The 141,262-nt window shown below is 45.6% G+C and overlaps 4 protein-coding genes across 11 annotated transcripts; 2 read left to right on the forward strand and 2 right to left on the reverse strand.

The window, feature by feature from the left end:
- The first annotated feature begins 10,404 nt into the window (after window positions 1-10,404).
- Window positions 10,405-55,239, forward strand: MAP7D3 (MAP7 domain containing 3). Its single transcript, XM_071569689.1, has 20 exons — window positions 10,405-10,508; window positions 25,042-25,137; window positions 25,956-26,036; window positions 27,379-27,542; window positions 30,233-30,347; window positions 31,291-31,323; window positions 36,131-36,232; window positions 38,543-38,641; window positions 39,023-39,121; window positions 40,205-40,330; window positions 42,341-42,486; window positions 42,858-42,988; window positions 43,554-43,798; window positions 48,175-48,310; window positions 49,435-49,615; window positions 50,713-50,817; window positions 51,050-51,103; window positions 51,844-51,937; window positions 52,323-52,521; window positions 53,634-55,239. Exons 1-20 carry the CDS (start codon window positions 10,424-10,426, stop codon window positions 53,941-53,943), a joined length of 2,601 nt encoding a protein of 866 aa, XP_071425790.1. The 5' UTR covers window positions 10,405-10,423; the 3' UTR covers window positions 53,944-55,239.
- Window positions 55,240-55,491: 252 nt separating this feature from the next.
- FHL1 (four and a half LIM domains 1) lies at window positions 55,492-92,477 on the reverse strand. Of its 8 annotated transcripts, none has more exons than XM_071569693.1 (9): window positions 92,366-92,477; window positions 92,066-92,183; window positions 91,218-91,365; window positions 71,758-71,943; window positions 61,456-61,640; window positions 60,593-60,770; window positions 59,944-60,113; window positions 59,184-59,370; window positions 55,493-58,427 (listed from the first exon to the last, which is right to left on the reverse strand). In XM_071569693.1, the coding sequence occupies exons 4-9, from the start codon at window positions 71,858-71,860 to the stop codon at window positions 58,270-58,272; spliced, it is 981 nt and encodes a 326-aa protein (XP_071425794.1). In that variant the 5' UTR covers window positions 71,861-71,943; window positions 91,218-91,365; window positions 92,066-92,183; window positions 92,366-92,477; the 3' UTR covers window positions 55,493-58,269. The 8 variants fall into 8 exon arrangements, with proteins under 8 accessions (XP_071425793.1, XP_071425794.1, XP_071425795.1 ...); XM_071569694.1 differs by having other exon boundaries at window positions 92,348-92,477; XM_071569696.1 differs by lacking the exon at window positions 71,758-71,943.
- Window positions 92,478-102,692: 10,215 nt separating this feature from the next.
- SLC9A6 (solute carrier family 9 member A6) lies at window positions 102,693-126,816 on the reverse strand. The gene is made up of 16 exons (XM_071569312.1): window positions 126,534-126,816; window positions 120,308-120,507; window positions 119,878-119,955; window positions 119,147-119,223; window positions 118,142-118,254; window positions 115,756-115,861; window positions 112,237-112,378; window positions 111,913-112,018; window positions 111,598-111,686; window positions 111,273-111,386; window positions 109,590-109,701; window positions 109,067-109,220; window positions 108,865-108,895; window positions 107,545-107,624; window positions 106,831-106,936; window positions 102,693-106,045 (listed from the first exon to the last, which is right to left on the reverse strand). The coding sequence occupies exons 1-16, from the start codon at window positions 126,790-126,792 to the stop codon at window positions 105,770-105,772; spliced, it is 2,043 nt and encodes a 680-aa protein (XP_071425413.1). The 5' UTR covers window positions 126,793-126,816; the 3' UTR covers window positions 102,693-105,769.
- A 1,148-nt stretch (window positions 126,817-127,964) lies between these two features.
- On the forward strand, window positions 127,965-132,570 carry MMGT1 (membrane magnesium transporter 1). Its single transcript, XM_071569127.1, has 4 exons — window positions 127,965-128,085; window positions 128,529-128,581; window positions 129,413-129,516; window positions 130,377-132,570. Exons 1-4 carry the CDS (start codon window positions 128,004-128,006, stop codon window positions 130,537-130,539), a joined length of 402 nt encoding a protein of 133 aa, XP_071425228.1. The 5' UTR covers window positions 127,965-128,003; the 3' UTR covers window positions 130,540-132,570.
- Window positions 132,571-141,262: the final 8,692 nt, after the last annotated feature.

Consider the following 141,262-nt stretch of genomic DNA (forward strand, 5'->3'; position numbering starts at 1 on the left):
CCTCCTCCAGCCCTGCTCTCCACAGGACTTTGCAGCCTGGCTAGAGTGTACAGGGGGTTTGCACTACATCAAATATTTTTATATTTCACAGTATTGTACTCTGATTGATCTTCTGACCTGGGAAATGTAGCCCATTGTTTTAAATGGGAAACCAAGGAGAAATATCCAACCTCACCTCTCATTACAGAAATAGGTGGTAATTGGTCTTTTTATTAAGTTTCCAAGATCCCAATGGTAAGTGAACTACCAGCTCGAACCAAATCTATGGTAAATTTAGAAGTGATGAAGATTTTCTTTGATTTCCTTGTGCCATGGGGGCAGAAACTCCCAGATTATTCCCCCTTAGGAAGCATATCTGGCCTATCACTGAGCGAGCTGCTGTGTACTGAACCATGTACTTGTTAGAATATGTTATAGAAACATTTTAATACTTAAAAGGCAGATAGTGTATAATTTCAAAGCACTATAGAACCACTAACTAATTGAGGTTCATGGCATCAACTTTAAGCAGATAAGGAACTACCACTGAAAAGTAAGTAGCAGCCAACACTTACTGCCCTGAGGTCTGAACTACACTAGTTATTTTCCAGGTGTGGAACAGCAAAATAATGGTTTGCTTAGATGCCACTGTACAGTAATAGCTGGCAAACACTGATATTCAAATGGAAACCCCCCACCCCCATCCACTCTCCCACCCACTTGCCAGCCAATTTTGTACTGCTGAAGTGCTGCCATCTCAGGACTTGTCACAACTTCTCTTCCCAGGAGCTACACAGCCCTGATACCACCTTGAGCAGTGGGGTGCAGGTTGGCTGAAAATCCTGCCCCCAGGAATAGCCGGAGAAAAGACAAGGCTCCAGACCTGGCAGGGGGAGCAGGTTGTCATCTTCCTAAGAAGAAGAACCAGTATTGCTGGTGGAAACCCAGCACCTCATGCTCAGCCCTTCTGAGGTTCTGGCTGCTTTTCTTTTTCATTGCCTATAGAAAAACAAGCTTCAAAGGACTCCTGTGTCAGGCACCTGCTTTGATCCAGGGCTAAAACACCTTGAAAGTGGGAATCTTGGATGCCAAAGCAAGTGCTGCTTCACCATAGTAAGGCAAAGGAGAATCTTTAGGGCTTTTCAAACTTCTCTCCCTTTTTCTTCTCCACTGAACAAACCTTTCAACCTCAACAACACGTTTACAGCTGAGTTTATACACAGATGGGTATTATGGCACTGTGTTCACAGTCATTTATACCAGGCCACTTAGCACAAGATTTCAGACCACTTAGAGCTCACTGCTGCTGACTTGAGACAGAAACCTTTACACGTGAAAGCAGAAGTTGTGGCAAATAAACCAGTGGAAACTCTATTAGCAATGCTGTGACCTGTGCTCAAGCAGTCACACTGAAAGCCATTAACCCCCAGAAAACAAGAGCCTGAGAGGTTTCTGTTAGCAGGGTAAAAGGGTCGGAGAGTAGCAAAACTGAAGATTTTTGCCTGGAAAAACTCATAGTACATTTCTCAGGGCTTGACTGAAGCTTTTTTGCTGGGTACTGGATGTCCAGGTGGATGGTGGATGCTGTGCATGGTTCCCTGTGCATGGATATATTTGGGGAGAATTACCCTCTGGAGGGTTCTTCTGGCGGAAATATTATTGATATCATCATGCAGCATTGCCACAAAATATATCTAAAGGATTCCTACATGTTACTGCTATGTCTCATTTATTTCAGAAATATTAAAATGTCTTCCTAGTTTGGCCCTCACATTGCTAGAAGGAACAATTCTGGCTGTCCTTGCCAAAGATAAAATAAATGTAACTCTAGAAGGCAACAGACTGGCCAGAGTGGATTTCATGGGAGGCTACAATCCTGAACCCATGGCCCACAGCATCAATTTACCCATCATGATGCATTTACCTGTTATTTTATTCTCACAATATTTCGCAGAACTGAGCTCATTACTCACAGATACCCTGGAGGCCTAATTGCAAAGCACATCCCTGACTGCTTTAGAGGGACTGGATAACTGATTGGCTCTGTAGGCAGAGTGGCACTGCCAGACTTTGAGCATCTGTATGATTTGTATCTCTGATTTAGAAAACTCCAGGTACCAAAGAAGGACTCACAGACACAGAGAGGCCTCGGATATACCACATTCACAGACTCCACACAGGGATCTCTTGTTACCTGCCTGTTAAAAACTGATCCTTTTATAATAGTGATTTTGATTAATTAACTTCCTTTTTCACAAGTGGAAAGGACATCATGTCCTTTGCCTATGATGTAAAGTCAATTCTGCTGCAGCTCACAGCCACATTTTGAAATGAGTTCTGCTAGGAAAACTAGAAAATGTTTTCTTTAGATTTTAATCCTGAAGACTTCCCAAAATTGACACTAAATAAAAATGTGAATGCAAAGAAACCATAGAATGGTTAACTTCTGAGCTAGAAAATGCTCAAGGAGAAACATCTGGCCTTTCTCTTCCTGCTGCATGCCACTAGTCAGAGCTTTAAATGCAGAGTAATCCAAATGGGAAACTTGTTTTTGACAGATGCTAGTGATTTCTTAGGGCTGTCCCTGCAGTGCAATCCACAGTGTCAAGAATAAATGGCACTGCTGTGATTCTGTAGTAATAAATTCACAAAACAACCCTACTGGGCAGGACAACTGGCCCCAGATGGGCTGATGGTTGTGTTTTAAGGCTCTCAGCGCCAAATCTGGCTGCCTGGCACTCCTCCTGGAGTCCTTGGTAGCACAGCCCTTGTTGGGCTGGTGTTTACCAGGAACTGCCTAATGGGTGCAAAAGTGACTTGTGGGTGAAATTCAGAAAATAAAAAAAGGGTAAAAAGAGAGTTTTGTGTGTGTAAAATGAGCAGAAATCTGACCCTGCATCTCTCACTGTGTGTGCATGGATGTGTGGGTGCAGGGAGGCAGAGGAAATATGTGAGAGAAGCCATAAAGGCTCCCAGATAATGCCTCCAAAGTATTTCTAAGCCATTGCACAAGAAACAATATACAGAGACTTAAATTCAGGCACAAGGGATCTATTTACGTGGACAGAAGAATCCTCATGTGGAATACGCTTACAAAGAACCTTCTTTAGGCAAAACAAACAAACAAACACTGGAGTCATTTATCTCCTTGCCTTCTTTCTGTGCTGGAATACAGGAGCTTTACAGTGTTACAGTCCCAAACCGTGGCAGGGGCCTCTCGCTGTTCCAGCAGATTCCCACTTCAGTTCACTCAGCTGGGCAGGAGGAGAGCGCCCGTTTCATGGGAGGACAAGGTAGGGTCTATGGTGAAGCAGCCTGTGAGACCAGGGTCTTTCCAAGCCATGCAAGCAGCCAGTGGGAATTGCCAAAGCAGAAATCTCCAAGCCAAAACAGGAAGGAACATTGTAAAGTTCATTAACAACTGCACCTCTGAAACTCTTCTCCAAATAGTTTTTCTTACAGAGAGAAACTTCTCTGTGTTTGCCTAAGTGTTATTTCAGTGTGAAATAAAAAAAATCTTTCTTGCTGCTCCTGAATAGGACCAAAGCCATTACCCCATATTGAACTTGGTAAGGATGGATTAATTGAAGTACTTGATTAACAGATTCCCAGGCAAGAAATGGAACCAGAGCTTCTCAGCACAGTGAATGCAGCCAGAACCTACCTGTGGCAGACACACATACAGACATCTCCAAACTCCAGGCAAACATCTTATATCAACTTAGGAAAGCAAATACTTCAGACAAAGTTTCTGTCCTTGTACTAAGAACCTTCCCCATCATCACTACAACCTGCTCTTTATTCTTGCCTTTTCCCAAGGCACTTATCAGAGACTCTCCTGTGCTCTGCCAAGGAGCTCTGCACATAATAAAATTAGCATGACCGACTGCTCTTCTTTTTTGTTCAAGGAGACTTCTTGGAGAACTGATCTTTCAAAGGAAGCAATCTTTGAGCTGTAAGAAAGAAAAACATCTAAGCAGCACTGAGTTACTGAGAAATATTTTCATGCTCAAATAACTGAAAAGTTATTCTGTATTCTCATATACCCCATAAGTGCTTGCTTCCAGACAGAGATCAATCAGATGGATTTTTAGATCATTATATAGATTTGAGGAGTCATTTAAGAGTCTTTAAAAAATGTCCTCTCAGTCAGATGCACAGCACTGCTAGCATAATACTCCAACTCTCCACATTCGTGTTTTATCTCAACACCTCCTGGAACACTAAAATATTCATAAAAAGGCACTGCTGGAATATATTATCTCATCAGCACAGGACGATAAGATTAATTTGTTTGGTGTTAGAAGTGATAAGGATTACCATATCAGTGTTCAGCTTGTTGGAATCATATTACCTAGTGCCATTGACAGTAATCACATCAAAATTCTGGATAATTTCAATGATTCAGTAATAATTACCAGATTGAGCTGTAGGCAAAGGGAGATGTTGGAATCTGCACAGCCAGTGCTGAATTTGTACAGTGACTCCGTGTGATGGGATTTGTACCTTAAGAAAATTGACTGACCTGGTTCCTCTTAACATTTCTTTGGGAAATGTACTGCTCCAAATCAGAGCAGGACAGGGGACAAATAAGCAAGAAAATTATTTTAAAAACTAGTCAGATTTTCTACAAATCCTGCAACAAATTCTGGACCAGGCATGGGCTCTTTGGGGCAGGGAGTGACCTACTGCAGTCTCTGTTTAGCCACTTTTCCTGCAGGCTCCTAGACCCTGTGGCAACACAAATAAATAACCTGTGAGCACTTGAGCACAGAGCATCTCAGTTTGGTTGAACAGATGCAGCTTTTACATTCAAGGTTAGGCAGTCACTTTCACAAGAACTGGCCCAAGAGTTTAACTTTTATTATTTACTATTATTTGTTTTACTGCCTTCAGCCTGCTCAACCTGCCAGACACAGACATGCACACATAAATACAGCAACTGTCACCCTCACAGAGAGCTTCTGCTTGATGGAAAGCCACAGAATAAAAATGTAGATATATCAACTCTGAAAGGACAAGAGATGGTGAGAACAGACTTACATATCTGTATTTTGACCCCTACATGACTAAAATCTGAATGGGAGCACATATATTAAGGCAACACATAGGTGCTATTCTAGGAAATGAGAACTGTTGGGCCTGCACAGGATTACAGACAGGAAAGGAGTGGGCCTGTTTCCACATATATTACATGTGTGTGTTCTTTCTTACTTAAATCATTTCTGCATAAACCTGTCTTTTGCCCTTACAAAACTGTTATACAGCAAAGATGATCTGAGATACAGAACTTTAGTGTCATGCACTAAAGCATCAGATCTTTACTGCCCAAGCAGCCACATGATCACTGTGTCTTCCCCTGAACTCATTTATCTTTTGTCACTGCTTAGAACACTCTGTCTAAATTTAGAAGGTAGTTCTGCAATCTTTGCACTGAATAATACTTGTTCTGGCCAATAATCCCAAACCTCACAAGCAGGAATGCTAGAATCAGAAAAACAGAGCTGGCACAGACCTCAGGAGGTCATGCAGTCCCTCCTCCTGCCCTCTGATCAGACCTGCCTTCCCAGGCTGACTCTCATCCAGCCACAGATCTCCCCTGATGGAGATTTACTGCTTCCCAGCAATCTATCTCCCTATCATTTCCTATCCTTACCTGATATTTTCCTTAAAATGAAACAATCTTCCCTGATTAAAATCAACTCTATTTTGTTTTATTCTCTCTGTTTCAAAGAAGGCAGACTATCTATCACCCTTCATTTACCTCTTCTTTAGACTTAAAAAAAAATCCCAATTCTTTACCTTTCCTAATTTATATTCTCATTATTTTTGCTGACTTCCTCTAAATGTTCTCCAGCTGGATTATATCTTCAAGGGTAGTACTCCAAGAGTGGTCCTGGGATGCCCCACCACTGCTGAGTGAGAGAAGGGGGCTGTGTCCCAGAGCCCCTCCTCTGTCCCTGCTCCCAGAGCCACCCTCTGTCCCTGCTCCCAGAGCCACCCTCTGTCCCTGCTCCCAGCCAGGGCACTTCCCTTTTCACAATACCAGGGCACTGTTGACTCATGCTCAGCTTGTGACATCCCAGAGTGTTTCTGCTCTATCTGCTGTTTAGCAAACTGTTCTCCGTTGTGTCTTTCTGCATTTAGTCATTCTTTTCTAAATGTTTTATCTTGCATCAGTCCCTATTTATCCTCATTTTCTCCTGGACTTTAACTTCTAAGACACTTTTGAATTCTAAGCTTGTCCTCCACAGTATCAGCAGTGCATACAAATGTTCAGGAATGCTTTCCAGTTTGTCATCCAGGTACTAATAAACATACTGCACCAAGGACAAACAAACTAAAGGTTTGATTCTGTATCTCTTCTATTAAGCAATATTGTCTGGTAACTTTACATCTAAGGAATTATTCACCCAGACAAATACAAGTGAACTTGAGCCAGAACTGAGAAATGTGGTCCTTAGAGTACAGAGGCATTAGCAACACAGAGGGTTGCAGGTATTTTTCCCCAGCAGGAGACTAATAAACAAGAATGTGCAGTTAAAGCCCATTTGGAAAGAAGATGGGACTGCTACAGCCATTTTCATGCCACCAATTTTCTTTCCATCAGCCACAGCAGTTACATTCACCACAGGAAACCCACTATAATCTGTCACAATACAGGCCTTATGCTTTTGGATTTAGAACATTTTGAAATACTTTTTCATAATTTTTCAAAATCCCATATATAGATGCACAGATACATTTAGTTTCCCTGATTTCTTGTTTTAGCTCTTACTCAGCAAGACTCTGACATCAATAAAGTCAAATACTCATGAACATTTTGCAATTAGATACTTCAGTGATCAAAGCAATTAGGACCTGCAGGCTCACAGAAAATTTGGGGACTGTTTCTTTTTGAACTAGAATATAAAAACTATTATACCAGATTCCAAAATAAATCCACTCAAGTGCAACATCTAACCCTGTGTAACAGTGGATACTTTGGAAAACAGGGTAAGAAATAGATTAATAGGTGGGTGCTTCTTCCTCTAACACCCTCCCCAGATCTACCCATGCTTTGGGTATTTTCTGAGCTAGCATTTCTTTTTACATCAGGGTCATCACATGTGCAAGATTCTACTTGACTGATTTCAACTACTATTACTTCAACTAATTTCAGTATTCCTTAAACTGAAATGGGTACTCGAAACCCTCTGGAATCTCTCATTGCAGGCAGTGCCAGGGCCCTATTGATTCTCATCACATAATGCCAACACACACCCATCAATGATTCGGCCTGAAACATTTTTGAAAGCTTTGTCAGAAACTATCACATGAAAATTAAAAGGACAGAAGAAATGACTGTAAAATTAAATTATTCATTTTTTTCCACAGGGACCATGGAAAAAAGGACAGTCTTTAAAGGATTAGAATAAATCAGCTACAGCAATCAAATCTGCAAATGCTGCAAAATTGAAGGGCGACTGCAAGTGCTGCTGAAGCCATGTGAGGTCAAAATTTTAATGAAGTTCCACTAAAGATGCACTAAAAGTAGTAATTGCACAACTGAACTGAAAAACTGAGAAACAAGGTTTAAAAGGAAATAAGATGGACCTTACATTTGCAATTGCTGAAACATTAGCTCAAACATTCCTGAACTGCTCATCAAAGATAACACATTTTCCACACTGGGACAGATTTTCTCAGTTCAGTTCCTGTGTGCCTAAAGATAAAAGACATGCTTATCAAGCACTATGTAGATGTATGGAGAGCAGGGAGGGACAAAGCCCCACTTCTACCTCAAGAGTCCTTTTATCTCTCATGAATTTTTATGTGCTTGGCCTTCTTATTTTAAGTTTACAACCTTCACTGCACCACCACAAACATCCTGAGTGTGCAACACTTGGTTTATTTCCCTTCCTGTAATTCATACCTTTTACTCTGAGGTTTTGCATGTGCAGAATATTAGGCATGGTAAATTTAAAGCAGTGAGACCACTCCTCTAAGTGTTTGTTGAAATGGAAAGAGCAGAAAATGCCATTGCATTTGAAAATTAATTTTAGTTGCCCATCCTGTTTGCAAGCATTCCCCTCAGCAGAGTGATTGTTCCCATACCAATTGTCTCATTTTTCTCAGAGGAACAAAAATGAATAAATAGACTCTGACCTCTTTTGTTGCACAGCATGCTAAAGAAATGGGCAAGTTAAGGAAAATATATGTAATTAATAAAAATTCAGAGGCATGAGCAAAACATGAAAATTACAGACAATTGGGTAGCTTGAGTATTTTTTTGTACCACACCAATTGTACTTTATTCTGTTAAGAATCAATACAAACCATTTTGGTGATATTTTCTGATAGTTGCTGATGAGAGGAAGGTGGAAAAAAAGGAATACAGAACAAGGAATCAAGAAATCTGGTCTGGCTTTTCCACTGTGATGCTTTGTTCATGACATAACTAGAGACTTTGCTTTCAGTGACTCAGTTTTCTCATCTGTAAAACGAGGGTAACATTTGAAAATCTCTCAGTGGAATGGTGAAATTTAATTTCAGCATATGTATAAAAGCATATGGAGATTGCTAAGTGGCAAGATGTTATTATACATATTATAAATATAAACCTGTGAAATTTGGCACAAAATGTGTAGGGCCTTTAGCTGCCCTTTTGTTTTAAATATTAATAATTGACATTCTATTAACACTGAGAGGAAACAACAGACAAAGGATCCTCAGCACACACATACAGCCAATAGAAGAGAAAAAATGAAACAAAGAACAGGGCAAGTCTGTGGTCTAAATACTCTACTGAAAATGGAGCCCTCCTTAGAATATTTGTAAGGTCCCTTTCTTACTCCCTTGAAATACTAAATAATCTCACTGCTACTTTTTTAGCATTCATCACATTTATGGGATTATTCTTTGGCCCACTGACAGTCAAGCTTTTTGTTTATGATTGCAAAGGGAGTTTTCTGCACAAGACCCAAAGAGCCTGATCTGTAATATGGCCATGGATACTGTTTTATCCTCACTCTTCTCCTAGGATAAACCCAGAGGCAAAATGAGAAGAGATTATTCCTGAATTTATTGATAACCAACTAGGCAGCAAAACAAGAACCAAGTGACAAATGTGAGTCAGTATTTGGGAATTCATTCAATGGGTTTTCAATAATGTTTTTCCTGACTGGAGAGACCCCTTCACCTTTATTCCACCCTTCTTTTGGAAACACATACAAAACCAGGGGCATTTGGAACACAGGACTCAGCTCCAGCTGCTGTTGCAAACCAGTGGGCATTCAATTAATGCCATGGGTACAACTCAACTCAGAGATTTGTGTGTGCACCCAGTGAACCTAAATTTCCACAGGACCAATAAACATGGGATGTGCTTCACCTTTGGACCATGACCCATAGAAGTCCAGCAAACTGGCCCCAGCAGCCCCAGCAGCCCCAGCAGCCCCAGCAGCCCCAGCAGCCCCAGCAGCCCCAGCAGCCCCAGCAGCCCCAGCAGCCCCAGCAGCCCCAGCAGCCCCAGCAGCCCCAGCAGCCCCAGCAGCCCCAGCAGCCCCAGCAGCCCCAGCAGCCCCAGCAGCCCCAGCAGCCCCAGCAGCCCCAGCAGCCCCAGCAGCCCCAGCAGCCCCAGCTACACGAGCTGGTGTGGCTGAGTGTGCTGCCCACAGCTGAGGCCAGGACTGCACAGTATCCGTACTCACTGAGCCATCCCCAGCTCCCACCCAGACAAGTTGGGACTGTAACTTCGTGCACTGTGTGAAATTTTTGCCCAGTTCCCTTTTGATGAAGCTCTGTTGGAAAAGCGAGTTTGTGTTGGAAAAGTGAGTTTATTGATGGACTGACACGCCCCACCACTGGCTGAGCAGCATCTCTTCCTCGAGAACTGTCAGAAGGCTCTATTCCCGGCTCTATTCCCTGTCCTATCCCCAGCTGTATCCCAGCCCTAGCCCCGCCCTATTCCCAGCTGTATCCCAGCCCTAGTCCCGGCTCCATCCCCAGGCCTAGTCCAACTGTATCCCAACCCTATTCCTGGCTGTATCCCAGCCCTATTCCCAGCTCCATTCCCAGCCCTATTCCCAACCTTATCCCCAACCCTATTCTCGGCTGTATCCCAGCTCTATTCCCAGCTCCATTCCCAGCCCTATTCCCAACCTTATCCCCAACCCTATTCCCGGCTGTATCCCAGCTCTATTCCCAACCTTATCCCCAACCCCATTCCCGGCTGTATCCCAACCCTATTCCCAGCCCTATTCCCGGCTGTATCCCAACCCTCTTCCAGCCCTATCCCCAGCCCCGTTCCCGGCTGTATCCTAGCCCTATCCCCATCCCCATTCCCGTCCCATCCCTCTCCATTCATTCCCGGTGCGGCGGGCGCGGCACGCGCGGGGTTCGCGCGGGGCGGTTGGCGCATGCGCAGAGCCCGTCCCGGCGGCACTGCCCGTCCCGCGCGAAGATGGCGGAGGGCGGCGCGGCGCCCCCGACCTGCCCGTCCTCCTCCTCCTCCTCCTCCTCGCTCCGGGGGCTGCGGGAGCAGATGGGTGAGAGCAGCGGCGGGGGTGGGCGGGGGGTCCGAGGGCGCGGTGGGGCCGGCTGTGCCCCCTCGGCCCGGCGCGGGGAGCGGAGGCCGCCCGGCCGGGGCCGTCCTTCCCCGCACCCGGGGGGAGCTGCGGGCTCGGGGCCTCCCCGGCCGGGGGCAGCGGCAGGGCCCGACAGCCCGGTTATCGACGTATCGTCGGCGGGGCCCCAACAGCCCGTTTATCGCCGGTCTGAATTTGGTGGCGGCGGCGGCGGCTCCGCCTCGGGGGGTTTGAACCCCGCGGGGCGTCCGGTCCCAGTGCGGGAGGCAGGGACAGCCCCTGGCGCTGAGTCCTAACCAGAGATTGCATAGTGCCCATTTAATTTCATTCTATTTTACTTTATTATATTTTTTACTTTTTTAACTGGTGTTCTCAGAGTGCTAAAGAAGCTCTGCTTCGGTTTTGCGCTTGGCCGTGTGTATGTGCCTGTTAATGCTTGAGGTCCTCAATTAATAATACCCAGCTCCGAAACCAGCGCAGTGTGTGTTTGCTGCCTGATTTCATGGCACATCTCCACGCCAAAGCTTTGCGGGCGGCCCGTTAGAAAAGATAAACACTTTCCTATCCCAGACACAAAAAGATAAGGAAAGATAATTGTGCTGTGATCTAAGCTAACTAACTTGGACTTGGTACAGAAACTACTCTGAGAGCCTCTCTGGGTTGATTGTTTCTAGTGTGTCTGTGTAATTACACAAAGAAGAGTGCTGGCAGAGGGTCCTGAATGCACAGCCCTCATCTGGCATTTGTCTTCAGTGTGTTGGGTGGCAGAAATATTGTTTAATTACTTTTCGTTTCTGTTTGAAAATTAAGGCAGTTTAGTGCTCCAGATGGATAACGATCTGCCAAAAGAAAAAGAAAGCACTTCTCACCTGCGCAGGTGGTGTCTATCTGAGCCTTAAACTTCCTGCTAGAACTGCTGCATTTTAGTCTGCATATTGCATACAGCACGGTGCCTTCTAAGTTCTTCTAAAGGCAGGAACCTACATTTGCTGATGGCTGTCATGACCTAGATTTAGTCCCAAAACCAGAGGGAAATGCTCCTCGAGCCAGGCAGCTCCATCTCCCTTTAGTTCTACACATGCTCTAATATGCACATGGTGTTCAAGAAACAACCCCCCCTCGCTAGATCCTGGAAAGGCTAGACCTTGAAATTTTTTTCCCTGAGGGAGTAGAAGTCACTGAACCAGAATCTGAACTTCAGTGTACATAGAATGTATTTCTAGCAGTTACGTGCTTGCAGATAAACTCGCTGCTAATGTGCATTGAATCAGTGCTGTCTGAAGGGTACAGGCACCGCAGCTCTGCTCCTGCCTTCTTGTCAGCAACACTCCCTGGAGAGCGCCAATGATGTTTAGAAATCATCCTTGCAATCCCGTGGTTAACAGTGGAATTTGCAAGATAATTGCCACAGTATTTGCTGCTGTTTGGAGAAGTTGGGAGCAGCAACCGAGTCTGATATCGCGGCTGTTTGGAGAGGATGCAGGAAATAAAAAAAAGAAACGCACCAGAAAGAACCTTGTTCAGTCCCACGGTACCCTTGTGAAGGTTTGAGGAGGGATGTAAGTTCCTGCTTTTCTAAGCTCAGTGGGGGCACTCCTCAGTTCCAAAATACCTGCTGACTAGAGCACTTGGACCCAGTTTCTGCCTCTCTGTGGGCTTTGCTGTCTTAATCAATCTGGAGAACAAACATCTATAAAAAATCAATACAGTGCTGGGCACCTTTAGTCGTTTACCAGTGAACTTCTGGTTGGGAATCTCAGATTTTAAAGACAATAAATAAAAATGAGAAGCATCTTGCTGAGAAACTACAGCTCTTTCTGGCAGCCTGGCTAGAAGCTGTACATATACCTCATATATAGCTTATATACCTGTATAAAGTTACCTTCTGTGTAGGTTCCTTCCTGGGGACAAGACTGCAGGTTCTTGTTCCCCACCTCTGCTCTGTGTTTCCAGGCTGTCCATACTGGTTTCATCTGTGGGTGGTTGGTGCTTGTTAATTATTCTAAGTGTGGAATCCCATGGTGCCACCTGTGACTGGCTTCTGTACCAATGTGCTAAGTTTGGCAAGAAAAATATTCTCTTTAATTTAGGCTGCTACTGAGGTGAGGAAAAGGTGTTTCTTCCTTTGAGTATTATCTGTAATTAGGGTTCTGCAGGCCAAATCATGGTGCAAAGTCAGTTTCTGCAGTTCCTTTGTAATAATTTTCTGCCTTGACACACTTGTCCAATCTCATTTCCTTTAGGTGGATGACAAAAAGCAGAATTTGCTACTACAACTAGAAGGCAGTTAATGTTTCTCTCAGTGATGTGTGAACATCACGTCTCGGTAGAAGTGAGTTGATGCTGCACACTGTGAAACAGCATTGCCTGGATGGCAACTGCTCACCCCATGCCTGTGATCCGAGCTTGCTGCTGTCATCCCTCAGGGATGAACAGGAATTTTTGCTCCTATTCTAATACCATAAGCACTGCTGAGCTTGTTAAGATTTGAGAAGAAGGGAATAATCAGTTGGTTGTGGTTTACCCAGTAAGTGAGGTTTTCCTTACTCCTGTGGGTAATCAGAGTAAAAATACCTATATTTAAGCTGTTGTAACCCACCGTTATTATTTTATTTTAATTTTCACTGAAATTCTGAAGTCTCCTGTCTTTTGTAGTGATGTAGATTTGTTTTTACCAGAGCTTGGCTCTGCTGTTGCCAGGATTTCCATTTGCTATTGAGTCTCTGATCTGAAGGTTGTTCAAAACAGTATATTTAATTCCTGTTTGTATGTACTTTTCTTTCAAGACCTACATGATTTTTTGGGAAACCTATTTCAGGGTGTGGGACAAAAATGAAGTGTCTTTTTCAACCAGTCTGTCTGCAGGCACAGTTCCCATGACCTGCATGGCCAAGCCCAGCGTGGTCAGAAGTTGTCTGATAAAATAACAGCTTCATTCCATCTAATCAGTTTTTTCTCCCTGTGTAAGTGAGACTGTTGGGCTTTGTCTGCCTTGCCTGGAGCAGTTACAGCTTTGCCAAGTGCACATACACAGAATTGACATGAAAAGAAGGACGGGTGGATAACTCATAGTGAAACCTCATTGCTCAAGCAAGAGTCAGGAACAGATGCAGATTTGTGTGGGCTCTGGGTAATAGTTATAAAACATACTAAGTTAAGAACACAAGTTTGTACCCACCCCTGTGGTGTGCTACTCTTGTGTACAGTCTGAGTGGCAAAGTCCCACTGTGGAAGATAGAGAGTGTTTTCTGGAGAAAATTACTTGGGTTCCAGAAGAGTTTATCTGTCAGACAGTTGATGAATTGGCCTCTACACCAGAGCTGCTTGCTGGAAAAGAATTTTCTTCTGAATTTGGATCCTAAAAAGCCTTTGGGACTTGCAGGGCAGTTGTGTGTAGGGGTGGGCTTCACATCTTGTCTGGGAAGCTGCAAGACAAGGGAACTATTCCTTTGCCTGACTTCTCATAACATGGGAGTGCTACATGAAAAGCATCTTGAGCATTCCCTTGTGTTGTTCCAGTGAATGATCCAAGTTACTCCGTCTGTGGAGCAAAGGGAGCCCATTGACTGGGGCATTCAATGGCTCATCAGATCACTGGGGCTGCCTTCAGTTTCTTGGTTTGTCAGACTCCTCATAACTCTGGATAAAGTTGTAAGGGTTTTTTGTGGTTCTTTTTTTCCCAGCATGAAGGTACTAACACTGCCTTGCAAAGTGCCAGGGTGATAAATGCAAAGAACTGCACAGAAATTGGATTTCACATAGATCCCAGTGGTGAGAGAGAATATTCCCAAGTCAGGCTGAGAACTTGGTATAATTGTGATGGCTCTGAGCTTAATTTCATTTTCTTCTTGTTCATGGAAATACAATCACACAGAATAGAGATAATTTCATGCTGATTCATAAAGATGAATGCTATGTATTAGGTGCTTAACATTCTGAAGATTATTTCCAGTTGTAAGTGGTTTATAAAAGGGCTTTATTCTAATTTAAAACTTTAAATTCTTGAGATTTCTCCAAATGCATTCAAGACATCCTCCTTGCTGTAAAAAAAAAAAAGAAAAACCCCAACCAAACCATGTGCATATACAGCAAATGTTTTTTCAGTTTCTTATACAGTGTATTCTGTTTTCTATCTATTTCTTCACAAAAGATAAATTTGAATTCCATGCTTCAGTTCAGATGAAAGTATTTAGTGCATAATGACTTACAAGGGTCATAACTGGTGGTGAGAGCACAGAGATACTTTGTTCACACTGTCCCTGGCTGTGCATACCCTTAAAATGTGGCTGGAACTTGGGACTGCTGCTCCTTCATACACATTGTGATGATTTTCAAGAACAAAACAGGAATATTTAAGTACTGATACACCATTATTAATTGTCAGTTCTTAAAAGTGATAACAGGACAAAGAAGCATTACTGTGGGTTACTGTGAGATAATGGATGAGAGAATCTGGGTTAGCCATAATCATTGGGGTATCAGATGCTGCTGGTTGTCTTTAAACTTGATTGAATAATTGGAGATGCTTGCAGTCCTCTTGTAAAAGGATACCCTGACAAATAAAATTCTGAGCATGCAATTTTAATGACTTCTGTTAATATGACTTGCCAGATAACTTGGGATATTTTAAAAACAAAGTGGGACCTTCCGGAGCCTTCCAATTCTTGGTCTGCCACTAACGAATTGCTGCAATAGAGCTTCCAGTTATGCAGTTTACAGCCAGGTAGTTCTTCATTGATGATATGTTTTCAGTGTGTTTGCATATACCTGTCCAGTAGTTAAAACTGTTCCAGGTGCTGGTGATTGACTTGTTTGGAGTGTGGGGTTCCTGGAAGAGAAATCAAACGTTGCTGAAAGTGTTTTGTTTGAAAGAGGCAGAAACCTCAGCCGTGCCCCATAATGCCCCAGCCAGCTCCCTGTATCTGGGGTGTTCCCAGTGCTTAAGGGAACTCAAGCCTTTGCTTTTAAGGAAGGCTGACCCAGTTGCCTGACATTTGTTTTCATTTAAATTATTTTTATATTCCAGTCAGTTTGAAACTTCACTTCTAGGTGAAGGATCCACAGCTGAAGTTGCCTTTGAGGGAAACAGTTACCACTAGTTGTGCTCAGAGTACCTCTGTCTTTCTTCATAGTGTTTTTTTGCCTCCATAATTCACAGTGAGTTTTTAAAATACTCTTTTATGAAAACTTAACTGACTCTTAATTTACAGACATTCTCTGTTGTTTAAATGCACTGACCTGAATCTGGGGAGGGAGCAAAGATACTGTAGTGGCTTGTTCTCTGGGCAAGTGTTTTAAAGCTTCTGAGTGTTAAAACTGTTCCTTGAGTCCAAGAGGAATTGGCTACAAGAACATAGAATCCTATAGAGATTGTTATATTTAAAGGACATAATTTAGTAGAACAGATTTATTAATTTGAAAGCTTATCCTATTTAGTTTTGCCAAGAGAATTTCTTAAATGAACATATTTTTGCAGCACACTGTTGGTCATTAATATGTAAATTGTATTCTGGATATTGAAAACCAAGGACAGTCATGTCCAGACCAGATCAGTGAGTGGCACCTTGCTCACTTTTGCATTTCTCTAGAAGACTCTCTGCCACCAGGTAATGAATTAAGAAAAAAATACAGTCTCTTTATTGGTCTCTTTTGCCCTTTTACCCTGCTTGGATTTTTTTTACCCATTTGTTATTTTTCACTCCCCTATTCTTCAAGCTTTTTGGGGCAGGAACTGATTCCTGGTTACTTTGTTGGGGTCTTACATTACGTGTAGTGGGATATCTTGGAGCTTTCATTTTCTGATCAGTTGGGTGAACTGTGCAGCTTTAAGAAAATGTGCAGGGTGTTTCCTGCTACATTTTGCACTACCCTGATCTGCTTTGGACAGTGGGTTTGCAGCATTAAACATGCTGTGGGTCTGTCAGTGTCCCACAGCCCTGTGCTGTACTGAGTGATTGGGTTTGGGGCTGGCCTCGTGGGGGGAAATGCCAGCACAGTCTCTGTTCTTCTGAACACTTCTCATTCAGTGTTTGAATGAGCTCTGAAGTTGCCATAAGAAATTCATCCACTGTTAAAGGCAAGCAGTAGTTCTCCCTGCTGTCATGTAAAGGAGCTGCTGTCCTTCCACCCAAAGAAAGCTCAAAATGGTGTTTTCACAGGGTTTGTCTCAAGTTCGTTGTGACTTGCAGTGCTGGGTTGTGTTCTGTGCTGGCATTGTGTGGGCTGGGTGTATGAAACAATGGCCACAGCCTGCAAACAAGGACAAAGCTTTACAAGGACATGCTTCCAGCAAGCAAAGAAACCAGACTGCTCACGAAAGGGGGAGTAGCAGAGAGAAGTTGGAGCTGTTGCCAGTGTTAGGGATAGTGCAGGATAAAAGAAAGAAATAATACAATGAGAAAAACAGATGTGAAATAGGAGAAGGGAGCAAAAGTTTGTCTTGAAGTTACTTTTTGCTGTGTCTGTGCAGGAGTGTGAAGAGGACTCAGTTTCAGGCGGCCTCCAGAGCTGGAGGAATAAACCAGGGAGAGCTGATTTCTGTCTTCAACTTTTTTGCCCATGCTTGAGCTGGAATTCCAGTGGGAACTAAACTCCTCAGAGCAGGTTAAAGTGGGACTGCTCTGGCATCTCTGGAGCCAGTCCAGTGTCCATGTACTCCTGAGGCTTTGGAAGGTGTTACTAATGAAAGAGAATTACCTGTGAGATAAGCAGAGCAGACATTAATGATCACAGAATCATAGAATTGATTGGGTTGGAAAAGATCATCAAGTCCAACCACTGGTCCAACTCCAGTCCCTTTACCAGATCATGGCACTCAGTGCCACAGCCAATCTCTGTGTGAAAACCTCCAGGGATGGGGAATCCACCCCCTCTCTGGGCAGGCCATTCCAATGCCTGAGCACTCTCTCTGGAAAGAATTTTTTTCTGATCTCCAACTTAAATTTCCCCTGGCAGAGCTTGAGCCCATCGTGCCCCCTTGTCCTATTGCTGAGTGCCTCTGATCTTGCACTCTGTGTTTAAAACTTCACTATTTTATCCTTTTTGGTTGTTAATGTAGCTGTTTAACTTGTGTCTGACTCTGTCCAGCTTGGAGTGTTTAATCTGTATACACCTACCTATGAGCATTTATGTCCCATAACTACTGAATTTCACAAAGAATCTACACAAAATTATGTAAGGGCATATTTATTGCACAGACTGCTTTTGTTTTAGTCCAGTGTATCAGGATACTGTGGAATTCCCAGTATGCAGAAACAGGTAAATAGTCATTTCTGTTACACTTGAGAAGGTTCACAAGGGACTCTTAGTCATAGTTTATTACATCAGCATTGCAGACAGTGTCTGATATATCTCTAAAATAAAACAGTCAAGGTAGATGAAAGCAATTTGTTTGTTTTGCAATTGGCAAGAAAAATTTGCTGTTGCCAACCCACAGAAACGGTGCAGAAATACTCTCTTTACATCTAAAATGCAGCCTTATTGTATTCTGATGGAGAAATTTTCAGTGAGTACAAACACCCCAGAGCCTTGTTCTTTCACTGAGGAACATAATCAGCATTCCAGCCCTTCCAGAGCTCTGGTTTCCTTGTAGCTCAGTCTCAGTAAGGCAGTAAAGAGAAGACAGCAAGGCACGGCCCTTTGCTGGGGAACACGGCTGGGACTGCTGGGCTTGTGTGTCCTTTATGCAGGAAGCACCAGCTCTGGAGAGAGAGTTCACTGGGCAGATCAGCCTGGTAAGCACAGTGCAATAAACAGATTAATTTATCTGTTCTCTCCAGCATTAGTCATTGTATCTGAGTTGCTTTAGAGCTTGCATGGAGTTGGCGATGTGTGAACTGGGGAAGTGTCCCCTGTGGAGGGCCTTTGTGTACAAATCATGTTATCATATCTAAAGAGTTGGTAAAATATTGTGTTCTTGAAGAAAAAAATGAAAGGTGGATCATGCCGAATGCTAATCTTCATATTTCTTTGGGAAGGTGAGGAGAAATTATGTGGAAGAAGGATGTGGCAAAAGGGATAGCGAGGGGAGCAGGTCAGTGAGTGAGAGTAGAGGATCTGCTGTGATTCAGTTCAATTTCTGTCAAGAGCTGAATAATAACATACCTTACTAACAATCCCAAATTGTGGAGCCAGGTGTCTTTTCCAGAGAAGAGGGTGGATTTAGCTTGTCAGCCCTGTGTCCACAGTACAGACAGTGCTTCTTACCAACCTCATGGTGGATCCTGTAAGAGGTGGTGACATCTCTGTCCTCTTTAAGCATTGTACTGGCAGTTGCTTTTCCCAATAAGGAGAGAGAAGCACAATTCGTGGCTGAGGTTAAATTATGGGCATACAAGTGGCAGCAGGAATCAGTGGAACTCCATAGCAGGTGTGCTCTGAGCAGCCTTTGGACTAAGGGTGGTACACTCCTGATGTGGCTGTCAGACAGACAATGGTGCAGCATTTTCGACTGTAGTAAGTTTTTGGAGATGGCTGCCAGTTCCTACAAGGATGAATTTTGATTCCTTGTTCTGTGCATGTATTACATTTAGGTTTGGTTTAGATCATATGTTTCCCCGAGGTCAAAGTATAAAGAGATCAACCCACAAAATAACCAGCAACCTTCCTGGTGTCTCTCTGATCATGCCCTAGACTGAACAAGGATGATAACCTGTCCTTGAGATTCCTTCAGCTTTGCAGGTCTCCTTATAAGAAATAAGTAGTGTTTTGTTAATTATGTGATCTTTTTCCCAGTGTTTCTAGCTCTTAGTCTGAGTGTGAATGTTGAAGGATAAATAAAAACTTATATTCCTGCAAATATGTTCTCAAAAACTTGCGGAGCTGCTAATTCATATCCTGCAAAGGAATGATTGTGTTAAGAGTTTTCCATTGGGATCAATACTTGTGATGAACTGAAGAAATCATCCAAAACTTCCTTAAACATCGACTGGGAGGAAAACCAGATTGTTGTACAGAATTACAGGAAATCACGTAAAGGTAATAAAATAGGTATCCCACATTGGGAGTAAATACAGAATCAAGTGTGCAAATAGAGCCTGGGATAAGGGTAAGACAACAGGAAGCTCTCGTGGCCTGCTGAGGCTGAGAGACAGCGTGCTCTGCTTTCTGCAGATCCGTGTGCTTCCCATCTGGTGACTGCCCAGACAAAACAGGAGAACCATCTGCCTTCCAGCTGGTCTGTCAGAAGGGGCCTACCAGGAGGCTCATGTGTTTGGTTGTGGAGCCTGTCAGTCCTTGAGCCCAAAGATGGAATGTGAGGACCAGCAGGAAACGACAGAAAGGGGGAAAGCAGGAAAAAGAGGAATGTGTACAGAGAGGGCTTTCTCTTCATGGTTAGAAACTTCCTGCATTGTCCGCCTGTTTGTTTGTGTGAGGTAATGGTGCAGAACCAATACCCAGTTTTTCTTAAAGCATCAAGCATATGATCTTGCATTCATTTGTCTTAACTGGAATTAATTAATGAGTGGAAATCAGCTTAAAAGGCAGTGTGCAGAAATCTCAAACTTGGATGCTGACCTCCCTCATCTTTCCTGAAAGCAAGTAGAAATGTCACTAAAAGGATCAGAACACTTGCTGACAAACAGTAGTTCTCTGTGGTGGAGCAAGACAAAAATGGCATCTTCCAGATTTGGCACAGTTTGCTATAAAATTAGAGATATTTTGCTGGGAAGTTCAGTTTTGGTTCATGGATTGATTATTGGCTTCTTGTTACCTCCTTTAATATTCTATGGAAAATTTAGATTCCTAACAATGCCTTCCATTCAGGAGACCTTCTAACAGCTCCAGTTTCAGAGACTTAGTCTGGAGGTTTTTGTTTGTTTGCTTTGCATAGTGAGTCATTAACTCATAAGAAGCAGACGGATTTGCTGTGAAAGTCAGCACGTTTTGCTCCTTTCTGGTTCGGCACAGGAAGGGAAGGGAGAGTGGGGCAGTGTCCGGATGGGTCATGGATCCCAGGAGAAGTGATGGGATGGAATCCTGAACCTCTGGGCAAAGGGACGGAGCTGCACCAGTCCCTAATGAGGTTTACTAAGAACAGCAGCGGGTCCTTTGCCAGTCCTGGCAGGGGCCAAGGGTATTAACTCTGTGCAAGGGTTGAAATAGAAATCAAGGTTTATTTTTAGCACTGGTCTTTTCAGGGCGTATTGGAAACCTGATCAGCGAAGGAAGTGCAGTCGTGCTCAGAGCGAGGGAGGCACCACAGCACCTGCACAGTCTGTGTCATCCTTATCTGCAGTTGGGAGAGCTGGATTTATCTGGCATGTTGCCTCCCACAGTGGCCAATTCCTGTTGCTCCTGTGGGTTTGGTTTGTCTGTGGTATCCTTGGCCAGACATGTGGTGCTAAATGGTGATAAGGGCACAGAAGGAAACTGCTTCCCAAGTCACTGCCCATGCCATGTTCCAAACAGCCCTACTTTATTCTGCCTGAATGCAGATTCTGCTGTTACTGACCACGTGAGGATTATACTTTTATTAATTTATACATTTATTAATTTTACCTAAATTTTTAAAATTTAGACTCCTGTAAAATAAATACACATTATGCTGATCACACATTATAGTAGTGAAAGCCTTTAGTGGCTACTGTGGGAGGGGAAGCTCAGAACAGAAATGAGATTTAATTTGCCTCTAAGAGAAATTTTCTTCTCCAGGAAGTTTCTGGATATGTCCATGAAGGCACCACCCACCAGTAATGCAGAGTGTGACAGGCTCTAGTGAAATGATTGTTCACTGCTTTCCTGTTCTGGGGTATCCTGATTCAGTACAGAGCTATTAGGCTTTTTTACAGAGGTAGATTTTGTGGAAAATTCTTTTCCATGAAGCTTTGCTCCATAGAAGACTGCTACATTCATTGTGGAAAACTAAGCAAAGAAATTATAGGTATCTGTGCCAAAGACATTTAAATTTATTAATAATTTAGATTTTTTAAATCATATTAAAGCAAAATAAAGTTGTATGTTTTAAAGGTTGCAAGGTGCAAGGATATGCAACTGATTTTCTCATATATTCGTCAAAAGAGGATTTTGAAAATCGCAGTTTCATATTGTAAATTTAGCATAAAATTTACAAGGGCCATAAAATCTGTCTGTTGACCAGAGACTTGGTGAAATTGAGCTCCACATCTTAGGGATGTATCTCATGTGATGGCTGTTCCCCTTTTAATGACTTTTGTTCCAATCTCCAGTTCACATTTAATTTTGGATTTCTGTTGGTTAAATGGATCACATCTGTGTGACAAGAAGGTGCCTTAAACCTGCTACTTTCAGATTTGTAAGGACAATGTTTCTATGCAAATAATGCACTGAAACACTGAACGAAAAGTGTTTTAACTGACATACAAAAACCCTGACATACAAAATCCTTTGCCTGACTATTTCTAGACTTTTTTCACCTCTGTGTCCTTTGCAAGCTGAACTGTTTCTGTAACCCACTTTTCTATAAACCTCAAGTAATCCTCTACAACCTTAAATAATTAAGATGAACTGACTAATTGCTTTGCAGATATGACACATTTTTAAATGAATGCCTTCTAGTCATGAACATTATTCAACTGTTTGTTTATTTTTAAATGAATAAATAAATACATAATCTCCCACGTCCATATGACTGGTTTGTTTAGTGAGATTTCTAGTAGCAAAATATTTCTGCAAGTAAAATAAGATGAATATTATACCTATTTAATTGCAGCTTGCTTCTTACTATAACTTATCAGAAAAATTTCTTTCCAGAGAGAATGCTCAGGCATTGGAATGGCCTGCCCAGAGAGGGGGTGGATTCCCATCCCTGGAGGTTTTTAAACTGAGACTGGCCGTGGCACTGAGTGCCATGATCTGGTAAAGGGACTGGAGTTGGACCAAGGGTTGGACTTGATGATCTTGGAGGTCTTTTCCAACCCAATCCATTCTATGATTCCATGAACTTTGTTACAGAAATTCAGATGGTTAAACTTTGAGAGTTGAGAAAAAATTTCAGTGTTGGTCTTCTCTAAACCTGATGTGGGGGAGTTTCTTCTGTTGGGCTCTTCCCCCAGCTGGGCTGGGTTGGCTCAGCCTGCGTGGGCACCTCCTGACTCCTCCCCTGCTGATGGAGACTGAAGGGAAGATATACCTGGATTTAGTATTTGTCTGAAATCCAAATTTGAAGCTTATGTTCCTTCAGCCTCTCTGATGTACGAAGGTCATTGGATATTGATGCCCTGGCTGTGAATTTCTGTTCCCAGCACACCTGCAGGGGCTGCTTTTCCTTTGGCTGTTCTCACTTTTAGTTGTGTTAGAATAGATAATTTTGTTGTTCTCCACCTGGTGATTTTGGGGGTAGATTCCCATCTGTGTGACATGCAGCAGTGTACAAAAATCAGATTTTTATGTGACTTTTAATCTAGGTGGTGAAATTATCGTGAGACCCTTTATTAGTTGTTCTCTTTGCCAGTGGGTAATCTCACCACATCGTGGTGTATCTGGTCTCTGACTTGTTTGAAAAGAGCCTCAGAGATGTATAGGATGGAACTGAGGGAGACTTTTGTTTGCTGCTGCAGTGAAAAATTAATTCAAGACATGGCAACAGCTGCGGGTGACAATTTAGAGTTGCTGAATAAGTATTGTAATCAGCATTTATTGCTGACATCACATGGGATTAAACACTTTGAGGGGATTGTTCTTGGGCACAGCCTTAGGGAGGGTTATTACCATGACACAACGAGTTGTCATGGCAATGCATGGAGAAGAGGGAACTCTTCCTTCCTCCTTTGCATTCTACACTACTCATATTAAAGGGAAGTCTGAGATCATTGGCAAAGTTGTTGTCTTTTTTTTTAAATACAGTGCCAAATTCTGCTGTTGGTCCTCTATGTTCTGATTGAATCACAGAATCATAGAATGGATTGGGTTGGAAAAGACCTCCAAGATCATCAAGTCCAACCATTGGTCCAACTCCAGTCCCTTTACCAGATCATGGCACTCAGTGCCACGGCCAATCTCAGTTTAAAAACCTCCAGGGATGGGGAATCCACCCCCTCTCTGGGCAGGCCATTCCAATGCCTGATTACTCTCTCTATAAAGAATTTTTTTCTGATATCCAACTTAAATTTCCCCTGGCAGAGCTTGAGCCCGTGCCCCCTTGTCCACTTGCTGAGTGCCTGGGAGAAGAGACCAACCCCCACCTGGCCAGAACTTCCCTTCAGGTAGTTCTAGACAGTGCTGAGGTCACCTCTGAGCCTCCTCTTCTCCAGGCTAAACACCCCCAGCTCCCTCAGCCTCTCCCCACAGCACTTGTGCTCCAGTCCCTTCTCCAGCCCCTCAATCTCTTTCCTGAACTGAGGGGCCCAGAACTGAACACAAGACTCAAGGTGTGGCCTCACCAACACAGAGTCCAGGGGAAGGGCCACTGCCCTGGGCCTGCTGGCCACGCTGGTTCTGATACAGGACTTGAGATCCCAGTAGTTGCACGTTCCTTTTGTGGATTGCCTTTTCTGTGTAAAACAGGCCTTGACTTTCTTGTGTTTGGTTGGTTGTTGGTGTGTTCTCCTGCATCCCCTGGAGCTCCTCTTGGGAAGAGTGGAGCTCCCTGTGTCTGCCAGCCAAGGTGAGAACAAGGTGTCCCTGTGTGAGGACAGTCTGGTCTGAGCTGTGCAGGAACTGGGGTAATGCTGCCTTACAGGTTGCCCTGCCTGCTTTCCCTGTGGCACTTCACATGCTGCAAGTGATTAGTGAAAGTGAAAGTTGATGCTGAAGTAAGGAAAATCTGTGGAAATTGATACCGTAAATTAGTCTCTGACTTCGTAATGGGTTTGTTATTTTAGTGACATTAATATCGGAAGCATTTACTTTCTGTCATAGCCCTGCAGTTCACTGTCCTCACCTTGGTGAAACCTGAATAAGGTGAATGGGTCCCTGCACAAATCTCAAATTACTATTTTGGAGTCTAATTTACAATTAAAATTTATTTTTGAAGATCCAGTTTTAGAAGTACCTTGTAAGCATCCCTTAATGGTTCACTTTATGCAGCTTATCCACTTTGTGTTTCATGTCATGAAGTGATGACAGGTCTTCATAAACCTCTCCCTGCCCGGGTCTCCTTCAGAATATGATTCTACCAATGCTAATGGATTATTACATGAGTATGTCCAGCCCACAAATGCACACGTGGTAGCAAAGAGTTTTTATTATTAAATGTAAGTCAGACTTCTAACTGTGCTAAATGCTTGTTTTTGTCTTAGAAGAGTTGTATAATAAGTTTGATCTTTTTGCAAATCTGAAGTGCTTTGCTGCACATTTTAAAACAAGGTTTTGTAACTGTTGTTTTTACAAAGAAAAGCTATGCCAGCTCTGAAGTCTCACTTGACAAGTTTTTCCTTACAAGTTAGGCAGCCCCCAGTTAATTATTTAAGAAAAGAATCAGCAATCTCAAATGGAATTTTATGTATTTATTTTAGATCTTTATGTAATGAGTTTCAGTTTGGAGCTTTTCTTAACATGGAATGATTCTTTCTCTCAGTTGCTGCAGCCCACGCCTTAGCAGAAGAAAGAAGAAGCCAAAGTGGCATTAGCCCCCTTGCAGTCCAGACCTCAATAAAGACAGCAACTAAACCAGGTATAATTATTGCTCTTAATGAAGTGCTGGGTTCACAAAGGGGAGTTAGTAGGGAATGAAGAGAACATATTTTAAAAAGAAGTTTGGTGCTCTTTCTTCAGGGGGCATCAGAGGTCAGAGCACCTGGGATGGTTTGTAGATTCATTAAAGGTCTGATTTTGATGACTGATTTCTGCTTCTGACTGGCTCAGAGCTCAGTTGCAGTTACCTGTTTTGTAGGCAGGGCATAACAGCAAGATAAATTAGTTTTATGCTCTGGGCAAGCTACCAGTCCACTTCTTGCTAAAATTCAAATTTTTATACCTGAAAAGACCTAGGCAGTCATGGTTCTGCTTAGCCTGCAAGTGACCTGTCCTGCAGTGCTCCAGATTCGTTGTGGCAGGTGAACTATCTGTTCTCAGAGTAAATTTTCCTAGATTCTTGTAATTCCTGTTTGTGGAATTTATTATGAACAAAAGTAAGGATCAGGGCTGAATTTGGATTAAGGGTATATTCTCACACATCTCTGGCTACTGCTTAGGCTTTCTTTTGACTGTACACACTGAGCCTTTAATATGGTGTCTGCTCTCCCCTGCAACTCTTAGAAACAGTGGATTGGTTGTTGTGAGGGAATGGGAAGTGGGGAAAAGGAGGGTGTTCAGCTTCTTGTGAATTTTTCAGGTGACATCTTTAATCTCTACACAGAGTGTGCAGTGATTTGGTGATGCATCTCAGGAAGTTTCATTCTCCTTTTGATAGTAAAGACTTTTGACTTTTTATTTAAATTTGCATGTTCAGAATCACTGACAATTGTGTGTCTTCAATTTTTGTTTTGACAGTGATAGATGGTTCCACTCTAAGAACAGAAGAAAGGCAAAGACTTGCCAGGGAGCGTAGAGAAGAGCGGGAAAAACAACATGGTATTTGCATGTTTCCTTTAAAATACAGTTTTCTAAAATGTTTATGGTAAAGGAATAACTTATTCCTTGTTCAGTCACTTTCTTGCAGCTTGCTGGGGACAAGAAACAAGGTCTGCTTTTGGTCTTGCATCAGTGACCATCTGTGAACCTGAATGAAGAAGTATTTGATTTGAGAAGAAAACACTGCTGAGTTTTAGCTTCTTAAAGCTCTGTGTGACTTCTGACCTTCCAGTTCTTAGTGACCACCAAGAACATTTAGCCAATTTCTTACTGAAAGCCTTAACAAAAACACTTTTGGAAATCAAACTTTTAGCCCTGAAGACTGAGGTTTGGGTAATGCTGATTCAGAGAAAGCCAAAAAAGATTTAGTTGGTTGAATGGCTTGTTTGCCTTGAACACGACTCCCCTTGTGTCCCAACACGCTGAAATGACTCCTGGATTGAAGTGTCAGCAGTAATACACCTTATCTAGCAGGGAATCTGAGACCTGGAGAGCAGCAGAGAACTTTTGCCCAGCTTTGTGCTGTTTGTGGTGTGAATCAGTGCATGTGTGTGCAGCCAGAGATGGAAGGGTCACACTGTGCCCCACAGCCTTGGGCTCAGCCTGGGATGTGGTGTCGTTCTGACCTGTGTGTTTGTTTGTTAACATAAAAGCAAAGACCAACAGGAGTGATTGTGTTATCCTGCACAGGGGGAGGGTGGGACTGGGACATGTACAAATTCAGAAATGTTTGGGGGGCCCCATATACAGAGCCTGCCTGTGCGTTGTTGGTGTAATTATCTCTTGGTTCATTTCATCTGTCTAGCCATGGAAAATACACTTTGCATTCAGGCTCTGGCTTTGTGTAACAGAACCTGAAGCTTCCTGTTAAACTGCACACAGCTGTTCTTTGGTGGAGGCTGCAGGGAATAGCAAGAGAACTCTTGTAACTCAGAGACAGGAACTGTGGGATTTTCCCATCTTAAATATTTTCATTATATTTTGTTTTTTAAAAAATGAAAATCACGACATAGAAAATTCTGCTTGTTGATTCTCAGTTTACTACTTTCTTACAAAGACTGCACTATTATGTTGACAGGAATATGCTTAACATAGGGAATGTGCCTATCCTGATATTCCTGTCCAGACAGTAAGGTCTAGTGGCAGGCAAGGTTCTGATTCCACCCTAACCTGGGGACACAATGTCATCGTGCATTGTCATCCAGCTCTGCAAGCTCATCTTGCTGTATGTTTTCACTTTAAATGGTAGCAATTCTGCCTGGATAGTCTTTCTCCTGTAAGTTGCAGTGTGATATCATTGAATGGTTAAATTTTATTTTAATTTTTTCTTAAAAATTTACAGCTGCCAAAGAGACACAAATTCTTGAAAAGGAGAGAAAAGCAAAGCTCCAGTATGAAAAACAGTTAGAAGAAAGGCAGAGAAAGCTCAAAGAAATGAAGCAGAAAGAGGAACAACGGAGGGCAGCAGTAGAAGAAAAGAGGAAACAAAAAATAGAGGAGGAGAAGGTACTATAAAGTTCTATACTTTTAAAGAAATTCCTACATTATTTTCTTACATTATGATGTTCTGAAGGGGTGGGAAACAGAAAAGTATGGAAATGGTGACTGTATTAGATCAAGCAAGTCTTTTCCACATCTGTGTAGTGGGCTGTGTAGACACATGTCTTCCCCATCCAGCTTTAGCTGTACTTGATGCACTTGGGACTGGTTATTTTTCACACAAGCAAAACCCCCACCCCATGTTCCTGGATTTCTACATCCCTTCAGTGCACTTTGTAAGGCTGTTTGTAAATCAGCGTGGATGACAGGTCTCAGACATCTCTTGTTTCTGATTCTTGCTTCCTGGGAGCCCTGATGTGGCCTGAGAATCTCACATTCAGTTCTGCTAAATTAGAGCTCATTACTATATGATGAGCAGTGGGTGATGTTATCTGTGTAGTTACCATTTGCTGCTCTGAGCTGTGCAGTGCTTGTTCTCACTGGGCTCTTTGCCTTTGCTCTGACTGCACACAGACCAGCAGAGCAGTGCTTGATTTCCAGGGCTCATTGCAGATGGATAGAGACTGAAAGCAGAAATAAATACATCAGGTTATTCCATCCCTTTTGACGAGTTAGCTCTGCTAGTGCATATGAAATGTGCAAGGTCTGACTTCATCACACATCTGTGCTTTCCTGAGCTGATTGTAAGAACCTGCTGTGGGTCGCTGAAGAGCCTGCAAGCCTGGCTGGCTGCTCCCCTGGAGTCCAGCTGTGGTTACATGTTCTAGCAACCCTTCTTTACCCTTTCTGACTGTCAGTGTCTGCGCTGGTGTTTGGTTTTCTGTAATCGGCTCCTGGGTGTAATTGTATTTATATTCCATTTGAACTTCATGGAATAGTTTACATTGCTGGAGAACAGAAAATGTTTGGGTGGGCCGTGCCTGCAATCCAGTGCTGTATCATCTCTTTAAACAACTACTTTATGCAAAAAGCATGCCCCTTATACTTCAAGAAGTGTCATCTTTACAGTTATTATATTTATTCCTGGAATTTTGAGGATGGTAGATATGTTTTAAGTGGCCACCAGGATGAATAATCAAGGAAGGCAAGGACTAGCTGATGAGTGTTTGATTGGTTTTAACCCTGTCTTTTACTCAGTCCCTGGAGATGACCTTCTACATACATGAAGAATCTGGCAGGTGGGAAAACAGTGTGGATCTGACCTGTAAACCTTGCCTTCAATCAGAAAGTGAAAACAGGTCTTGACTTTGGTACTCTGCCTTGAGAAAATAATCACTTTTAAAGAAGCTAAGCTGTCTTAGGGCATTTTTGGCACTAAGATACCATCTCCAATTGTTAATTTAGTAGATAGGAGTATATAAAAATACATAACTTCCAACATTATTGCTTACATTTAGCCAAGTTGCATTTAGTTAATCATTTTTCTTAGAGCAGAAGCAGCAGCACAGTAGCAAATACTATGGAAAAAGAAGTGGTTCTCTGCCTAAGAATCTGGATGATCACTAGCCATGGCTAGGATTGAGATACCTGTCTTCTCACAGCTGCTCAGTTTTTCTGTACATCTGTGTATTGATGTCTTGAACTCCTTTCTGTTGTTAATAAAGTGAAGCCTCTGTCTTTAACTCTGAAGAATTACTGCACTGCAGATCCCTACATGGAAATACAATACACATTACATAATGTCTGGGTACTTGGCACCTTGGGTAGACTCTAGTTCAGGTTTCCCTAACAGAGGGGAAGCAAAGCTTTGTATTTCAAACAAAAACTTTAGTTTTATCTCTTGTCAGTGAGCAGAATCCTCCTCCTTTCCTGCCCAATTTATATTGTCTGTTTTTCACTGCAACTCTTCTAGTTTGTGTTGTGAAATGGTGTAGAAAGAAAGTGAAGTCTTGTGTCCTCAAGAGGGAGATATGGCTGGATAATGAGTTCCCTTGGCATCTTACTGCAATGTATCAGCAGTAAATACTGCTTCAAAAGATCACTTGAGATAAAACTGTGTCAGAAGAGAAATCTGTTGTTGACACGTGTGGAAACCTGGCTGACCAAGAAACAGTCTTGCATGGTTACAGTTCATCTTTATGCACAAGAGCTGAAACCCCCTGTGTGCAGTAGCTGGTTCTGGAGACAGCAGCAAAAGCTTCTTTTGGGTGCCTTTGTCCTGTCAGCAGTGGTTGCTGAATTGATGGGTCTTTTTTTTTAATTTTATCTTGCTGTTTCTGGTTTCATCATGTATCTCTTATTGTCAGTGTCTGTTAAGACTTGGGTGAGTGTCAGTACAGTTCTTTGAAAATACAAATAACCTTGTATTTGGTAGTCTGTAATGAGAGTTCTTACCACTTTTTCGTAATGACTTCAGAATATGAGCTGTTTAAAGGGTAAGCAATGACTTTTGCTCAGTTTGGGGTTCATCCCTATTTAATAAGTAGTGCTGTTTACTGGATAGGAAATCTGTTTGGTGGCTATTTTAAGTACAGTAGAATAGATTATCTGTGCTTTAGCTCAACCTAATCATGTTTGCACTGTTTTGAAGCCATTCATTGCCCTAAACATTCTTTACATGATAGTTTTTGTAACAAAAGCTTGTTAATCAGGCAGCATAGGTAAAACACTATAAATCACATGGTGGGATCTGTGTTTTGTGTTCTGGTGTAGCTATGCTTAATGTTTACAAGCTTCATAGAGGTGTTGTTTGATAGGAGAAATATGAAGCAGTTCTGCATCGCACCTTGGAACGGAATCAGCGACTGGAAACGCGACAAAAGAGGTGGTCATGGGGAGGATCTGTAACTCCAGATTCAGAAAGCAAAACAGGTAAGCAGCACATTTTCTAGTAGGGCTAAAGTCACAGAATATTCTGTGTGAACATTGGCAGATGCAGCACTATTCATAGGGACCTGGGCATCCTTTCCTACCTTGGATCTTAAAGCAGGATCTACGGGTAGTTAGTGGGGAAAGAATCGTGTCTGTACTTGCCCTGAGATGCTGCTCAGACTTAGGGCTATTTTTGACCTTGAGAAGAGCTAGAGAGAAGCTCCATGGGAAACACAAGACCTGGCAGCATTGCATTGCCAGCCCCCAGCCATCAGAGAAGGGGAATTATAATGCATAATGCTACAATAATTCAGAGTCCTTCAAGTGCAATACATGTAATGGAGTGTTAAGACTGGTGATAAAAACAAAAAAAAACCAGTTGTACTGTAATATCATATGTGAAATGCTCTAAACACACTCCTAGTATTACAGAATGCTGATTGATTGTTTGAAGGTCCAGTAATAGGTAAGGAGATTCGGTGGGCAGTGCCCAAGCTTTTCAGAGCGTGGGTTCTGTTCTAGATTAGGTGATGTGTTTTAACACTCTTTAATTTGAGCTCACGTCATTTCCTGTTTCACACAATTAACTGCTCCTGCTTGCAAACATTCTAAAATCAGACCAGCAAATCAGGATTGCAGTGGAAGGGATCTAACTGGAAGACCCTGCCAATAAGTAACTTAAGATATTGTCAAAGAATCAAATAAAAAAATGCGTCAGTTCCGCCTGTCTTCTGTATTGGTGGAACTGTACTGAGTTTGTTTTAATGCAGTCATCTTCTGTCAGCTTGACTGTGTGTTTATAACATGTTTAAAAGTGCTTTGCTGTAAGTTATCATAATTATATAATTACCATTATTATATCCAGCATCCCCATTTTTTAGTTAACTTGCATTTTTTGCTACTTGACTTGGTAACTTTGTTTGCAAACCTTCTTCTTCTGCAGAACAACAGAGCACAGATGAAGGTGGAACTGGCGGTATTGATTTCTAAAATGTTCTTTTTCTCTTGTTTTAGTCTTACCACTAACCTTTTAAACATGAGTTCTTCTTTCTCTGAAACTAAGGAAAATGAGCTTCTTATAGATCTTTTCCTGGATCTTGGCCAGCTGTGCAACAAATGTGATCCCTAAGTAGAAAGCAGCCCCTCTCATTTTAAGTATCCCTCCCAGCTAATTCAAGCTTAAGTCATGGCATCCTGAGGGAATTTTCAGGGAAAGGATGTGTGCATTTGGATTTTAAAGATGGGTAGGAGAACAGAAATTCTTAGGGGCAAGTATTTGAATATAAATTAGTTCAGTACTCTAAGCTTTTGCATTTTTAGAGGGGAATTTCAAATCCTTTCATTGCTGCCTGGTTTGCCAAAAGTACATGGTAGGGCTTGGTTTGTTTTCTTTTTGCTTTGTTTTACCAGCAATTGAAGTAACAATTGCAAAATCAAATGATATTTTGCTGAAACTTTTGTGAAAGGGAAAGAATCCTTTGTACAGTTTAATACTTTTTCCATGAAGTGTTTTGCAAAATCAGATCTGTCCAATTATCTGAAGATAATTCTATGCATTAAATGTATTTTCATTGGATTTCTGGCACTTTCCAGTGCACAGACTGAGCCATTCATAGAAAAGCTTTGAACCACTGTTATATTTGTCAAGGCTATATGTTTAATAAGCAAAATTATTTCTTGTAGCTGGTTTGAGACGCTGATAACTCTCAGCTGAGCCCCAGCTGAATGTGAATCCTGACGGTCTGTGTGTGCCCACAGTGTCACTAATGCAGTGCAGCTGTTCTGTAGCACAGACAAGTGAGACTCAAAATGCAATAAAGTCTCACTGAGTATGATTGAACTACTCTGGCTTATTCTGGCAACACAGCAGAAGCATGTCTGGTTTATTTATCTTCTCTCTTCCCTTACTCTGCACAGCACAAATCTCTAATTTTCTCCAAAATTAGCCAGTTTGCCTGGATTGGTTTGCCTGTTTTACATGTATTCCTTGGACACATATTTAAATCCAATTACTGTATCCCACATAACTAAGTATCGTTTAACCTTGAAACTGGGAAATCACATTTGCCTTACTGAGGTTTTTTCCTATCTTATTTTAAATCTAAACTTTGTAAAAAACATATAATAACCTTTGCTCTCCCCAAACTGATGTGAGGAAATGAGTCTCTTCTCTCCTTTTGATTGTGGAGGAAGATCTTCAGTGCTGCTAAAGCACATTTAAGATAAAACATCTTTGAACACAAATGTTCCTGATATAATGATAGGTATTTAAACTGTAACATGCATTATAAAATAACAAGAGGAGGAGCAGATAGTTCTGCTACAGTAGATCAATTTGGATAACTTGGCACTAATTTGGAAAAAAATTGCTATGGAGATAAAGAGATAATGCAGCATCTTAGTCAAACCCTTGTGCGTCCACATTATTTTAAATTTGTGCTCGATTTTATGTTAATGTTTCAAGCACACAGCTGTCATATGTGGGGTGGATAATGTTGAACCATGGTTGGTTTTACACTTCTCATGTTTATTCCTGTTTCAGGGTAATTATTTTTAACTTTTTGAGAACTCATCACAAAATTATTATTAAAAATCTGCCCAAGTCATGTAGGATATTTAAGTCCAGCTGCCTTCCTAAAATTCCTTATTTGGTCCATTTCACCTTATACTTGCATAATTGCAGGAAAGGCAGCAATTACCTTTTTTTGTTTTGCTCTGAAAAGTGATACCATATGAGCTCTGCTATATTACATCACTGAGGCTGAGTACTGTACTGTCTCTAACAGCACGTCTAGAGCAAATTTCAATACAATATTATTTTTCTACCATCAAGTTCTGTGGCAGATCCAGGATTAAAGCCCCATTTCTTAAAATGAGAAGCATTGGAGGAACAGTTTTCAAATATTTATTTTAGAGAAAAAAGCTTTCTTTCTATTGTATTGCTGTGCAAAAAGATGACAGAATCAGATGTGTCTGTCTTCCATGAACTGGCTGTGTCAGCAGTAATATTTAGGAACATGGACTGGTGCAACAGAATTTTTGTGTGACAGTGTGCTCTGGGAAGTGAATCCCATGTAATCTGAGTATTTCCCCAGCCATCATTCAGTGGGATGTACAGAGTGTGATTCACTGAGACCACAGCAAGGATCCTACTCATGGCCTGAAATTGAAAAATTGATGAAAGCCCCAGAGTCAAATGTTACATTGGTGACCTTGCTGTCAGTGCTCAGATGAAACAGGCAGGATGTGGGTCTGCCAAGAGAAATGACCAGGCTGTGTAATAAAACATCCCTGATGACAGAGCCCTGGTAAATGGGGGCAGTTCAGTGGTGGCTGCTGAGCAGAACTGGAAGTTCAGGTGCTGTGGGAGTGGAGGTGTGTGCTGTTAGAGCAGAAGTGGGGCTGCCAGAGCCTCTCCTTTCTAAATAAAGAGCTTCCTTGTCCTACTAGAAATTTAGAAGGAAGTGAGAGACAGCTAATCTTATTTTTTGTAGCCTAATTTTCTCCAGCCTTAGATAGGCTGTGCTGCAGCACCCTCTCTCAGTGAGAAGCCGGGATTAAAAGCTGCTCAATCTCATAGTGATTTTCGTAAGATACCACGTTTCCAGCTCCTTTCCCAGTTTCAAGCCTTCCTGCGGGACAGCTCTCTGTTCTCTTTGGCTCTGCTGCTTCCATTTCAGATCCCTTGAGGGAAGTTTTCTAACTTTCCCCAAAGAAAGATATTTGAGTTATTTTTTTCAAAATATGTTTTGTAAATAGATACATAATCAGACTGTGACTGACTTGAGAATATCCTGTCTGTTCTCTAAAGCTTTTTTCTGCTGAATCATCAGAAACTTTAAAGTTTGCAGGAGCTGTCCTGTGGGTGAGGCAGGGAAAAAGTTGAGGCTGTTGTATCATATATTTACAAGTGTATTCATGAAAAAGGCTATGACCTCTTAAGATCTTAAGCAATTAATGCAAATTTAAATTTTCTGGAAAAAGAAAATGCAAGTATCTATATGAATGCCCTTTACCAATTACATTTTTTTTCTATCAAGGCATCAATTAAGATTGTAGCTCACACTCTCACCACTGCCTTACCTTCCCCTGAAATTCAGAGGGTGGTTTGTTTTTTTCTTGTCTGAACAGTCATATTTAGCCAGTACTTTTCAGTTCTGTAGTAGAAATATCATCCCTTGTCTCATAAAACAGCACAGCCCAACTCTGGAACTTGCAACCTTTTTGGAAAAGAGTTAACTTTGCTCAGTATAATTTTTCTGAAAACAAGGTTCAATTTTTTGCCCTCTGGGTCTCAGTGGGTGATAGGCAAAATCTCAGATATCATGCAAGTGCTGAAGTCCTGTTTGAACCAAGGGAAATTTTTGTGAGGTGTCTCTGTGATGTTTGCAGGCCTTGGACTGTTACTGAGTTCAAGCAGAGCCAGGATTTCCTTTTAAGATCAGTCACTAGGGGGAAGCCTTCACCTTCCAAAACACCCAAATACATGAATTACGAGTTTCCTGATTTTCATGTATGAAACCTCTTAAGTCTGTTTAGTTATCCCAGCTCTCAGACTTCATTCATAAAATGCCCTTTTTTTTTCTTCTTGTTGTGTTGGGAAATTATCCACTAAGCTCAGTTCTTCATTTCTTAACTAGATTCAGTGGATTTCCCTTTCTCCCTCTTATCCCATGTGGACTTTGTTCTTGTTCACTGTCACAAGAGCATCTCACAGGGCTGTCCATACCAGTCCTCATGCCCTGGCTCTGTAAGGGGCTGTTGTGACATGCTGGCAAAGGGAAAAGGTGCTGCCTCTGTGGTGAGTAGTGCTGCTTTGTCCTGTGGTACTTCTGCACTAACGAGTTCAGATTAATCATCTTTGCTGTCCAGTATGCTGGTGAAATCAATTATTTGTGTTTGATGTATAGAATTTCATGTGTTTGTTGTGCTGTCCTGCACTACTTTGTGTGCATTAATGTTTTCTGCTTAGTGAGTTTCTATAGCAACAGGTACATGTTTTTTAAGGCTTATACACTCTGGAGTGGTGTTCATCCTGAAAGGACATTATTTGAAATTAAAAAGCAGTTATTTATCTGGCTTGTAGTAAGCATGCAATTCTGCAATGTGAAATGTGATTTTTATGTGTGTATATCTGTCTGCATATATACACATACCAAAAAAAATTAATAAGGTCTCTTGTTACATTTTCAGAAGAGTTGCAGAATTGATGGGAGACATGAACTTAACAAGTAGCTTTTAGGGAAAAATTGGAAATTTCTAAAATACTTACAGAAACTCTTGGGAAGTAATCAGAAATAGGAATGCTTTCTTGTCTTAGGAGTCGATTTTATCCCTCCAATGTAATTTGGTTTGGTTTGATTTATTAACCAGCGATTGAAAAACTGTACCTGTGTGGAAAGAATGAAGAAAGAAATAATTGCTTTTAGGTTTTATTGTTATTTTCTCTGTCTTCCCACTCTAGTAACAACATACAACTTCAACAGCTTTTGTCTTTACATGTAAAGGAGCACAGTGTTCAAAAATCCCTTGTTTGCATACATGTGCAAAATAAAATCTTGGCATGACTCCCCTAAACTCTGCCTTTTCTGTGCATGTTCCAGCTGGTGCTAATGGTGGCATCAGGTCTGTTCAAAGGAAAACAAAATAATTTCTGTTTCTCATTAAGGAAAAGTAGAGATAGCTTTCAGGATGTAACACTGCCAGGGTGAGCTCTCAGCAACATGTGAAAGGTTCTCCCTCAGGTACGAAGGTGAGTCTGAAGTCAGCGCTTCTCTCCGCAGGCAGCAAACGCTCCACGTCCACAGCCAACCTCAAACAGGCAGAGGGGGCCGTGACCAAACGGTTGTCGTCGTCTGCAGCGCTTTTAAATTCCTCTGATCGAGGTAAGTGTGTGCTGGTGCTGCTGAACTGGGACTGGGGAGGAGACAGGAGGTGGAATGGTGTCCTCCCTCCTCCTTTGCTCTGTGACTCACTTCATATTTTGATCTCAAATGCATTTCATGCAATTTGTTAATCCAGCTTGACTGTTGAGGGCTTTGACCCAGTTGATGTGATCTCTCTTAGAGGAGAAGAGTAACGGTAAAAATTGCTGCTTTTTATTTTTTTTATTTCTGTAATCGTGTTACTAAAGTCAAATCTTGGTGAATGATTGATTCACAAATCACTTCCCATCATCTTTACAGGTTTGCATGCCTTAATTCACACCCTAAAATTTCAGCAAAATAGAAATAATAAAAAAGTAGAGTTTGCCTTGTTCTTTTAGACAGCTTCAGTCATTTGATTGCCTCTGGAAAAGAAAAAATCAACTGAGGTTTGGCATAGTTCTGTTGTGCCTGTACTCTGTAGACACTCTTTCTTTTTTAGTATTAGAATTCTGCTTTCTCCAAATAGAGAAGGATGCATGAAAAACCCTGGCACCTGTGGGAGAAGATGGTGTCGCTTTGACCTGGAGTTCTATCATGATTGTAGCCATAGTGTGCAGCTCTGACACAGCTTCCTAGCCCCGTAATTTAGTGTAATCTTCATACTGATACTCAAATGAAGTATTTCTTAAACTGTTAGTGCACACTGCTGCTTGCAAGCAGTCTGAGTTATTTTCTGTGCCAGTGACAACCAGGGAATAGTTGCTTCCAGGCCATTTCTATTTTCTTATTTTTTTAAGGGTTTCCGAGAGTATTTGCACTCTAGAGAGGGATCATCTACCAATTTCTGTGACCTCCAGTCTCACTTGCAACTCCTGACTGCAGTTTGTCATGTTTAAAATGTGTATCACACTACTAGTCTTAACAGGGATGTAGAGAATGAGAGAGTTCTCTGGTTGTTCTATTCTACTAAACCTGTGCATGTGATCTCCTCTGTGCCAGGGTTTACCAGACTGTGTTGGGATGGGCCAGAGGGCAATCAGCCTGCTCAAAATTAAAAAATAATTATGAAACACAAGGAATTGACCTAATTGACTTGTTAAGATAAATAAAAATCATTTGTATGAGCACATAGCAGCTTGCTGTAGCATGAGATTTCCTTGTGGGGAATCTTTCTAGAGTTTCATAGGAGCCTGCCTGTATTCCAAATGTCAGGGTTTTTACTTTTGAGTTTTGTTTTTTTTTTTAAATGATGAAAACCGTAAATGAGCTAAAAGCTGTTTAATACGAAACCAGATTCAGCTAGGTCTGTGCTGCAGTGTTCTGCCAATCTACAACCTTTGATCAAACGAGCTATGCTGGAAGAATCCCTGACAGACACAGCTAAAGGTGCTTTTGCTGGTTGATGTTGGAAGGTGATGCAGCAGAAAAACTTGTGCTCATACTCTGTATGCCTGGTGGGGAAATCAGTGACTGTATCTGTACTGGCAGGGGCTCTGAGTCACTGCAGGCTGCTTGTGATTTTAAATTATATTTATATATGATGTGTCTGGAGGGTTCATCTCTGAGTATGAGTCAGAAGCAGGTCTGTAAAGTACAAATTAAGCTACTAACAAAGGAAGTCACTAATTATCAACTAATTGGAATTGCTTTCAAACTCACTGTCATACCTTGAAATCCTTTGTGAATCCTTAGTCGCTTTGGAGGAAGAATTCTTAGGTGGCCTGAAATAAACAAATTTGGATAGGACTCCCAAGTGATCTGTGTGGTCGGGATGTAGAGGTTGACTTAGAGCAATCCTGTGCTCTCAATCTGTCACTCAGGGAGAAATGGCTGTTTGGTAAAAAGATGAGTAAATTCAGAGGACATAAAATACAGTTGCAGAATTAACCAGATTGCTTCTGTTGTGTGTGTGCCTGGGAGGGTGGAGGAGAAGGATGTGGAAATGAGAGGAAGATGTTTGTCCCTGGATCAGTGGAGTATTTCACCAGCTGTGTTCTATGTTAATTCTGAGCTCACTGATACAGAATGTGAGCAGTGGCCTTTTAAAATTCTCATTTCTTTTAAAAGGTGTATAAGGATGGCCTCAGTAGGTCAAACAAGACTCTGTTGTGACTGATATCCTGCTGCTGTAATCAGTAACATGCAGGAATATGAGAAATAATGCTTAATATGAAGTGATTCTTCCCTGATCCAGTTTCGCTGCTTCTGAAGAATTCAATATTATGAAGTGGCTTAATCATTCTTCTCTGCCTTAATAAAATGGGAGAGGTGTTGTAGAGGAATGTCTGGGCTTTTCAGCATAATTAATCCATGCACTTTCACTTCCAGGTACCACAAAGAGAAGTTCCTCATTAAACAGACTGAATAACAAAGTTTCTCTGCATTCCCCGCAGTCAGCACTCAAAGGTTCGCAGGTGGAACAGAAAGGTGCTAGAAACCAGTTTGTTTGAGAATTGGGAGGCAGCAAAATGGGATATTTGAAGCTGACTTTAAACCACGTCCCTATTTCGTTATGGATGTTTTCACTCAGGTGTTCATGCAGTCCATGAATATTGTTATGCACGTTGCAGTGCCTGATCGTGGGTAACTGTCTGTGCAAACCAACCCTATTCCTCTGATAAGTGAAAGGGTGGGGGGAGAGTAGACAAATGGTAGCCAAACCATTTAGCTCATGAGAAAATAGTGCTTCATAATGATAGATTGGTGGTTTTAGCTGATTGGCAGAAGCAAAGCACGGGATGACAATTTTAGGAAATCACATATATAAATATCATGTTAAAAATAATCTTCCTTACGCTTGGTCCCCAGGAGGAACAGAAAAGAAGAGGAGCACATCTTTGAGTAGGATGAGTAGTAAACCCCAATCCTCTGCAGAACTAGAAAAAGTGAAAAAGGAAGAAAAACCAGGTGGTTGTTTCATAAAACTGAATATTTTTTTCTTAAAGCCATTCATAGTAAAGCTTGGATAGGCTTACTTGCACCAGCTTCATAGGTTCTTACATTTTGAGAACTTTTTAATGGCTTTTTAGTTACCTTTTGTTAAAGATAAAATTGTAAATGGTAAAGGTAAATTTTTTCCCTTTGGACTGAAAAGAAATCCTCTAAGGAGACCTTTGTTAAATGACACTGCAAGCGGATAACATGTTTCTCCACTTGAGAGTGATATATTTGAAAGCTGGTGGGTTAAAATATAAGAAATTACAAAAATAATGTCACTGATCTGTTTCCTTCTTAGTTAAGTCTTACCTTTGCTTTTTAAGCTCTCTTTCATTTCTCAGTTTAAAAACAACTTCTCTGTTCCTGCTGCTGGCCTAAACCTTGTGCATGCAAGTGAAGGAAGAAACCTGTTCTCACTTCAGTCTCTTTTTGTCCGTGTATTCCCCACTAGGTTACAAATAGCATCTTTCCTTGGAACTCTTCCTAAACCTGAAGACTGGCACCTTCTCTAACATGTTTTCCCTTTGAGTTAACAATTCCGAAACTTTCTTTTTTAGCAGATGTTGCCTACTATTGAAATTATACTCTAATTCAGAACCTTTGCTGTGGGGGGGAATGATGGGTGCTGTCCACGTGGATTTGTGTGTGCAGATGATGCCTGGCGATAACTGCTCGCTTTGACTTGCAAATCTGCTTATTGTGTCAGAAGAGCCTTTCCTGCAATCCAGAGAATGTAGCTCTGAAGAGCTCAGTCAAAAACTTCTCATGCTTTGACTGCATTCAGCATTGACCTCTGTTGTACATGTGCGAGTCTCTGCACATTAAAATGGCTGCTGTTACGGAAGCCAACAACGAGACATGCAACACAAGAGATTGCAGTGTTTTACCCTTCTGTGTTTTTGGTTTGGATTTCCCTCTCCATGACTTCAGTACTGTTCTTCCAAAACTGTTATGATTTGCAATGGTGCTCAGTCTTCCTTTGCTTTGTACTGCTTGTCTTTTCCATGATATGATTTCATGTTGGATCCTTTTTGGTTTGTTCCTGTCGTTTAGCTCGTCGCTCCCAGCTCAGTCCTCTGGACAGTAGCGTAATCAGTCGCCTCCTCGCCCCCACACAGGCCTCCCTAGCTAGGAGTAAAAGTGCTGCTACCCTATCGGCTGATGGACAGGATCCCTCAGGTAACAGGAGGGCAGCAAAGCCTCGGAGTTTTATGCAGTTGGTCTTCAAGCAAGGATTTAGATGGTAGTTGCTATCTGTGCTACCCTTCGGTGTGAATCAGGCAGTTAATACATGGTTGTGTGTAATATTACTTACCCAGTGTTTTCTGTGGTCAGCAGTAACCAATTCATATGCTGTGCTGCATGTTTACTTTACAAAGCACTAGAATGATACTGGCTTTTAAACTCCAGTGCCAGTTTACTTGTTATGCAGAGAACCAGCTGCTGGTGCTTGTTCTGAGGTTTTTATGTGTTTTTTGTTTTTTTTACTGACAGAGATCTGCATTTGTACTCTCAAATGAATCTGAGACATACTGGCCAGAATGGTACTAGGAAATGAAAGGCAAACCCCCCAGACAAACGTATAATTGCAAAATCTAAATTTCTTTATGGAGAGAAATTCATGTAGGAACACGAGAGTGGGTTTAAGCTAAGCTAAGTACAGGGAGACCTGACCTGGCTTTGTTTGGGCTGGTGGTAGAAGTTGAGGCATCCTAGAAGGAGAAGAGAGAAACCCTGGCTGACTGAAGCAATTTTGTATTAGTCCAGACTGAGTTGATAGGCCCACAGTGGGGCTCAGCTTAGTCCTAGTGCAGGAATCTGCATAATGGACAAGCTGTAGCTGCATCCCATGCGTCTTGGAATTGTTACTGGTTGTAGTAATGCCCCAGTAAATGCATTTCTGAAGCCAATGTGGAGTCCTTTCTTCTTTTTTACCTTACAGTTTGTGTTCCCAGTTTTGCTTGTTTCCTCTTAAGTATGTTATCCCATCTTTGTTTTTTATCTTACACCACTTCACTTGTTGGTGATGGTGACATTTCTACACTGCTCCCCTTGTGCAGTAATGGTTCTTACTTTTCTGGTTGGTAGTCCATGCTCATGTTTTTGCACACCTGTGTATGTGCTGCTTTTGTTTTACCATGACTATCTCAGTTCATGTCATGTGGGGAAATACCATCTTTTTCACTGTTACTGTTAGCATGTGACTTACTCACTATTGCTGAATTAAAGATATATATTTTATAAGTTTATTAGAGGTACTTTCTTCGTTTCAGCGGAAAAGTACCTGTGCTTTAGCACTACCTGTGCACAAACAATGCAGGTCTCCTTGCACAAATGCTGCAGGTATAAAAATAAAATGTATTTTCCATAAAGTTAAAAAATTAAATGCTGGCATCTGTCACAATTTATTTGGATTACACAAAATCCAATATTTAGTTTCAGAAGTAGATTTTTACATCTATGTATGCTTTTCTGTCTATGATCATGTTAGTGGAAAAAGCAATAAGGTAAAATCTCTTTCAATATCTTACATGGGAAGAGATTGACACTTTAGGTGGGAAAGGTATTTTAGTTTAGCAGTTGACCTTTTTCTCTTGATAGATTTCTTTTACACCACGTATTTTGATTTGCTTATGTAATCAAAGGGCACACATATGTAGAAATGAAGGGGTTAGAGAGAGAAAGTAGTATAAAATAATGTTGCACAATGCATATTTCATAAGAGAAGTTTGTATAGCAATGTTGAGAGTCTTAACATAATGCTTTTTTATAAATACTCTTTGAAAAAAAGCAATATTTCTTCCTTGACTATGGAGAAAACATGTAGGGAAGAACTTGAAAGATGCTAAATCATTAAAACTGTAGCATTTGTGGTCAGATGCAGCTTGGCTAAAATTAAAGTTTTGCAAATTTAGTACATTTTTGGAAAAGCATTTTATTTTTATCTACTCCAGACTGCTGCTTCCAGAATGGTTTTATTCTTGGTGCTGTTGCTTCCAAAGTACTAATTGTGTGGTGGTGGTGTCTGTGTCCATGATCCATTGCAATGTGCACTGCCTGCAGTGTTTCCCTGTATGGTTTCTAACACACACAATCTTTCTTTCTCTTTTTCTCCCTCTTCCTTTTCTCCTGTTCTTATGCTGTGCACTTGTTTCTTGTTGTGTCTTGTCAAATTCCTAACTTTTATAGAATCTCACCTCTGTCCTCGTTCAGCTTCAGCCAGTTCCAACAGTTCCTCAGTCCCAGCTCCCAAAGTGCCCGTGCGCAGTCGTAGCATCGACAGGTTGAAGTCTTCTGTATCCTCATCTGATGCAAGTTCACCTGATTCAACCCAGGTTTGTTGAAAACCCACAAAAATTAGGTTTCTGTTAATCTGTGGGGTAGGAACAGCTCGGGATGGGATCCTGTTCAGCAGCTTTGCTGTTGCTTTCAGTAAGCATTTATTGAAATGTTAAGTAGCATTTGCTTAAAAAAGACACAGCATTAAAATCAAAGTGGAATTTTATGGTTCTTGATCTCTCTTGAATCTTAGAGGCATATTGTTTGCTGTTTATGATTCCCAAAGTTTAGTGTGTATAGAAATTAAACACATGTGAAATGTGAAGTACATCTTGCTGCAAAGTTGTATGTTTGTTGGAATAGCCTCTCCTCTGTCTGTAATGTATTCTAAAGAGTCAGCAGTATTTTGGTTTTATGTATCTTTTAGAAATCAGAGACAGAAAAACCGTCCCCAGGGTCTGGTTTAAGGCGCCCTCCCTCACCGTCGGTGTCTGCCCGTAGAAGATCCCCCTCTCCGGCTAATCTGGTGAAGCGTCCCCCGTCACCCTCTGCAGTGCGGTAGGTGTCCAGGCTCAACACCTTCTTCCATTCAGGACAGAATGAAGGATGCTTCCTGTCTCAAGACAGCTGTGCTGTTTGAATTTGGATGACCTACACTGTGCCTTGTTTGTACAGAAAACAGCTTCATTTTGGGTCCCATTTCCCTTTTCCATAGTAGAGATGCAGCTCTTACTTCAACCTTTGTCTCTGTTGTGCAAAGTACACCCTAGTACAGTCTGTGCACCAAAACCAACAGAAAGCCTGCAAGCTTTCGAATAAGCTGATCTACCTGTGTTAGTGTTTCTTGGATTGGAATCACAGGTTCATCCTTGATGTGGAGTAAACAGAGATCTGGGCTAGCAGACCTGTTTTGATGTTTAGCCCACAAGTAGGGAGTCCAAGTGCTCAGGGTATTTTGAAATCCTGTATTTAAGTTTTATGAGAAAGGCACCCATAGTTTATGGTTGGATTTGTTTTAAAAAGTGAGGTATGTAATGTAAACTAAACAAAGGAGGCAGCTGTCCTCAGATGAATGTTTAAGGTTTTCAGTGTTAGCCCTGAGAAATATTCTTTATTTCAACAGACAAAAGACTCGCCCACCTTCACCTGGAGTGTCAAAACAAAGGCCACCATCTCCTACTCCAGTCTCTAAACCAGCACCCATCCAACGTCCACCTCTCACACCAGGTGTTATAAACATTACCAAAAAGAAACCTGAAGGAGAGATCAAACCAAAGGATAAGAGCACAGAAGGAACAGGACAAGAGCAAGGTGCTTCCCCAGCCTTGGAGAAGGATGTGGGAGCAGCTAGCACAAAGACCAAAGAAGGTGCGTGTTCTCAGTGTCTGGCTCATTCGAGGCCTCTCCAGTTTGTTCTGGGACTGGTGAAACAAGTGGTTTGTAAGACAGAGCACTAGAGGGGATGGTGCTTTAAGGCAGAAGCTGTTCATTGCTGATTATACAATAATTTTACATGGTATAACTTTGGGCTGTGGATTTTAGTGTAGTAGCTGGTTTATTGGACTTGGAGATTTAAGTCAGGAGCTTTCGGTGTTACTGCTTGTACTGTAATTTTAAGAAAAGCATAAATTCTCTTTGCCTTTTGGGCTTCAGCTGCACTAGCTGAGGAATCTACTAGCTTAGGTTTATAAAATCACTATTTTAACTACACAAAGGTCTTTCAGTCCAGTTGGTAGTTCTTAAAATGCTTCTGGAGAGACCTGCTTGGAGGAGGAAATCAGCTGCCAGTGCATCACAGGATGAGAGACAGTTCACAACGCTTGAAGGCTGCCTCAGCCTCAGTTCCAGGGAATGTGTAATTGTTACTGGCTCAGGAAAAGTGATCAATTGACAGGCCACACTGAGAAATTATCCTGGTAAATTAAGGAGAACCATATACCATATAAGCAGTTGGAGTCCTGGTCCTCTTCACTGTGCCAAGTGAACACAGCCTCTGTCCCTCTCACCGGAAAAAATACAGCTGCCATCTCCAGAACAGAATCTGGGAGAGCCTTCTGATGAGGTCTGGCAGGCAGTTCTCTGGGGATAAGGACTTAGGGGACACTCGATAGGAAAGGGAGAGATCTCTGGAATTTAGGTTACAGCCAGTGCAGTACTGGGGGTGAATCCTTTGGACAGCAGGTAAGTGGGAACATTTGCTTGTTGCACGTTCCTGCATGTGTGTTCCTGTGTGCATTCCTCAGCTGCTGCAGTTCTTTGTCATTGCTGAGGCTCTTCCTGACACTGCCCAGTGTTGGATGTGCAGTAGTGTCAGTCAGCTGAAGAACTCACTCGTGGTACAGTTCTCTAAGCATGTGTTGCTGTAGAAGGAAGCCTGGATGTCAGTCAGAGGTGGATGTTCCATGAAGTTGCACATCCATCTTCAGTGTCACGTCCTTTGTCTTTGCAGTCAGAATGTCTGTCCCCCAGTGTGCCACGTTACTGTGATAAATGTCTTGCATGACTCAGAGGGGGCACAATCACTTGTGATCAATGCCATCAGCTGATTGAAACCTCCATATAATAATGTGTCCTAGTCTTGCATCTTCCAGTTGTTCTGGAACAAGAACACCCATCCTTGTTCCTTGGATGCCCCACCTGTCTCCTCTCTATACTGACTTCTGAAACTGTATTAACCCAGTTTATCTGTTTCCATTTTGGTTTATTGCTAATCTCGAAGCTCTAGCCATCTTTGTAGTGACTCATACTGGGGCTGCACAAAGCTCTTTTTCTTTGACGTGTAGAAGATAGTGTAGTAGGCAAGTTCTTCAACATACAGATGATTTCATTTATCTCTTTGAATGTTTTGGTATACTGCAATATTGCTAAGTGAGGCAAAATCTTTTTTCTTGAAAAAATTGCTTTGGATTTTCAAGACAATTTTCATTTTAACACTTCTGTGTCAGCAGTTCACCTGTGGGTTGGTGCAATTCCATATCCCAGACAGCTTCTGAAGTCAGAGCCCACCAGTGAATGGCGTGTGGCAAATCAGTCTCTAGGTCTTACAGGTTCAGCCTAATTTCAGCTTTGTGCTCTTGTATCTTCATCCCATCTCTTCTCCTTCAATTTGAACTTGTTTGCCTGTGCTCACAGCAATCAAGTTTTTGTCTTGTTTTTTGTGTCTTCCTACTAAAATACACTGTTCCACAGTAAAACACTTTTTATTTTTCAGTGACTTGGAGCAGTTGTCATTTCTGGCAGCAGCCTTTCGCAGCTTCTCTGAGAATTAAAAGGCTTGTTCAACTTTAAGCATAAGAAGTGCTCCTTCATGAGCTCTCACCTTATGCGTGATGATAGGTAATAAACTATCATGGAGCCTCACTTTTTATATCTGGGTGTTGAAGGCTTTGAAATAAGATTCCTAGATTGGGAATAAATTACTTACCTTGAAATGTGTTGGAGTCCTCCCTCCATACAACTAATACTAAACTTTACAAGTGTGCTGAGATGGTTTTCTTGCATGTTTCCCTATTTCCCCTTCCACCATGAAAAAGTCTTCTTTGAACATGACAGCTCTTGGCAGGAATGACTGGGAGTACCAGGGAAAGGAAGCTGAGTGTGATCTTCCTAAGGCCTGTTACCAATCACGTTGGGAAGTCTCGTGTCCTGCCCTATGGAAACAGATTGTACAAGGGGTGCATGGAGATGAAAACAGTACTGAAGTAACCATATGGAAAACATCAGTAAAGCTTCAGAAGTGGAAATGTAATGGGAAGGTCCCCCATAGGCTTGAGGTCTCCAGCCATTTCTTTTGGATGTTTTTCCCCTATTCTTTCCATATCCACAGTGTTCTGAACTGTTGTGACTAATTTTCTTCTATCAATACCAGATATTCATCGTATTTCAAGCTACCCTAGAACCTCAAAGTCTTAAAACCTTTTAGGTTTCTTGATGAGCATTAGGTTGTCTTATTTAGGTTCAGTTTTGAGGAGGGAAAATAGGTTAAACCTTTCATTAAATATCAACCAGATTTGATACAACTGGGAGAGAGATTCCAGAGGTACTAAAACAGGGTTGCTGCATTGGTTGCTGTTCAAGTGCACAACAAAAAATGGCCTCTACTGTAAAAATTGAATGGTCTGAACTGCAAGCCACTGATGGGGAAGAGGACAAGAGAGATATTTTGATTTCTTCATTCTGGTCTATTGGCAGCACTGAATGAAATCTCCCTCCTTTTCTGTAAGTATAGAGTACATTACAGAATAGGAAGAAGAGCACTTGCATGTCTTGCATAGGCAGATCTGCTGATGCTTTTTGTAACTGCAGAGCAGTCATCTTTTTTGCTCAGAAAGGGGAGGATCCTTTTGACCATGTTCAAATTTCAGTCATGGCTGAATTTTGTTTGTACCAACATGACTGCAGCTTTTCCCAAATCAGAAACAATGTGTGTTCTGAGGAACTGATGTTTTTTCAGCACTGAATAAATTGAAACGCTAGAAAACTCTCTGTGCCTGCATTCCATCAGTGCTGAAGTGTTTTTCCTAGGACTGCAAGAACAATTTTTATGCACAAAGCACAGCTATGATTCAGCTGCTGAGGGTTTGCTCTGCGTAATTATGCCCTGCAGTTGCAGGTACTGATTACATGTCCATGAGGCTTAAGCAGCTTTTCAGGTATTAAAGTTCCTAATGATGACATTGTGTTTTGAGTGATTTGTCTTTAGGTTAGAAGCAAAATAGCTGGTCAAACCCTGATGTCATTGTTCATTAAAATTACCATGACTTGAAGGCTTATGTTAAGCAAACATGTAGGTACTGTTTTGTAAAATATTAAAAAGAAGAAAGGCAGGTCCTCACCAACATGATGATCTATTACTCTACTGACATCAAGAGCTAATTCTCTGAATATTCAGATGATGTCTTAAAGTCACATTCAAATAGAAGTATTTCTAGGGAGTAATAACTGGTAGAAATCAAAGTTCTTTCAATATATATTGAGAGGAACTGGATGGCAATGTGGGTCTGGGTGTTTTTCCTAATTCATAGTAGTATATCTGATGTTTGGACCCCATAACACCAGGTGGGACATGAAGAAACAAACTGCAGGACTGTACAGATATTTCGTAGGCTGGTGTTGAAGCTGTTTTGATCTCCATGTAAATTGGAAATTGATTTGTTGCTAATGTGTAGAAATACAGAATTACCGAAGTCATTAATATGTGCCTTCAGGGCCAGATAAAATGGTGATTGTTTGCACTCTAAGATACATGGCATATAGAATAAAGTTATTTTATGATATAAATCAGAATATAAATACTTGAATATTATTAAAAAAAGAAAAGAAAAAATAGTATTGCCTCTTTAGGGTTGTGTGCATTCAGTTTTATTAGAAGGAAATTAAGTGTATTTCCTAAAGCAATATTTGTTTCCAGTTTTCTCTTCAGTGTTCAAGAGTTAGAGAATAAACGTGTCATTTCATAAACACGTTTTTAAGTGCTATGATAATTAGAGAGTATCTTGAAGTGTATCATCTGGAATATGGCTGGATCAGCATTGAAATAAGTTATTACCTTAGTGTCAGTGAGATATTGTGGCTCTGCATCTCCTTCCCTTTGGCTCTTGCAGGCCCTTAGATAAGGGTGTGCTCGCTGAGCGATGAGCACTGATTGGACAGATGGGAACCAGTTCTCATCTCACACTAAGAATGTCTGTCTTGATTTTACATTACTGGAGCTTTTTAACAGCAGTTTCTTTTAACCTTTGCAGAACCAGGTAGCAAAACAGTAGCAGGGACCACCACAGCTGAAGAAGCTTCTAAAATCTTGGCAGAGAAGCGGCGTCTGGCACGGGAGCAAAGAGAGCGTGAAGACCAAGAGAGAATTCAGAGACAGGAAGAAGAAAGGTAACAACTGAGGAGAAGGAAGGGGATGGTTTCAGTGGTGGGGTGTGGTTGGAAAGGACACTCCAGCTGTGTATGTTTTCTAAGCCTTGATTTAAGTTTCTGCAAATCTTAGTGCAGTTCCTGGAGCAGGGAGGCACCCTTGGTGGGGCAGGTTGTGGTGTGTAACATCAGTTTGTATCTCAGTATATCTATCACCCACAGTCCTTACTAGAAATCACTACTTCTTTTTCCTTCCAGTAACTGGTGGGGCTTTTCATTCAAAACTAGAATGTGCATTTTACACCACTTATATTTGGTTTGTTTGTATTTGGTTTGAAATAGTCAAATGTCTCCGAATTAAATTTTTCCTTTGATGAGCTCAGGCAGTTGTTTGATGGTACATTAAATCTCTTGTTAGTGATTTGAAACCTGGATCAGTAATGTAGCAGACAAGTAATTCAGTGTTAATTCAGTGTTAAATCAGTATGCATTTGGTTCACTGCATAGAAGTTTTTAAAAATAAATAGCTAAGTTAGTGCTGACTAACTTTATTCCAGATCAGGGCCCACCTGTCTGTGCTTCTGTGAACATGATGGAACATCAGATTTTGTCTGTTTCCTGGTTGTGGATATAAAGCTGTCAGAAAATTGCATATAATCTGTTTTAGGTATTTTATCAGAAACATGTCATCAGATCTGCTGTGTATGTCTGCATGAGCTGGCAGAGTACACCTCCAGTGTACCTCTGGAATTCAGAGTATAGAAGAAACAATCTTTTAGGAAATCTCACGAAATTTATGTTTTGCTGTGATTAAAAGCTTGATTCATGTTACGGTTGGATATAATATTTATTAAATGATTGTTGTTTAATCCAGTTTTCAATCAAACATTCCATTAGTGAAGCAGCCTCTCTTGCCCTTGACTTGGTCAGCAAACAACATGTACTCACAGATAGTTTCTTCCAAGTTATTCTGATTTTTGCTTTGACTAGTCTTGATGGTGGCATGTGTAAATCCACACCAGAAAGTGTCTTTATGTAGTTAGAACTACATTATTTAGAACTTTCTTGCTTTCCTGCTCTGTCTCGTGTGTGTACTTTCAAAGAAACAAATACCCAGTCAGTAACCTGTACCTTGGAAACACTAGAATGAGAGAGGAAGAAATGGCCAAGAGAGCAACTGAGGAAAAAGCACAACGGGAAGAGGAGCTCCAGAAGCAGGAGGAAGAAAAGAGACTGTTTTATGAAGAACAGCAAAGACAGGCAGAAGAGGAGAAGATCCGCCGGGAACAGGAAGAGCAGGAAAAACTTGCAGAGCTTCAGCACCAGGTCTGTAGGCTCCAACTGTGCTCCTGGTACAAGCTGCTGCCCTGTTTTCCAAGGGTTGTCTTTGATTTGTCTTTCACATAACGATTTTGACAGATCTCTGTCAGGAATGACGTAATGCAGAGTTCATCCTGTCTGAGGTGGATTTGAGAATGTCTGTAGGTCCTTTCCTTCCCCTGGTCTGTGTAATTTTTTTTAATTTTTTTCCCCAACTTTGGTAAATTCAAGTGTGGGCAGAAGTAGCTATTTTGGTATTTTTTTAGCCATCAGGGAGGCTATTTTGCATACATAAAATATTTATACTGAGCCCACTTTACCAGCTCACTGCTATGTGTCACAAGGAGGTGGTTTGTCTGGAAAGTAACTGACTTGCTCTGACTCCTTCAAAAGAGAGATTGGTACTGTTGCAAAGTCTGCTTTTCCTGTTGCTAAATAGTCTTCCACAGTAAGTGTCCATGTACTGTTACAGAGGCATCCTTTGATCTGAAAGGATCTGTGCAAAGTGGACTTTCCTTCAGTGAGATTAATTCTGAAAACTAAAGCAGTTTTACAATGAAATTCTTCATGTTTGAATAGCTGCATCTTGTGGATAGCATTGCCAGGTGTCTGAACATTTCTTTAAAAGGTTGTTTGAGTTTATGACAATTATTCAGAGTGTTAACTGTGTTTCTATCTTCTTTCCAGTCATGCTGGAAAAGATTTTAGAGTGTTGAAGGAGCAGAAGATGTTCTGCACCAAGTGTCTTGGTAGCAATACCTGACCGCCAAGATTTTTAGGTTAACCTTGACACATTTAGAATTTAATTGCTGTCTTGTTACTTTATAAATTATCCTTCTTAGGCAAACATTTGTCCTGAAGTACAATTTGAACCCTGAGCAGCTCAACAACATTCAGAACATTTGCATTATCTCAGGATAGTTGAGTTTCAGTTTCTGAATGTCATAGTAATATATATTTCATGTGAGTAGCTGGGTAATGACATTTAGCTGTGATGTGATGTTCCTGTCTGTGTTGAACCAGAATCTCTGTAACAGCTCTGCTTTTGACTCTTGGGGGTGATTTGTGCACTGGGTTCTCTCTTCTTTTTGTTTTATTTTCAGAGAGAAGAAGCTGAAGCAAAAGCTCAAGAAGAGGCTGAAAGACAACGACTGGAAAGGGAGAGAATTATGCAGCAAAATATGCAGGAAAGGCTTGAAAGAAAAAAGGTAGGCTGCTTTGAACTCTCAGCCTGAGTTAGTGGTTGGGGTGTTAAATTGAACAGGCGAACAGTCTCAGATGCATTTAAATAGAAGTAGTGGGGGTTTTTTAAAAAGCAGACTCTGGTTTCTGAGCTTTCAGTGACTAAAGTATTAAATTAATGAAATATGAAAATATAATATGATAAAAAAATTATAATGCTGAAATACAAAACTCTGCAAATATTTTCCATTTTAACAGAGAATTGAAGAAATAATGAAAAGAACACGAAAATCGGATCAAAACGAATCCAAGGTACTTTTTTGTTTGGATCTGTATAATGACAGAATAGGCCCTTCCTGGAGAAGGCTTTGCCTTGTATGCTGTCCTCTGTTACCCTTACACAAACTGGCTTCCACATGAAATACAAAATTCTGGTGCACCGGAATAATTTCCAGTAGCTTCTTGGTGCACACGTTCCTCTGCTTTGTTTGTTCTGACAAAAAGCCTTGGATGCATTTTTGTTCAAGGCCTTTAGAAACATTGTGACCTGTTCTTATTATTAGCAGATCAGTTTAAAAAATCCCACTGGTTAGTGGGAGATTTTTTTTAGCTGTATGCATTCTGACAGAAAACTTCCATTCCTGGGATCATCTGTTTGCTTAAAGCAAATCTGGGATGCCCCTGGATTGCCACAGTAAGCTGGATGTATTTTTGTTACTGCAGTGAGGTTTGTGGCCAGTTATGCATATTGAGGAATAGTTGTTCTTCTTTGAATGTCCAGTGATCTAAGTCTTCATATAGCTGAAAATCAATAAAAATGTAGCACAAAACTTGGACAAATGAGGGGAAAAGGAACTCAGGAATGATAGGTAGGAGGTGGAAGTGGGCCCCACAGGCTCTGGCTCAGTAGAACGTGTGTTGCTGAGTGAGCTTTTGGGCTCGTGTGGTCTCACTTCTGGGCATGGAGTGATGCTGTGGGGGAGCTGTGGTTGAGCTATTTGTGAAATAATGGAGGGTAAGGAGTTATTCCAAGTAACTCTCTGGCAATTCAGTTGCAGAATGAAGGGAAATCTGCCTCGGAGGTGATGGAGGGAGAGGATATTGAAGAGGAGGAGGAGTTGCGTCTTGAGAAGACTGATCAACCAGGTGAGGAAACCGGATGAGTCAGGTCTGAGTAGCAGTGAGTTTCTCAGGGGTGTTTAAGCTTTGTTGAAAAGGTCACTCATGTAACAGCACTGTGGTGGTCTGAGACACCAGTCCCAAAAATGCCAGGGAGACTCTCTGCTTGAACAGAGATAGTCAGAATGATTTGAGAATGAAATGCCTGCAACTTTCATTTTACAAGTGGATTTTTAAAGATGAAAAACAAATGTCATGTTGCTGTAGGCAGCTTGTGTATAGATGAATGAATTTATTGAAGCCAAATGCCTTGAGTTTTGGCTAGGAAGGGTCGTTTCAACATTGGTATTCTAACAATTCTGTTACTGAAGCTCTCTTTTTAATTTATTTCTTGTTTTCCCCCCATTTTCAGGAAAGCTAAATGGCATTGACTTGCTCCAGGAAGTCAAGGGGGAGGCAGAGAGTTGTTTAGAGACTGCACAAAGCTTGATCTCTGCCGAATGTGAGGAGCAAGATGAGTCAGAGTTGAAGGCCAGTGAAGTGTTCATGAATGGAAGCAACTTGAAAAGTGATGAGAGCGCTCTGTCTGTTACTGAACTGAAGGATTCCGGGTGAGTTTGTGTAGGCAGCTGCTTTACTGTTGGAGCAGTTACCCCTCACACAAGGAATCTGCCTCTACATGTAAATTAAATTCAGTGCTGTCTGGAGTTTTGCCTCAAATATTGCACCCCACTGGCTTTGTGGTGTCTGTGCCTTGTTCCAGGCATGTGGGGTGTGTGCTGTCAGTTCAGTGCCTCACACAGAGCAGTTAGCTCAGGATAATTGTTTGTTTAGATGGCACTGTGTTAACAGTACTGGCTTTGCTGAGAAGTGAGACACAGCCAGCACCATGGCAGTGTTACTTATAAAGAGCGACACTGGCTTGAAATCTTCTCCCTTGAAATGGCTTACAGTTGTTCTCATTAACAAAACATTGAAAAAGAGAGAGGGGCTTAACACTAAAAAAGGAAGAATAACCTACCGAAGCTCTAGAACCAACAGTATGCTGAAACACCAGATACAGCAAAAAGCCTCCCTTGTTGGGGAATGGTTTTCAGTATTTCAGATTTTATCTTTTTGAACATAAAAAGCATTTCCGTCTGGTGCTGGAAAATCTGTCCTCTGATGCTTGTTCCATTTGCTCATCTAAATGCTAATGATTCAGAAATGACATTGCAACACTTCTTTAAAGTGATGATAAATTAATCTCATTCCTCCAGTGATGGAATATAAAGACATTTTCATGATTCTCCAAAGAACAAATGAAAATTGATCAGTGATTGGGATTTAGATTTTGACTCTTTTCAATATTGCTGATCTTCTGAGTCTTAGTTTTCTACTTAAAAAGTCATAGCTGGAGAAAAAAAGGAAAAATGCTAAAACTATTGGGATTTAAGTGTTCAGGGCTTTAAACTTGTTGCTTTCTTACCAAATTTCTGGAGCCAGACCTTACCCGAGAGCTGTTAGTACAGTACAAAGGTGGTACATGTTGGTGAGTTGTTCTTCCCCGTTGGCTCCTGGAGGGGAGATCCTGTGTAGCAGCTGCAGAAGCTTGTCTGGGAATGTCCTTCAGGATTATTCAGTGCTTTGCAAAGTTTGCAGTCTGCTAATTGTCTGGCCTGGAATCAATCTAAAGGTTAAATATGCAGAAATTGTAGTACAAGTATCTTTTTCTTTTCCCTAGCCATCCTGCAAAAGAAATGGTTATCGATGACTCAGTGGAGTTGAATGTTAATGAAGCTGATCATACAAGTGGACTTATTCAGAATCTTAATGGAAAATCTGGTTCTTGGACTTTTGAGGAGTTCATTGACGTTGGAGTACGTTCCAAGCCAACCAAACTGAGCTCAGACAGCATCTCTGCTGGTAACTGTAATCAAAACTTGAATGATGCTGCTACAATACCTCCTAGTCCCAAATTGGCTTTTGAGGAAGATGGTGCAGCGAATTCATTGACCAAACCTATAGATGCTTCATCAGGTAATTCAAGCTGACTTCCCTGTCTGTCTCTTCCTCTGCCTAGGTAATTAACTTCCTTGCATTTTGCTCTCCTTGCCTTAACTACAGCTTCTTATTTTCAAGGCACTTTTTCCAATGTGTAGCCCAGAGGGAAAGCTCTTTCTTTAGTGCTTGTAACTTGAATTCTGTCATAAGGAGTCACCAGCTGATGCCTTTTTAGGGACTTGCTAAAGCCCAAGGTTAAGGCTCTTCCAAAGACACAGCTGAGCCCACATGAAGCTCCAGTACTTCCTACCAGCACTGAGGCTCATCTGTTGTGCTTTAAGCTTCTTCTAAGATACCTTAAATGGCACATACTACTTTTGAAGATACTAACAGTTTAAAAGGTGTCTGATGTAACTCTGCAGACAAGACCTTTCCACTCCTAGGCATGTTCTGTAACTTTTTGATGCTGACCTGGGTGGTCTTACAGAGTCTCCTCAGACTCTAGCAAGCTATTAGCTGTCTTCTACTTACTGTAGAATAGCCGTTCACTTCACTGAGGCAGGTAACACCAACCTGAAATTCCACAGATGGTTGTGTTACATTTTGGGAGGAGGAATGAAGCTGTAAACACACAACATTCTCTGAATTTTCTGAAGGAAGCAGGGCTGCATCTCAGGCCACATGTACTTGAGAAGTCAAACCTTCATGCAGTACAGCATTGTGTGTCAGAGAGGCTTCAGGGAGGTGCTTTTGTAAGACTGGACTTCTCTGGAGCTAAACCCCAGATGGCCGTATTCGCAGCAGGAAGTCTCTTTTCATGAGATAAATGACTGTGTGATCAGTTGAAATGAATGGTAGTGAAAGAAACGAGCCTCCCTATCCACATTTTTCTTCCAGTGATGTGTAGCACTTTGTTTGATTAAAGTGTAGCACTTTTCTAGCCTGAACTGTTTCCTGAGTCTCCTCTGTCACTCTGCGTCTTGTGAGTTCTCCTCCCGTGGGCACAGCCTGGTCGGGGCTTCCCTGACTGGGCCATGGGAATAGACAGATTTAATGTGGTTCTACTGATCACATTTTGGTGTGAGCAAAATCATTAACTTATTAGTGAAGAAAGTGTTACTTCTTGATTTTGAATTTGAAAATGTTTAGTCATGTAAGAATTCTGTACATAGCTTTGAAAACTGACATTCCCATGAAGGAAAGCAAGCCTACTGTGCTCATTTGGGACCGTAAGTGTCCAAGTGGTTGTGTGCTCACTCCTGGATGTAGACTCTTGACAGTGATGATGGATGCATGTGGCATACACACAGTTATGATGGTTAAATGTTTTCTTCTCTTTGCTCTTTGGACAGAACTGTGAACACTAGAGACCTGGAAATAATCTGATTGCACTTCAGTAATCCAGTGTTTTCTCAAGTACCGAAGGCCTTGTTTTGAAAAGCTGCTTGTTTACCTTTATCCATCTTCAAGTTTGCAAAAAACACCAGGGAAGGGATGACAGAGTTCTAATTTGCACCTTGAAACATTTCAGGGAAATTATTGTGCTAATGTTCTTTTTCCATTCGTTTAGCTAATTGTTAGATAAGCTTTCCTAGTTCAAATATCCCTTGTTTCCCTTTTACAGACTTTACAGTAACCTGTTTGAGTCTTTTAGTTTTTTATTTCTCTATCAGTATCATGTAAAGCAGTTTGCTGCTGGAGGCTCCTCACTTTGCATATTTCTAAAATGGGCCTTGATGAAATAAAAGACTCATCCAGTGTGTGTTAAAGCTGAACTCCCTTTGTAATGTCTAGAAGAATGTTGCTTGTTAGTTCATGTGCTATTTAAAAATGCAGAAGTATCTTCAGTTTTGAATGGAGAAGAAAAATTCCTTATTATCTAATGTGAAAATTTTGGCAGTTTCAAAATGCAGTGCGTACCATCACTAATACGTTTTAATCTATTGGCAAACATCGAAACGTTTTACATCATGTGCACTAATATATTGCAAAAATGTTGAGTCCCTGGATATGTCTGTCAGTGCAGTTTAATGTGTCATGCTTTTAAAAAATGTTTTCCTTTTGATTTACTTATTTATCTACACTTACGGAAGTATTATTTTATTGTGTACATAACAGTATTAGACCACTGAAGTCATGTTTTGTTCATGTTAATTATTCTAAGTGTCCCAGTTCCAGCTTTGTAACAATGGCTGCAGGTTGCATATATATATATATTTCTCCTCTCCTTAAGCCAGCATTAAATAATCTATTTAACCTGAACTTGCCTGCTTTTTCCAGCATGAAGAAATTAACGAAGCATCTTCTGAAAATTGTTACTAAAAGTAATAATGCAGCCTTGTTCTGATGTCTCCTGTAACAGATAGACTGGATAGGTGGTTACTTTAAAGAATAGCTGTCTCAAATCCTACTACAAACCATTGGCTGATCCTCCAGTTCCAGTGATTCATCCAAATGGCAGCTGTGTTTGCAGCGGGGAAATGCAAATGGTTTTGCTGGAACTACATGTGTTCTTTCCTTGACACCGCAGTTGCAAAAGAAGCCCTCAGTCTTCTCCCTCTTGCTGTTCAAAAATACCATAGAACTGTTTTAGACTTTAGAGCAGTGCCTTAGGTAAAAGGAAAACTGTATTTTTGTATGATAGCTGGTTTTGTTCTGGCAGAGACAATCATTCTAACAAAGATGCCAGTATTTTTTTCTGTGCTGATATTTGTTGAATGGTCTGATACAGCTCTGTGTAAATATGTGTGCACTGTTAAATAAACTTTGCAGTTGAACAATGCTTTCTTTTGTAATGCTAAACTTGACCTTACTAGGCCTCTCCAACCCCTTGCCATGCTGACCTGCCTTGAGATGCTCCCTGGGGCTGCTCTAACCGCTCCAACTGCACATTCCCAAACCAGCAGCCTTGTTGGCTGTTGCATCTCTGGGCGTGGGAGGGAGTTTGCACTAACACCTTCAGCTCTGGTTGTGTTTGTACATGCTCAATTGTATGATGGCATGTTCATAACTCCTGAATTCTTTAACCTGCTTTTCCCTGTCACCCTTTGCTTTTCACTTGCAGCACCAGCATCTCTGTGTTCTGAGTGTGAGTCCAGCAGTGCCCAGCAAGAACACAGCAAGGTGCTGCCTTTTCTTTTTCTTGCAAGGGTTCTTTGTTGGGGGTGAAAGGGAATGGCTGGAGCAGCATCCAGTTGATAAAGTACTTCTGCATTTCAGTACTGTGGAATAAAACCCCAACCAACCTTAAACCAGCATTCAGGTTGCTGAAGGTTTGTAGATCTGTGCATGAACAGTGGCTGCACACATGTTCTCCAAAGGACCTTTTTTCACACAGGCTGTTCCTGGCAGATGGTCCAGTGTCAGTAATATATTAAAAAAATTGATTAGCTTATGGAAATCATTGCTTTAGTCCTCAGATATTTAAGAGTAAAATGACAGCACAGCTGACTCTTTACTTTGCCAGTATCAGGGTTTCAGTAGCTCAGCCCTAAGATGTGTCAATCATGGAAAAAGAAAAATTTCCAGAGTAGGACTTCAAGCAGGCACTAGTCTCACTTTTATTCAATCACAAAACATACACTGACATGATAGGAGAGCTATCATTGTCTGATCTATTTTTAAGGCACTTGTAAATGCATGTGCATGTTGTAGGTGAAAGATTTACTACTTGTTAATGGATTAATGATTGTACTTAGACAGCCTTATTTAAACAATGATATAAAAAAAGCTGATGAGCAAAACTTTTGAACAAACCATGCAGAAATCAAGAGTAAAACAAGTCTGTGGAAACTTAACTAAGCTAAACTGCACTGCCAAAACATTGTTATATGTGAGATAAAGCCATTCCATACACATGCTGCAAGTTGGTGTGGAAGGGTAAGCTAAGTTATTTATTGCTTATTTATTAATGGTGTGGTGTATGTTGTGTACCTGTACTTGTAAAAGCTTAATAATAGATCCCTCTGATCCAGGTGCAATCTTTGCATCTCTGTATCCCAAGTGCATGCCTTGTATAACTCACTTCAGTTAAGTGCCAAGCTTAAACATATCTCAGACAAGTTTAAAACTAGGTTTGTTTCGGTTTAAGCCACACACAGATGATGCAATGTGTGGCTCTCCAATGCTAAATCTAACAGCATTTCAAGCCTTTACACTAAGAGTTACTTGGAAACAGGGTTAGATTTTTGCAAGGCTACGTGCTTTTGTTCTGCCAGAACTTCAAAAGTCAAACTCAGTATACTGCAGCTAATTTAGTTCTTACACTAAAATGGAAAAAGTTAAAATTCTCAACATGCAAAAACCTGCTCCTTTACCAGGACTGTTTGGGAAAGCAGGGCTTTAAAATCCGTCTTACAGCAGTTGCTGTCTGCTCATTACAGTCGTTTGGGACACTCAGCACAGTAAATTTTTCCATTATGGCAAACAAAGCGCTTGTTGGCCAGACCACGGGCACACTTTGTGCATTTGAAACAATAATCGTGCCAGGATTCATCTTCGTAGTTAACCACACTGGTTCCTCTTCCAAATCCTGCTAGGAGAGAACACAATTATAGGACGGCGATAGTAGCTTTGCCTTGGCTGGGTCAGCCCACCAAGCACAGATCCCACCTCACCCCTCCTGTTCTTCCCTAGACCTGCAGGCCATGGTGTATGCCTAAGGTACTAGTCTAAGTGCATGTTTTTTTAATGCATCTTTTGGTGTTTCTTGGAGAAGCAGCTTAGCATAAGGCTTGTGTTGCTTGTTTCTGCAATAAGCTTTTTCCTTTGGATCCTTTCTCCAAGAAATAGTCAAGCTGAAGGAAAGATGTAGAGCAAGGACAGGACTTGGGATCTCATATCTATACTCTGAAAGGCAGAATTGAATGTCAGTCTCATGGGACTGGCAGGATAGTGCCCACATTTCAGGGCTGAACTCTGTAATCCTATAACTGGTAAATGTAAATACACCAGAAGCAAAGCAAATGTCACTTTGGGACAGTAAAACATTGCTTGTTTTAGACTTAAGGGTCCCAAACAAACTAAGATATGGGTGGGAACAGTTGTAGTTGGGAGAATTGTGAAGGAGGTAAATTTGAGGCATGCAAAGGGTGAAGAGCTCAGTTCCTGGCTCAAACTCCATCCAGCAAGAACACACGGCTTAGAGTCAGATCACATGTGAAGTGCTGGGACTGAGCTTGTGTTACTGGACCTGCTTCTGATGTTACCGCCTTTGGGCTTCATGGCTTTTGGGGATCCTGTTCTGACCTCAAGCACCCACTGCCCCTGAGCTGCTTTTAACCCAACATACCTGTAATGGGATTCTTGCAGCCAGCACACTTCTTGGCCACACACTCCTTGTAGCACTCAACACAGTAAAAGTCGTCCTCCACAGCTGTGAAGCGCTTCCCACCCAGTGGCTTCTTGCAGTTGGAGCAGATGAAACACTCGGAATGCCAAGGCTTTTCCTGGTAAGTGAGGCCTCCAGAAGTGATGGGCTAGGAGGCAAAGAGCAGAGCTGTGGTTTAGAATTGGTAGGGAAGAAGAGAGGTGACACAGATATGGGGTGAAGGGTCAGAAGTCTTTTTCATGGAGAGGATCTCATCACAGTTTGCATCAAAATTAAATTGTGCAGCTCACCAGAGTTCCTCTAGCCTGAAGTCCTGTGTACCTGACACTTTGATAAGTTTCTTTTACCTGCAGTAAGTGCAGTTCTACACTAACTAGTTGCAAAAGTTGTAAAATAGCTACTGTTTCACTACCTGAATGCACAGTACCCACTAGAGCGCTTACACTACCCCCCAAAGCAAGTGCCACACCAGTGCCTGCTGGGTTTGTGGCACCCGCTTGGCCCTGCGTTGCCATCAGATAACCTGACAGCCCCTGCCCAGATCCCATAATGTACAGGAACCACCAGCTCTCCCGTTACTCCACCAGCTGCTGGCACCAGTGTCTCAAGGACAGGACAGAACAAAAGCACTGGTACAGCTTCTGCATGGTCTGCCTCTGGCTTACTCTCCCAGCTTCCAACAGACACACAAGGGCTGCCCTTGTGAAGGGGAAGGACTTACGTTCTTGCACTTAGCGCACGTCTTGGCAAACTTGTGCTCATGGCAGGAGACACAGTAGAATTCATCACCCTTGGGGAAGAAGCTCCCGGATCCAATCACTTGCCTGCACTGGCTGCAGGTGAAGCAATCCTTATGCCAGACCATCTTCTTGTACTCAACATTTTGGTCTCCTGCGACAGACAGAAAAACTTATAATGTGAGATTTCAGGCCTGTGGCAAACCCCTCACCCTGTGGAGTGTAACATACCTATGGGCAAGACCTGTCCATACCTATACCCAGGACTCAGTTGGAATGCAGACAAGGGATGAGTTGTTTATATCTGATTTTAGCCAGGGCCTGTTAGATTTTCTTAAAATATTTTTCAGACCAGGTGCCTTGGCTTTTGAATACCTTGATTTACAGAGCAAAGCTTTTGCTAGAAATGGTTTAAAAGTCACTGCTCTGGTGAGTTATCCACATGAGGGTTAACTGCAAAGAAGCTTTGCAGCATTGAATAGAATGGACAGGTGAGAATAACAGTCCAAACTTGCAATACTTTGTGGTTCCCTGGTCTTCCACTGTGATGCCTGTAGCTGTAACTGCAGCCTCACAGCTTGATAAAGCATCCTGGTTACATGGGCCTTGTACCCCTCTCACTAGCACCAGTACCTGCAATAATGGGCTTGAAGCAGCCCTTACACCTGGGTGCATCCTCAGCAGCGGTGCAGTTGCTGCACCAGACCTTGTTGTTCTCCCGGAGCATGAAGGGCTCATTGACCAGGGACGTGTAGCACTTGAAGCAGCGGAAACAATTGTCATGCCAGTAACGGTTCTTGAAGTGCAACTCCTGGAACAAAGAAAGGGAGTGTAAGACTTCCAGTAACCAGCCATAAAGCCAAGCTCGTGTCTCATCAGCCTGGGTAGTAAAGGATGGATTCCTTGTTCCTAAGCATTCAGTGGCTGGAGTTGCAGCTCCTCTGCAAGCAGTTAAGGGAAGGACATTTCACCAGACACAGTCACATTCACTTTGAACTTTCAGGACAGCAGAAGATGGTTCAAACCAACAGCTTTCAGATGTGTAGTTCTGCAAGTGTGAGCTTCTGGGATTGTCACATTCCCTTTAGTTCAGATGTAAGTTATTGTCATAAACAAAAAGCAGTAAACATCTGACAAACATCGGACCCTGAGTTCCCCAGTACTTTGCCCAGAAAATGAGTTTTTGTGGGTCCTGTGAAGGGTGGGTTACGTGCACTTTTCTCTTCATGGCAGTTCAGCATTTGCAGCAGTTTATGTGGCTGAATCTAGATCCTGAAACTGTTCCTGGGTCAGAGCAGCCCACCATGCACGTCCCTCCTGCACATCCCAGTGCCACTGGCTCTTTGCCCAAGGAACACACAGCCCAGCAGCCACAGGACTCACAAAGAACCTTTTCACACAGTAGCTCACAAACAGGCCAGAGCCAGCAAGACAAACAGGAGGGCTATCAGCATCTGCTTGTCTTCTCCTCACCCATTTTACCGCTCAGCACTCACCTTGGAGTCAGCTCCGATGGGTTTCTTGCACTCGGTGCAGGTGTTGGCGCAGAACTTCTCGAAGCACTTGACACAGCAGTGCCTGCCCTCCTTCTGCACATACTTCTTCCCATGCAGGGGGTCCCGGCAGTAGTGGCAGTCAAAGCGCTCCGACATGGTGCCCACGGTGTAGCTGCTGCCAGGCCCTGCAGGAGAACACAGGGTGAGGGAATGGCAATGAAACCCTGACAACTGCTCCAGCTTCTTGGGGCTGTGCAAATGAGGAGGAGGTTGGCTCAGCAATGAGCACATGGTGGTGTCACGCTCCTTGAGAGCTTGCTGGTAAAGAAAGCAGTCCCAGTGCCAGCACTGTTAAGGCAATTTTTTCTGTGAAGCAGCACAAGGGGTTTATAAAACACAACAGCTCTCTGCCACCTGCACTGGCATTTTCTGGTGTCTCTGGGTCTAGGTTAGGCTAATGAACAATCACACTCAGGGAGGCTGAGTGCCATAGATAGCCTGAGTTTGGTGCAGACAGAGAAGTAACTATGAAGTCTCAGAAAAATTTGAGTCACAGAGTAAGGCCATGTGGGCTAACTCGGCCTGTGCCCTGGAGCTCAGGCTGGCCCTGCCTCCTGGTAGCCCTGAGTTTGCCACTACAGGTACCATATGCAATTGTGGTGCCCACTAGAGCTGCTTCATCACTGCCTGCCTCAGCTGGGCAGGAGAGAGAAAATAGACATGGAAGGTTCCTGGGTCAGGTCCAGGAGGCAATGAGATCACTCAGCAATTACTGTCCTGGGCAAAACAGACTCCAGTAGGAGAAACTAAGTTTAATTAGTTTAATCAAATCCGAGTAGAATAATGAGAAAGAAAACTGAATCTTGAAACACCTTCCCCTTGCCACTTCCCTTCTTCCCAAGCTCAGCTTCACTCCTGATTTCTCTACTGCCTCCCTCCAGCAGCACAGGGTAACAGGGACAATGATCAGTTCACACTTTGTCCCTCCTTCCTTCTCATGCTCTCTGCTCCAGTGGAGGGTCCCGCCTGCAGGGAACAGTCCTCCCCACCATTCTTAACAGGAAGAACACTAGACTGTTGTATGTACATATTTCACATCAAGCAAGGGTAATGACACCTAATCACTCCGTAAGAGTCCCTTAGTTCATTACTGCAGGCCTCAGTGAGGTCCTGGCTGCAGCACGTCAGTTGTGTGCAGAAATCACCACCAAACGAGCAGAGAGGAATAGTTCCCATGTTTCCAGCCTAAACCCTCAGCCCTTTGCAGCCCTCTGAGACCTTCTTGAGTGGATAGTTGTGCAACTTCCAGCTGCCTCTTTTCACCAGGCTTTCACATATAAAATCAGAAGGGAGGGGAAAAAAAAGGCAAAACAAGAAAAAAATCTCCCTCTATGGAGAGATGCTTCTCCAGTTCATGCCAATGAAGCTCTGCCAAGGCCCATGGCCAGGAATCCAGCACATCAGTGGATGTGGGGGCTCCTGACCAGAGGATTTTCCACTTTGGCCAGAGGTACACACTCACACTTTCTCCCCAGACACCCACCCCATCCTGCATGCCCAGTCTCAGCCTCCCAGGTCACTCCAGTTAATGGCTCCCTCCATTTCCTTACGCCCTTCATCAGCAGAAGCCATCACCACCTCCTGCAAGAGGACTGCAAGGGCTCTGTCAGGGTTCAGAGAATCCTGGAATGATTTGGGTTTGAAGGAACCTTAAAGATCATGAAGTTCCAAACCTGTGTCATGGGCAGGGATACCACTCACTAGATCAGGTTGCTCAAAGTCCCATCCAACCTGGCCTGGAACACTTGCAGGAATGGGACATAAGGGTTACACAAGCCTGTAGTGTCCCAGAAAGGCAGCTCCATCCCTGCTTTTTCCCCCCAGCCCCAGCACTGCAGAGCCCTGTTTGCCTGAACAGCCAACACCCAGCCCTGAACTTTCTGCATCACCAGCAATCAGATGGGAGTTGTGGCCATGGTCCGGCAACAGGAACTGCCAAAAGGAAATGTCCTCTTTTCCTGATAGAGCAGCAGTGCCAGCACGTAGCAAGGAAGGGAGAGGACATGGTCAGACCTCACAAATTGCATCTGCCTCCATTGCATGGCCTCAGCTCAGACCATTCCAACCCAATCCAGAGTTTTGGTGGCTGCTCTGGTGCCTATTCCTCAGTGGTCCAACAGGGCTCTCATTCTGGCCATGCTGCTCCAAGCCACAGAACAGCACCTTAAAAACCAAAAGAGTTTGGGGGCTTTGGGGGTGTAGAGTGGGTACATTGCTCATGGCTGTGCCTTCAGGGCAAGGAAGGATCAATGGGACCCTGTCATGCTCAACCTCAGCCCCAGGATGCTGTTAGGTCTGCCCTGTTGTTACAGACTGGGGACCTATCCACTCAGATTTTCATGGATGCTTGCCCACCTCAGTAATCCCAAATTTGTCATCAGCTGCAGGGCTGAACCTCACCAGCTGGGCATACACCCAACCCACTGGGTCCCAGCCAGGGCATAGCCCTCCTTGCCCACACGTCTTGGAGAAGAACATCACATGGGGAGGCTGCAGCAGGGGCAAAGGCTGGGTTCACACCCTTTTCCTTCCCCCAAAACTTACAGAGGCAGGCTGGAGGCTGAGCTGGTGGGAAATGCACTCTGTGGGGACCAAGGTCTGGAAAAGCCACTCTGCCAAGGCCAGGGGACAGCCATGTGCTGCTGACAACTATACCAAGGGCTGTGAGGTACCAGTTTAAGCAAATGAAACAGCTGGGAAACATGGAAACTATGTGAGCCTCCGCCAGCTCTGCAGAGCTTTAGCAAGCAGGTGGGGTTTATTCAGAAGAAATGCAATTGCATAGAGGCCATGGCAAATGGTATTGAAACGTTCCCAGTCTCAGGTTTAGGGCTGCTTTCAACCAGAACACATAATCTTATATGGCTCAGGGAGTAACATAACCCTGTGCTGCCATGCAATGCATCACGCGCTAATGTGAGACACATTTATCACAGCAGCTTTGGAGCTCCACAGACACATTAACACTGGGTCTGGCCTGGCTGCTCCTGAAGCTGGGCTGTACATGCAGACAGGCCAGCATCTGCCTGTCTCATGCCATCTCATGGACCAGAAAGCCTATCTCATCTATAGGCAAGGCATGAGTTTTCTTCCAGCTTTTCCAGGGGCTTTCTGCCCTCAGTGGTATTTCTGATGTAGACCCAGAAATGGCACCTCTATCTCCTTGCCTGCACTGAAGATGCACTGATCAGATTGTCCCAGAAAACATGTTTGCTCTGCTCTGCTCACCTCTGCCAGGTCAGGAGTCCATGCCAGCCAGATCATCTCCTACAGCCCTCCCACAGGAGCAGCCCATCCAGGGACTGGTGCACAAGAGCCCCAAAAGCCACTAGTGCATGGCAGAGCAGGGCCCCAGACCAGTAGCAGCTGCCCTGGGACCACCACATCATTTTCCCAAAGTGGAGCAAACATCCATGGACACTTCAGAGTTCAGCTTCGTTTAGTATCCTGCAGCTGCTCCTCTCAGCAGTCCTGTCCCCTCTCTCAGAAGGTAAACAGAGCAGATATTTCTTATGCTCTGTATAAAAATAATTACATCTTCTAAAGGCTGGTTGGCAGCAGATCATGGGTTTGGAGTTGTTTATCTGCTTAATAACCTGTTCACCCTCCAGCTGCACCAGGTCCCCACAGTTTAACTACAGAGCTTACAGGTATATTAAACCCAGCCTGTCTTTACTGTCTGAAAAATAGGCAAGTCATGAAACTAAGGACACACTGGGCATATGGAAAAATCATTTCTTCCTTGGAGATTTTATGTTAATGCCCACTGCATTGCTCCCCATGTTGAGAAATGGTAGAGATTCACAAGTATGAGTTCACAACTGTGCTACAGCAATGAAAAATTCACTCAGAGTGACCACTCACCAAACTATGAGACCCCCAAAGCACTGCACTTTTGTGCTTCTGTTTCACAGTGCTGTGCTTAAAATAAGATCAGTAATGCAGCTCTTTGCGCTTGGAAGTCACTAGAACACAGTTTCTTTGGCTGTACCTTTGCATCAAACTACAGCATGTCTGAGGTGACAGCCTGGTCATGTGTCTCTTGTTTAGCTCCAGGAGAATAATGTACCCTGAGGACACGCACTAATCCAAAATCCAGCTCAGCTTGTTACTGAGACCACAGAATGGGATTTAGAAAACACAGGAAAAGTATGGACAGACTGGAATTATTCTCCCACCTGAGTACATGCAGAGGATGTTCTGCTGGAGAGAAGCAGGTAAAAAGAGAGAGCACAGGTGAGAGGGGAGAGGGGTAACTACAGTACATGCCCATCCTTAAATAGCTTAGAGGACCCTCAATAAAAGATGAAAAAAAATACAGCATTACTTCCAGAAACTACTCCCTCTCTAAGCAAGGTGTCCCTGTCCCACCAGCCCTGACAGGGTGCTGTCTAAGTGTAGCTCCCTGATGGATTTGGCTACAGCTCGAGGGCAGATGGCCAGGCCAGTGGCCTTCTCGAGTGTCAGGGTATTTGGCACAAAGACCCACTGGAATACAATCCTAACATTTACCTGATCACAGAGGTGCCAATTAGGCACTTGCCCCCTGAGAGCATTTTCTGCTTTTTAAAAGCAGCTCCTCAGCCCTTGAACAACCATGACTTCCACCCTTCAGAGATCTGAAATGTTTGAGACCTGTGGGCTTCCACACACCTCAGGTCGTACAGGCACTGTGCTGTGGAGCAGTCACAGGGCTGTGTCAGGGCTGTCTGCACCCTGCAGCCTGGCAGGGTAGGGATGGGAAGGGTACAGGCCTCAGAAGTGCCACTCTACAAAAGCTACTGCGTTCATACAACCCCGTGCCTCTCCCTGGGTTCCCATCTCCCATTGCCCCTGGGCTGGTTCATCCCAGCTCAATTATATACCCAAAGCAGCATCGAAGTGGTTTGCACAACAAATGAAACCAAAGCATTGAGCAAAGGGAGCTGAAGCATAGCTGATAAGCAAAGCACTTAGCACAGGATGTATCTTAATGTCTCTGGGGAGTATGTTTAAATGTGATAAACTACCAGGGAAGAACTTGAAGTGTGGTCTCTAAAAACAACCAGAGAAACTGTACTTACACTTTACAGATTATTCTGTCACTTAACCAAGATGATGAGGTTGGAGTTGTTAACCTTGTGCCCTACACACAGTTGCTCATAGAAGAAAAAGAGCAATTGCTTTTTGACTCTCCATCAGTTTTATTTTTCTCAGCAGACTGACTGAATACACAGCCCCCACACTGCCATCACTGGCTACACTCGCCTGTTCCAGCTCAGTCCTGGCATCCCCTGCTCTGTCACCTGAGTTACCATTCTCAGCATTCCTCTGTGCAATGTCGCATGGTTTGCTATAAATACCAGGGAAACCCTTAAAAGAAGGGTCCTGTTAATCTGAAATGCAAAGTGACACTCAGGACTGCGCTGGCACATTGCCCTGGGCCACAAACGTTGGCAAAGCCAAAGGAAAGAAAGAAGGAAAGAAATCTCCTGCAGGTTGTTTTCGCTGGGAGGGCTGGCAGTACCGAGGGGAAAGCTGTGCTCTCCCACTGCCAGGCTGGGGCACGTGCAACTCTCATACTCTACAATTCAAAAATTAGTCTGTTGATAAAATGGAAGCTTCTTTATTTAGAACAAGAACAATTCCAAGTTCCTCAGGCAGTTGCCAAAAACATTCCCTACGGTCCTATTGCCACCATGTCTGAGCACATCTCAATCATTATTAAATCTTCACGGTTCCCCAGGGAAGTAAGGATGTGCTATTTATTAAAAACCACTGCTTCAGTCCTGCAAACACTTCCCCCAGGGATTGCTTTGGCACTCAATACAGAGCTCAGCTAAGGCTAATGAGGCACCACTGCCTCAAGTAAGGCTGAGCACTTAGGCAGAGTTTAAGCAGTGAAGTCAAAACCTTTCAAAACTAACCAAATCAGCTAATGCAACAATCCTGTTCAGTAATTACCATCTGTGGCTGCATTAAGCTTTGGCCTTTTAGGCCCTCAAATATGTTCCCATCTATGCAGGAACACACCCCCAGCTCCGAAGGTGGATGTCCTTCTCATGCCCAGGTGCCCTTGGGAGCCAAATGTGAGTTTCCTCCTGCTGCGGAGGATTCTCGCCCCCCCCTCCCCAGAGCAGGACTGCGGTACCCCTGCTGGGGCTCCCTGCCCTCCTGTGGAGCCCAGGACTGTGCTCCAACCACAGCATCTGCTCAGGATACACTTCAGCACAACATCAAGTCCATGAGTCCTTGCCCCAGGGAACACGCCCTGAGGATGATGAGAAAGAAAACAAAGATATAGCTGGGAGGATACTGAAAGGATGCTCCAGTACCAGTTAGTCTTGTGGGTTGAAGTTAAAAACTAAATGTCATCTTACATCAAATAATACCATAGAAGTCAAATTTTACTCAGAAATGTACCTTGCATAACATGAATCTGCATCACACAAGGAAATCCTAAGCAGTTACATGCTGTGCAAGCAGCCTCGTGCTTGTGTCCTGTCCTGGGAGGCTGAGCACGAAGCTGAGCGATGCTGTGCCTTTCCCCCCAGCTCTGTGAGACTCTGTGTTCCCAAGTCTCATGAGCACCCCTGGCTCCTGGAGGGGCAGCAGCTTGGTTTGGTGTCCCTGGGAGCTGCACCCCAAACTCGACACCCTGTCCCCAAGCATGTCCACCCTTTGGGTTAGGTCTCATCCAGAGATGCAATGGCACTGCCACTGTACAAAAGCAGCTTCTAAGAGTCAGATAGGCTTTTAAAAATCCCAAATAGCTTTCAGTTGTTTTCAGCTGGAGGGCTAGAGGAGACTAGTTAGGATGGGAAGACACCACATATCTGCATGTCATGGGAACATACAAAACACGGTCTAAAAGTTTCTGTCAGTGTTAATGGAAAGAAATTAACACTTTCCTGTCACTTGTGAGGGTCAGTCCACCTGATCTATAAGACAAACACAGAGAAGAGGGAGTAACCACAAACTTCGCATCAGAACAGAGCAAACCTTCTGGGTGTACAGGCTAGGCTCTCCTCTATTCTGGGTTCCCTGTCCACTGCAATAAGCTTGCTGCAAGGAGGAGCACTGTCCCCCATTTTCACCAAGTCTACCTGAAATAGCAGCTGAGCCACAGCCTTTCCACGGCAGCAGATACAGAAGCACTTACTATCCAATGCATCTTACAAAATAAATGAGGACACCACAACCACCCCGCTCCCAGCACCAGTCCCCCCACACTGGTTGTCAGCCCATTTGCCACCAGGAGTTACAGCTGCAGATTGCTGAGGCTTCAGACTGCATTTAAAAGAGTTGTTTCTCTGGTGCAGGAGACCGTCACCTTCCTCCCCATCTACCAGGTATACGCGCACAACACCTGGCAGCACATCCACTTTACCTGTGTGCCTGTGGAAAGCCATGGCTAGCAGCCCAGAGTCACCAGCAGCCCCCTAGGTAATGGAGTTCACAGTCTCTTGGCTGATAAGGAGCTGCCCCATTTGATAACATACATTTAAACGGAGGCTATTAATATGGACAGGACTCTACCAGATGTCCAGCCCCTCCCCAGAGATCACAACCTTAATCCCCCTTGAAAATTCTTACCATTTTAGGTGATCAGAGGGAGAAGAATAGGATCCTGAGACCTCTAGTTCTCTGTAGGCAACATTCAAATACCTGCCCAGCTACTCAGCACCCAATTTAGTCCCAAAGGCAGAGTGTGCCTCAGGAACTTGACCCCATGCTAGTACTATTTGGCCTTGGCTTTGGAGTGAGATTGTGTCTCAGCAGTCCTGAGCTAAATTACAGACCCAATGTCAATGCTGCTCTGCCATTGCTGAAGGGAAGAGGTGGATCACAGCCCCATGGAGGCTGAAGGGGATGCTGTCCCAAGAACCAGCAAGAGACTGTCCTTTGGATGCAGGGCCCTGGAAGGATGTGGGTTGTTCACCTTGAAACTCAGCTGATAGCCAACAGAAGTACCAGCAGATACATTCATGGGTGGGTTGGACTTGCTTTGAACAAGAAGTTCGTGCTGAAGTTTTACTGCCAGTAAAACTTTTGTACTTGTCCTTCCTCAGCTTTCACTCTAAGGAAGCCCAAGGCATTAAGTCCTCACATTGAGTGAGTCCCTGAACAGCAGCACTTAAAAAGCTGGCTTTCATGATATGAGTCTTCTCTAGCATTTAATGTGGCTTTAAAGGGCACTGCCTCCTGTCTCTATTCTCTTTAACAGGTGTTCACCAAACACCCTGGAAGATCCCATCTCCATGGCTCCAACCAATCTATTTCCACACAAGTCATGGCAGGGTGGAGGGTGCTCTGGCTCAGGGTTCACTCCTGTGGGAACACCCAGGCAGCAGCAGCTCCACAGCCCCAAACTCACTCTGGGTTATGCAATTGGTGTCAGCGCACGCTCAGGGCCGGGGGCCAGGGCCGCCCAGCTGCTAATGCTGCCTCACCACTGACGCACTGCACGGCCGTGGGAAAGGCAGGCAACCTCCCTGACAGCCACTGGGAAAAGCCAATGTTTATCATTCCTCCCAGGGAGCCCATCGTGGTGGTGTCTGACCTCTGAACAGCAACCCTGCTACAGCCAGGAGCATCTCTGCTTCCCACTTGCAGAGGTCCCAAGAGCTCCTCAGCCACACACACATGCACAGTCTTCATCCTCAGCACTGGGCTTGGTTATCCCCTGGGCGGCCTTCACACCCATGTGAGGGCCCCCATGCACAAGATGAGTATCTCACCAGCATCCCAACACCTCCAAGTTTCCAAATGGCCTGGAAAAGGCCACACCTGATAGCACACCATCCCAAAAGAGCACAGCATGGATCCAAGGGTGCAGCAGACTGAGGCTGGGAAATGCACTATAATACTAATGCACTGAAACACTTTGGCAAGGAAAACCCCAATGTTATTCTGCCCCAGCTCATCTATAAACTCCAGCAAATTGTTTGCATAATTCAGATGGTAACAGGAACCCTAACAACTGGTATTTTCCTGTGCTAATCTTGCTGTGCACAGTGTAATATTTACAGACATGAGTTCATTTTTGGCAATGCACATAGAGTTTGCACCATTAACTATTCTCATTCCTTTCTAGTTCCCTACACAAAGTTCTGGCACTCTCTCACCCAGCAGTTATTTCCTACTTCCCCCAGAATACCCTGGTATTTCAATTAGAAGCCTTTGCCCCCCACCCTAAAGGATGGAGCAGCGTTGCTGTGGGATGCCAGCAGCTGCCACGTCCCACCCAGAGCCAGCTACAATCAGCAGTGGTTTGGCAGCACTGCAGAGGGGTGTGAAGAGCAGGGGTGGACACTTGGCCATCACAGTGTTTCATGTGCACAAACACACGTGTATTTGCAGCACAACAGGTTTGGGCTAGAGGTGGCAGGACAGAGAAAGCCTGGCCAAAAAAACAGGAGGAAAACAGCCCTGCTAACGTCCATGAAACTTCACCATGAAACTCCCTGCCACAGCTTGGTCTGTAAAACTTCTGGTGATTCTCCAGAAAAGTCTATGACAAAAAGGCCATTTTGATTGAATTTGTGACCTCCTGGTCCAAGACAGCAGGAATAGGCTGGGGATCACCTCCTACTGCTGCTCTTGGTTTCTTGGCTGGTTTTAGCAATATGACCTTGGACAATTCCCATCTCCTTCCCAGGCCCCTCTTTGTCCATGCATGCCTAGGTGAAAAAACACACCAGTGGTGCAAGGGATAGCGCAAGTGCCCTGTGAAACATGACAGGGAACACACACCTCCAGGAAAGAGAGGGTGCCCCAGGACTGAGGTGTGCCAGCCCTGCCTGAGCCCTTCTCTGAGCCTGACACATGCACCCACAGGTCCCAGAGAGGAGATACAAATACATCAGTGAGTGCACAGCAGGGCATGTAGGCAAGGGATGTCATGTTTTTAACATTAAACCTGTCCTATAGGTTTCCAGGGAGCTACCCTGGACATCCTGATCCCACCACACAGGTCCAACTGCAAAGCAGCATGGCTAGGGCATAGTGTCATCCACTCAGATAAACAAATGATTCACATTGTGGTTTCCAGAGTATTTTCTTGCCCTAAGAATCCTGCCAGAAAAGGTCTGGGCCTCTCAGCTTGCTCACACACATCCTGCTGTCACTCAACAGACAGAAAGTCCTAAATAGAGCTGTTATAACCCAGGCATTGATGAACTATTAGTCACCATCATCAAAGAAAGCAGCAGTAAATAGGGGCAGCAGAGCACCTGTCCACCCCTTAAGATAATGCTGTACCTTCTCCTTTCATACGCAGTAGCAGGGCCCAGCACACCTGCTCAGAAAACACACTGGTAGAGAAGGAGCAACACATGTCAGAGGAACACAGGGTGTTTTCCATTCTTCCATGCTGAACTCCAGCTCCCAGCTGGGTCACATCAGTGTGCTGAGCCTTTCAGAGCCAAGGAAAGCTTTTAGGATCATCTGTGGAGACAGGGATAGAGGAACTGGGAGTAGATTCATAAGGAAGTGGACACAGACTGGGCAATCCTTCATGAACTCAGATATAGTGCAAATAGAAACAAAAGGGGGAAAAAAGGCAAGATAAGAAGAGACAAAAAATAGGAAAGAGGGGGAAGCAACAGACAGGAAATAATGCTTAAGAGATAATGGAGCTGAAAATAAAGGCATCTGAAAAAAAAGCAAAACCAGGAAGAGACATAAACCAAGTTTTCCCCATCTGCCTCCATCCACAGGCTGGACTGTTTCCAGGACTATTCCCGTGGCAGTTCCAAATTTATTTCCCTGCTGCCATCTGCTCCGTGGCTCCCCTCCACACACACTCCTGACTGGCACTTCTTCCCATCACCTGTTGCTGACATGGCAGACCTCTTACTGCTGCTGAAAGCCAAGTGACACTGAGGCCGGGAGGGAGTGTCTGCACATAAATCAGGAGCTGCTTTGTAGTCCCAAAGCTTTGTTCAGTTCCTGTTGCCTGTCCTGGCTATTGCAAGGCTGGAGAAGCCACAGTTCAATGGGACTCAGGTAGCAAATAAGCCCTGGCAGAAGCCCCAGGACGCAAAGGCTCCAGAGAGGACTGAGGTGAGGAGAGGCTGCAGCAGCTTTAGGTGCTGTGCAAGGCTGGCTTTGGATCAATTGCACAATTTGCTCCTGCCCCTGCTCTCTCCTCCCTGCGTTACATGCCTTGCAGATAAGATGCCAAGAGTGTATCTTCCAGCAGCAAGGATGCTGAGTGACTGCTGTAGTCCCAACAGTTAGGATTTAGACATTCAGTACAAGCTCAAAAAGGGATAGTCCCAAACAGCTGAAGATTTTTTTTTAATCTCTTAGAAAGATAAATGTATTAGTCTTAAATGCACTCAGTTAAACTTCAGCTGTGTTTCTCTTCCCAGCTCTGTCTCCCATGTCTTTCTGCCTCAACTCACACTGCAGAGGGGAGCTGTGAGTGTCCAGGTAGTGGACTGGGATGCTCAGCAGGCTGCCCACAGCCTCCTGCACAAACTGCAGGGTGAAAACAACAGGTCTGAATGTGTCCATGAACATCAGCCAACCCTAGGGGCGCATGAGTTCCTTTGCTTCTCTTGGGAGAAAGATCCACATGTACTGCCAAGACTGGTCTGACCCATCTTCCTTTAAAACCATCAAGCCCAAAATTGAGCTAAAAAAGCTTCAAATACTGCATTTACATCTTCCTCCCCAGCAGCCCCATAGTTGAGTCAAGCACAGACCCATCCAGCAGTGTTGTGGCCACGTTGTGACGCCTCAGTCACCAACAGCACTTCCACCAGGTGATGTGGTCCTGGGAAGAGCCCTGGGGCCAAACAAGCTGCACCACAGCTTGGTTATTCCCCAACTTATTGCCCCAAAGCTTCACACTTAGGACAGAGGAGCTCCTTAGAGAAATCTTGGCCAGCTTTGGGTCTGCCTTTGTTCCTGTTTAGATGCACTCATGAGCAGGAGGAATGGCCAGTGGAGTCAAACGTGAGGCAAACATTTGCCAGTCTCAGCTTTCCACTCATGGCTTAGCCTTGGCTTCAGAGCTGAGAAAAGTAACTTAAATCCCTGTCAAATAAATAGCTCACTGATCCCAGCCAGGCAGCATGGCAGTCTTTCCCAGGACGGATGAGGTGTGATGAACAAGCACAGCAATATAATCCTACCATACCCACGCAATAAGAGCTCGTGTCGGGACTTCACCAAGTAGTTACTGAACCATCACTGAAATAATATTTCACAGCCTCCATTATGCTCTCTGCACTTCTAATTGCTCTCAGTTGCTTCTCGTGGGCAGCTGGCTGAGCCACACTCTGCCCAAGTGAAGTTAAGCAGCTCACCGTGGAGCACATGGAAGGAAGTTCAGCTATTAGTTTGCATCGCTCCTTGAAAGCTGGGAACTACTCACTAGGAGTCAGAAATTAGCAGCTACCCAGACATCAGCTGCAACACACATGCTCTCCAACATTCCCCACAGGTTTGCAGTAGCCCCCACACCCTTCCCTGACACCTTGTTCAGAAGGACCTGGCAACAAGGAAAACTTGCAAGGTGAGTGCTGCAGGCTGTGCCCATTCTCTGCTGGGGATGCTTTCGGTGTGATGTTTTCTAGCACAGCATCGTGTTCCTGGGAAGCTGCTGGGCAGACAGCTCTGCAGACCTCTGTCCCCTGCCCCAATAGGACAATGGCCAAGCCAAAACCCACACCAGCAGGGCTCTGCAGGCCTGAAGAGCCTTGGCTTTTCCCCTTTCAGAGCTTGGTTTTCAGGGGAGAAGACAGGGCTGTTTATGGATGGACTGTGATTCTGGCAAAACATCCTCCAGAAATTCAGCATGTGAGAGACACTGAGGATAGAAAACTTCAGCTCAGGTGTTCGGAGAAGGGTAAAACAAAAGCCCTCAGGAAAGGGCTAGGCAGGATCATGTTATCTGGCTAAGGGTGAAGACAGGACACCACTTCAATGAGGACATGCCCTTCCAAGTATTGGCAGGCCAGTTGGGAAGACTCCCTGGCATCCAGCACACCATCAAAGCACTGCCTGATCTTGGCACAGGCCCTGGGGCCATGCCCTCAGCACTGATTCTGAGCTGACAGAGCCAACCCTGCCCCATAGGTTTAGCAGGAGAACCAGCCCATTACCCTGAGCAGTTGCTTCAAGCAAGATTAGCATTTGTCTGTACCTTCAGTTGTTAGCCAGAACTGGTGGCTGAAAGGACCAAATCCCCCTTGTTATGTGGCCATTTTAAAAATAACCTTTCCCAAATCCCCACAGTGCATAACCCAGTGCCTGTCTCAGCTCCAAGAGCTGAAGGAGATCAGCTTGCAGGGCTGATGGATATTTTTGGGCACTCTGACTAATTGTCAGGACATATGCTGCGCATTCTTTACAAGGAAAATCAAAGCTGCAAGGTCTCCTCCAGTGAGGCCTAAGGGCTTGGATTAGTCACAAGAATTATTTTCATAAATCTCTGCTTTGGGAATGTTTGATTTAATTTCCAGCTTCAAATAAGTGTGTTTTAAAATAAAAGAAGGGGTCAACATCTTTGCACTCCAGCACCCACAATGAAGGCTCAGCCAGGCTGGGCCCTGTCCAGCCCTGCACCAACAAGGGCAGAAGTGAAAACACTTCACCTTGGAGTGGCTTCAGATTCACAGCTGACTCTTTGGCACCACATCACACGGGGACTCGCTGGCCATGCCAGGGCACATGCTCCAGGACAGCCTGGGGACGTGCTCCAGGTCACCCAGCAGGGCAGGTGAGGAGGTCACAGGCACCAACTCATTGTAAGATGGAGCTGTGCTGCACCTTCTGAGATACCTCGTTCTGGTCCTGTGTTTTCACACATTTCCTCTTCCAAAACAGATGCCACTTACTTTTCCCCTTTGCCCAGAATTTGCTGGTTGGCTTCAGCCCCCATTCACATTAACATTTTGCAAATCACCCATCCAGCCTCCCATGACAGCCCTGTTCATTCACTGACCATGCACCACACTGCTCCAACAAACTCTTTGCCTCTCTCCTTCCACAGGGAAGTTGAAGCCCATGCCAGATTAGGAGACCACTTGCACTGAACCTACAGAACTTGCCTTGGCTGTTCTTTCCCAAACTGACCTCCAAGACTAAGGGCTCAGGCAAAACCAGAGAAGTCAGTCAGAACTTTCAAAAAACCCCAGAGCCTTGATAAGGGGAATTTTGCCAGCTGTGTCCCTCTTCCTCCCTCCACACTCAGGAGCAAGAACTCCCAAGTCAGCAGCTCCAGAGCCTCAATGCCCTGCAGCCCAGTGTGAGTGCTCCTCAGAGGCCTTGTGCCCTGGTCAGCTGGTTTGAGCAAGTTCATTTACAGGAAAAAAAAATTATTCTAAAAGCAACATATTTTGAATGTGTTTCTTTATTGCAGATCCTTGCTGCTTCTCCTCCAAAGAGCACCTTTCACCAGTCTGAGCACCCCAGCAGGACACTATTCATATACCAGTTTAAACCAGCACTCAGCCAGCTCATTTTCTCTACGTTACTAAGACAGCAAAGAACCACAGAACATCCTGAGCTGGAGGGGACCCAAAAGGATCATTCAATTCAACTCTGTCTCTAGAATCATAGAATCGATTGGGTTGGAAAAGCCCTCCAAGATCATCGAGTCCAACCCTTGGTCCAACTCCATTCCCTTTACCAGATCATGGCACTCAGCGCCACGTCCAATCTGCGTTTAAAAATCTCTAGGGATGGTGAATCCACCACCTCTCTGGACAGCCCATTCCAATGCCTGATTACTCTCTCTGTAAAGAATTTTTTTCTGATATCCAACTTAAATTTCCCCTGGCAGAGCTTAAGCCCGTGCCCCCTTGTCCTATTGCTGAGTGCCTGGGAGAAGAGACCAGCCCCCACCTGGCCAGAACTTCCCTTCAGGTAGTTACAGACAGTGATGAGGTCACCTCTGCACAGGACAGTCCCAAGAATCACACCCTGCACTTCAGTGTTGTCCAAATGCTTCTTGAACTCTGTCAGGTTGGTGATGTGGTCACTTCTCTGTGGAGTCTGTCCCAGTGCCCAAACACCCTCTGGGTGAAGAATCTTCTCCTAATATCTAAACTTCTCCTGACATAGCTTCATGGCATTCCCTTGGGTCCTGTCACTGGTCACCAGAGAGAGGAGATCTTGTCCCTCCATTCCCCTCATGAGGAAGTTGCAGACTGCAATGAGGTGTCCCCTCAGTCTCCCCTTTGTTGGGCAGCACCACCACAGCATCCTGGGGCACACAAGCCAGAGCAGCCCATGTTTCCCCACCACTGTTCTCTCCCTTTCAGTCCAGAAGCTGCTTAGGATGCTTTGAGCCCCATGCCCCATGTCTCAGCCCATGTCACTGACCCACACACTTGTTCTTCTCCCTTGCTCTGGTGCATATCAACCCTTGCTTTTCTCATTCAGCAGACCCCTTCACCAGAAACACACACATCTCAGCATGACAAGAGCTCTCTGAAATCTCCACCAGTGCCTTCTGTACGTTTTTTCCCCCAAGCTGCACAGCAATTTCCACTGAGGATAAGTGCAGTCAGTTCAATTTCTAATAACAGCATTAAAATGTATGAGCCATTTCTCTGGAGTCAGGGGTAATATTTTCAAAGTGCCTGTGTGATACAGGAACATAAATCTCATAAAGTGATAAGGATCCCAAGTCTCTCTGGAAATCATGTCAGATCAGAGCTGGGTAAGGACTACTCTGGAAAGCATTCCCTGTGGAGTCACTTAAAAAACACAGCTTCAAATGTAAAAAGGAACAAATACCTTTAAGTCTTTCATCAGGGTTAGGATTCAATTTCAGCTAAAACCAGAGTCCCAGCACAGAATTGCTTTCAGAGCCCTGCCCCAGTTTGTGGCAATCCAGTTGTCAGTGTCTGCAGGACAGAGACTGTTTTGGAGAGGGAGGCAAGGGAATTCTCTTTCCCCAACACAATTCCATTCTAGTTTTTGGTCAATCTGAAAAAAATTTAATTCCTTCAGTGTCTTTGAAGTGTTAAGTTCAGCAGACTTATATTTGGTAAGACATAGTTTGGGCCAAAACAGGGTGGAGAGATGAGGTTACTTAAACTGCTAAATTTAATTTGCCTCTCATTTGCTGAAACAGAAAATACCTTCATCTCCCACCTCACTAGAGCCAGGCCAGGACATTCAGAGGCAAGAGAAGGTCCCCTCTCCTCTCCCATGCGCCTTCAAAGGAGCAGCATTGCAGTTACAGCTTTTCTATCAGTGCTGACTCTTGGAGTGATGGGCAAAGTCTGTGGGCTGGTACATTCATTAAACACAAACTTTGGAATAAGAAAAGTGGGATACTTGGAAGAGTGTTTGCTTTTAAACATAGAAATAAACCAACTGAAGTTGGTAGAAGTACTTAGGTGTTTGATTAAGCCTTCCCCTGCTCGGTGGCTGGATCCAGGTCCAAAAAATGATTTTGTTTTCTTTTTCAAGTAGCAAAAAGACAATAAATTCATGGACAACAAGTAACACAGTCTGCAAAGAGAAACAGCCCTTCTCGATACAATCACTGCAAGCTGCCCAACTGCTGCCCAAACCCAGCTATTAGAGGAGAGGATGGGCTCTGTGTGACAAAAACGCTGTGCTAATTGCACACAAATGCCAGAGAAAACCGTCAAAAACCGTCAAAAAGCTAAAACAGATGTGAAGCAATGGTTTGCATTCTTTTAAAACCAGTTTGTGCAACTGCATTGCATGAGAGCCCACAAGGACCTGTGTCCCTCTGGGAATGCTGCAGGACAATAGGGAAAGGGTGAGGTTTCCCAATCATCAGGGACTTTTCCTGCAACAGCAAGGACTCTGCTGTCCCTTTGATAAAGTTACACCTCTTGAGCCAAATTCTCTTCTCAGCTGTGCTAGAGTAAGCCTGGTAGCCTTGTCTGCTTTGTCCCAGTGTTGAGCAAGGTCAGGCTTGGTCCTGGCCAAGTCCAGGATCTGCACAGCACAGCAATAAGCTTATTTGTCCAGAGAGAGCCAAAAAGCAGACACACCTTGATCCCAAGGAGGTGAAACACTGGAAGGGGCCATGGGGAAGCCCTGCAGGGATGCCTGTCCTGCTCCCAGATGTTAACATCCACTGCTGCCACAAAGGATCCCCAAACACCTCATGCAAACAATTCACATTAGATAAGCAGTGTCTTGTCTCCAAGGAGCTGCTGAAAGCAGAATATAAAATGCTGCAGTGGCATTTGTAGGTTTATTGGTTGCTTGGCACCACGTCCAGCTCAGTGATGGACAGTTTGGGGGCCACAAGGCTGTGCTACACAGCAGAGTCACACAGACTCAAACACAGCCACTGGGATGGCCCAGGCACACCACTGAGAGCGCTGCCCACTCTGCCAGCTATAAAAGGCCTTTGTACTTCCATGAAACCTTTCCCCAGAGCTGATGACTGAATGCAGTGGTGGTTATGACAGAGCTGCCCATGATGCTGAGGGACTTGTTCATGTCACCAAAGCATTTCCCACATGGCTCCAGAAAGGAGATGAAAGAAAATCCACCCACAGTCCTGGAAGGGACTTGCAAGAACACGTAATTCTACAGATCACTCCACACTTGTAAAATTCTAATAAAAGACTTCCAAAATACAAAATACTCCTGCTGAAACTGATCTCTTTTTATAGATGCAACCTTCATCCCTTGCTCCAGAAAGCCATGAGATTAATCAAAAACAGGATTATGTTTTTACATCATGTGAGTAGGATTATATTTCAGGAGCTCAGCTTTTGTTTGCATTTACGCTGTTGATAATTGATACCTGTCTCAGTCACTGGGAATTACATCTTAAAAGATTTGGTGAGATCCATCAGTGAGCCCCTGGTAAGTGGCTCATGAATTGCTTCATCAAGACAGCTGCCAGGTGATGTTCTCATGTATTTCTGCATCATTTCATGTATTGATAATTCAGCAATGGGAAGAAAAAACCAAGAAAAGGGAGCAGTAGATGCCACTGCCACAGCTTTGTCAGCCCCACCCCGTGCAGCATCCTAGTACAGAAGGCAGGCAGTACCCCCTACAGATAGACCTTTTCAGTTAAACATTATATTTCTTCAGAAAATGTGAGTTCACTGAAAGCAAGTACATCTGGAACCATCTCTTCTTAACAAAGAAAGGTGCAGGATGCTGTGGGAGCCCTGCCTGGGCCAGCAACCCTATGAGAGCCCCCTCCAACCCCAGCCTCCACCACTCAGGACTTGGCTCTGCAGCAGAGAGCAGGAAAGACATCTCTCTGCTTGCAGCAGCTGCTCTTGCATTTGCCTGCCATGCCTGGGCAGGAGGTGACTCCAAAAGTCCAGTCCTGATCTAGTTAAACTGGGGACTCTTCAGGGTAAAATAATGACAGACCCAAACTTTCAAGCTCCTGCCCCAGGTATGCCGCAGAAGAGAATGAGGTTTTTCCAAGTCCTTGCTCCAGCACCTGGAGCAGCAGCAGGGCAGAGCCTCTGCCTGTCAGTACACCTGCATAACAGGCTGGTTAGAACCAGCCCTTATCTGCAAGTCAAGCATTTCAGTTTTCCCTTTAATGCTTTTGCAGGGATTGGTTTCCAGGGTGGGGAAGATGACAGAAGAGGCCACAGCATTTTAACTCATCCTCAGGGCTCTCCAGCCCACAGTCCTACAGGAATGTCATTGCCATACTTCCAGGAATTGTAAAAGCCCTGGCTCAGGAGCCAGCCTAACCCACCATCCCCTGCACAATCTCATTTACAGGGCAAAAGCTCTTTGGCAAAACAGCTCACAGAGCATCCAAATGTCGGTGGAGCAGACAACATTCCTGGCACTGGCTCCCTTTCCATCCGGCTGCTCCAGCTCAGGCACCGATGCTGCTCCAAGGATGAGCTCATCGCTATTTCAGGTTGAATTTGCACTTCACAATCTCCCTGGTAACCAAAACAAGTTACTCATTGGCTTATAAGAGATATACTGGTTGTTTGTTTCAGTGTCTCGTGGAATACACAGAGAGCTTTACCACAATCCAGCTCCAACAGGGGCTGGGGCAAGAGCAGGGAGGGCAGGACAGGAGGTATTCACCGGCAGGACTGGGAAATGGGCTGTGTTAGCACTGCAGGGCAGAGGAAAAGCTGCCTTTGGGCTGACCCCAGACACATGAAACTGAGGAAATGAGGTGTGAGGCATGGCTTTCACTCACACACACCACAGCTGTTTGGCAGCCTCCTGCCACCCCAAACATCACACAAGTGTTGTAGGCTCCTCCAGCACACCAGAGTAACCACAGGATGTTTGCAATTGTCTCCAGCCAAAAATAAAATTATCTTTTCCCAGAACAGGTATCAGAAGGGTCTGACACTGGCATATCCACTAACACCAGCTATCATCAACTTCGTTTCACATGTCAGGACTGTGAGGGCACAGGACAGTTATAGGACTTGCTGCCTGTTTATGCTCTTCGGTAGGAATTTCCTCCAGTTCATCATCACATGCGCCAGCACAAAGGGCACTGAGAAGCCAGGGAAGCCGGACTAACCCCAGGGTATTCTCCAGCTCTGATATGCAACCTGTAGAGCGCTTGGAAGAGATCAGCAGGGTCCATTTTTCTGTCACACCTAGAGCTGTGCCAAGAAGAATTCTGCCCCAACCAGCTCAATCCAGTAAATTGAAATGTTGGCCAAGATACACAACCCACGGCTAAGTTCCCAGTCCAGCCTTTTGATATGAAAGCAGGCAGACTGTGTCCCCCACCCACTGCAAGAACCCATCATAGAGAGAGATCCAGAGTCAGTTTCCACCTCTGGCTCTAAATCATTATGGTGATAATGACTCCTGCTCCCATGGTGCCATCCTGGCCATTTCTAGGAGCAGCACTGAAATATGTTACACACCAACTGGAATTTACCTGGCAGGCTGTCCCATGGGGAAGTGTGACTGGCTTTCAACAGGCAGAGCAAGGGTAGACAGGAAACTGTATTTGCATGTGTTGAGTGAAATATATAGCTCTGTGTATTTTTAAAGTGAATGAGATCCAACACAGAAATTCTTGCATCCTGGACTGATCATTAATGCCTGCCCTATGGTACTGTCAGGCCAATGCTTAGAGACCACCAGGGAATTTCTAAAGCTTTGGAAACAAAGCAGTAGGAAGTAGTCAGTCCCTGAATGACGACCACACACCCATGTTCTAGAGGTGCTGTCTGTGTTTGCATTCCCTCGAATCACTGACTGCCCTGCAGTTAACGCTGTGCTAAGGAGCAGCACTTGATGCCAGGCCCTTGGGATGCTCCCAGGATCCTAACACTGCCCCCGTGAGCTCTTCATCTGAACAGTCATCAGCCAGAAACTCACCAAACCCACCGACTGAATTAGGAAAGTCATGCTAGAAACATCTGTGCAGCACACAGCAGCAGCAGCAGCGTGAGTGTTGTCCCAGGGTGGCAGTTTCCTGGGATCCTTGGTAGCCCCGGGCATGACACACCTACGTGGAATTTGAAAGAGCTCTTTTCTTTATCAGTGCAATGAGAAGAGGGGAAAACCAAGTGGCACACAACAAAGTGGAAAAAGCTCAGAAGTCCAAGAACAAGATGATAAGACAGAAGTTGGAAAGGGGAGCAGGCAGTGTCTCACAAGTGACTAATTCCAAACCTTTGCTCCAGTGTTTATTGTAGAAAAGGAGGGATAAGAAAGGAGGCTGATGGCAACAACTGCCAGGGGCAGCCAGTCCCAAGGCAAACAAATAGCAAATGTCTTCTGAGCAGCCTGCCAAGTCCAGATGGTTCCCACAACTTGGGGCATTTCTTTTAAAGAAAGGACACTATTTTCTCCCACCCCAGCATCTTCCCAGTGGTGGGGGATCTATTTTTAGGGTAGTTTCATAGTTAAGGGGGTCTTTGGTCACAGACCACTGGAAGTACATGAAAAATGAATCTTCCCAAATGAAGGCTCTGAGGAAGAGCTGGGAGCCAATTCCCTGCAGGAAAGCCAACCAGCAACCCCTGTGGGCTGGACCAGCCATGGCTTTAGTGAGATGAACCATTTCTATTTTTCCTAGTACAGGAAGAAAGGCATGTCCAACAGTCTAGCTCATAACACAGGGTTTTGGAGGGCTGAGGGGATTTTTTTGCTCTGTCCAAGCAAAACAGTGGACAGCAACTCCTGCTCTGCCAGAAGATCTGAACTTCTCTGCAGCTGAGACATTGGTGTAACACAAGAACCTTCACACACTGAGGCAGCTGCCTCTGTGCTAAAGGTACCTTGAAGCCAAAGGGGTGAATTACAGATCTCTGTACCAACTGGGCCTCCCCACAGGAGTCCCTTGGCTTACCAAGCACATGCAATTGCTCATGAACAGGGGCCTCTCAAACCCATAATTTCAGTAGACAGACACCACACAGCCATTATTTAATTTGAAGCTCTCTCGTATGTCAAAGCATCACAAAGCATGAAAGTCTCTGATGTCTTGAAGACAACTGGAAGGATTTTCCAAGAGGGAAAACTTTTCTATTTTGCCTTTTTTTAGTTATTTTTCCTTTTCTACCTCTACATCACAGTGGCAACATGAGAACACTGATTTCACTGTAACTTTGCAGTCTCTGTAACATTTTGATCCAAATTATTAAAATCTCAAGCTGTACCTGTTAGACAACCTCTTGTGAAGCAGATTTTAGTCTCCTCTTTTCCACCCTGCTCTTGTTTTCCCTTGCCAGGGGTCAGTAGGGTCACCTCAAGGAACCAAAAAAGTTCAGGCATATCTGTGGAACGAGTGGGTCTTCAGAAAACACCAGTGTGAGGTCAAGAGGTTTTGAATTTCTTATTTACAATAATACTACAATTCTGTAACAGCATGCAAACCAAAATTGTACCTTTGCCTTAGGTTCCAGTCAGGCACACAGCATAATAGCAGCCCTTCCACCCAGGGATGCAGCTCCATCACTGTCAGGAAGCCTGTCATAGCTCTCCAACTTCTTCCAGGATACTCTCCAGCTTAGCCTTTTTTGAAACAGTGCTTCCTCAGGACAGTGTCTATCCCACTCCAGTGTGGCTATAATGTAATGCTTGCCCTACTTTTGATTATCTCCAAAGTAATAAATGTAATTTTAACTCTGTCTTGTCATAAGACACAAACCCTATTTCCCTTCTCTTCATAAGATGAAAAGGCTGGAGAAGCATAAGAGCATCCATCTGTCCCCCAGACTACACCCCAATCTCTTGCTCTGACAGTGGGAATTTGCTCTGGCAGCGTTCTTGGCACCACACACACCTGAATTACACTGGAAGCATCAAGAGCCAAACCCTGCCTCAGTGCTTGCCACACAGTCTGGGTGAACACTGCCCTGTCAGGGGCTTTTCTGTGGCTTTCCACTGAGCAGCTTTGAGCAGAGCGAAGCCTTCACAGGAAATACTTTGAGCAGAAAAATGAGCCAATTTCTGATAAAAGATTTTTGACTACAGGCTTTGGGAGGGTAAACTTGTGGTATGCACAGCACCTGCATCCCCTGGGAACAGAGGTAAGAGGCTGGGACAGGGCTGTGTTTTCCTGCTACTCTTCCCATCTCTGCCTGTTTTGCAGGGCTCAGCAGCACCACCCATGGGCTCCCTCCCAGCATCCAGATCTCATTTTAGCCCAATTTTGTGACTGCCTCTAAACACCCCTTCCCTGCACTGAGCAACTCGTAATCCTTCATTAAGGGACTGTATTCCACCAATTTACACACTGCATTTTTGCTGAGTCTGCAGGACTTCAGACTCAGGCAGAGGTTTAGCAGAGAGAAATGCTCGTCACAGACCAGTCTCAGCCTCTCGGCTCCAGTTCAATCCCACAGAGACCAATTGCAGGGGGATCCCCAGGGCTTGCTCTCAGCTGCTCATCGACAAAAACAAACCCAGTCAAAGCACATCAAGAAGTGCAACATGCTGGTTTACATCCTGCCCCTGGGACCCAGGGATGCCCTGACACCTTTGGTTCTACACCCAGCCAAGTGGCAGCAGAGCTTTTACTGGACCCAAGTATAAAGGAACTGAAGCCAGAATATACAGCACAGTCCTAAAACCACACTGCAGAAGTGGAAACATGCATTTATCTAAATAGCATCTAATTCTTTAGAGTTCCAGTGTCTCAAAGAGCCATCTGCTTAAAACTCCTCTCCAAATAGGGTATCTAAATGATATATGAGGTCTCTTTCTTCCTCCCACACTCCCTCTGCCAAAATCTGACATGAAACGACTGATCTCAGACTTCTCTGCTTTGTTAACTCTCCCTATCTGTGTATTCTGTAATAGAGAAATGAAAAAAAAAGAGATCCAAATGAACCCAGCTGAAATATTTTGACTTACAATGCATTGTTTATTATGAAATCACGGGTCAGTTCTAGGGAGGTTTATTGTATAGACCTGATTTCCATCACCTTTTCAAAGAAAAGTGAGCTCACACAGCTAAAGTTACAGAATTGAATCTGACTTCTCAGCTTTGCTACTTGTGCTCTACATACAGAGCACAAGGTGACAGGGGCTGAGGACCATGAGGGTGACAGGCAGGCACCAGCTGTTTGACTCAGCTCTCCACACATCTGCCTCTCAGGGGGACCCCAGAGGATGCCTGGAACCAACCAGGGCTTGTCCACTGCTCTCTAGGGACCTGCCCTGATTTAGGAGCAATCAAATCAAAACCAATCAAAAAGCCTCAGCAAATTTTGCACATTGTTGGTGGTGAGGCTTATCTTGCTGCATTTAATGCCACTGGGACTTCAGGGCTAAGCAGCACCACAAAAAGGGAAATGCTAAACATAGGCTGGAGTGGATTGTTTCATCAGCAAAGATAAGAGGAATTTTCCACCTAAATCCCTCAAAACATCCACTGGATGGTGAGTAAACTTAAAAGAACATAATTCACAGAGGCTACTGCTGAGGGGACAATATTATTCCTGGCTCACATTATCAGTTGCCTCCACTGAAATGCTGGAAATTTCAGCCATGCCCCAGCTCCCACCCCGTGCCAGGGCCTGACAAGGATTACTTTTTTCCAAGGTGGAGATAGGGAAGATAACCACAGCTGTGGTACCCAAGGACCACACCAAAGGCACACAAATCTCCACCAGCATTCTCACAGCACAGAAAGGGCTGTGGGATATCCCATAACACAGAACAACTGGTCACACTGGTATCATGTGGGAGTGAAAGGTGCTGTACCCAGGGTGGGCAGGAGCAGATCAAGGGCAGACCTGCCGGGAAGGGCTTGGGGGTGCTGGGGTTGAAAGGCTGGACACGATCAGCCATGTGTGGTGGCAGCCAGAAACCAGCCATGTCCTGGGCTGATCCCACAGTGTGGGCAGCAGGTGGGTGGAGATGCTTCCCCTCTTTTCCACTTTGGTGAGATCCCACCTGCAGTGCTGCATCCAGCACAGGAAGGACATGGAACTACTGGAGTGAGTCTAGAGGAGGCCATGAAGATGTTCAGAGGGCTGGAGCACCTCTCCCATCAAGATGGGTTAAAAGGGTCAGGATTGTTCACTTGGAGAAGAGAAGGCTCTGGGGAGACCTTTTTGTGGCCTTTCAATACTTAGAGTTTGTAAGAAAAATGGGGAAAAGCTTTTTAGCATGGACTGTTGTGATAGGACAAAAGAGAAAGGTTTTAAACTGAAAGAGGTTTAGATTAGACATAAGGAAGGAGATTTTTTATACTCTCAAAACTGGTAAAACACTGGCACAGGTTGCCCAGAGAAGTGGCAGATGCCCCATCCCTGGAAGTGTTCAAGGCCAGGCTGAACTGGGCTCTGAGCAACCAGATCTAGTTGAAGATGTCCCTGCTCATGGTAGGGGAGGTGGACTAGATGGCCTTTAAAGGTTCCTTCCAACCCAAACTATTCTATGATACAAAAGAAAGTTGCATCTTAGGGGCAAGGAGGTCAATTCCTTAAAGAGTTTTTTATATCTTAGTGAAATGGGTGTGGACTGTAGGTCATATTCATGTAATATGGATTTAAATTGCAGATAAAGTGCATCCTACAGCATCATTCCCCTATTCCTGGATGAGAACAGGGACCTGACAGGACTCCCACCAGCTGCTTCATACCATATGCCTGGATTTTCCATTCATGGTACAGTTCGATGGAAAGGCTGCTTCCGAAATAAAGGCCAGCCAAGATGGGCTGGACAGTGTTTATTTTCAAGTGTTTGAGTAACCTAAACGTTGCCTTCTTTTGAAGGGATGCCATTATTTACATCCAGGCAGAGAATTATACCAGCATATGAGGAGACATACCATCATTCACAGCAGGGAGTAACTTGTGTTAGAATCAGTTCAAAAGCCCAATCCCTAAAACCTCCTTAAACCAGAAAAAATCCCTAAGAGCAGTGCAGGTCTGAAGCCAGCTGTAGAACACCAGCCCTGAACTTGTTCTTTAGAGACACAGTCAAAATTCTGAGCAATTAATTTTCTGTTGCATTGACATCTTGGAGAGTTTGAGGTTTTTCGGTTTTTTGGTTTTTTTTTCTCTTATGGTGTTAGCTCTGAAACACCTACTCACATTTTTCTAGTAGGTATTAGTCAAGAAGGAATTTTTATAGACTGAGCTCCTTAAGGAGAAATTAGGAACTGGTTTGTATTCAAGAATGCTGTACTTGGGGGGAAAAAAGGAAAGGGTGTTGTCACTGAAGTATGTGGGTGCTTTTATCATTACAAAAGAAAGTTGAAGTTTTAAAGCCATATTTGGTTGCTTGATCAGCTATTTGCTTTGTACTTCATGACTTAAGAATTTAATCAGCTTCCTTTCGGAAGTTTTTTTGGTTTTGATTCTAAAAAAAAACACTCTTCCTCTCAAAACAGGGTAAAGGACATATCAGTAGGTGGACTGCTTTAATAACTTTCCCCATTCCATGTACTAGATTTCAGTGGTTTATAAAGCAGACACATCCATTTCTAAACCACAGATTTGTTCCTCAGGAGTCACAGAGAGGACCAGAGTCACACACATGAACTTAACTTTTGACCAGTTACTAAAGAAAAGGTTAATGACAAACACCCATCTTGCAAATACATGAATATGTGAATGGGTGAATATAGTTTCCAATCATGCAAGTGGCTGCCAAAATCTAGACAGACACAGGGTGCAGCATTTGTATAAAGATAAAGGTGTTTGCATTCACATGGGGACTGCTGCAGAAACCCTGCAACTGCCTGATACTCCATAATACAGAAATAGGAAAGTGTGACAATTATTAGGTAAAAGCTTTCATTTCCATATTCCCCAATCCTGTTACTGCCAGCCTGCTCTCAGGATTGTTCCTTACATCACCTGAGAGCCCACAAAGCAGCCTCTGCTTTAGCTATTTCCTCTCCAGGTGTCATTAAAAGCTTTGAACAGGCACATCTGATCACCAGCACACAACTGACAGCTCTTATACAGCTCAGTACCACTGCAAACACCCCCTGAACATCAGCTCAGCTTAGAAGCAAAGAAAAAGGTTGTATTTATACCCCAGTGGCTGCCTGTACTTTCAAAGCCATCACCTTCCAGGAGGGAATATGCGTAACAGAAAAACTGGAGGCACAAGAAATCAGAAGCAAGAATTTTGATAAATCCCATTTCCAAACCACCCCATAAAACAGTCAGTTTCTGAGGTTAGCTCAGTGATCCAAGAAGAAATCACTTGCTAGAGAGCGTTTCAGAAGTAGGTTACACACCCACAGACTTCCCATTCCCCATCCCTGCTCCCACAAACCCTTCTCCAGCAGAGCAGTCACAAGGCAGAGGAAAGACCAGCACAAGCCCTGAAATCCAAAGATCTCCGAAGCGTGGGATGCTGAAACGCTCCCTGCCTCGCTGAGCGAGACGATGCTCGCGAGGGAGAGAGGGAGGCACATTCTTACTGGCTGCCGGAGAGCCGGGGAGCTGCTGCCGAGTGGAGGGACGGGACGGACCGAGCGCTGCGAGCGGCTGTGGGATGGACCCCGGAGCGCTTTGGTCCAGCGCTGCCTCCAGCCAAGCCTCTGGGCTGGGGTGTCCAGCGGGACAGCCGCTGCTTTCCCACTTATACAGGGAGGTGCATCGCAAGAAAAAAAACAAAACTTAGTCCAGCCCATAGCACCGATGCCGCCTGGGGAGAAGCTGGTGGGGGGAAACAGCCCGCTCCTCCCAGGGTCACTGCACCCTCCATGGCTGTTCCCTGCTTCCCTTCAACAGCACAGCACTGTTATGGCACCCATGGGACTCTCCTGGCCGAGTAAAGCCATGATACTCTCAAAGTGCCAGCAGCCACACTCCCAGATTGTTTCACACAAGGAAAATGTGGCACAAAAACTCTGTTCACAGGAGGATATGTGTCCAGCCTCCCACCCTGTTCCAGGGACCCTCTCTCAAAGCTAAAAGTTTTCCTGGAAGCTCAGTTAAAATGTCACCTTCATGTTCATAGACACAGTTTCCAGGACAGAAAATAAACAGGAGGGATGCATTTCAAGTAAGTAGCATCCAGGGAAGGAAGGGACCCAAGTGAAGACAGCCCAGAAAAAATTATACCAAAAGAGGAGCATTTTCTTCAAAGCAGACGTGAGAAAGAGTACTGACAGGTAGCAAGTCATTCCTATTATTAATAAATCTGCTGCATCACATCAGACGAATCTGACAATATTCACATCAGTTTTCTTTTCTCACCTTTTCTCCCTCCCTTTCTCTTTTTCTCCTTTATCCCTTTTTTTAAATTTTGTTCTCATGTCTTCCAAGTTTGTCCCTGTTTTTTCATTCCTCTGCTACTGGATACACGGTTGAGCAAGTAACTGAGTTTGTTTTTTAACAGGGTGCTTGTGTTGGAGCTCTTGCTCCACAAACAGGCTTTTGTGGTGCCTTCAAGAGCCACAGAACTCCAGACTGGTGGCAGTAGAGGCTGGTAGGTATGTTGGACACACCATTAGTATCCCTGGAAAGCAGACCATTATACTTGGGCCAAGGAATTTATCTTTGGTTAGTAAAACAAAACAAATGTGTAAAAACAAAACCACCCTCCTTACAAAAGCACTCATATTTTTCTGTGTCTCTATTCTTTCAACAGGTAAGCACCACAGATTCTTCCAACAGTGCATCATCTGTATTACAACATTCCTCACAGGGACAGGAACACTGAGTTGCCCTGAGGTTCAAGGCCCAGGCTGCCACCACTTGCCAAGAACAACTTCAGGCATGTATAAAACACAGATGTGAAACACCAACATCATTTATCATTGTGGACTAAAGTTTACATTTGATTTTCAAAGGAATCCAAATACCCATTTCTAACTCATTTTTCCAACAGCTCTCCCAACAAGCATAAAACTTCCCTACCATCAGTGAGAGCTTTTCCTAATGGCTGTAACCAACCATCAGACTTACAAGAACATTGGCAAAACCCCCCTGCCCCTGAGGTGTGATGTTGCTTACACAATTGCAGCTGCAGAGCCCAAGGACTTGAGGGAAATCACAGAGACTGAGACTGAGTTACCCTGCAGTCTTCAAAGGAAGGAGTCTTTCTGCTTCTGGCCATAAACAGAAATAGGAGGCCAGAGACCAGTCATTGCCCTGCCTCCACAGGAATATTTGGGGACTGACTGCATCTTTGCAGTTGTATCTTGGAAGTTCCCAACTACAAGATGCATCTTAAGACAAGCACAAGTGATCTGGTAAGCAAATGAGCCTGGCAACAGGTACCTACAACCCACCAGCAGCATAACAAACATCCCATACCTGCAGGGAATGCCATCAGGCTGCTATCAGGATCGTCTGCCTCTCATTTAAGAGCCTTCCACATACAATACAAACTAGAGCACAGCCAAATCCCAAACACCAGCTCCCACCAGAAACAACTCTTAAGGCAGCATCACTGTCCACCTAATAAACTAGAAGCTAAATGACAAAGTGATCTATTTTACCTGCCTCTCACTGGTTACAACAGAGCAGGTTGTTATTGGAGTAATTTATAGCTCTCACTGGATTACAGCTCAGGGACTGATCCTGCAATTGCTGTATCCTCCATATTCCCCATTGGTTTCTCCATCCAGTTCCATATGCATAATTCCACATCCAGAAAAAAGGCAGCAGAATAAAAGTCTGTAAAGGCACGTGGTACAGAGCAAGAGCTCTACCCCGCCTTCAGCAGTGCTGCTCTCAGCAGAATATGAGAGTGTGCAGGGTCAGACGCTACATCTGCAAACTCAAAATGACCAGTATACCTGACAGAGAAGAATTTAAGCACTCTTAAGCTTGCACTTATCACAACAGCAGCTTTATTCTGTTTGGAAAAGAAGATGATTTAGAGAGCAAGGACAGCACACAGCCAGAGTCAAGGAACAGGCACTGGGGCACTGCCATATTACAGATACTACAGAGCATGATAAAAACCTCTACCAAAGCACCGGATTAAACAAGAATAAACTGCAAGAATGACACAACTCATTGCGAAGGACTGAGACAACTCTGAGTCAACTCCCTGCTACCACCATTGCTTGCTCGAGGAGATAATCAGTTACCCTGCAAATTGATTTTTGGCAAACACAGTGAATAAATTTTAAAAAGAAGGACTCCAATGATCCAATATATCCTTGACTAGTTATCCAAACAAAATGAGCTATGGGCAGAAGCACTTTAAACTGAGTGGGTTGAATTACTCACTCAAATCAAACTGTTACAAAACTTTATTTGGAGATGGTGGAGCTTGCAGAGGATGTGGAGAGATTGTTTTACAGCTGAGTGCTCTGCAAGAAACTCCAAGAACATGACAATCCCCCAAAGCCAAGGGCTCACCTCAGAGCAGAGTCTCATCCTCAACAGTGGAGAAAAAGATGTGCTTTGAATCATCCTTTGGGTCTCCACACTGTTTTCAGTAAATCACTGTGCAGCAGGGGGGAGAAAGTCTTCCAGATAGTGGGGCCTGGTTTTGCCAGTTGATGCTCTGTGAAAAAAAGCCATTGAATTTTGGGGTGAATCCATGCAGAGTCCCTCGAAAGGGATTGGCTATCCTGGTTCCACATGTCAAGACAGAGCTGGGTGTGACACATCCTATCCATGGTGCCCCCGGCCAGAGCTGACAGTGGTAACAACTACCTTGTGTAAGGAAATGGAGTTGCCTCACTCACCTGCCCACTGTGAGACACCACAGCCACAGAGTCACAGCAGCTCTTCACACCAACAGAGATTTTCTCCACACACAAGCCCTTCACAGCCCTCCTCTCCCAGCAAACACCTCAGCCCTTCCCCTCAGCTCCAGGTGAAAGTAATCACCACTCCCCCTCATCACCCCTTTGTCAAAAACAGCTGGGAAGAGCTCTTTTTCCCTTCCAAGGTTCCAGCCTGAGGGATGCAGCTATTTTGGGTGCCATCACAAACCCTCTTGACTCCCTGTTCACACTGAATCCCCAGGGTCATTGTCCTGTTTTTGGCCTGACTGGCTTCACCCTCTGTTCACCACAGGGCTATCTGCTTTCAGCAGCCTCCAAGAGCAGGAAGCCCTCCCAGCAGAGGCAGCCACACACACTGGCTGCTCCTGGGACCTCTACATCCCTGACTGCATGGAAGTCAGTCACACCCTGTTTTGGATGGGCTGTTTTCCCACTGGAATATAAAGCATCCGTGGCCCACACGGGGTGACCCACCTGGAAGGAGAAGTGTCACATTGGAAAGATGATCCCTTGAGGCACCAGTGATGGCTCCCTCCTCAATTTGTCCTCTGCCTTTTGCGAAGGCTGTTTCCAGCCCCAGATACACAGAGCCCTGCAGTGAGTCATTTCAAGAGATCCAAGAGAGGGGAGAAAGAGAAAAAGAAATAGGGTAGGATATCATCAGTCCCCACCACTGAACTATCCCACCATTCTGCTGTCCTGGGGGATAACCAGTGGCCAGATGGAGGCCCAGCCCTGCAGGCAGCTGGAACTCACCTGACACTGGCTAATTACCTCATAGCCATTAGTGAAACGTCTCCAGGCAGGCAAAGTAATGGAAAAGCTGAAACATTTCAGACTCATTCCTCTCTGGGAGTAAGTAAGGGAGGGGTTGTGGAAGGTTTTAAACGGTGTGGTTAAAACATCAGTGATGCAAATCCTTTTCCATGGAGTTTAAATACATAATGTGCTGCTTTCCAAGTTGATGCAGAGGACAACATTGCAACCTGTTGGCCACCTGCCATGGGCTGTGACCCTCAGTGCAGAGAAGCCAGGCTGCCACAAACAGGCATCTGCCAGCTCTCTATGTATCCACTGTAAATCTTCCTATCAGTGTAATCTGGAATCATACACATTTTGGGGAGGGAGGGTTATCACTGTATTCCTCTTTGCCAGTGGTTGTGCAAACCAGCAAAGGACAAAGTTTTCCTGGCCTCAAGTTGCACCAAGGAAGGTTTAGGTTGGATATTAGGAAAAATGTTTTCACTCAAAGGGTGGTGAAACACTGGAACAGGCTGCCAAGCGAAGTGGTGGAATCACTGTCCCTGGGAGAGTTCAGAAAATACGTAGTTGTCGTGCTTAGAGACCTGGTTAGTGGTGGACTTGGCAGTGCTGGATTAGTGATTGGACTTGAAGATCTTAGAGGTCTTTTCTAACCTGAATAATTACATGATTCTATTAAATCTATTCATTTCATTAAAGGCAAAACAGTAAGACACAAAAAAAAAGGATTGTTGGTTGTATTAGGTCATATGCACAAAATACTCAGCTTTCCACTATTTAGTGTTAAAATACATCTGTAACATAACCCTGCAATACCATCAGCAAACCTGGATCAGGAGATCAAAAGAGATTTCCCAAAGCCTGACCATCACCTGCTGAGAGCCTGCTATTGAATAGGCCTGTGAGTAATTACGGTGGCCACGAGGCATCACCACTACTCAGATTTTCCTGACACCAGAATCTGCACATTGAGAGGGGATCTAGCTAGAGATTGTTCCCACCTTTAAAAAGCAACTGCAGGAATGACTCAGCTATCAGATTAAGAGGAGTAGTCATGTCAGCCCACTTGGCATCCTTTGGCAGAAGTCAAAATGCTTCTCCCAGTACAAGTTGCTCCTTCTGTGCATGGAAAATTACAAAGGTGACTCCCATTTATAAAAGATGATGCACTAGGGCCCTGCAGAAATGGACCCATCTATTGGCTCTGTGGCCGTAGCAAGGCTACATTTGGAAAAGGCAACAGAAACCAAGGTTTCCAACAGTCTTTCCAGCAACAATTTAAGTTTTCAAGGAATGTTGGCAGCAGTTGCAGCTGTTTATCTGCAGCCCGCAGGGGGCTGTTCAAACACACCAGGTTTTCTGCCAAGGGCAGGGCTTGAGGTTTTCTGCTCTATGGTCACTTGAATCTCAGCATTTCCATCCACATTTGTGCACTGGTTGCCAGTGATGTTTCCTGCTAGATCCCAGGCAGGGATGTGGGAGCAGTTGGCAGCTTGTGGCCCCGGGCATTGCCACACCTGGGCACATACACACCTGTGGGACGCGGAGCCCTGTGAGGGGGCACAGCTCTGTCTCTGCATCCTCACACAGCAGCCTTGTCCAGCCTTATGGTCTGTGTAAACCCTGACTCATCCTGAGCACAGCCCACAAACTGAAATGTGGGGAACAGTCTGAGCAAACAAATAACTTTGCTCCTGCAGAACTACTGCTATGACTAGAATTTTTCATCCACCATCTGCTGAAGTCAAGTAAATTTCCATTGACTTCAACAACTGCTGGGTCACAGTTTGCTTAAGTGTTTCCAGAGCTTGGCCATTCCAGCAAACACCTTGGCCAGACATTCAGTTGCAGGAATCCATCAAATATTTGAGTATTTGCATAAGCCAAACAGATAAAATTTGAGACAAGGTTTTGTTCTTGGTCTTTATCAGTTCCTGGGTGGATGCACATCCAGAGAGGTTTAACAAAGGTTTCTAATAGCAATGAGATGAAGAATTAGCAGTATAATATAAGGTTTTCCTTCAAACAGAGCAAAGGGAATTGTGATGGTATGTGTTATGGACACTTAAAACATGTATATCTTTATCTTACTTTACATAATTACCCTAACATAAGTCTTTTTCCTTGGTGTGAGGCTCACCAGGAGTTTCATGTTCCAGATTTGAAAAGATGGCTTCCAGGCATCAGACCAAAATTAGGCTTCTTTATTAATTTTAGCTTTAGATTTTAGTCTAGAAAAAAATTAATTCAAGGTACCCACAGGCTAACATAAGTAAAATACATGTTCTAATAGCAGAGGAGGTTTTCAAAGCATGACAAATTTAATTTTTAAGTCTGCAGCTAAAATCAAATCAATTAGAAAGCTGGGGATCATGAAGCTGAGGACATACCACTGGATTAGATCATTACCATGATCATGAATGGTGACAGGAGCAGCCTGGGCTGTGGCTCACAGTGTTTGCCTACAACTCAGGGGACCACAATTAAAGTCCTCATCCTGGTACAAACTTCTTGCTTGACTTAGGCTGAGTCACAGCATGAATCCCTCAGGCACTTTCTGCCTGGCTCCAGGGCTGCTGGAAACACTGTGGACATGCTCCAGGAAGGAGCTGCTCTGCTCAGTGCCTGCAGTCCTCATTCAGCTCCCGGAGCTGCCTTTGCCCTGTCTGTGTCATTGAGCTGGAGGGATTCACTCAACGTGCCTTGGGTTCCTGTGTATACAAAGAGATGTAATAGCACTTTCTGCTCTCTACATACTTCCTAGGGAGGCAAAGGTGTGTGAGCAGCTTGGCTTTTGCTCGAAATACAGGCTCTGCAACAACAGACAGGTAGAAAGAGGATGAGCTTTCAGACTCAAAGGCACACCATGGAGGAGATTCAGGTTCAGAATAGGGCTGGAGACATGGCAATGCTGCAAGAGACACATTAAACCTCCTCTACTGCCACAGCATCTTCCAGTCCTCTCTGCTCCAATGTGGAATGGGACACTGGAGTCTCACCCCAGCCCCCTCTGGCACCTGCTGTCGATGTGTCCTTGTCTCTCTGAATACAAAACTTCAAGCTGGTGAGTCTTAATAAATGCTCTGCTGGCTCTTTGCATAGTGATTTGGTGTGACTCACAATTAATGCCAGTGAAAGCTGTATTTAGTGACATAGTTAATGACAGCTGAAGCTGTACAGAGGCTCAAACTGGATGTGCTCCCAGGTACCAACCTAAACTACCCATGTGGTGCCCAGGGCTACACCAGGGGCAAAGTGGAGAAAGCAGCTACTTGTCCAAGGCCCTGGGTGTGATCTGTCCCGTGGGCTGGAACTGAACTCCAGCCCAGCTCATGAGACCCACGTGACTCTGAATAAATCAGAATTAAGGCTTCTCCTTTTGTATAAATGTATTGAGAATCACACTAACTGCTCAGAACTGCACTGATGGTGATGTGGAGAAACCAAGGTTACACATTTCCACCTATTCTGCTTGCTCTTTGTGTCCAACAGCACTGTCTTTATGAGCATTTTTATTTTCTGTCAGATCACTTTTCCCTTTCCTAAAAAAAGATTGTATTAAAATTATAAGACTATTGATGGAAGGCTTAGTCACAATTAAGGTTGGGGTTTTTACTTCCTATGCCAAACAAATCAAGTGAACATTATCCCTTTCTATACACTATATGGTATATAAAACATATACTTTGTGTTAGCTTCATAGTTAGGCAAAAAGTAAATTTGTGTAAGGTTTCCAAAGGCTTTGTTTCAAAAACAAAAAAAGGAATAGTCATGGGAAAATTACGAACCATTTGGCACAAAGGAAATTATGAATGCAATTTCCTGAGCTCAGTGTGCTGAAGGAGCTGCAGTAAAGAGCTGTCAGGCAGCTTTCTGGAACAAAAGATTTTAGACTTGATACCCGGCTGTGAGGAAGATTTGTCTGTGCTGGACTTTTGCTCTCCTTCCAGTCAAATGGGATTTTCAAATTACTTATTTCAGCTGACATGAAGGGAGCATGGGTGTGTTTCCTTTGGTTTAAACCAAGTTTTCTGGGAATCATCTCTTATGCAAAAATGAGAGAGTTCACTTCTTTGCTGAATTCTGCCAAAGAAAAGTGAGTTAAAGACAGTTTGAAGTCAAAGTTGAGAGACCCAAGAGAAAGATCTCAGACATATGCATGAATACAGAAAAGCTGTCTTCCTGCCACTTCCAAACTGAAATAAATCTCTTCAGTAAAAGCACCCTGGGTTTTTTTTCCCCTCGGCAACTCAAGTGAGGTTTGGGAACAGAAGAAGAAACTGAACCAACAGCAGGGAAAAATATTTGGCATTAGATACTCTGTATCTGAGGAAGAACATAGCTGTGCAGAGACTCCTTAGAAAAGTTACTCATGCGACGAGGGGTGATAGAGACATCTCCCAAGAGAAAAAGACACCTGGGTGCTGCGCGTTCCCTTCCCACCTCCCTTGTGCAAACCAAAGCTTGTCAGTGTGAAAATGCTGCCAGACTGACTTTTGTGGGCTGTCAGTGCCTCGTGTCCCCCTTCCCAGAGCTGCTGGCTGGGATGTAGGTGCTGGTGGTGCTGCTGGGCTGGGTCACCAGAACCAGCTCTGGCTGCAGAACAAGTCACGGTGCCCTCGGTGCTGCCTGGAAGTGCTGCAGCAATGCCCCTGGCTCCCTGCAGAGAGGATCCTGCCCCTGCCAGTGTCCTTGGCAACTCAGAGCCACAAACATCAAGTGGTAGGAGCCAGGAAGGACAGAGGGATTGGCCAAACATGAAACCTGGTAACTGGGCTATAAATATTTACACGCTGTGCCTCAGCTTTACTCATTCTGCTGCATCAGAAGAACAGCCAGCCACAGAAGTCCAGGTATTAACTGTCCTGCTTGTTGTACTCCAGGAAGTTCAGATAAACCATAATCTCCACTGTCTCAGTGTCCTGAGTCAGATGCACTCCTGGAGAGGCCAACAGATGCTCTTTTTCCCAGCCTGAGGAGCCAATGCATCCTGCTCTGATGTTGGTGTATCTGCAGCATTACATTTGCCCACCACTCAGGGATCAGGGAAGCCTTGCAGCCCAGCCAGCCCCGTGGTGCTGTGAACACAACTGCTCCAGGCCCAGCTTGGCATGACTGCCTGACCCCCAGCTGGGCTCTCCTCCCTAGAGCAATGGAATTCAGTCTTGCAAGCATTGCTGAGGCCCAGTGCTAGCTATGGAATCTCAAATTAAATATCTGCAAAGCCAGGATGATCCATTTTTTCCAGGGGATTTTTTACTCAACCCTCACACCCTTGTCACGAGCACCATAAGTCTATTATCAGCTCTGTCATCAGAGCAGAGATTGCAGCTGAAGCAACAAGTCTCTGATGGAGGTTAGTCATGTCACTGTGCCAGACAGCCCTGGCTTCTCTCGAGCAGGACAATAGTTTCGAGCCCTTTAAGGCATCTGACCCAAGCTGAGGTATTTTATCGACAGCAAGTGTCTCAGCAGTGAAGCTCCAGCTGGTGAATCAGCACATGCAGGGCAGAAACCAAGTCACAAGGGAAATTTGTTTGCCATTTGTAAGAATTTGGACATTCTCGTGTGAGCAGCGGACGCAGTTCTGAAGTCCCAGGGTGGAAAATATAATCCAGACATACCTTATGCAATTGCAGGACTGCATCACTTGACCTGACCTGTCAGAGGAATCCTTGATTTTGCACTTTGAGAAATGGACACCAATGCAAACAGCGACCTCAGACCACTCAGACATCATTTAGCTAAACAGCTTTAGGATGTTCATGGTTATTCCAGAGCTAAAATATAATGGCAGAGTACCTGGAGAAGGGAATAAATTTGTATTAAACCTGGCCCATCTGTCACTGAGATACAGAGGCATTTCCAATTCACACAACATATCCAAAAGCACCAGTGATTAATATTAACTACCTGGGAAACGGGAAAAGAAAGCAATGCTGAATCTCTTGTTCTCCTTCCTTTTGTACCTCTGGGAATTCTAAGAGTAAGCCATATCACAGAAGAGCAGATTTAGCTATTCATCATCAAAGGGTGCAGAGGAGATACTTCAAGGCACTGCAGAGAACGAGGATGCTGCAGAGATGTGGAGACATACTGTCCTTAGAGGTTTTTAAGGTGCCCTTGGAGCTACTAACCAGAAAAGGTGCACTTTGGTACAGACCAGTGCAGGAGGCGCAAGGGAGATGCTGCAGATGGGGTGCAGATGCAAAATGTATCTCCTGTAGCTTCTCCTTTGATTTCCCATGATTGGCTTGTCCCTGAATAAGCCAAAAGGGCTTAAGCTAACATGGGGGAGAGGAGGAGGTGGTCAGTGGGTTGCAGGACATTTACTGCTACTAACCCTGGAGGGGACAATAGCTCCATAGCTGTGTTTGGAGGATAAACACAGCAGAAGCTAACCATGGACTGTGGACATGGGGCCACAGAGAGAGGAGAGAGGGGAAGATGTCTGGGCAGAAAAATCAAGCAGAAGTCAGGCTGCAGAAGTCCCTCATAGACAAAAAGTGTCCAGGGGGAGCTGCAGCTCTTAGCCATAGTTTAGAACAGAAGGAAGAGGAAGAGCAAGGGACAATCTCTGCTGCTGTCTCAAGTTAGGCACACTTGCATTGCCAAACACTTCAATGCTCAGCCAGTCGGTATTTTGATGTTCTCAAAGCATCCTTTGCAACGCAGTGCCTGCACAGCTCAGCACCCACACGGGCAGGCTGGAATAACCAACCTTGCTGCTGCAGGTGGAAGGGCTGGCACGCTGCACAGACCTGGCAGCTTTAATTTATGGACTTTTTTTATCTTTGTCCGCATTCCTGGGAGCTTATACATGCAGGAAAAGGAGGAATGTTCACACATATCCTTAAAAGTAGCCATGACCACACTATCGTGGAACATGCAGGGTTAGGAGATTGCAACCATATATGGGCTCCCTGGGGCTGGAGCATCGCTGGCACCCCTGGGAGGAGGACAGCTGGTGGAATTTCCTATGAAAGGCCAATTAATAAAGACCAAATCCTTTTGTATATATGAATGTCTAAATATTGGACAACAAATTCAAGGCTTTGCTACCCCAGAGGCCTGAACCTTACAGAGTCTCCTGAACTCATTAATGGATCTTGTAGACTCTGACCTGAGCTCTTAAGTGCATGGACTGCAAGGGCTTGAGTAAGGAAAAGCACCAAGATGGGCTGTGTGAGAGCTGCAAGTCCCAAAGTAGCGTACTTCAGAGCCCCTGGTTCCCTGAGACTGTTCTGAGAGCAGACCTTCTGTAACACTGAGTGGTGACAGGCTGGAATTCTGCTTTCTCTGGCTCTGGGCTCTCCAGCCACAGCCTCACCCTGACACCTCATCTCTGCAGTAGCCAACAGATCGAGACTTTGCTTTCCTTCTTATCAGGCTTGCCTGAGGGCCAGGAGCCTTCAGGGACATCAGACCCACTTGCTGCTGTGCCACCCTCCTCTCAGCCATGGCAGGGATCAGGGTACTGGCAGCCAGACTGTCCCCGGCACTGCCCCTGCCAGCAAAGTGCAAAGCAGCTTCTGATTTTGATGTGATTGAAGGCCTCAGGTAAGTTGTAAATGCCTTTGTAAGTGTAAGAGAGACCCACATGGCTCCTGGCTGAGCAGAGCAGGGCAGAGGGGAGGCAGCGGGCACAGGCAGTGTTTGTGCTGGGCAGTGTTGCTACACTTGCACTGGACACCGAGAGTACACAAATAGAGCCTCTGGGTTCCCTCATCAGCTTGGCAGATTCTGTTAGGATTGTCAGCAAGGACACTACTTCTCTGCTTCCATTTCACTTGCCTTGCCTTCCAATTATCCTCCATTATTCAACACATGTGGCTGAAAGAGTTTTTTGCAATTTAGTATTATAAGAATATATTTGGGCCTATTAGCCCATAGGCACTTCCACTCCTCTGTCCTCTTTTAATCTTGCCAAGACATTTCCCCCAACAAACTCCCCACATTTGGTGACAGACACTATTTTGGGGCTGGGACAAATGGGAGCTGAGCAAGAGAAAGTCCTCTTGGAACAATGCAAGCAGCCATGAAGACCACAAATCCGCTGCAGAAGTCAGCAACACCTAATGCTAAGAATGCTTTGGTGTCCAGGTGATGCTCTACCTGTGAGGCATGGGGGGCACGTGGAGGAAGGTGCCCTTGCAGGCTCACTGTGGGGGTGGGGGGCAATGAACCAGCTCTGAGACTTGTCAGCAGCTCCAGTAAGGGCTGCAGCTCATCTCTGACCAAAACTGATCCTGCAGCCAGCTTGTGACCACTGGCCTTAAACTCCTCATTCTAAAGGCCTAAACAGGGAAAGGGAATAAACTGCCAGCAAGCAGCTGGGCTTAAGGGGGAAAAGAAGGTGCAGAGGAGATGTACAGTGAGCACAGGGTTGCCTCGACGCCTCCAGACTCCTGGGGGTTTGAGGAGGTGGTGGCTCCTGCAGAGGAGCTCAGAGCAGCTAAGGTCACAACAGGGTCTTCTCTCCCTTCTGCTGATAAAGTCTCAGCTGGAATGTGCATGAGGCATGGTGGCATGGTGTGGAATGGAGAGTCTCTGGAGCAGGGGTGGGCTGGTGGGCTCTGCACTGTCCGGACCTGCAGGGACATGGCAGTGATGGACAATCACTGTCCTTTCCAATATTGCCATCTAGAGGACCCAGCAAGGACCAGAGCTCCTTGTAGGCTACAATGAAATATGGAAGAAGAATCAAACCCTTGCTTTTTTTTTTTCTTAATTTACTTCACATAAATGCTTCTTCAGCATGACACGGAGACAGAGAACCAAGTGCACAAGACTCTCTGTGCTGTCCACATGGGAATACAGAATTGCTTTAAGAACAGCCCTGATTTTTTTGAGGCTGTAGATACCCAGCACTGGCCCATTTCCCAGTGTTTTACTGATCCCCACACGAAGGTGGACAGATGGTACAACAACGTGACTGAAAGCTGCCCCTCATCAGCTCAAACTGAACAAAACTAATAAAACAGGGACTAATCTGCAAATGGCAGCTCTACACACCTGCCTGCAGTGCAAGTCCCCCTTCCCAGACCGTGCAGGGATTGGCCTTGTCCCTGCTTCCAGTGCCTCTGAACGGCAACTATCCAAAATATTTTTGCATGGCTGACATGACATGGGAGCTCATGGCACAGCAAGCCCGTCCGAGAGGGTGCCTGTCTGCAGCCACCTGCACTGGGGAGGGTGGATGCACATGGATGGTCCCGGCTGCATTTTGGGCATTGGAGGTACTGCTCACCAATGATAAGGTCCAGAGCCCGAACCATACCTTGTTTCAAGGAAAGAATCCATTTGAAGAGGGTTTGCAAAGGTGAAGAGCAGCCAAAAGGCATTTGCTCAATTGCTAAATTACATTCTTGTTTGAGTTATGTGCACAAATCTGACCCAAGCCTGGGCTGGAGAGCACACATGCAGTGGGATTAGTAGTGTTTATTCCAGCTGTTAAGACTTTGAAGAGTGACAGTGTACAGTGGAATTAGCATAATTTCATAGTAAGAAAAAAAACACCATTGTGTCCTGTGTAACTCCTGTGACTTCCAGGACAGGACACCAGAGTGATGCTGGACAAGCCCTTCTTGCTCACAGAACTCCCAGTTCTTTTGTGAGCTGCAGGCAAAGCCCAGCAGGAGAGTTCAGCATATGCCACAGTCCCTTTGGGAAGCAGCACAGACATCCCCTCAACTGTTCACTGCCACGGATTGGAGACAAGTGTTTGACCAGGTTTCAGGACTATCCTCCCACAGCAACGCTGAGCTGTTAACAATGTGGGTTTACACCATTCAAGACATGAAGGTTGTCCTTTGTGAATCAAAGCTCTCAAAAACAGGTTACTGAAGATTCTGAGGTGATCTATGTACTGAAGGATTGTAAAGCATTTCAACAACTTGACTTTTCAGCTGCTCTAAGAGCAGAGTGCCAAAAACCCAGTACAGGCAAGAGACAGAGGGCAGAATCACCAGCCATGAGCCCAACTGCAAAGTCAGCAGACCCATGGGATATAAAAACCTGTGAAAGCTCAGAAGCCTCAATTTTGCAAACACCCCACAGTGATGCCTCTCACACGGGTCCACCCATCGCCTCAGGGCATGTGTGAGTGAGCAGCACTACCCCAGGGTTTGCTGCTCCTGGGAACCTGGGAGCTGCAGCAGCTTTTGGCAAACATCAGCATCTCTCCATTCCCAGCCTGTTCCTGGGAGGGAGGATGGCCCCAGGGCTGGGCTGTGTCCCAGGAGCTGGGGCGAAGGCAGGAGTGTGCCCTCCAGCCCTGGGGGTCCAGCATCCTCATGGTGGTCAAGGGCCATGAACAAAGTGCTCTGAGAAGGTCAAGTGGCACATCGTCACTTTGCTACAGATTTATTTCCGTGTGAATTAATGAAACGGTACACACAATTCAAAGAAAACAAAAAATAATAATCTTTTATAGGCCCATAATCCTTCTTTCACAGTACAACGCAACAGTAAAGGATTTAGTCAGTGTAAACAGAAGGTCCAATAGTGATCATCAGCTATCACAGATCAGCTGCACAAACATCACAGCTACGGGGTTAATGCCATTACCACACAAATCGACAGTACCAGTACAAATTATAACTTTACCTACAATGCTTTTTCATGTGCAAAAACCATGAAAATTCAATTTACAGAAGAAGGGTACCATCTCTAAATCTTTGTGGGTGCTGTAAACTGCCTCCTCAGGGCCGTCTTATCTATTTGGCAAAAGGTCTCAGGCCCTGGTTCTCCAAGATACCCCATCTGCAGCACACAAGCATCAGGACTCTCCCTGCATCTGCACACCAGGCATTCATGGATGCCCTGCTGCAGCCCACCAAAGAAAATAATCAGCTGAGGATGAATCTGAGTAATTTATTAAATGTCTCCCAAATTTGAGCTTAGATCTGTTCATTCACCAAGGCTATTCAAAACTGGTTGTATTATGTATGGATCGTAAGAGTTCACAGGTAACCCATAAAATCATCATTTGCAACTTTTTTTTTCCTTTAACGTACTAACTGAACTGCTACTGCTGTCAAAAGGCTTATGGTAATGTGCTGGCAAGCTTACAGTGAGTGGGTAAATTATTGAAGGTCAGAGAAAGAGAGGAATGCTACCACAGACATGGCAAAACATCACCCTGTGGCCACCTTGGGTGGGAATTTGCACCTCAGCTGGGGGTGCCTGGGAGGGAGCACTGTGCTGCCAGTGCTGGGGCCCTGCAATGGGACCAGGAGCTCTCAGGGGGAGCAGAACTGCTTTGCACCTCCAGCTGCACCAACTCTGTAAATTGAATTCACAGTTAGGCTATACAGGAAAAAACAAGAGGTAGTTATTTATCATACCTCTTCAAAAAGGCAGAACGAACAAAAAACAGGATGTAGAAGTGATGCAGTAAACCTAAAATCAACAGGTTCCTACCTTTTTTTTTCTCCTTTTTTGATTTTTTTTTAAACACATGAAGTTAAGTCACAGACATCATATAAAATGCACACTCACTTTATGAATTCCTGCATAGTAGGAAACAAAGGCCAGCGCTAATCCAACAGCAATGTTAACAGCGGGATGCCATTTACAGGTGCAAGGAAGATGCCCTATCCAAACATAAACAGAGCATTACCCCCTTCCAGGGGATTCCTATGGCAACACTTACACTTTTTGTTCAGAAGAAAAAAGAAAGCATTTTCTTGGGGATAAACTGCCAAAATAATTGGTTTCACATCCATAATTTTAAGGCAATGTTACTTAGACCTGAGAAAATGAAAAACAAAAAAAAGTGTAAATTTCTTTTCTCAACTATACATATATACTTGAAATTTCAGTATTTCCTGTCTCCTCCAACTCTCAGGTGGTGCTGGGGACAACAGCCATGGGGACTCTGCTCTGAGGTCTCAGGGTCACATCCTGAGAGATGCAGAGTTTGTTCCAAGGACAACTAATGGGAGCTGTGAGTGCTTGGACTCACCTGGCTCTCTTTCATATGTTTATATTTTAAACACCTCTTTTTAAGCCCTCTGGAGAGGGTCAACTCCAGAACAGGCCTGGAGTGCACCAATAACCCTGAAAGGTTTCTATAGCAAAACTGTAGATAAAATAGACAGTAAAATTACATACAGTAAATTTCTATGATTCCCCCTTTTCAGGAGAAAAAGGATGCCAGGGTTAACAGTTTCACTGCACCTTTAGCCATTCCCATAACTACAGAATAAATCCTTTAACACTAGTGTGAAATCACGAATTGTTCTGTGCTCTTCCCTGGAAAATAAAAATTTAAATTAAAAACAAAACAAAAAAAATCAACTCGCAAACATTTCTCATTAAATGGTAAAAGAGACATGAGCAAGGTCGGGTGGGGACTGCAGACACACAGCATGCGGAGGAGTTACCAAACAAAGTGCAATGGTTTTCGACTCTACAGGAGGACGGACGGACGGACGGACGGCTCCCCTTTGGTACCACCTGAATGCCCAGTGCCTCTGGAGAGCCCCGGGGGTACCGTGTCGATCTGTAGCCGTAAAGCTCATGTTTGAGGTCGCCTGGTGCAGCTGTAGTAGCTCTGCACACCTTGGCTACATCTGTGGCTGCAGAAAAGATTCGCTCGCACAAAGATGCGGTCGCTTCCCAAACGTCAAATTTAGTTGCCAATTGAGGATTTGATGGCTGGTTTTAGAAAGCTGCTTGAGCCACAACTGAAGGATGGACTCAGCCCTAAAATCTGTGCATGCCTGGTTCTGTGGGATCACCTCCTTCTCCTAAACACAGACACCAACCGTCCCTCTCTCCTACTGCCGTCTGAGCAGCCAGACACCCACAGCCCTTGCTGTCAGTTTGGACCAGGGCTGCCATCAGCCCACCAAGGCAGGGCTTGGGCAGAGGGTCACTAAAAATAAAGTCTCCAGGTTCCCACAAAGTGAACAAGTTTATCACTATCCACTGCCTGGCAAGAGGGTCTGTGAGCAGATTTTTTGCTGATATTTCAAACATGACTATCCAAAGATCAGAGACCAAAAAAAACCTAACAATCCTCACCTGACTAGAAAGCAATTTCCATTGCTTGCCAGCACCTCCCTACCCTCCTCTCCCAGGTTCAAAGGATGAACAGGGAGTCAGCTCCTTTACTTACCCGCTGGGAACTAAACCCTTCATCAAATCACACATTAACGAAGCTCACTGTGTGCAAAAGACTCTTACGCTAAAACAGTTCCACCCTACATAGTGCAGTCAACACAGTTTTTAACTTAAATTTGCAGCTTGTTCTTTACAAGTGCTTGGCAGAGAATATTTATATTCTTCTGACACCATATAAATAATATTTATACAGCTTAGACATTTTGAGACATGCATTAGACTTTAGGTAGTACATACTTCTTTGATCATATATGCAAATATTACTGTCAATTAAACCGAGCAACCTTATGCTGAACCATGTCTTGAGTTATCCAGGACGTTTGACGGGGGCTCTGAATCGTCCATGGGCAGGACCAGGCGTGTTCCCCGGATTACAAGTTCATGGTCCCCAAACGCAAGCTCCCGATCCAGTGCGTCTTCCGAGCTGTTTCCCACGAACCGCCGCGACGCTCCGCTGGACGTCACCGAGTCGGTGTTGACGGTGGAATCCCCGTAAGTCAGGCTGATGTCCCCGTCGTTCAAAATGAGGTCGGAGTCATCGTCCTTCAGCTGCTCCTGGTTCTGGGGAACAAACGGAAGGGAAGTGCTGTTGAACTCTTCTGGAATAGCTGTTTGCAATCACATGGTGATGGTGAATGAGCAGACTGAGGCACCGAATCACAGACTCTGCTGCACTGTGACCATAGCCAGACATGCCACACACGTATCTCTGAGGCCAGGTGACATGCACCACACACAGATTTCTCTGCACACTGTCTAAAGGGGCTCTCCCAGATCTCTTCTTTCTGGTGCCATATTCAGATACACAGGGAACAGTTTTGAGTGGCTTTCAGAGGACCAAAATATCCATGAGCACAGAAACTACATCTCTGACCCATCACAGCCATCTCTGGTTTGTCAGGGAACTTGATGTTGATACTTTGCAGACAGCACAAGAGAACTCCTGCCATGCAGAGCTGCTGCTGCAAGGGGCTCCTGGGCTTGGCAATGCTAGCAACCTTTCTCGTGAGTGATGTAGATGAAGGAGCTGCAAGAATAGCTCAGCTGCAAGGCCAGAAGAAAGCAGGGTATGGAGAATTGTGTATCCTCACGGCTGGGTCTGGGGAAGGACAGCCATGACAGCTTTATTGAGCCAGTCACTGAGGAACCACCACGAATACACCACAAATCCCTTCATGACCAAACAGTGGGCTGGAATGCTCAATTAGCTCATCCATCAGCCCCAAAATCGGATCTCCCCTTGGGCTCCCAGTTCAATGCTGCAGAGCAGCATCCAGAAGTAACACAGACAGATGAATGTGTCAAACCCACCAGCACTGTGACAGAAGGGACACCAGTGGACTCACCTCATATGCCTGTGGACTCGTCAGGCACCGGGCAACAGGCCCACAGCACCCTGGGAGTGTGGTGGTCAGCGGGGGACCACTGTGTGTCAGAAGAGGCTTTAGATAGCTACAGAGAGTGTTAAGGAAGAAGGAGGAATGGGGTGATGTCGTAAGTCAAAGGGTGGGATGGCAGCACTGAAGGACTTAGTGTCTCAAGGAAATCACAGGAAGGAAAGAAACACAAGTGCCTGGAAGCACCAAAATCACTGAGATGAGAAACATGAATGTAACCAAACATAGCAGGACATGAGCCAACCAGGGTTAAGATGCTCAGCAGCATCACTTGTCCCATCAGCTTGTGCCTCTCAGCTGGACATCATTCCTCCACTAAATTCATAGCACAGTATCTTGTAGGGAGAAGAGGCACAGATTTAGCAAGAGGGCTGCAAATGAGAAGCCCAGCTGCCCTTCCTGCTTGCCTGCCACTGGGATTGATGACCCCCTGGAATAGCAGCCTTGGAGAGCCCAGCTTTGAATGGAGTTGCCACTGCATTCCCACTGACAGTGGGTGGAAATGGTCATTTCTCACAGACAAGTGTAGATGCGAACCAAAAACCAGCAGTGTAATGGGAAAGCTCCTCTGCTAGGCAGGGAGAAAGTCATGCTCCAAACCAACAAGGGCTGCATGGGCAGTGGGATTTGACAAGGCAGACACTGATCGCCGTTCAAGGATACTTGTGATCAAAGTTGTACCATATGCGGAACAGCCAAGCGCTCTCGGCCTTCGTACTCCTCCTCTCGCTCTCTGGGACACCCTGTGGGAGAGCCAAACATTAAACAGGGGCAGGGCAACATGCCATGACCTGGATCAGGGTGAGGAGACCCCACAGGACACTGGATTATCCCCAGAGGACATACGATACACACCTTCCCACTGTCCCTTTAGAAAAAGCCGTTGGGTTGCAGTGAGTAGATGGACATTCACACTACAACAGCCTCAAGGTACTTCCAGCTCATACTCTGCATTTATCACTGTTTAGCAGCCTTAGGGAGGTGGTTTCAAAGCACAGAGTGAGCATTTTTCTGTTAGAGCCTTCCAGTGTCTGGCCCCAGGGTTTAAAGCGCCTCAGAGCCAGCAGCATCCAGACATCACATTTAATAGTGACTGACAGGTCCAACCTCCATCAGATCTCGCCTGGGATTTCTGTATGCAAATAATCATGTGTTATGGGGTCTCCAGGCTTCCTTTCAGTCAGAGAAAAAAATATAAAATTGTTTGGAGGGGACTATGAATAAAATTACGTATTTCACAGGAATCTGGTTTACAGATTTATGGCTCTGGGCTGTCTGTAGCATTTGATGCTTTCTCTCCAGGAGGTAAAGAGCCCAATAAAAGGCTCTGAATAAAATGAACCTCCAAGGTGCAGAACCCACACTGAAATCAAGGAGAGCCACAGCCACAGCATCACTATGCTGCCAATGCATGAGTGAGACAGCTCAGACCTAAAAGACAGGAAAACTCCCAAGGCCCCAGGGCTCCAACATTTATCTCAGTGTGGCTGGTGGTTCTCAGGCTTCTACATAACTACCCACAGGAAACAGGTGGCAAAGATGGGGTTGAGGGCACACATGGGTAAAAGTGGGACAGAAGATGCTACACAGAATCAGTCAGTAAATGGCCTTTCTGTACTGCCCTGGATGATGGGATGAGGCAGAGGGCCTCCATGTCCTGTTAATTTTGGGATGTATTTCAAATCCAGCAAAGGAGAGACTGAGTCTATTGCAGTAGCAACGTGGGCTGACTAAACAGTCCAGCATTACCTCTGTGCCCTTCTTTCCAGCTGAGTCAAAGCAAGCCTCATTCTAACCCCAGACAGCACAGAAAAGCTGTGACTTCCACTGACTGCAAACTATTTCACCAGAGGAGCTAAGAACTCTGCTGCAGCTGTAAGGAAGTGGGGCACAGATGGGCATTCACAGGGTCTCAAGGTAACCCCTGCTCTGATGGGTGCAGTGCAGATTCCTCAGCAGAGCTGCCCAGCAGTGCTCACTCACCACGTTCTCCTGATCTGCATCCACACCAACTCTGCAGAGAGGAAAACAGGCACAGGGTTAGCACATGCAATGCCAGGAGGGTACATGTTGGGGTCCAGGGGAGAAAGGATGTGATCTTCCTCTTGTCTCTTAAAACTGAGCTTAAGCTGAGGGCAGGAGAAGGGAGAGGAGGTGCTGAGGCAGGAGAGCCCCGTGCACTCACCGGATATTCAGGCAGGACAGCATGGCCGTGGTGCCGCCGCCGAACACCCACACCGTGAAGAAGACGATGAGGAGCGTCGTGCTGAACATCATCTGTCGTGCATACGTGGCCGTGTCACGGATGGCCAAGGCAAAGGCCATGGCTCCTCGCAGCCCTGCCGGGGAGGGGACACTGAAGGACCTGTGGCAGCACAGCCCACCCCACTGCCAGGGGGTTTACATCTTGCTGCCCCACACGTCGGCCTGTCCCTCTGATGGTACATCCACAACCAGAGAAGAACAGTGATGATTTTGGCATCACTCCTGCCCCAAGCCATGCACTGCAAGCAGGGCAGGAGCTCATTCTGACATCCCAAAACCAAGGCATCCACACCACCGAGCCTAAGGGAGCCCTTTCCTGCCCAGCCTCCCCTCCAGACATTGCCCATAAGAGATTTAAAGTTGAGTAAGGAATATTTCCAGGTAACAGGGGCCAGGAAGTGCCAATGGGCCACATGGCTGCAGGCAGAGATGCAGGAACGTACCAGCAAACATCATCATGTGCTGCAAATTTGTTCCAATCTTATTTCTCCTCCCCAAGTTCAGTAAAAATGACAGTGGGTAAATATTGGCAGCTCTTCCTAGGAAGATAGCAAGCTGTATTTGCACATGTTAAGGAAATTGCTCTCCCTGTGTCTCCTCCCATCACATCCCACCTGCACAGAGAGCCAATTTCTAGTGCCCGACGGAAACACTGGGGAGCTGCAGAAATGCTGGTCCTGCCTGCATGGACAATAACCCAACTCTGAGTGCTACAGCAGAGTGGGAAGAGCAGGCTACTGCCTCACTGAAGCAAAGCACACACTGCAGTTCAAGAATATCATACAAAGACAAGCACAAATAAACAAAGGAAATGATAAAAGGATGTGTTAGACAAGAAAGAAGAGAGAAAAACCACCATTTCCCACTGTATGCTCTCCCCTGCCAGGGCCATTTTCCACCCCAAGAATTATTTGTCTTCTGTGAAGCTCAAGTTATCACAGCTACGACAACCCTTCTGACATTCCCTGGCATGCCACACTTCACAGCTGGGTTTGAAGCTTTAAGCCAAGTCCCATTCCCAAAGATTATTCAGCAAAATGAAAGCAGCAGCAGTTGAGAGGAAAAAAAAAATCTAATACTCTTTCTGTTTTCACAGCCTGCGAGATACAAGAATCACCAGCCCCTTCATATTGCTTTTTATCTTTGAAGCTGTGTCTTTTAATACCAGCACCCAGATGGCAAAAATAATCTTGGAGCCAGTATTCAGTGCAGCCTTGAATAATGTGGAAAATGCTTCCAGCTTTTATGTTCTTTCCTGAACATCATGAATTTGCATAAGAGACGTATTTCATGATCTCTCTCATGAATGAGCTATTTCATCAGCGAGTTAGTCAGTTCCCACTGAAGAGGCACAGCACAAAATTCCAGTATAACCACCCAAATGACATTTCCCTTCACCTTCTTTACCCCACTGCAACCTCACAAAAACTCACTGGGGAAATCCAGCTGAGCCTGCTTCAAACCCACGGGCCAGCACTGACAAATCACAACATTTTATTTATTAGTATAAACTTGTGTCAGTGCATGTAAAAGGTGAAAATAATTCTGCATGTTTAACTGGCTTCCCTGTGATATGAAAAAGAATTCTTTCAAAATCCTTGTTTTTTTTGAAACACACCAGACCAATCTCTTGTTCCCATCAGTACCAGCCTGCAGAAAAGGAAATCCTTTCTCATGACATCATTCACAGGCATCTACTGTAGCTTTACTGTGCTGTTTGACAAAAAAAAAGGCTTTTTTCAGAGGTAACCAAGTGGACTTACAAAGAAAAAAGGAAATAAATGGCTCAAACAGCCACTCCTGGTGCCACATTGCCACGTGACAGCCTGGCATTCGGCATCATGGTCATATTGAATGATGAGTCCCTGCAGCAGCTGATTCAAAAGCCCACGAAAGGAGAGAAGACAGGAGGAAGAAAAAAAATAACAGAAAAACTGAAAAAATAATCTCCATCTTCTTAAAATAACCAGCAAACTCATCGCTATATGGCAGAAATCCCCTTTTAAAAATAAAGCTAAACTGATTGGAAAAAACCAAACCCACTCATTTGAATGAAAAACACAAATTGGGAATGAGGCACCTCTCCCTTTCTTTCTTTGTCTTTTAAAATGGGCTCCAAAGGATACAAAAGCCCCCACCACAAAGGTAGGGTTAAAGACGTGGTTCTGGAAGGTGAACAGTGCAAGCCCCATGTAGGAGAAGATGAAGTTTTCTGCCAAGAAATTCAGAAGCTCAAACAACTGAAAGAGAAAAACAAATTAAAAGTGATTTAAACATAATATAGATGTAACAAGAAAAGCATGTCAGCCCATCCGTCATACAATAAGTACCTCTGCAACCCTAGTAAAATCCAGCTGTAGAAAGACTGATGCAGCTAATTCTGGTTTGAGCAAAGGAAAAACTATTGAACTTGAAATTCAGAGAGGCTGAAGGGGGCTGAGGAGTTCTCACCTGCTTAGTTCTGTGTTGGGACTCTGTTGATAAGTTGTTATAGGTATAATGGGCCTGAGTGATCCCACAGAAGAGCACAGCCACCACACCTGGGGAGCAGAGCATCATGTTAGACTCCTGGTCATGAAAAGGGAGCTGAGCTGCACCCCAGTAGTGTAGGGGACTTAATGCAGTAACCCCAGAACACAGAGAAAATAAATTTCTGCAGGCAGAGGGAGAGCCCTGCCTGCAATCAATATTGGGAGAAGCAAAACTCAGTGGCCCCACCATCCCTGCAGATCTCCATCCCAGAGGCAGGGCTGTGCTGGAGCTTGCCTGTAAAGCCGCATGCTTCAGCCAGCAGGAATGTGCTCCAGGACATCAAGAAGAACAAGCCGGTCTCCAGCAACGGGAACTCCCGAAGTTTTGTGAACTTGGTGACGTTGCAGATGGTTAAGGATAATTTGGAGAGACTCTGCAGGCTAAGAGTGTATCAAATACAATTGTGTATCCCAGCAGTACAGTCTGCCCCTAAAAAGGCTATGGCACTGCCCTTCATTAATTTAGGAAAAAACTCATGAAACATCTGGGTGAGATGCAGCACAGGAAAAGAAGCTGTTATGCAAACATTTGTAAAAAAGAAAACAACAAAAAGGATATTAAAGCTGTCACAACTCCAGTAGCTGCTCCCATTGCAAAAGATCCACTGAATATCCCCAGGAAGATCCCGATGGACTTGAACATCGCTGTGACATCAAACGTGTGGCTGTTGTCGCCCGCTGGCTGATACGCAACTATTGAACTGGAAGAGGGGAGGAAAGCACACACAAAACACTCCTTAGTCTGGAGACAGAGGCACCTCACAGTGATACACAGGCTTTGAAAGGTGCTACAACCATTGCAGACACTGAGCCTGGGGAATCAAGGAGACACTGCAATTCCCTGGGATTGCAGCATGGAGTGGCAACACACTCACCCTTTCCTGGGGAGTTTGGGATCCCCTTCCCTACTGACACCTCCCTGAGGTTCACCCACCCCTCCTAGGCACAGCTCTGCATTTACTCCTAGGCATTAGAGAGCATCAGGCCACAGCCGGTCCCTCAAATGATCTGCCATTTATGATGGTATTTTGGGGGCTTGGCACCAGCTGTCTGTAAAAGCCAAGTACTGTGGGACCACAAACCATCCAAGTGGGAAGTCCAAATCTCTCCATCGACTCCACCAAGGCAGCTGATGTGAATATCCCCTGGAGAACTCTCAGTTCTGCCATTTTGCCACATTTGACATGCACCACATTTAGTGTGCGTTGCTCTGAGCTCTGAAGTGCAATATCACAGGGTAGCACAGCAGTCAGCATCACACCATTCACAACAGTAACACTGTTCTCTGCAACCACCAAAACTCAACAGATCTTTGTGATGAAATGGCAAACAGGTCTGCCATGCTGATCCTATCTCTGAATCTGCACCCTTCCAACTCCTGATGAGCTGAGCCTTGCATCAGTCATTCCACTGGTTTACCTGGAAAGGCTGAGATACAGGAGGGCCCTTATGCAGCTCCTAAGTCTTGTTTATCAACTCCTTGCATCGTTTTCTTTGATGTAAACTTTCCAAAAACATTAACTTCCTAGTTAGCAATCCCTTGGCTGGCTCTGTTACAACTCCTGGATGTGAACTTTAAACATTTGTTGTTTAACCTGCTGAGTTATGCTGGAACAGGCACTTGCTGCCTTGCACACACATCCTGCAGCTTTCTCTCCTAACTACACACCAACATTTTTCTTCAGCACAAATGACAATCTCCCCCTTTCCAACACATCATGGGTCACCTCCATTGCTAAACTTCCCTGCTTTTAATACATGTCATTTTCTGCATTGCCTTTTACTTAGCATGCCGCAGATCTCCCCCTGTGATTTAATTCCTTTTGTCAACCCCATATTATACTTCTCATTCACCAATGAGTTCTTGTTCAAGAGTTTTGGGTTTCATGGTTTTGGTTTTTTTAATCCAGACTGGTTTCATTTCTCCTCCACAACCAACTCTTTGGGTGTTGGTTTTGCATTTTCATCTCTTACCGTTTTCCTTCTGGCTTTGTTTTTGCATCGCTGATAAGACATTATTTCCCCTGTCCCTGCCCACAGGGATCCCCGTGGTGTTTATTCTCTGTGAAACCGCCCTTCACAAGAAGCAAGTAAAGACTCTGTGGTTGCACTTCCCCCACAGCTCCCAAACCACAGCCCCAGCACCTCACTGCCCACTGGCTTTCGGTTCTGGGTTCAATTCCTCTTCATCCTGCTACAAGTTCCCCGCTGCTGCAAGCCAGACCAGGCCAAGACAGCACAAGGCAGGAACAGAAAGACATGGATCCTGCTTCTAAGCACAGGAACAGACAGACATTTGCCTGAGGCTGAAAGCAGGGAGGAGAGGAGCCTCAGAGCACCCAGATCCTGGCAGAAACCATGTGCAATGATCTGACACTTCCTGAGGCAATCACCAATCCCATGCACTCATCCAGCTGTGGCTGGAGTCCCTCTTCATCCTGGAACAGGGTGGGACCCACCACCATCTGTCACCCAGGTGGCAACTCCTCCATCAGCACAGCCCACCTGCCCAGAAACCACTCAATTCTTCACCTTCCCAATAGCTTCTTACTGGTGAGCAGAAGCTTGTGGGAGCAGAACCAGACCCATGTGGTTCCCCCACTTATGCCTCTGCTGTGAAACAGGCAAATGCCAAACTAAATTTGAAAAAGTGGAACCATAAGTAGGAGCTCTCCTCCTTGGCATAAGAGACCCTCATCTCCTCCTTGCACTCAAGACATGGTTGTGTCCAGTTGACTCTACTACCTGAACCAAATGAAATACCCGTGGTGCTGCCAAGGCTGCCTTACACTGCTTATGGTGACAGTGAAGACAGAGACCAGGGCAAGCTTTAAATCAGGTCCAGGACAACTGCTGAGACATCCTCAAGAAGTGTCTCATACTGCCAGGCCCCTCTGCCCAAAGCTCTGCAGCAAAATAAAACAACTGCTGACTGAGCTCAGAGCTGCTGCCTTGGTGCAAATTATCCTGTTTTGGGGAAGGGGTGGACTGAGCTCGGCATGTGGAGAGAGGAAGGCAGGAAATTACAGCAACAGCCACAAAGCTGGTACTGAAATAGCACAAGAGGCAAATCACTGCATGCAGCACCATCACCTACGTGTGCCAAGATCCACCTGCTCCCACCCAGAACCTCCCAGCGCAGGCTGGAAGACCCCATCCCTTTCTCACTTAAGATCACTTCTGGAACACGGTGTGGCTGTGCAGTGTTTCCTCTGGCACCAGCGGTGACACATCCAGTGTAAGAGCCAGAGTGAGCAATACAAACAGTTCCAGAAGCCTCAACAGAAACACTCAGTTCAGCAAACACAACTCACGCGGGTGGCGATTCACAGCTCACAGCATGTCACTTGCTGCCTCCAGTGAAACCCACACAAGCAGCACGCTGGAGTGACAAGTATTCCAGAAATATTTTCTGCATTAGCCTGAGCTATATGTTAAGCTGTCATCATTGCAGATATTATGTATTTCCAAACAGAGTCCCATGAGGACAACACTGTGAAAACGCAGATAAAATACGTCCTGCATGCAGAGGACATAAAATATTAAAGAATATAAAACATTCTTTAGAAAGGCAGCAAGTTTCCCCTGTGTTCAGTCCAGGGCATTAACTGCAGCTATAAGAAACACCACCTCCTCCATGCACAGAAAGCGGGGAGAGAAAGGAAACAGCTGCTTTACCAGCTATTTACATCTAAACAAAAGCAGGTATTTGTGGATGGGAAGGAAGGCAGGCAAGAAAAAAGCCATCAGCAAGAGGTTTCAGTGGGATCCTGTGGCTGAAAAGCCAACATAGTGCTTTTTCTGTTTCAGAGGGACATGAAAACTTCCTTAGGTATTGGTCAATTGGCCATAAAAGCAAACCAAAACCACTCATCATGCAGGGGGAAGTTGTAAGGACAATCCGTAATCCCAGGCAGCAGTTTGCAACGAGGACATGCATCAGAAGATTTTGGGACACTTAATAAGCTCTTGCAAACACCCTTGCTCCTATTTTACAAGACTAAGGCGGAGTGTCCCCCCCTCAACACCTGACATGTAACATATGTAACAATTAAAAATAAAAACAGAAGACACTTACGAAGACAGCACTATGGCAACGGCATCATTGAGGACGCTTTCGCCAAAGAGAAGGGCATACAGCTCAACATCAACCTGGAGTTCATGGAATATGGCAAGGACAGTCACTGACAAATAGAAAAATAGAGACATTTAAAAAGGTGCTGCTATTTTGGTGTAATCAAAGACAAAACATCCCTTATTAGAACACTGCCTGCCTGCACATCTGTGCCACTCTGCTGTGACGGTGCCAGCTGCCTCCCATGCTCCCTTTGACAGTCTTCCTTCTGCCCTTTCAGATTTGCATTTGCTTCATCATATCCCTCCTCCTCCTTTTACTAAAACACATCCTGGTCCACTGAATCTTTGCAGGCAGATCTAAAGTTCTGCTGGGACCTTCCTGGGGGTGTGAGTTCATGGGCTGGACCCTAGTACCATGCTGGCAAGAGCCATCCAGCTGTTGGGATGCCGTTCGACTGGAGCATCAGGGAGACCCTTCCCCCATCTGCAGGAGACCAGGAGGATCAGGCTTGTCCAGAATGATGACTGCCTTTTCCTTCCATTCCTGATACTCTGAAATAAACCTTCAGATTCAACACAGGTTGCCACACTGGAAGTGCCAGCACAGATATGAAACATTTCAGGCTAACAAGAAAAAGCCAGGCATCAGATCAAGTCCCAAGTGGGGGTTTCTGCGATTTAGGCACACATGGCAGAGATTGGAGTATTCTCAGGCCCTTCCATGATCCAGTGGCTCCAAGAAGATAACGAAATGCCTCAGGTTTTGTGTATGAGCCTTCCAAAAACATCACAACATCTAAAACAAGCAAGAGATGGTGCATTGAGCACAGTTCAAGCTGCTGCTGAGGGCTGAGATAATTCCAACGCCCTTTCAAACAGCATCCAGGGACTCATATGGGCACACTGAAGAGGGTTTATCCCCTTTATGCATTGGGAAACATTCCGCTTTAACCTGTGAAATCTTGCCCCTATTTCAAAGCCTGAAGAAGGGACACAATGCCAACAGCTTGTCTGCAGCATTTTTAAGCATTACTTCTACCTACAGTCCTGGCCTCTGCCCATCAGACCTTCCACACCACCACCACCTCTGTGGGACGATCCCCACTTTGAAAACATGCCCTCATTTCAATGCTGACACTTCAGCTGAGTTCCAGGGAGGATGCTCCACCTCAGAGCCACGTGGGAACAGCTGCCTGCTCAGGTAACTGAAGGCCTGACCCAACCTAAACAACTGAACACCCAGCCAAAGCATGTTTGAAGAAGCTGGGGAATCATTTTCTTAAAAATAAAAACAGCAGCAGTAACAGTCACACTGATACCTGGCAAATCTTAGGGGAACATAAAAAATAAATTGTTACAAACTCATGAGGAACGCATATCCTGCACCTCCTCCTGGCAGACAGATGTGGCTACTGTCCCGTTATGCTGCAGGTTGTGCTCTGCAGTGTTATTCTTGCATACATGCACACACATACAGTGCTCTTCGGTTTGCTTTTAAAAATAAAAATGACTGAATGTTAAAAGGAGCAGGTAGAAGTCCCAATTCATCCACAAATGAAAGGGCAGAAGACTTGGCTTATCCAGGCACACAATCACTCCATTCCAAGCAAAACTGACCAACATCTGCATTTAAAAAGATCCAGCAAAACTACTGCAGCATTAGAAAGGGGGTGATGCTGCCATCCCATGCTGGTCTCAAACAGTTAGCAGGCTGCAAAGGAAGGAATTCAAGCCATGCTCAGCAAAGGGCAGGAGCAAATAGAGGCCTTTTTGTGTTCTTGTGTTTTTACATGAAGTTGGAGCATGCAAATAAACAGCTATGACACAAAAGCAATCATGAACTAAATACAATTCAGTTGGAAAAGGCATGTTTTTCACAACTTTGATTTATAAAGTGCATCAGTAGACTAAGAGGTTACTACTGTCCTCAGTACTGCTCATTAAGGTGTCTCATTGATCTAATTTCAGTTAGTTTAGCCCCTGCCAAAGTCCCACCACAATGGAAGTAGGACAAAATCACTAAATTGACTAAAGCTATAAACTGAACATTACACATCTTGTTCTGCATCAGCTGCTGGCACAGGATGGCAGCAACACAGTGGGCCTGTCCCAAACCCCAGCAAAGTCAAGAGAGAGACTGCCTAGGATTTTACTGCAAACAAGGATTCGGGAAACAGGAGGTTTGGCAGCTCTGTTACACAAAACTGGAAGGAAATGAAAAAGCACAGAGACAAATTTGGTCTCTAAGAACCTCACAAATAAATTAAACTCCAAAATTCAGAAGGAAGGAACTTGCAGAGGTTTCAGATTTTCTTCCCCTCTTCACCACAACTCAAAACAGATCAAAATGTAGGTAATACGAGGGGAAACACAACCATCTAACATACCTGGGTCAGTAGCTGACACGATGGCACCGAACAGGAGGCAGTCAGTGAAGTAGAAGTCTCCCCCAAGCTGCCCAGTGACTTTCATCAGAGCCACACAGCCATACACTACAGAGCTGGTGATTAGAAGAGGCAATTACTCATCTCTGCAGACATTAAAACGACATTCAAATGGGCTCAATTTCCCCCAGTTTGCCAGATTAACTTTCAAAGTTATCCAAATGCCAGAACGCCAAAGAACAGGATCAGCTGAGCCTGGTGAAAGCCCAGGGCCATGATCTTGGAGGTGAGTGCTGGACCACAAACACCAAGCACCCACTGCACTGGACCACAAACACAGTGCCAGAGGGGAACTGGAACCAGAACTCCTCTAGGAGCATAACATGGCTAAAGAAAAGCAAGAGCCAGGCTTGTGGGGTCCCACTATAACTTTGCAGTGCTTACATTAACACCATTCAGTGGCATGACCTTGGCCTGACTTTGAAATGGCCAAAACATACAGTGAGGAACAGATAATGCAGATGCTGAGCTTGCTTGAATCCACTGGACTCCAATGGAAAACACCCTGTGTGTTCAGAGCAGGAATGATCCAGCTCCCTCTGCACAGAGGGCTAAACAATTTGAAACACATCTGTGCCCACCAGGCACCTGTTTATGACTCTGCCTCTCTGCTCTCGTGTCTCACACTTGTTAGAGCTGTGCTTTCCATAATGTGAAGTTGCTGGTTTTTCAAGACAACCTTCAGAGAAGTGTGAAACTCTCCTTGCCATGAATAACTATTACCATGGGATGCTGAGAGAGCACTGTGCAATTAGACAGCAACCACCCTGTCCCCACAGCAGCAGTTTGAACAGTAAATAGTACTATGTGCTGCTGCTGAGCAGCAGTAGCAGAGCCTGTGCGACCTTTCAGGGCTGGGATTAGTGTCTGCAGCTCCAGGCTCAGAGCATTGGCTCTGAGCACAGCCCAAAACCCTGTGGAAGAACCGGACCAGCTCCATCTACTCACCCGATCACCAGGCAGGAAATGGCAGTGCCGAGAAAGGCGTATGCCAGGATGGATCCCAAGTTTCTGAAGAAGTGCCTCTAGAAGGAGAAAAAGAACCCAAAACTGAATTATATTTTGCTAACAATTTATTTCAAGCCTGCACAGGCACCTACAGTGTCAGCAGCAACTTGGATCTGCTCAGGCAGCATAAGCTGGACATGCATGAGGTGCCCAGCACAGCACACCACCAGACCAGCAGTTAAAGTAGCATTAATAAATATGAATGTACCATCTCCTTGTACCTGTGTATTTAAGAACATGCTCTTTCAAGTCCTGGGAACTGATTTCCTAACCCAGCAGCATTCCTCCTTCCTTCTCCCGCAAGCTAAACAGCATCATTTTCCTCTCCTTCCAAGTCAGCATTTCAGAGAGCTGCTGCTTTATAAAAACATCCCACACTCCTATGTGTGTGGAAAGCAGGGATGACTGAAATGGCCTGGCTGACCTCAAAAATCCCTGCGCAAACCCGTGCTGGAAATAATTAAAGTCGCTGACCCCTTCCAGGGCAAAGGGAGTGATGAGAATGACTGGGGCATTCTCAGCTCTGCTTCCCACAGTCCTGCATATGCTGGGGAAAACCATACCCACCTCCACAGCCTTGGCCTGCTGAGCAAGCATTAAAGCTCTCCCAAGTATTAAAAATTCTCTGGAGGCAGAAGAACTAAAAACACCAGCAGTGTAAAGGCACGTACCCTTTTCAAGCTGTAGCCTGCATAAAATATAATTGGAGGAAGCAAAATGTTGAAAAATACTTCAGGATCAAAAGTCACCTGTTAAGAAACAAAAAAAACCAGTAAAATGATTTGTTAAAATTTTGCAAGACAAAACACAAATCAGAAAGTAATATATGGAGAAAACCCTGTACCCCCCGAGGTGAAATGCTGTTGGGTCAATGCCAAGGACATGTCTGGGATCTTCTGGAAAGACATCTCAGAGTCTAAACAGCTTAAATTAAGATCAGCTGAAACAAGAGTTTCATTACATTGTGTTCAACTTTCAATTTATAGCTGATGACAAGTTTAAACAAAAAAATAAAATCCCTTAATCCAGCAGATCCAAGACCCGTCTCTGTGGAGGGAGTGGGAAGCCCTGCTCACCTCTCCAGTCGCTGACTTCCCTTACCTTTCTCAGCATCTCATTATCCTGGACGTTGTTGAGCTCCTGGGCACTGATCTCCCCCTTCAGGGTGTACTCATAGTACTTGCCACTGACGTTCACCAGCAGCGTGGCAGGGCTGGTCTGCACTTGGCAGCTCAGTGTGACGTTGTTGACGTCGCTGGGCACGTGGATGCCGTAGCGCAGGACCACACCTACCAGGACACCTGAGGAGGGACACAGGGCCGTGAGATGAGCCAGGGTACACCCCTGGGATGATCTCCTTGGGCGTGGATACAGTGTCAGGCATGCCAGGATCCTGACCCTCTGCTCAGCTGCTGAGCACCACCACCACCCAAATAATTGCCCACGTGAAATTAAACCATCCTCATCCCCCGTCAGCCATGCAAACATTCCATGCTCACGTGGACTTCCTAACACAGCCATGGATGGGTCCTGAAGGATTTTAATTACCAGGCAATCAGTCAGATGCTCGCTCCAGTGCAGTAAACAGCCAACGCTGAGGTCTTTTATGGTGAGCACACAGCTGGGCACCTGGGCCAGGTGCTGCTCTTGTGTGCCCAAACTATGCACGTTGCACCTCGAAACCTGACACTGATACACTAAACTCTTCATTCTGGGAGGGGATTAAAAATCACACCCAGCAACCACCACAAACACTTAGAGGCTGGCAAGCATCCCTCCTAAGGTGCTGCAGCACTATGCACCCTCCTCCCACACCAGCTCTCCCCATTTTTATAAAACCATGGGCATTTCCCAATCAGCCCAGATTGGGACCATTCACATCTACTCCTCATCCTGAAAACTTCAGCTCTGCACCACAAGCAGCAGCCCCAGGGCAGCCCCAAGAGCCAACTCTGCCTCCAGCTAAACTGCTACAAAGGAGCATCATGGGGTTAATTTGCAATTCAGCAATTTATACAGCATTTTTCTTTTGTGCTTGAGGTCTCACATCCAGATTCTCACCTACACTCCGCTCTTCTGGCAGAGATTTTTGACATCTGCAGGCTGGGGAGGAGAAGTGTCCCACAAGACACCTTTCTGTGTAGCCTTCAGCACAAAGGGGTTTGGAAACTCCTTGATTAAGGCAGCCCTGAGCTGCCACAGAAACCCTGGATCTTAACCCCATCTCTGAACCACACATTTATGAAAAGCTTTCAGACATGTGAGAAGTAAACACAGACCGCAACACTCTGAAGGCTTCTCCATTTGCCTCCCAGGACACTCCTGCTTCCTTGCTGTTGCCTTAATTAAGGCCTTGCTCTGTGCTTTCCTACAGGCAGGGCACAACCTCGACTGAAGGGAACACCCAGTCCTTTCTGTGACACCACATCAAGGAAGCAGAGCCTGGGCAGGAATCGTGGCTGGGCAGGAGACTGTGGGGTCCCAGCTCATTCAGCATCTCCTGCAGCCAGTTCCTGATCTGACAGCAAGTGTTTGCTCTCTCTTCCCTGGACAGTAGTTTTCCAGGACAAGATTTGCCCCTTTTTCATTTGCCAGAAGAAAAGCCCCCACCTTCCACCCCAAGGGATGCCATGCAGAGCAGGGCCACCTGAGCACAAGTCCAGGCCATGAGCAGGGGCAGAGGAGCTGCCTGCAGACAGACCCACCACTGCTGACCCACCACCCCAGTGACACAGACACCTCAGCTCAGGCTGAAACTGGGGAGCTGCACCCCACCCCCTGCTCTAACACAGCGTTTCTGCAGCACAGGTGAGCTGCTCTCACAAAGCCACCAAGGCTTTAAAGCCATGCACCATCAACCAGGTGCTCAACATGTGCTTTATCCTGCACTGAATCACCCCAAGAGCAGCAGAACAGGTCCCTCTCAGCACAAAGAGAGCTGCTTCAGGGCATGTCCCACTGTGCAGAGCATCAGGGAGCTGCTTTTACACCAGCATCCCTTAGACAGGACACCAAAGAGGAATTCTTTTGCTTACTTTTCTGTTAGCCTCTTTGTTCCTGTGATCTTCCTGTGCTCCAGAAATAAAAGTAAAGAATGACAGCAAGGATGTCAAGCACACTGAGATGCCACAGCACATATTTACATGAGCATGTGGCAGAGGAGTCCATGGCACTACAGCAGCAGCACAAAACATCCCGTTTTCCTTCCACACAGAAGATGATCCCTGAGGTACCAAAACAACCAAAACTCTTCAATGGGTTAAAGAGAGATTCAAAGGGTTATTTACATCTGCTTATGGCTGTTAATGTACATCACACTTGGCAGCCCTTCAGAGCTAGCTGGGGTGGCTTTTAAAAATCTGTTCTTGAAAAAAATAGTTAATTTTAGAGCTTCATACAGGAGTCAGAACCGCCCAGCAGCAGAAGGAGCTGCCTGCCCTTGTTCAGATGGAAACACACCCAGTGACCTCATTAGTGCTCCAAACTGTGAGAGGAGAGGCCACATAGGAGGAGGGAGGGACAGACAGACAGATGGACATCCACTCTTAACCCTGTCCCAAAGCAGGACTACATCTGATAGCACCCCTGCTCCTCCTCACTGTCTCACTTACCCAGGCAGCTGTTCCTGGCCCCATGTGCCAGCCATGCTCCACACACAGCCAAATTCCCACTCTGACCAGGAATGGGGTAAGGGAAAAAGGACAGATAAACCTACAGTATCTGCCAAGATCACCGTGCTTGGAGGTCCCAAAATCAGGCTTTTTATCTTGCCCAGTAACAGGCTGTCTGGGAGGCTCCCAGAGCTCTCCAGACTGGGTGGGAGAGGACACACATGAGCACAAAGAGCTCCTGGGCACTGAGTGTGACCTAGCACTGCTCAGCAGCTCCCAACTCGGAGATACCACCAGAGTTACCCGCAGGAAATGCATCCTGCTGCTCCACTGAAAACCAAATATTCCACCAGCATCAAATGACCCCATCAGCAGCCCCTCCTGACCAACACTGGATCTCAAAACAACTCTCCCACCTAACAATGCTCGCTGGTGGCACCTGGGACAAACCTGCCAAGGTTTTTCTGACACCAAACCCAGTTCTGACCTCAGGGCACCTGGACCAAGCCCAGGGGACTGTGTAGGTGCTCCTGGTTCTGAGAGTCTCTTAGGAAAAGGTTCTGACTGCCTTGGCACTCACAGGGCTGCCCAAGCAGCAACCCATGAACCACTCCACCAGTATCGACATGGTTTTACAGCCAAAAGTTTCGCAAAACTGAGCCCTGGCAGGGAGCTGAGCAGAGGGAACCTGACACCAAGGAAGCTGCCAGCCAAAACCTGCAAACAGTGGAGAAGCTGAAGGCAAAGGCGGTAAATTAATTGAGTTCTTTTATGCAAAGTGCAAGAGACTATTTTCATTGCAATTCTCCCAACTTCATTAAAAAGAACAAAAGCCCATGGGCTTTTTTTTAAGCTGCTGTTGAACATTTCCGAAGTAAGGTTTTAAATGAAGACTAATACATTACCACCCCAGCACTTAACAACAATGGAAGCAGACAGGATCCCCAGGCGAGCATTAATCTGGACACCAAAAGGAAAGAAAAATGCAGTGAGCAACTGAAGGCATCCTGACAACAAGCAGCTTAGACACAACCAATCCAGGGGCCAAGTGGAAACAAGTACAAGGAAACTAAACTTCTAGAGAAGCTCCTGCCACATCCACCACCAGACCCTGAGAAGAACTGAAACAAAATTGTTCAATTAATCATCCTAAATGTTGAGCACCTCAGACGTGGGAACCTCATTTCAAACACTGAAATGAAGCTTAAGGGCCACTACACACCTACTGTCTATGACTTCAGCATGTGTTCAGCTCTTGAACATCAACTGAGCTGACAGTGTGATTTGCGAGACAGAAACCCACCCGGAGCAAGAGCTTACAACTTCCAGTAAAAACAGAGACACCAAGGAAACTGATGGGTTTCGCCAGAAGAGATGTTATGCAAGAGTTTGATTTGACTTAGTTGGTGTCAGTTTTTCTAAAAAGAAAAAGACAAGCTTTTGCAAAGTGCTTCTCTTGCCCAGATTTTGTCTGTTTTGCAGCCTTTTCATATTTTCAGTGAACTTCCCTGGGGCTGAAAGCGACGCAGGGAGCCAGGACAGCAATACCTGCTTTCTTCCCTGCAGATTTTAAGTTATTACTGTAAAACAACAGCATCTCACCACTCCTTGGAAAATTACACATCCCTTTTCCTATGGCAGCTGCCTTGATACCAGGGAAAAACTTGGGACTTTCTGCATGATCAGACAGGTGACATTACTGATTTTGCCAGCAATTCTCTGAGCACAGTCTGCAGAAAAGCAGACAGGAAAGATGCATTTCATGGATCAGCAGGAGACTGAAACAGCCCAGATTGTGCTCTGAGAACACAGGTAGCACTCAGGTAGGTCAGGGAGAATGGAGGATCAAAAGAAAACTCCAGGAGAAGAACAAGGTTAAGGGCAAGTTTGAAAGCATGGAAGGAAGTTGCATGTCAGGAGCTATGGGACAGGAGGAGAAGGAAGATCTTCCATTCTGGAAGCACACACTCCAACAGCACAGCTCCTGTCCTGGGATGTGACTACCCCTGCTATGGGCGGGACACCAGCAACACCTGCACCTGCCCCAGACACAGTTCGTGGCTCGCAGGAATCTGGAAATGCTGACCAGTATTTTGTGCCTCTGGGCTGATACAAGTGTCACCACCCCTGCACTTGGAAGGACACTTCCAATTAACTGAAACCTGGAATCACAAAAGCCATTGGCCCAAAGAGGTCAAGCCACAGCCTCCAGAACAAACCTTTCTGCTGCGTGGCGGATTCGGCCACATCTGCTCTGACCAAGTGTGGTGGCACATCAGCCACAGCCAGCAAGGACAGCACAGAGCAGAGACATCAAGCACACCACGCAGCAAAGGACACCGCCTCAATCTTGAACTCAACAAATCTTGCCTAGATAAGGATCCCTGGCCATGTTAATCACGTTCCCAGAACAACTCCCAGTCCTACTTTGGTTGAACTCCAGATAACCCGTGCAGAGCCATGGATGGCACCTCCACACAGGGGTTCAGGCCACTTCCCAAGGCCATGTCACCTCAGTAAATCACAGGCCACTGTTAGAACCCAAATGGCTACAGACTCACTCCCCTGACCCACAGCCTCGCTCCACTTCATGTGAGAACACACATGGGGCTCCTCACCAAAAGGTCCTGTCACAGCAGGGGGAGGAACCTGAAAAGTAAAAGCTCGTGTACTCAGGTCCCCCCCTGAGAGGGAGAACACAAGGCTGCTGGCTCTGCAGGTCCCTGAGCATGGCAAAGGGTGGGAGCATCCCCAAATGGCCTCTCCACTCTCCTTGGACAGCTTCTGGAAATTTGGACACTCTAAACATAGGGTGGAAACAGGCTCTGGCCCCAGCATGCAGGGTCATGGAACAGTTTGAGCTGGAAGGAGACCTTGAAGATCATCTAGTTCCAAAGCCCCTTCACCCAGTGCAGGTTACTCAGAGCCCCTTCCAAGGTGGGATGCGAGGCCCCTGATCAGTGCAAAGACTGGTCTGTGCTGCCCCAAGTCCTGTGGTTGATCAGTGGGACTTGCCCGTGCTCAGGAATGTTGTTTTGGGACTGCCTGGACGAGGCAGCCCATGGCCCTGCCAGCTTAACCCCTCGGGAGTGACCGCCCTCGGGAGCCCGCGGTATCTCGACTTTGAAAAACAACCCGCGACACGCAGATAAGGCTCGGCTCGGGGCACGCCAGGACGGGGCGGCAGCGCGGCTGTCCCGGCGGCACCGCAGCGACCGGGGGCACCGGGGTGTGCGTGCCCCGCATCCGGGGGAGCAACCCCCGCACCCCCGAGAGCCCCGAAACCCACCGGCATCCCTGCATCCCCGGCACCCCCGCACCCCTGGGACCTCCGGAACCCCCTGCACCCCCAGGATCCCCGCATCCCTGGGACTCCCGCAACCCCGGGACCTTCAGCACTCCCGGGACCCCCTTGCACCCCTGGGTCCCCCGCACCCCCGGGACCTCCGGGACCCCCCGCATCCCCGGGAGCCCCGCAGCCCGAGATCCCCTCCACTCCCAGGACACCCGCACCCCCGCACCGCTCCGCCACGGGACAAGCGCTGTCACAGCCCCCAGCCAGGAGGGGCTCCCCCGCACCGAGGGGAGCGCTGTCCCCGCCGGTGCTGCCCCGGGATCGCCCGCAGCCCCCGGCTGGCCCAGCGCGGGGCCGGGGCCGCTCCCACGGGGCAGCTCCCGGGATTCCCAGGGATGGGGATGCGCGACGTGCCCCTCACCGTAGATCATGGCCAGCCCGGTCTCGTGGAGGAAGCGGGCGCGGCGGTGCTTGAAGAGCCATATGGTGAGGATGGTGAGGGTGAGCAGCAGGATGAAGACGAGCAGGTTGGCGCTGTCCTGACGGTGGCTTTCCTCCGCCGCCTTCTCCGACACGATCTCCTCCTCCAGCGCCCCGGGCCGTGCCGGCACCTCGGCGGCCGCCCGAGCCCACAGCCCCACGGCCGCCGCCAGCACCGGCCCCGGCCCCGGCCCCGCCATCGCCCGGCCCGGCCCCGCCGCCACCAGGAAGCGGCGCTGGGCGCAGGCGCCGCGGGCGGGGGCGGGGCGGGAGCCGGATGGGGCCGGGCCGGGGGCGCGGGCGGGCCCGTACGGCGGGGTGGGGAGGGAAGGGGGGCCGGGGCTCCTGCGGAGAGGTTTGGGAGGGGAAGAGGGGCCCGGGGCTCCCACGCCGATATTTGGGAGAGGAAGGGGCTCCCCGAGGCTCCCATGCCGAGGTTTGGGAGGGGAAGGGGCTCCGGCGCTGCGAGGGGAGGCGATGGCGAGCCCTGGAGACGGGGCGAAGGATGCGGGAAGGGAGGAGGTGGAGGGGGCTCGGGGTCGAGGGTTCGAGAGGAGAAAAAATTCCCCAGGCAGGCTGGGAGCGAGGAGGGAGTTTTGTGGAGCCACGCACGGTGTTGTGCGGGGAGTGCTCTGGAAGGATGTCCTGCGGGGGGATGTCCTGCGGGATACTCCGGCACAGGCTCAAGGAGGGATGTCCTGCAGAACATCCCCCTCCCGAGCTTACGTGGGCCCCGGTGGGATGCTCGGAGAGCGACTCACACCGTGCCCAGGTGTGTGGATGGTGCCAGGAGCTGCCACCAGCGCCAGGATACGATCAGGGTCAAAGAAATAGGGAGTTTCGTGCAGCCGGTGGTGCAAGGGCAGCAATAAATGCCACAGTGATCAGGTTAAAGGTGATTTCCAGGAAACGCCCTCAAAGAGTTGCTTTTGTGCCTCGTATCCTTGTGCCCTGGGGGTATGGAGGACCCAGGAGGCGTGGGACCCTCGGGCTTCCTTGCTTTGCCCCAAGCCTGCCTCGGCCGGGGGTATCGCCCTGCTCGTGCTGAGCATCCCTTGCACCGTTTTTTCTTGCACCGCTCCCTCAAGCTTTGAGGTTAAACACGTGGAAATTACGGGGAATTACCCCAGACCCCCGCGGCCCCGCGCTGTGCTTTGGGCCGGGAGGGATCCCTACAGTGCCCTTCTCCCTGCGCCATTCCCCCGGGCCCATCCCGGCTCCCGGGCCCATCCCGGCTCCTTCCGGACCCCTCGGATTTATCAATGGCCCCGCGTGGGAAAGGGGCGCGATGGCCACGCCCCTTTCTGTGCAAGCCACGCCCCTCTGGCGGGTCCGCCCTCCTGGCGCGGCCTGACCCCGCCCCCCGTGACGCCATCGGGGCGCGCCGGGGGCGCGCTGGCGGCGGGTGGCGATGGCGGCGGGGTCGGTGTGGAAGGGGCTGGTGGGGCTCGGCCTGTTCGCGCTCGCACACGCGGCCTTCTCGGCGGCACAGCGTGAGTCACCGCGGGGGGCAGCCGGGGCGCCGGCACCGCCGCCGGGGAGCTCCCGGGGTGGGGGCCGGGCCGGGCCGGCAGCACCAGCAGCGGCACCATCACCATCCTCAGCGCCGCGGGGCGCGGCTGGCCCTGCCCTTGCGGGACGGGCCGCGGGCAGAACGGGGCCGGGCACAGCGCGGGGATCGCAGCAGCACCAGGGAGGGAGGGCAGGGGGAGCGCCGGGCCCCGTCCCGCTGCCGCCCGGCCCCACCGCCCGCCCCGCTCCCGGCCGGTCCGATCGGGGCCGGCCGCGCTCGGCAGCAGCGGGGACACAGCGGGGCCGGGAGCAACCCGGGTCGGGGCTGACACGTGTCCCAGAGCTGCGGCCGGTCCTGGGGCGCGGTTTGTGTTGCCGAGCGCTTTCCTTGTACAGCGGGTCGATGCGTGTTTCTGTTTTGTAGATCGTTCCTACATGAGGTTGACAGAGAAGGAAGATGAAACGTTGCCCATAGATGTAAGTTTTTACAGTGTTTGCAAGGTGTGACTATGGGGATGGTTTAGTCTCTCTCAAGGGCTATTTTTTAACATGATAGGCAAAGGTGAAGTGTTTAAATTTCACTTTCATTCAAACTCTCTCTGTCAAAAAGAACCACATTTTCTATCCCAGCTTCCTGGGTGTGTTATACCTGACAGAGAGAACAAACCCAAGGTCCAAACCTCCCTCTCCTTCAGCATTACCCTGGGGCACCTTGTCCAGGACTCCCTGAATGTAGCTCAGGGAGCTTTTGCACCCACCTCCTCCTTTGCAGCATAAACATCCTCCTCCCTCTGGCTCGAGTGTATCCACTGTGACCATCTGATCCCAGCACAACCTGCTTCAGGAAGGGGTTTTTTAGTTACTTTGGTTGGTTGGTTTTTAAACTCCAGTTGTCTCTTCCCTTTCTGGTTAATCAGCAGGGCAGGGAGGTCAGGGGCAGCCTGGCAGGGGCTGCATGGGCTGTGCTGGCAGCTGGTGTGTTCCTGGGGGAGTTTGGATCCTGAAGTGCACAGGAACACAGCGCTTGGTCTCAGGACGTTGCTGAGGAGCCCCAGGGATGGATTCAGCTGGTGCAACACAGACCCAAGCTGGGGCAGCTGGAGCTCTGCCAGCACTTTGCTTTGCTAATAGGGGGGTATTTAATCCCCCTGTGCCTCAGTTTCCCCACTGCTGCATTGCCCAGCCCTGCCTGTGCTGTCACGGGGTGCAGAGCACAGGAGACTCTGTGAGAGCTGTCGGAGCTGAGGTTTTTTGGTGAACATGAAGAACACTGAGTGATGTTGTGTTGCTCTTGCTTCTCTGTTGCAGATAGTCCTGCAGACTCTGCTGGCCTTTGCAGTCACCTGCTATGGGATAGCACATATTGCGGGAGAGTTTAAAGACATGGATGCCACTTCAGAACTAAAAAATAAGTATGTTTTGTTTCTTCTTTTCATAGACACCAGTATCTGCTACTCACTGTGCAATCTGCACATCACTTGGGTTTAGCTCAGTTTCTAAATGCATAGACAGGATCACTGAGGGGAACAGCTGGGAAAGCCAGCAGGGAGAGAGTTGGATAACAGGAGCAAATTAAATTAACTTTGTGCTTTTCCTCATCCAAAAACCTGCTCTGCAGAGTTGGTATAAGAGTGAAATGTGCAAGTGGGAAGCAGAGCTCAGGAATCACAAGCTGCTGTTGTGACATGGTCTCACAGGGCCTGGCTCAGCCTCTGCTTGTATTTGCTGCTTCACAGAGCCTTGAGTTACTGGAATCTTACACTGAACTATTCAAGGCAGAGTATCTGAAAGACTTGGAGAGGATAAGAGATTTTGCAAAGGATACAAAATTGGATGGGCAGATGTGGCTCCTCTGGCCATTTCCAAAAACTGGGAAAAGTGGAAAGCAGCCAAGTTGACAGAGTTGTATTTCAGAGGTTCACCTAAAGCCTGTAGCTTGAGGCACCCAGAGGGATGGAAAGCTGGCAAGGTGTTAACACAGGTGAGAGCTGAACTGAGGCTGGCACAGGATGTGTGCACAGAGCACTCCACAGGCTGCCCCTGAGCTCGAGGAAGGGAAGGGCAGGTCAGTGGGGTGCACGTCCTGTGGTATTTTTCACAATTGGCTTTGTATTTCCTTTGTGATTTAGTTTAGGAAACTGATAAAGTGAGCAAGAGTTTTGGGTTGATAACTTGCATTTCTGTGTCTAAAGTCAATATACCCCAGACCGACTCTTCTAAACTCCCTGCTGTAAAAGAGTATTAACCTTGGCTTTTTACATTTATTTTGAAGGACATTTGACACATTAAGGAACCATCCATCTTTTTATGTATTTAATCATCGTGGTAGAGTATTGTTCCAGTCCCCAGACACAGTGAATTCTTCTTCAAACCAAGATGCTTTGTCATCCAGCTCAGCACTGAAATTTCGAAAACTTGAACCTCTGCGCCGCTAAGACTTTTACAGATCACACCAACAACCAGGACACTGAGATGTAATATTCAAGTCGGGGATGTAAACACTTTTTTAATTTCTGGAGCAGTATTTATATTGATCTTCCAGACTTTATAAAGTATATATATATACATATATATATATATATATATAAACTAATGACCTTCTTTGTACACTGTTAATGAGAATGACCGAATTATGGATTGGCAATGCAGTGTAAATTCTACAGTTATGCTGTGAAACACATCTTCAAAGTTTCAGATATTAAAACGAGTTGCAGCTGACTTAACTTCAGTTAAAACAAAAAGCAAGCTAGTTTTTTTCCTGCAGTTGATGTCCTTTGACAGGAGGGAATGTTTGAGTGTATTTATTTTCTCGGTTTGCTTGCACTACAGTCTGTGGAGCCCCTTGGGAATGCTGTGTGCACTGCATCACTGAACAGCAGGAAAAGGGGCAGCATCTCCTCTCCTGGAATGCCTGTGGGAGGCCTGCACGGTGTGGCAGGGGAAGTCAGAAAGGGTGCTTTTGGTTATTATTTTTACAATGCTGAGAACGGTTTGGTTTTTCCCCCCTGTTTTTTCATTATCACATAATTTCCTTGTTGCCCTCCCTTGTTTCTTGTAAGTGTCTGATGTTGCCCTGGGGTGCCTGGGCTGTGGCTGGGCATTGGTGCCTGTGTGGGGTGGCGGCTCACACAGATAATCCCCCACACTCAGTGCTCACCCACTGTATCCGTGTTCTCCGGTTGTGTACGTGGGAATGTTGAACATTGTGAACACTCTGAACACTGTGCTGGCACCAGGTACAAGCTCCAAGTCATCTTCTCTGACTATCAGTAGGAGCTGTCCCTTCTGTCAGGGGTCCAGCAGCTTGCTCTGTTTGCTGGCACTAGTCCAGGTCCTGGGACAACTCCCCCTTTTCTGCCAACAGAGCCTTTCATTTGATTTCTCCAGCTGAGCCCTTCATTGATTTAAGATTACTGTCTTGATTTCATGTATTAGAACAGATTATACAGTCCTTAACTCTAACTCATATCTAAATTCTCATCTCCCCTCAGGGGCTGAATCAGTGCTCAAGTCTCTTGGTCTGGCATTTTGCCTCCCTGATGTAGCAAAGGTAGGGTGGGTTGAGATACTGGTGGGGCCAACAAGAATTTTTCCTGGTTTGAGGATGTCTCATTGCCACAGTGGAAACTCAGCCTTTTGTCCTGGCATCTGTTGGGTTGTGTTTGTTTTGGGGTTTTTTTAAGCTGTTAAGAACTGTCAAAGGCAAAAAGCTTTGCAAAAATACTGTGTAAACCGAAGCCTCTTTTTCTAGCTTTTCCCATCCTATGGAGTGGGTGCCCCAGTGCTCAAGCAATTACCCATAGCTGCTGCTCTACAATCACTCTTAAGCATCTGGGTTTGGTTGGAAAGGGTTACTCTGCCAGCTGAAAGCATCAGAGCTGCAGGATTATTCCCCAAAGTGTCCTGGTTCCCCCCTTGCTGGTGTCACAAATCAGCTCTTGCCAACTGCCCTCACCAAAGGCATCAGAAATAGTGTCAGGTCATTTCTCCATTGTGGACAGAGCTCTTTCCTTGGGGAGCAGGGCTGCTGTGCAGCAGTGCTGCATGGAGGGAAGAGCTGAACAGTGGCCAGGTGACCTTGTGAGGCAGAGGACAGACAGACTTAGCAGAGGGAGGGAGAAGCACAGCATGGTAACCACTGTACCAGATGGTCCTGCAGCCGTGGTTGGCAGTGAGGGTTTGCAGAAGTTCTTAGAGCAGAGCTGTTCACCCAGAACATCCAAGAAGCCCCGTTTGTGCTGCTGTGAGGCTATGAGGACCTGCCCAAGGCCGAGGTGCTCCTGTGGGTCAGGGGGATGGAGAACATCACCTGCTGCTCGGAGCAGGTCCTGCTGGAACACCCTGTGCTGCATCAGGGCCCTGCTAACGATGAGTAGCCTTACTCTGCAGCAGCAATGGTTATATCACAAAGCTGTACAAATTATTTTTTCTTATTGATCTCACAATGTCAAATAAAAATTGATATCCTTAAAGTGTTTATTTGTTTATTTCTGACCATCCTGGAGCCTGAAGCAGCAAATCCCTGGTGACTTGACTGTTTAAAAGGGACTGCCTACCACTGACATGAAGTGATTGCCTTAATTACAGCAGCTCTGTGTGAAAGTACTGCCTGGCCTGGTGTTCATTACTGGGAGATAAGATCAGTAGAGGGGATCAAAATAGCTGCAAGTAGCTGAGTAAAACATTTTGGAGGGAAATGCTACCAGCCTGGGGATCTGCCTGCCTTTGTGGCTCCTCATCATCCTATCTGGCAGAGCTGACATATTTTCTGTCTTCAGTTTAGCCACAGTAAAGGCTTTTCTGCCATGTGCTAATCCCCTGCCAGCCCACAGGGCTTCTGCAGGGTCTGGTGTTGCAACAGTCGCTGGGGGAAACTCTTGGGCTGCTCAGAGGGCTGGTGATAGTTAAAATCTTGGACTTGAGCAAGATCACTTTTCACTCCCTGCTCTGCTTTTCTGTTGGGAGTGGGGTTGAAAAGTTACCAAAGAACTAGAGGAGTTTGCTTAACAACAGCATCCACCAGGATTGCACCAGAGAGAGCAGCAGACACCTTTCATCTGCTTTCCCCACTGCTACAGCTCTCTACACCCAGCATGGAATATGAGGGTGTAAAACACCAACAATCAGCTCCCAAAGCCACCTCGTGCTTACCTTGCAATGTGTGGTTCTTCACAGAAGGGCTTCTTTTCTTCAAAAGCAAAGCAAGAGTTGAGCCAAGAGCTTCTTGGATTGGAACAAAGTTTCCAGCCTCGCCCAGTGCACATTTACAGTCATCAGGTGATGGCTTTGGCTATAGGCCATGATATTTCTACTACATTATATACTAAAAAAAAATGTGCTGGTAATTTCCATTTGCTGCTGAAGTAGCAGGTTTAATCTGCATTAATTTTGCTGGGTTTTTCTACTCTTCCAGTGAGATCTCAGTAGGGAATTTTTGTTTAAAGCTAAGGAAGGCAGGAGCTATTCAGACCCTCCTCACAGGTGAAGGGACAAGGACCACGGTTTGCATCAGGGATTTGCTACTGGCACTGCCCCTTCCATGGGAGAGGCCAGGCTGGAAGTGCAGCTGGCAGAAAGCTCTTTTCCTGGAGAGTCAGTGAGGGCTGAACTGCAGCACTGTGTGTGGAGATCATTCCTGGTCACACATCTGACAGCTGAGGAGGAGTTTCACGTGGCCCCTCTGCATGTCAGCAGAGCCATTGCTGCTCCCCGGGACCTCGCCATGCCTGGGCAAAGGGTGTGCCCTCTCCCCACTGCTGCCCAGAGAGGGGTCAATGCTTTTGTCTGGAAAACTACTGGCTACTGCCCCTTTTCCACTGCTCTGGAGCACCCACACAGCCCCCCCCCCGGAGAAGAAAGCAGGGAACGATGGTTACTTTCTCTTTTTGGCTTCCTTGTCACTCACTTCCCATGCTCCTGGTTCCCTCGCCCTTCACCACACTGCAGCAGAGCTGTCCTTGTCCGTCTCAGACACCTTAAATGAGGACATCAGCTGTGGGGACATCCTCTACCTGGACACAGCCCCCCCTTCCCACCACGGGTGGCACCATTTCTGCTCCCTTTTGGGGTCACCTGCACCAAAAGGGAGCAATTTTATTCATCCTGCAGCATCTGGGGCCACAGTGCTGCCCCCAAGCTCCCCGTGGGAAGCCCCCAGCGAGGCAGGGAAGATGCAGCTCACTCTGCAGTTCCCTGCTGTTCCAGCCAGTCCTGTGCCGAGCTGGCAGCCTGCCTGCAGAAGGGAAGGGCAAAGCAAGGCTATTTTGAATGTTAAACAAGCAGAAGAAACTTTGGTACCAGCTTTCCACAGCCAGCACTAACAGCAAAGGCAAAACACTCCTTGGATTTGGCCTTGAGGTTCACCTTGAAGTCGTAATCACCAGGGGCAGAACCCCAGCAGAAATAAATCTGATATTCCAGCAGGTAAAAGCCTTTTAATCAGCCCCAGGTTGGTCTCAGTGACACAATGTCATTTCAAAACACTTCAGACTGCAATGAAAGCTACATCTTTAAAATGGCAGCTAATTAATTTTCCTGTCCTGCTAACTTAATCCTTTTTCCAGCCAAGAAAGGCAAATGGGAGTTCACAGAGCAGTGAGGCAGCCAGAGCCTGGCAGCGTGAGCAGGAACACAAGCCCCAGGGCTCCTTGGCAGGGGCCCAGGCTGTGCAGTGTCACAGCTTCCCAGGCCACTTTAATAGGAAGGGAGAGGGGAAAAAATTAAAAGGGGACATTTGGATTATAAAACCAATGGCTCGTCCTATGCCAGTGGTCCCGGGGAACCCACAGGCCCACACACAGACAGATGTGGCTGTTTATTCCCAGTTCCTATCCCAGTGGAACCCTTGCTTGCCAGGCACAGCACCCGGCACTGGCATTGCCCTCCCTGCCCAGACTGGTGCTGGCTGGACCAGTTTCCCCAGGATCTGCTGGAGGCACATGGTGCTGCAAGGGCATTTCACTTTGGATTTAAGGGGAAAAAAAAGCAGGGAAAAAAATTCTCCCTCCTCCCTCAAAGTATTTCTGCTGTATATTTTAGAGCAGCCCAGGGCCAGCCATGGAAGGCCAGCATTGATGTCCTTGGAGCCCCAGGCTGCATCATCATCCTTGCCCTGCCCCAGGAGGTCTCTGCTGCAGCACAGGGTGCAAGAGGAACGCCCTGTGCACACAGCAAATGCTGAAGCAGGGATTTATTCCCCTATCTCAGATGCAGAAGTGCACAAGACACAGCACTTGCATCCCCCCAAAGCAGTCTTGGAGCAGACAGTTCAGCAGGTGCTCCAAAGAGGGTCTTCTCTACCCCACATCCACACCAAGCTCTCATCCCCTGGGCCATTTTCAGAGCCTCTAAGGTGCCTACAGGCTTGGGCTGAGCCCCCAAACCCACAGTAAGGCACCACCTCCCCAGCACAACACAAAGTATGTGTAGGGGACAGGGGGCCAAGCAGTGCCTCTTCCCTTCCCAGGGCCACCCCCCTGCCCTGATTTGCAGGCTCCTGTCACACAGAGATCTCTGCTGAGGGACCCTGGTGAGAGCAGTGCCATTCCCATGTCTAAGGCACCACCATCACTCTGAAGCAGGAGCTGTCTGCTCCTTCCATACCTGATTGAATGCAGCAGCTTCAGATCACAAAGAAAAAGCCATAGCAGAGCAAGATCTGCATTTACCCACCATGGGAAGGACCAACAAATCCTACAGGCTGCAACAGGGCTGGGTAACAAACTCAGGTCAGCTTCAAGTACAGCCTTGCTGCTGCCTTGGGTTGGCCAGGGCTGGCAGGAAGGACAACCTCGGGAATGGACAGGCTGAGATGTCTCCCACCATGGCACAGTTTGGGCAGGGGAGGTCTGCAAGCACTCTCCTCTCTGCCTTTGCCTCTTGTGCTCAGGCAGCAACTGCAGAGGTTGAAGGGGCACAAGTGAGGCTCAACCCCAGCATTTTCTGGGAAGCAGAGCAATGGGACACTCAACAGCAAGTTGAAACAGGAGCACTGAAATAAGGGTTGAGTCATATCAGGACAGCTCCAGGCAGAGCAGAGTCCACCAGCACAGCACCGCAACACCCTCAGAAGGCACTACCGGCCTCGTGCTGAGCACAAGCAGAGGGCTGCCAGAGGCACAGCTCTGGTGCAAGTTTCCATCCTTCAGGGAAGCTCCCCACCTGTGTGTCCATGCCCAGGGATGAACAGGACAAGGCTTTCACTGGTGTTTTCAAACTTCTACTGGTTTCCTATCATGACAAGAGCTGTCCCTTTTTCACTCCTTGCTGTCACAGCCCCTTCTCGCCTCAACAGAGTGAGCACACCAAGTCCAGGGGTGCAAGGCATACCCTGGGAAGGAGAACCTACTGTGCTTACAACCGCAGGAATGCAGAGTTTGGCCACCTGGAACGCAGACAAAATCCAGCTTTCAGCTGCCCCACGAGGTCAGAGCGTCCTCGGGGTCCTGTTGTGTGAAAAAAGGCATCACGCTGGAAAAAAACATCACTCATTATCTGTATTATCCATTTCCCATCACAGCCTGGGCCATGACTCACCAGCAACTGCCTCTCCTGCAGGGAATTCACAGCCCATTCCCAGGAGCGGGTCTGACCCGGTTTCACCGGCTGGAGCCGCAGGGGCTGCGCAGCAGCAGCTCAGTGAGATCCCTCCCCAAGCTCTCACCAGCACCAGCATGTCCTGCCCACATCCAGCTCCCAGCAAGCCAAACGCTGCCATTGCATGCTGGTGTTCCTGTTCTCTGACAGCATTCCCCCAGGAGGATTTGCTGGATGTGATTCACCTAAAACTGTCTCTTCCAGAGCTTTCAGCTCTCCCACCATCTCCCTTTTCCACTAACAATCATTTTGAATAGCAGCTTCCAAGCTCTGTCTGCTTCTGTATGAAGAGGGAGGAGCCTCGAATCCAGGGATGCAATTTCAAAATACCCTGGGGAAGGAAAGGCACTGGAGCAGACAGGCTCAGAATCCAAAACTCTAAAGAAGCACCACCACCACAAGTGCCCACAGCCTTGGACAGCTTCTCTACAGCCCTCCTATCTTCCTCTTTCTAAGCTCTTGCTTTTTTCCAGCCCCCAAATCCTGTTTCCAGCAAAAGGCACCCCCTTCAGCCACCTCTTTGTGGAAGGCACGGGGAGCCTGTCCTGTCCCCATCCCATGCTGCTCCCATTCCAGTACCAGGCTGGCAGGTGGGAGAGCTCAGGGAGGAAGGAGCCCACTGACACACACAAGAGCCCAGCAGCCAATGTGTTGGTTTGTGGTGGAGTTGTCCACACCAGGGAAATAATTCAAGTGTACAAGACCAAATTAGGACACAGATTTTCTAATAATCTTTGCTTGTGACACACTGTATGACCTTGGGTAAGTCCCTCCATCCCTGTTTAAAGACTCTCTCAGAGGAGAGCCACAAGACTTTAATTAGCAGCCCTAAAAGTGCTCGAGATAGTTTGTCTCTCTTCCAAAATAACCAACTGCAGATGAATTGGAACAGCCTTGTTTTCAAATTCTGCAAGCAACTGGGATCCAGGCTGCTCTCAGATCAGTCACTTCAACAACATAATCAAAGTTAAATGTGCCAGCTGTGCATGAAGGGTTTTAATATGCTGCACAGGCTGGAAAACAGCTCAAAGAACCAATGCTATTTTTCCATGCCTGGGATGTCACTGTTGAGCAGCTGCATTATATATAATCATCTGCAATCAGCAAAATGCCCTTTTTTAATCACTTTTTAGTCTTGGGGAAGAGGGCTCATTTTTATTTCTGTCCTACTTAGGAAAGCACCCTCAAGCCTTGAGGCGGCCACTGCCAAGGGATCAGCAGCTACTCCAGCACCACGTGCTGATCAGAAACCCTTGGCTGCCCACGATGGAACCCCAAATACCCTGACAGGCTCCTGCCCAGAGAGTAACTGCTCATACTGTCACCACTAGCTCAAGAAACACTAAGTGCTTTTCCACAAATCCAGCAATAATCCAACTCCAGTTGCCTACTGTCACATTTTCAAGACCTGGATAGTTCCCTGTGGGAAACCAGAGCACAGACCAGCATCCTTCTCTACCTCTGCACAAGCACGTGGGCCGCAGCTGCAAGATGAAGCAACACAGAAAGTCTCCCAGATCCATCCTTTATACAATAAAGGCCAAACCTCTCTTTGGTATATTCTACATGCTAAACATTTACAAAAAAAATTTAAAATATGCACCTACTTAGGAGAAAATGTCAAGAAACAGGGTGACCACGCAAAAAATGCTTTGCTCTTGTAACTACCAAAGTGCTTTATAACCTTCTCCTCCCATTTACCATCCTGCAGGGCTGTATTTTTTAAACAGGCAGACACCGTGAGGATGATTCCCAAATAGCTCTGTCCCTCCTACCAGGCTGCTCAGCAGCAGCAAGTGGAGCACTGGGATACAGCAAATTGCCAGAGGTGTCCAATATTTTAAGGGACATCATGCAAGCCTGTTTGCATTAAAGGAGGTGACAGTGACTGAGATGACAGCAAGCATATATAAATGCCAAGGATCCAGCTACTTCCACTGCAGTTGGAGCTGATCCAGGACTAGGAATTAGCTGTGAAATACCCATTGCAGATGTGAAGATAAAACTTCCCCCCAAAAAAACTCTGATTGGAAGTTTCCATTCCACAGACTTTCCCAGGCCAAACTATTCTTTTGGACTTCACCATAAATTGAATTTCAGCTCAAGCACAAAATCTAAAATAATGCAGCTGCTCTGAGAGCTTCCCAGCTCCTGGTTTGGGGTGATACTGTTTTCCTTACATGGTACCAACAGTCTCCATTCCTGGAAAGCCATGTGGATGAAGGCATGTGCAGCTACCTTCTTCCACTGCCTATGGAAACACCCTCCAGTGCATTTACCATGGGGCTGTACAACAGCTTAACTCCTTCCTTGGCACATTCCTCTTCTGAACTCTGAGCACAATCAGCTGCTCAAGGTACCAAATTGGTGCCGGCAGCCCAGAGAAGCAGCTCGTTGAACCACACCAGCAGTGGCTGCTTTTCCCACTGACTTCCACAGTCCCTGCCTGCGATCCCAGCTCGACAGAAAACAACAGGATTCCCCTGATATGCTGCTTTAGCCACTACCAAGAGACAACAACAAACACAGCACAGAATGAGAGAAGAAAAGCACCAATGCTAAAGCCAAACCAACTGTCTACTTTTAGGGATGAAACAACATGCAAGGTTGCAGCTAAAATAGAATGGAGAAGTTGAGGAAAGTCCAACATTTTTTGTTTAGTCCGTTACCCTTGAAATGACCACAAGATTCAGATTTAGAATACAACTTAAAAATTCCTGCAGGCCACAAGATTTTTGCTCAATCCTAAGGCATTATTCTTCTCCAGTTTCTTCCCTTTAAACTTAAGACAGACTTCAACTTGTTTTTGCAGACCCGAAAGCAGCAGCTCCTTTTAAATCCAGTGACTTAACATCCTTCTTTCAGATCTCTGCCAAACCTCCTTTCTGCCAGATTTGAAGTGGTTTTGCTCTTATTTTCAGCTTAAATAGGTTGCACATTCTTCAAGACAAGCACTCTTGAGTTCATTTGCTAAAGGTGTGATGTTGCCATGTTCCCGGTATGAAACAGTGTAGATGAGCTCTGCAGGGCTTTTTTAACAGTTTGTTTCTGTTAGGCAATGCCTTTCCTCTTGTATTTTTCCATCAGAAGTTTCTTAGCAGACTTTAAAGGAAACGAACTCAGTACCCTACACTGCTGCCATTTCAGCCAGCCAGCTTAGAGGCAGAACCTGAAGAAAACTACCAGAGGAAAAAAAAAACAAACAAAAAATAGGGTCTCAGGGCTTTTTGGGTTTCCTGTAAAGGGAGATACACAATTGCTTGATCACAGCAAAGTCAAGCATAGCACAGTAACAGCCTCCACAGCTGTTATTTTGGAAGACGACAATCACTTACTGATGCTGGTTAAACCCAGGCAAGAATATACATGATAAATGCACTGCACTCACAAACTGGGAACAGCAGCACCCAACAGACATCTGCCACAGTGACTGGCCTGCATGGCTTAGGAGGAAAACTCCTTGATGTTTATATGGGAAAAAATAAAGATAATATGCAATGAGGCCTAGTTAAGAGAGGGTCAGAAAATGGAAGCAGATTATATCCAAGTATCCAGATTCCAAAGCACCACACAGCCTTTCTACCCACATCAGGAAGAGAAGCACTAAATTTGTTATTTAGATTGTTACACAATGCTCCTTACAGGAGAGAGATACAGAGATGTAATTTTTCTCCTACTTCCCAACATTCCAATTTAACCATGCTGCATTATTTCAGCCTTAGATAAGATACAAGTTTGAGCAAAGCACAAACAACTTCTGACTCCCGTATGTATCATGGACTTGTCTGTCTCCTCATCCCTTCCTGAGGAACTCTCCTGCTGTGCAGGGGCTCCCCTGCTGTACAGACTGACAGGCCCTGCAAGGCAGCTCTTGCACCAGGAAAGGCAAGGCCTGGCACCAGCGTGATCCCTCCTGGCTGTCCCTGCAGTGCCAGCACAGCTTGGGACTCTGTTTGTTCGAGGCATGTTCCATCAGTCCCAGCACTCTGATCTGTCTTAGAGTGAATTCTCTCCGTCAAGATCCTCCTTCATTCAGTTCTGGAGTGTTTTCTGCCTCCTAAGCGAGCCACGTTCATGTTGTGCTCCACGTGGAATTCAGGGCTGTGCCTGCTCATGGATCAGTACCTGTTGCTCCTTTTTCTTCACCTCTGCACTGACAGAACCAATGAGAATGATACATCTTCCTTCCTCCTTATGAAGACTCATGTCCAGTTCACTGTACATACACATACGGTTTCTTCTCTTCTAATATTCTGACCCAAATTCAATTTATTCAGCAAGGTAGGGGGAAATTTTCACGGCTTATACTTGAATGGGATACTTTGTAGCTTCTGATGCATAAGATTCTGAACATGTGAATGAAATTCAGCAGCTTCCTGGAGCTGATTTGGCAGCCAGCTGCATCACACCCAAAGAGCAGGTTTACATATGAACAAGCTCACCAGTTAAAAATTCAGCCCCTGCTCAGAAACACTAAGATTAAGTGAGTGTCTCTGGACTCAGGAATGAAAATTAAACAGCCATTAACTACAGGGAAGAAAGCTGTCTCCTCTTACCACCTAC

The sequence above is a fragment of the Pithys albifrons genome, chromosome 14 (assembly GCF_047495875.1).
Source record: "Pithys albifrons albifrons isolate INPA30051 chromosome 14, PitAlb_v1, whole genome shotgun sequence".
In the NCBI taxonomy this organism is placed as follows: Eukaryota; Metazoa; Chordata; class Aves; order Passeriformes; family Thamnophilidae; genus Pithys; species Pithys albifrons.

Bases quoted from the DNA above. Each gene is read 5' to 3' on its own strand.
- MAP7D3 (XM_071569689.1), top strand. From the start codon at position 10,424: ATGGCGGAGGGCGGCGCGGCGCCCCCGACCTGCCCGTCCTCCTCCTCC. The intron at 26,037-27,378 runs GTATTTGCATGT...AAAAATTTACAG, and splicing joins AGAGCGGGAAAAACAACATG to CTGCCAAAGAGACACAAATT. The intron at 42,989-43,553 runs GTAGGTGTCCAG...TTATTTCAACAG, and splicing joins CCGTCACCCTCTGCAGTGCG to ACAAAAGACTCGCCCACCTT.
- FHL1 (XM_071569690.1), bottom strand. From the start codon at position 88,312: ATGTGCCTCCCTCTCTCCCTCGCGAGCATCGTCTCGCTCAGCGAGGCA. The intron at 60,771-61,455 runs GTGAGTGCTGAG...TCTTTGTTCCAG, and splicing joins CCATCGGAGCTGACTCCAAG to GAGTTGCACTTCAAGAACCG. The intron at 60,114-60,592 runs GTACTGGTGCTA...TGTCTGTCGCAG, and splicing joins CTTCAAGCCCATTATTGCAG to GAGACCAAAATGTTGAGTAC.
- SLC9A6 (XM_071569312.1), bottom strand. From the start codon at position 126,792: ATGGCGGGGCCGGGGCCGGGGCCGGTGCTGGCGGCGGCCGTGGGGCTG. The intron at 112,019-112,236 runs ATATCCTTTTTG...ACCATCTGCAAC, and splicing joins CTGGAGTTGTGACAGCTTTA to GTCACCAAGTTCACAAAACT. The intron at 111,687-111,912 runs GCAAGCTCCAGC...TCTGCTCCCCAG, and splicing joins TGAAGCATGCGGCTTTACAG to GTGTGGTGGCTGTGCTCTTC.
- MMGT1 (XM_071569127.1), top strand. From the start codon at position 128,004: ATGGCGGCGGGGTCGGTGTGGAAGGGGCTGGTGGGGCTCGGCCTGTTC. The intron at 128,086-128,528 runs GTGAGTCACCGC...TCTGTTTTGTAG, and splicing joins GGCCTTCTCGGCGGCACAGC to ATCGTTCCTACATGAGGTTG. The intron at 129,517-130,376 runs GTATGTTTTGTT...TTTATTTTGAAG, and splicing joins ACTTCAGAACTAAAAAATAA to GACATTTGACACATTAAGGA.